Source organism: Diorhabda carinulata, chromosome 10, assembly GCF_026250575.1.
Source record: "Diorhabda carinulata isolate Delta chromosome 10, icDioCari1.1, whole genome shotgun sequence".
Taxonomy (NCBI): Eukaryota; Metazoa; Arthropoda; class Insecta; order Coleoptera; family Chrysomelidae; genus Diorhabda; species Diorhabda carinulata.
In genome coordinates this window covers 12,755,866-12,900,044 of record NC_079469.1, presented here as the reverse complement: position 1 = coordinate 12,900,044, position 144,179 = coordinate 12,755,866, and the positions used below count along the sequence as shown (strand labels likewise).

The window sequence follows — 144,179 nt, the reverse complement described above, 5'->3', positions numbered from 1 at the left end:
TTCAACTTGGTGTCATGTTTGCTGTTCATTTCAACTGAATTGGTCCGATTTGAATTCTGGCAAGCGTGGTTAGACACTGTGGTAGTTTTACGATAATGTATAGAATTATTTGTAACAGCCGCCTAAAAGCATCTGAACAATAATGTATTTTTTTTTCATTAAGCAACTTGTAAGTTTTTGATTATAAATTCCAGTGCTAATCGCACCCAAAAACTGTATAATTTATTTATAATGGCCTTGTATAATTCTCATGGTAAATTCTTATCACTATATAGTCACTATTCTTCAACTAATTCAGCAGAAGTTATAAGGATTTTTTTATCCTTAACATGAACAATGGAAGAACTCCGTTATACTGCTGATAAAACATTCCAACAGGAGTGTACGTGACAATCACAAGATTTGGCTAATCAAGATTGTCCACGAATGGTCACATGACTAGGAAAGTCTCTGACTCATTTTATCTACACAGATTCCGTGAAATAGGAATGTCTAGTCATATACAGAGTGTCATACAATCCGTTATTATAACTATAGTTCTTTCAACAAAAAAATAGAATCAAGTGAATGCAGATACTTCAAACTTAAATTTCTCTGACCACGAATTGACATTTCGGCATTTATCACAAGAGAACTTATGGGAAATTTTGGGGACTTAAAGGCTTACTGTTATCTAAAATGGTAATAAGACCAATGATTCTATAAGGGCAAGGGTTACCCAAATAATTACAATAAGGCAAAAGCTATCTTGCGTATGCATCTTTAGGTCAATGAAAATAGTTTTTAATTACATTTATCTTACAACTACATGTAATTGGTTGCAAATACTGTACTATTCTGAATTTAAAAATGTATTACATGCATCGAGAGAATTGCATGTTTTCTTGAAGTGGTTTAGCCATTGTATTAACTTGCGGCAAGTCAGAAAAATGTTTTTGTAATTCTCTGGAAGGTAGATTCTATCATATTTTCTCTTATCTTATTCAAGGCAACAAAATTCCCTGTGGCATGGCAAAAAAGAGTGGCCTCGAGCTGGAAAGTAGTTATATTTAACGGAATCGCTTTCATGCCGCAATAGTTAATAAACATCTCTTTACCGTGTTGTTATTTTTTTCCAGGGCAACCATCTGAAAATATGTGAACTTCTTATATATCTGCTTGCAAAAGCGGAACTCGTTAAGGTGCATTAAGCGAAGAAATTAATAATTAACAAGGAAAGGACGATTTGGAAACAATAAAAGGAATGTTTTCACAGATAAAGTCTCAGGAGCATGGAAGTAAAAGTAGACAGAAATGTATTTATTACAGACGAATCGAGAAACAAGAAAATCAAAACCTCAATCAAATGATAGCCGAAAAAAAAGACTGGAAAGTGTCTTAATAGAATGGATAATTTTGTATATATATGGTTTTTCAATGTAAAGAAATCTAATTTGTTCCAGCTATTCAAGATTATAACAAAGAATGCTATTCATCTTGACATTACCGTATAATTTGACTGTACTAACAATCAAAGATTTCGACTTTTGGTTATTGTTCACCACGTAGTTAATACTCTCAAAAAAAACACAAGCCAAAATACGGGAAACAAATTTTCTCCGATTATAGGACTTGATCTTTTAATATTTTTATCGTCATTAAAAAATCAGTTAAAGTCAAATAGTCCCGAGGGCGAGTTAAGGGACAGAAAGGGAAATAAAGGGATGTAAGGAAAAGGAAGTAGTTACTCGAAGTAGGGCCAACATTGCCCTTTCTGGTCAACTTCGAACAGTTCAAACCCTCCTATCCAATCTGATCAAATACCTTAAGGGTCAGCTTTAAATTATAAGACAGTGAGATGACAGTGTTTCAACTCAATTTGAAAGTGAATAGAACAGAGGCGTTGAGATTAGAGATCGATTGAGAAGTCTAGACTGATAATTGATAAATTGAAGAAGTGAGACAACAAAAAACATATTTTAAATGGTACTAATACCAACGATATGGATATTAATGATTTCTAGTAGATTGAAAAAAATAGTTCGAATTTCTTTTTCTCAAGGAAAGAATATTCTTTATTAGGACGATAATTGCTTTAAAATGTTCAGTTCAAATGCTTTTTCAAATTAAATTCGAAAAAAATCGGCTTTCTTAAGTTCCTCTAAGAATGGCAAATTTTATTTAGACACAAAATCGATTGCGCAATTTGTTCGGTAAAAATCGTCTGTCTGCGCATAGTAATTGGATATTGAATGAAACTTTTTTTCAGGAAACTACTTTCCTATGATTAAGTTGGATGAGAATTGGCTTTTTCAAATTTCAGAGAAAATTAACTACACCAAATTTTTTGAAATTTGGACAAAAATTTTCTAGATCTAGTTAAAAAAATGATTCTATAAATTTGTTTTTTTTGAATTCTAATTTGAGTTATTTGAGTTATTCCTTATTTCTTATTTTCAAAAATTGATTTTTCCATAGTTTAGATGAAGTAGAATAATTTATTTGAATCCAGTTTGAATCAAAATGGAGTTAATTTCAACATATAAAGGTTTTACCATTCAATTTTGACAAATAATGTATGTAAAATTTATTTGGACATAAACACACATACACAGACACAGACACAGACACAGACACAGACACAGACACAGACACAGACACAGACACAGACACAGACACAGACACAGACACAGACACAGACACAGACACAGACACAGACACAGACACAGACACAGACACAGACACAGACACAGACACAGACACAGACACAGACACAGACACAGACACAGACACAGACACAGACACAGACACAGACACAGACACAGACACAGACACAGACACAGACACAGACACAGACACAGACACAGACACAGACACAGACACAGACACAGACACAGACACAGACACAGACACAGACACAGACACAGACACAGACACAGACACAGACACAGACACAGACACAGACACAGACACATACACAGACACAGACACAGACACAGACACAGACACAGACACAGACACAGACACAGACACAGACACAGACACAGACACAGACACAGACACAGACACAGACACAGACACAGACACAGACACAGACACAGACACAGACACAGACACAGACACAGACACAGACACAGACACAGACACAGACACAGACACAGACACAGACACAGACACAGACACATACACAGACACAGACACAGACACAGACACAGACACAGACACAGACACACACACATGTTTTTCAAATACTATTTGGAGCAAATTTTATTTTCTGATTCAAATTTCAACGAAATATTGTTTTCTGGATAATATTTTCGCCACAAAAAAGTTTTGCCAAATGCTAGTAAAAGAATGATATTTTTTCCATTTCTAATTCCAAAATCCAAAATTTGATTTCATGGAAGTGGCTTATCCTGTTGCAATTGGCTCTTCCAAATTAAAATTCGGTGAATATGCAGCTTTTCCACTTCCCATTATGTGAAAAATGGGCGTTTCCAGATTTTACTTGAAGAGAAAATACATAATTTATGTTCTTTATGTACATACGTGAAATATCGTTCTAAATAGTTCTTGAAAGATATATTGTGTCCTCAAATGTAGTTGGGTCACGCAATAGTTTCACCAAATTCAACATAAAACAAAAATTGGTTCTTCTGGATTATATTTTGGCCAATTTTACTTCCCTAAATTAAATTCAGACAAAAACTAACCTTTTCAATTTATCAAAATTTAGATTTTAAAAATTTTATTTGGGTGAAAATTATCTTTGGACTCAAAATATCTTTACAAATATTATTTGCTGAAAAATTGAATTTGGAAGGAATACTGCTTTCTGATTGGTAATTTCGCCACAAAATTACTTTTTCTTGATTTTTTAGAACAAAAATGATTCTGCTATACACAATTTGAATGGATTTTACAGAAACATCGACTTTTTCATATCCCAATTGAGACAATTTTGTGAATTTAAGTAAGATGTTAATTTATGGTGGAAATAATCTTTTCTTAATCGTCAACATTCGATGATCGGAATTTCTTGGCTACGTTAAACGTCTTGCTATCTTGGCTACAAACTGTATTTTCATCTCTTTCAAAAGCCTTTCTTGTACAGTACAGCAGAGCACCATAACAGCAAGGCTCTTCGAAGGTCTATACTTGTCTTTCTTGAATTTAGTATGCTATTACTTTTTGAAATTTAGTCAGTTTTTGTTGAAAATGTTTCCTTTTTGTGTTTCCTTATTCGGAATTTTGGAATACTCTGGAAATTATTGAAAAAATTGATGAAACCAACTGCCGTGACTATATCTTTAATAGTGTTAGATGGGTGTAGGAGAAATATTCATCCTTAAACAAGCAAAAGTAACACAATTATATAACAATCGAACGATATAATTACAACTGAACTAATGATACTCTTAAAGAAAATGAAACGAGTTTCCAATATAGAAGGTTCATTCTGCCCAATGCCTTGAGGAAGATATAACCAGTTTGAAGTGGTACATCATTTGTTTCAATAGTATTAAATTTGTCAGATTTCAGTTAATTGAAGTACATCCAAGATAACTAATAACAATTGCCACCTCCGTCATCTAAATAAAATTTAATATGATCTCAATATAATTTAAGTCAATGAATAAATCGTTACCTCCAGTGCATCGAATGCTCCCTAACATCTCAATATCTAACCAAATGGTTCCCTTGGAGTGGGTCCGCAATACAAAATCCGAAATTTTGTACCATAAAACAAAATTAAAATCAGAAAAGAACAGCCCGAATACACCAATTCTGCTATAAAACACATGTATATGTAAATCCCGTATCATATATTGTAAAAAGGAAGGCCCTTCTGTAATTATGGCCCTTTAAATTTGGGGGAGAGTGAAGCGGAACGTGCTGCAGAGTCATGCGAAAAAATGAATGCAATTTTTTAACGTAGCTGGTTTTTATCAGGATATCCTATTAGATATATTTGTTTATGCATGCATGCATCTATTTGTACCTATGGTGCATCCAATCTTTCATGTCATATTATTTGGTTTTGAATACGGAAAAGCCGGCATATTTAAGCTTGCTGTTACAGTACAGAAATTTGCCCATTTTATGATTGAGAGTTCACTGGCCGCACGCACTTTGTACCCACTTTGTACCCATAAATATAGAATAATACTGTTGAAGTGAAACAAGTTGATGTATCAGATAATGTAATTTATTCATTGAAGATATGAATCTAGGTACAAAAGTTACAATGTGAATATGAGTTTGAAACAATACCGCAAACTGAAGAAAGCTCTCTAGTTTTATTCATACTTAGACCCAAACTAGATCTAAAATTTTTGGGGTTGTATCTGCCTCCATTAGAATGTTGATGTAATGGAACACCGGTACACAAACTTTTCCACAAATAACTGAAGTGATTGTGTCACGAAATAGTTAAGAAATCATGACACTTTTAAAGGCAATGAAACGAGTTTCCAATATCGAAGGTTCATTCTGCACTTTGAGGAAGATATAACCAGTTTGAACTGGTACGTCACCTATTTGTTTCAATAGTATCAAATTTGTAAGATTTCATTTAATTGAAGTGATTTCACTCAGACGCAGTTACCCAATAAATCCCAGAAATTTTGAGGCGCTTCATTATCTGTTAGTAAATAGATTTTTTAGAAGTAAAGTTTTAAATTGTACGTTAGTGTTATTCAGACATTACGGTGAGTTATATGCTTTGAAATTATAATTGTGCACTATCTTGGAGAACTAGCAAATACTTCTATTCTGATTGTGCAGCTGAGGGAGATCATGCAATCAAATTTTCAGTACAGGACAAAGAGAAATGAAGAAATAACGCTGAAAATAATTTGTCATGAGAAACAGCAAGTCTTGTGGTGTTACGGTTACATTCAGCGCTTCTGTCAACACCAAAACCACCACAACAGCAAAAATTTAATACTAACAGCGACGATTTCTTCACAAATAGTAAAGAAATGAGATATTGATCATGATAGTATCAGTATCAATTCAGAGAAAACTATCGTCAGCACTAGAGATGTCTTCAACAATCTACAAAGACATTTAGCCACTTTTGAATTATAGTAGGTCCATTGTTACTTAAAAAATCGTAGTAGAAAATATTCACATTTCGTCAACAACGAAAAACTAAAAAACAAGATAAGTTTGATCAATCAAAGGAAATTTGGAATTTATCTCCACTTGTGAAAACAATTACACATTGTTGAGCCTTAGAAAAAGATGCCTATTCACAATTTATATACCAAGCAGGCTTGATACCACATTAAGTTCATCTTATATTATGCTAAATGCAGCTGATACATATAATTCTACTATGTTCAATTAGTTTTGATATATTTTAGAATGATAAGAAGTTATTCAGATATAGTAGAAGTATTATAGAACTTGTAATCATAAATGCAACTTCAAAAAAGTATCGTGAAGCATTCAGTGATGTATGTGATATACGGATATATATCCGATAATTGTGGATTTCACAGTGGCAACAAAGTTCACCACCTTCGTACTCGACACAGGATTTTCATATGGAAAAAGTAAAGGTTGTGTTGAGTTGTGTTAGTCTCCTAGGCAACTCTGCAGTCGGCACGAAAAATTACTTCATGTAAATCAATGATTAAGCTTCGATAATTGTGGATTTCATAGCCTACAGTTGTGGGCTATACGTCTCGGAATATTTTATCAGGCTGGGGTACTTAGGAGTGATCAACAATCCTTGAAAGAAGTGTGGAGGGAAAACGGGTGTGAAGTGGAACAATTTCAATTCATTATAAATTTATTTTGATGATATTAACACCAGAGAGTCCAGAAACGTTCAAGACGAATTTGCAGTTTTTTTGTATATTTGTAGATGAAATCTATACATCGGCATTCCTTAACACGTGCTTTACTTTTGTTTGGAATGTGAAATACCCTTTTGTTTGAAGTCAAGTTTTGATTGTCAATATAAATATACCAACTAGGACTAAAGCTTCCATTGAAGTGCTATTTTATCTGAAGAAAAATATTTTATAATTAAATAACTTGTTCAAATTATAAAATATTATGTTTCAATAACTGTTTCACAGTAATATTATTTTCTTATCATAATGAATTTTATGATAATTTTGTGTTTACATCCTCATTCCATGAAAAAAGTAATCATGTGATTGTCAGATGTAAAGAGAAAAAACTATTGACTTGAACAAGTTCAATTGTTCAATTTAAAGTGAGAAATTAGTTCGGACTCTTCTTATATGGTCATTGGAACTCGTCTTCTCAAGTTACCAAATAGCTTCATTTTCAAATCTGACAAAAGAAATTAGATGTTCCGCTGTAGGGTCTAAGAAAAAAGCCCTTTTCTAGTACGTTATATCCAAAAGATATTTCATTCCAGAGAAGAATTTACTCCTCTTTCCCCTAGGTGTTAAGGGTGTTTTCGCCCAAAGCCCTATCAGAACATAATGGGGCAGTTATTTAGTTACCCCAGTGAAAAGGTAAAGAAAAATAAAGTAAGCTGGAAGAATAGGGATTGTAATTTAGAGGGATGTCGGAATTAAGGGTAGTTTATAGGTAAACCAGTTGGGTATTTAGCGGATGTTTACAGGGCCGTCACTCACCTAAATAAAAAAAAACTACATAATCGACAAATTTTTTTGACATAAAGTGATGAAAATATATTTTTATTAGACTAAAATGCGAAAACATCTAATTTAATGTTTATGGTCAGAGAGATCGACCTCACTATAAGCAGAAAAAATCGTCCCAGAGTCGAATAGATTGAACTGTTTCGATACATATCAAATTTTTGTAACACATCGAGTTTGAATTAAAAGTTGGCATTATTGAACGTGGAAATTCGTTCATTACCTTCAACTTACTTCTAATGACAGGTATAACGATTGGTTATGCAGATAAAACCCGAAATTTGAAAGAAGTACCTTCGCTACTCAAGTCATGTGAGATGGATGGAAAAATCAACTGCCAATGCACTAACTGATCAAATAAAATTAGATATGATACGTGATTTTTCGTCGAGTAAAAGAGAACAAAAGGCATTCATATGAAAATTTGGTATTGATTAAGTATGACGATAATTTATTTTAAACTACTTCAAAATGACTCAATTCCAACCTTGTCAAATTCATGCATTACAAATGCAATATCGGACGGTGCCCAGTTGATGGATAGGAAAGCAAGGAACGATAAAATAACTACCCATTTGAGCCCCAGCATATTGGACCAATATTTATGTAGGACACCATACCCAAATATAGTTGTCCATGCCCAGAAAATAATGGCTACGTTTGGCACATGCTATTTATGCGAACAAACGTTTTCAATAATGAAACTGAGCAAAAATTGTCTTCGTAATAGGCTTTCGGATGACCTCCTTTTTCCATTGTTGACAATTCAGCATCACAAATGGAAACGGCTGCAGAAAAAAAAACAGTTCCACATGTCACATGTTCCCACAAAGAGCAGTGCTTCTCAACCTTTTACTTCGCAGCTAACTTGAGTTCAAAATTAAAACAATATTTCTATTTTAGTAAATAATGTAATGCTACAACTTGGCCCGCTATATATTTCGTTAATAAAAATTGTCACGCGAAGAAAAAAGTTTCCCCATCCCTGGATTCTATAATAAATGAGATGCCAATTAACAAACACATTAGGAATATTTTCATTAATGCAACATTAAGATTACTTTCAATTATTGCTATAAATAAAAAGAGGTATATTAAAACTTATTTTTTTATTATTCAGTACATTGGAATCAGATGCAATGTGGTGAACTGACATTTGGATTTTAGACTTGTATTTTAGCTTTTTGTTGATCAGATTTTATTTCAGTGACTACTCGTATCTGTATATTTTTGTATGATTAATTTCGGAAGAGGTACGTCTTCCTCAAGTTTTCAAAGGCTGGTGAATTTTTTATGAGGCGAAGAGGAAGCTTCAGTGAAGTTTTATTGATGTGCTATTATGTTGGATATATCATGATTCAATAAGACTTCATTAAGAACCATTTGTTATAGCTAATGAAGAATATTTTCAAAATCAATGGTATTACGACTGTAAGATCGATAACTGTCTACCTAGAATACAAAATTTTTAGAAATAATCAATTTTTATTACTGTATGAAAATTCAAATGAATTTTTCTTTAAATAACAAAAATATAGAAACGTCCATTTTGAATATGACATATTTTAAATGATGCTCGACATATGATAAATTAGGAGTATTATTTGGTTACTCCGCCATTGGAAAAATTCCTACATTTATCCTTGGCCCTTCGACAACACTTCCGATGCTAATTTTTCGAAAATGCAAGGGCCGTTGAAGGTACAAACCCTTATATTTACTCCCTGAGAGTTCTTCATTAAAGTTATTATGAAGTTGAAAAGGCACAACGGCAGAGAGCGCTGCGGTGTGGATATTAATTAATAAAGAAACAACGGAAAAGGCGTAAATTTACAAAAATGCCACTTAAAAAATTCTTTTACCGACAAGCACGCACATTTCTTGGTCGATGATGTCTAAAGTTTTTGATAAAAGATCGCGGGGGAGTTATTTGGTTTACCGTCAATTATTACGAGTGGAGTTTCCGAAATAATTAAACTAATCGATTTTTTATATAAATTTTGTTTCAGTTTTTACAGAGAAGTAACTTTTGACTTTCAGTTTCAATAGATTAGATACTTGTGATTGTGCGTTGTGTTGTGTTTTATGTATATATTAGATTGAGTTTGTTTATATAATCAAGGAAATTAGGACTAAGTATTTTAAACAATCTAATCAAAATTATGGAACTTAATTCCATATTAATATGGCGGTTGAGGCAATAAAGCTATTCAGCAACAATAGGGAATGAGGGGACAGGTTAGGTTAGGTGTTTTTGTGAAGAAATAAAGCCTCTTCCCCAACCCTTCCACGGTTTTTTCAATTACTTCCCCTCATATTTGATAATAATTTTTCCAATAACAAAAGCAGTTTTTGTCATATGATTGTTAAAATCATTTTTTTTTTCAATTTTTTGTATGAAAATATTATCATAACAAAACAGTACATTTATCGTCCGTGAAATCAGAAATGTGTATAAATTCATGTGTCCTTCAAATTTGGATTATAGTGTCATGATACAATTAACATAGAATTTGCCATGCATATCTCTTTGCCTCACACCACAATCTCAATTAATATAGTGTGAAGTTGTACCAATCAACATATATATCTTCCGACTCCAATTGGTAAATTGTTTGCTGACATATATATCATTCTCAGACCTCAAGAGAGGATGATACATTGGCCAAGAACTTGTGATATATCTTACATTCTCTAGACCTTTCTCTTAACAACTGGCGTGTCTGTTTCGGAAGATTTGTTGTGTTACATAGGACTACGCCCTCGTTTGCTAATTGTATTAATTAATTTGACCCTTTTATCGATTATTTATAGCAGTGAATTAATATTTTATCAAGTGATACCATTGAAATTTTATTTTTATGTGCTGTTAAAACAACTTATTATGATAGTGTTCAGTTTCCACTATATTTTAATTTGACAATTTCAAATCGAAATCTTATATTTGATAAACAGAAGACAAATAATATCGAATACAGCTTCGTTTTGAATGGGAAACTCTGTAAATTTACATATATCCGATATTCTCTTTTATTTTTGATTTCCAATGTATACCAGGGCAGTCGGTAATTCCGTTATATTTCTCATGTCATCTGTCATTTGTCTAAAAATATTTGACGAATCGATTGGTTTTTGAAAATGTTAGAAAACTTTATTCGTTGTTGCGTAGATATTAGAAAATAGTTATTTTCCTAACAAGTGCGGAAAGTGATACTTTCCCGCACGCGACTGCAGTTGTATATACACAAAAGTATACCAACCCATTTTTCTAAAATTATTTTATTCCAACAAACATAATAATATACAAAACTTTAACTAAAAACTACCAATCATTATAAATATTAATATTGAAAACACAATTTGTTGTATTCTGTAGACTAGTAAGAATTGCCGGTCCAGTGGAATAATTTGGTTTCAACTGGAAGGTAGATGACGTCGATGAGGATGGATGGCATCGGTTGCAGGTCGCATAAAGATGACGATAACGGTGACGGCAACGGTTTTAAGTATTGTATTTTCCAAAAATTATAATATAAATAGTCAGAAAATGGGTAATATACTTCATAAGAGTTTTTGATTTTGTTTCTGTTTCCTATTCTCCACATTGCCCTAACTACTCTCACCTCTGTACCACAATCAACTTCTTTTCCTGTTCTAGGCAACCCTAAGTAAGTTGGAATTTTTGGAACCGTTGGTGATATTCATACTGAATACACTGTTTACACTACAACAACACCATTTAAGAGTGTTCGTTTGAGCTTACCTATTTTATACTAAATTTCCCACCAAAGAACATTCTTCGGCGAAAAATAATTCCAGCTGGAAAACCTCCTCGGCGAGACTCTTGACATTTATTCCTTAACTACTAAACTATAGTTAGGACTGTAAGGAATAGGTCCATATTAAAATTGTTCTTACATTTAGCAATTTCAATGCTTTCAAATGCAATCAACAATTTATTATTGAATACATTTTTTATCAATTTCACATTATTAATATTTATTTCATATATATGAAATCAATACTGTTTATTTCACATATACCACTATTTTCCAAAATTGGTATTTTATCCTTATGATTACCCAACAATTGTTTCAATGTATTGTTAGATTTATAAACTGATTTATAGCCCACTCTGTTAAAAATTCGATTAATCCCTTTGTATAAACAGGATTTGAAGGTACCAGAGAAAAATTTTCTTGTTTTCCATTTTGATTTTCGAAAAAAAAGATTTCTTAAACATATAACGGTTAATTAACCTATTTCTAATTCTCATAACCGTTCAGAACAAGTACGTCCTCAATGAAAGTACTTTACTTATTGTATCTTTCCATGTTAAATGGAAAGCGAATCAACATTGTACCAGGAAATGGTACAATAACATCCTGGATGTATCTGCACGTAGCGGTGGTTTTAATAAATGCATCAAATTCTAGCTAGTTCCAAAATGAATTCTTCCACGTTTGCCTTTTTCATATTGAATATAGCGAAAATATCATCCATATGCCTGTACCATACCCTAGGAAAATACCGAAACTCTTGACGGATTTGCTTTTCATAATGACTCTTGAATACTACTATTCATATATAAATAGGGACAAAGGGCCTATTCCTTACAGACTAATCAATAGTTTAGTAGTTAAGGGATAGATGTGAAGATTCCGGCTATGGAAGTTTTTCTGCTGTAATTATTTTTCACGGTAGAAGGTGTATTGGTGAGAAAATTGAGTGGAAAATAGGTTAGTCAAATTGATAGTTTTTAGTTTACCTTCAGTCACTAAGACTTAGTCCTATTTCTTATCCCCCGTAGATCGTAGGTCTTCGCAAGATGATACGGAGTCGAGTTTTTTATCGCGATTGAGCGTAAAATTATACGACAGCACGATCCTATTGTGACTGCGCCAATTATAAAGTTTATTTTCAAAAAACTTTATTCACAAAAATAAAAAAAAATACAATTTTACAAATGTTAACTTAATTAACCTCAACAAATTAATTAGTAAAAGTCATTAAAGTGGTATTCACAACAATTCTGAATGAACAATAACCAAAAAATTAAGTTGCTTCCAATATAAGCCTATTGCCCTTTATGCTTGATAAGAAAGTTATATCGTTTCTACGCATGTCTAGATCAAATTGTCATTTGTCATCTGCTTGAGTAGTTCGAACTCGTGTCAGAAAGTTTATTTGGTTTTTAACAGGTGATTGGGTCCCACATAATCTATCCGTAGAGAGCATCTATCATACGCAACGTCTTGCTTCAATAGCACCACACAAAACTTTTTTTATTGCTGGATACTGGAGACCGTATAAGGTAATCGAAAATGCAAAATATACGTCGTTAAGTGTTGAAAGTGCACCAATATTTTATACGGTATACGACGATTGTTAACATAAACACAACAATGTAAAACCGCACTATGTAAAACACATATTCGAAAAAATCAATTAATGGGGGCTTAAAGTACTGACTCTCTTATAAAATTGGCCTGATGTCGTACCTCCGACGTTACATTTTGTGGTAAATTATTGAGTTGAGGATTTCGAAATATTCCACTTAATACAAATTGATTTTTAAAGCTACAAGACGAAATGTGTCTTTTGAATTCGGTCGAGTTCCATACAGAAAATTTCCATTTACCTGTATCTAAAACAAAAGCGAATGTGTTGTCTATTTATAGAGAGAAACTTAAAGAAATAAATTCTTTAAAGGTCTTTGTTCACTTTGTGAAAATAATTATCAAACAAGAAACGTATATTTTTTCAAGCTCATTAATTTGTCTTGAAATTGAAATGGGAAGCTATTCTTTTCTTTGCATCTCGTAAAGGTGAGTGGAAAGCATAACAATAATAATATAAATCAATAGTGATAAGGTAGGCACCCTTGGTAAGGGGAACTTTCCAAGGGGTTTCAGGAGATCTCTGAACATCTCGCAAGAAGGTGTTCATTAGAGGCTAATTAAGACACTGGTTATGACTCCGCTGGGGCCCGCTACTGACGTCTATTAAACAAACTTACTTTCGACACAATTTAGGCTTGATTGTTTTTAGCTATTAGAGCTATTTAGGTGGGAATATAATAATTTCAGTTCACGTTTTCAGTTGCATACTTTACCTTATTTGGGTAAAAAAGCGAACAGTAAGTTTCCATCAAATTAATATTATTATTACTTCGATATTCTTCCCATATTTCATTTCATTTATCGACTTTAATAGCAATAATTGTAGAATTCTTATCATACAGTATCTGGAGTAACAGTTTCCTACAACCGCATTGGTATTTAAGGATATGAAAATTTTTATTAAAATGAGGTGACACCGTGCTTCCAATTTACAACCGATTCCTGATTAAAATTATATGTTTTCAATCAAGCAAAATGATTTATCCTTGATTTTTGATGTAAGTTATAAGAAAAGTTTGATTTTCTATATAAATTCAATAAAATTTCTTTCCAGTAGAGTCTTAAAGTTACTAGGGCCATCTCCCCGGAATTGCCCTATTCATTGTTATATTGAAATATATGAAATGAAATTATGAATTTTACATATACTGTAAACGTTTTTTCCAATTTTGTTAACAGTTTTGCTTCCGTAGAATTCACTACTTTATTTTTCTATTATTTTTTTATTATTTATAACCATATAAATGTTTTTATTTCATCTGTTATACATTGTCGCATGTGGCAACGTTGTAAAATATATTCCTTCTAACCTGGCGATAGGCATTGTTAGGGAGAAAAGCGCTCAATTTAGTTAAAATCCAACCAATAGTTTCATTCAATACAGAATAAATTGAACCAGCAACATTTATCATGTGAAGAGTTTATCAAAGACGATAAACATCACTAGATCCAACAGTTTCTATGTATGTGGATCATTTCTAGAAAATTCTGTTTTTCTTGTATTTGGCTCGGTTTCAAGAATTTTTGATTCTTATGAATGAATGTATGTTTTTCATGGTTTGTTCATACAGTTTGTTCATTGTATCGATGTTTTTTCAATCTATTTTCCAAAGATTCGGATGTCTGTCTTATGTGAACCTACACTTTCAATCAGAAAAAGGTCCAGCTCAATCAGTAGACAATTAAGCAACAAGATCAGTGAAAAATAACCCTATCAAAATGCAGTGAAAAGTAAAACCCTCCACATCATGTGATTTGAACGACTCAACCGCTTCTTCATGTGTAGAAAAACGTTGACATAAGGATTTATTTTTAATCTGCGGAAATACGAAAAAATCATTGGGTGCCAAACAAGAAGTGTACGGTGTTTTGACTATTCAAAAATGTTTTTGCTTAAACTGATGTGTAAGCGCTCGCATTGTCGATGTCGTGGTGTCCTGATTTTCTCAAACACTTCTGACAAACGATTGCAACAATGACGACAATTCACTATATTAAGTATTTTTCCATTTAAAGTCAATAGGATTGAAAAATATTCATTGGAATGCGCTTTCCATCTAAAGTAAGCAAATGCGGCACCCAACACGCGGATAGCTTAAGCATGCATAATTCTTAGTCAGTATATAGAAAGTGCGTTCATTCAAAATGCCGATAGCCTCTTCTATCTCTTCAATCTCTATCTCTTCAATCTCTATCAATTCAATCCAACGGTTTTTAAGTAGCATTTGGTGAACTGTTTCAATGATATCGCTGGTTCTCACAGATTTTGTCCGTCCTGAACGCTCATCCGTAGTAAAGCTGCTTTTTCCTTTGGGTACGTGTCTTGCCTTCCGAAAAATAAAAAAAAATATTGGATGACAGCTTGATTGGACAGCTTCAGATTGGCGAAGAACACTTTCCAGGCAACCTTCGTACGTAACAAATACTAATTCATACAACTCCACACCATATACGGATTTTCTGGAATAGTTACAATTAATAAGTAAAAATTGAAGTTCAATCAAAACTCAAAATTTGTTCTCCATATTTACCCTCAAACCAAAACAATTTTTGTACTTTTATACTTTATTGAGAGAAAAGTAATGATATTAACACCCCGTTGTGTCACGTACTGGTTTTAATCGTTAATTATTATTATGAATTGATCTATTGAACAATTTTTCATTTCGTTGAATCTCCATATCGAAGTATGTCCACACTAGTCCCCTGTAGTACATTCTCTCGAACACTGGAGATATTTTCACGGGGGTAACGTGTTCCCCTTTCCTCCGCATCCTCCCTACGTATCACCACCGGCGGCGACGGCGTCGCAGGGTGGAATCAACTTACAAATCCACTGGGGATGGCCAGCTGGCGATGATGTAAGAGGAGATTCAGACGGTCGAAAAGGCCAAATTCTAAATTCACTTCCCTTGTCCGGAGGTAAAAAGCACTCCGTCAGTTGAATTTTAAAACTCTACACTTTTCTCTGTGCCACGATGCATCTCTTTTTACTCTTGAATCATCCGATCTCAAAACGATGAATATGTATCCAGTTTAGGGTAAGGGTACTTAATTTTTAAACATAAAAAAAGGTGTTCAAAATCTACAAGATGTTAGGTTTAATTCTGAGAGGAAAATTACTTGAAAGTTATATCAACATATTCTAATAATAATATCCTATGAACGAAGAATAAAAAAAAATTTAAATCATTTTAAAGGATTCATAAAATAGTTGTAGAAGTTAAAGAAGCACAAACGACTTACACAGATTATTGAGTGAGGAATTGATAGATGAATATAGAGAAATTCTTTAATGCTCTATAGATTTGGAAAAAGCATTTGACCAAATAAGGGAAGTTATATCTAGTCCTTGAAAACCGTGATATATATCAAAAGACAATATCAAGTTTAAAAGCAATGTACAAAAATCTAAGAAATTTACTACAAAGATAAGTATCAAACAGAGATGTGTAATAAGCCCACTACTGTTCTTAATAGTACGATATATTGAAAAATTCTTAGCCTACTACAGAACCAAACAAAATTTCAATGTAAAAATATTTTATTATTCGACATATTCTCTTCTTAATTTGATACATTTATTACAGCGAACCTGCAACGTCTCTAGACCTTTCAAAAAAAATGTTTCTTCTTGCTCTGCAAATCAGACCTCCACAGCTTTTATTACCTCCTCGTTGGAAAAAAATTTACAATCTTTGCCATTCGTAGTGAATAAGGAAGGTGTTCTAGTAATTCAAACCCTAAATAACGAATTTTTTGCCCGGCAACATGAAATTTGTGTGCAGGGGCGTTGTCCTGCAAAAACAAAACACCTCTGGATATTATATAATATCCAGTTATTGTTCTACACTTATCCAAAAAATCAATCATGATTACTCCATGGCAATCCCAAAAAACTAAAGCAACTTTTCCAGCAGATTTTTGGACACGAAACTTCTTAGGTCTTGGAGAACCAGCGGAGTCTCGCCAATCCATCGATTGTTGCTTTGTTTCTGGATCGTAGAAATGTACCCAAGTCTCATTCATAGTAACGATTCGGTTTAAAAAGTCTACATCGTTTTCAAATAGAGCACAGATCGAACGCGATGCTTTTACCCTTGCACGCTTTTGGTCAACATTCAAACATTAGGGGATCCATTTTGCAGCAATTTTTCTCATGTCCAAATTGACGTGAACTATATGATGAACGCGTTCGTATGAAATATCCAATGTTTCAGATATCCGTTTTAGTCCAATTCGACGGTCTGATAAAATCATGTCATGAATTGCATCGATATTTTCGGAAACTGACACAGAAACTGGCCTTCCCGATCGGTCATCATCTTCAATGGAAAATTTACGTCATTTGAAGCTTGCAGTCCAATTTTCATGGTCGCATTCTAAGGCACGGATCATTATCTCTGATCTATCATCGACATTAAATGTGCTTGTCGTGTACAAGTTTTTCAAGAATTTATACATTGAAGTACCCTTTGAAACAATATACATTTGACTCAAACTAACTCCAATTAAAAGTGAGAAGGGTACATACTGGTATATATTATACTAAATACACTATTTAGACTACCACTACACCAAAACTCATAATTACACTGTCTGACACGCGTTTCGATAACCAAATTCTCGTCTTCAGAGACTGAAGGTGACTCAAATATATGTTTTATTTGTCCTAAAAGAATACAGTAAATGTAATCTGTTTCGTAAAATTGGTATTTGAGAAACTTTTTTCATGATGATCAGAAATTATAACTGAGTTTATAATTACACATCTTGATCTTAGTAGCGATTTCTAAATGACTTGTTGCGCAGTTTTAATAATTATTCAAATGGTTGATCTACCTTAACCAGAAAAATAAACTCAAAATTTCCTAATAACTAACGATTCCGTTGACTTCTTCATTTCTCAATTTGAGGTTTTTGTGGATGGTTAAACTTTCTTGCTTTCAGCAAGTACTTACGGTACCACCAATAATGCTGATAATACTGACAATTTTTGTCCGTGGAAATAATACAGAAGTCATCTGGAAGTCAGCTAAATTCATCTGGAAGTTATGTAAAAGTAACAGGAAATCATATTCAGATATAGGATTCCACGAGGATTTAAGTAAATTTCAGAGTTTGGTGAGTGGTAGTGGTTTCTCTCTCTCTGAAAGGATAAGAACAATTGAGAAGAAATTGGCTTGTTTAATTGGAATAATTAGAGTTGGATCATGCGTGGGGGAATAGCTGGAGATTTCAATCAAATATTCATTTATCGATTTCATAACAAATATGTCTAGTTACATTATATAATAAAGTGATTATGAAATTGTAAACTACGGCTATATTATCGCCCAATAAACTCGACAAATCGTTTCAAACCAACAAAATACGCAAAGTTCAGCGTTATACAGCTACCGGAATGTTAATTATGACGCGAATGACATGCGGAGTGTATCAAATTCCATCACTTGGCAGAGGCGCGGGCGACGCTTGATTTGATACTGAAAATCCGCCACAACCACCCAAAACACCCTAAATATTAGTAGAGACGAGTTGATATTTGTTGCATGCCTTTATGCATTTGCTGACAAATATGCATTATTCGCATTCTTCATAATTTTACCACTTAAAATCGCTGCTGTAACGTGTAAGAGGTTGATAATTATGCGATTTATTGCTCTAAAATGAATACTATGTAGATTTATTCATTCAAATTGAAATCTAAATGGAGTAAAGATCAAAATTAGAACGGGACAAAGTTAACGCAGTGTGTAAAGAGTGGGAGATCGATCATCAAAAATGTTGGGTCTTGTAGATGATTACGTGGGTAAAGATGATCTACAGCATATAATAGATAAAATGGAAACAACGGTTGATGAATTTAATATGAGCATCTATATAGTATATACCGATGATCACTATGGGTCTTAGACGCCATACTCTTTCAACCATACAACAATTGTGTTTGATTTACTGCTTGCAAGTACTGTCTCCATGTCAGTTTCTGATCGAAGTTCACAACGAGATATGTAATATGTGATTTATTTGGTAGGTCTACCTGTTTATTATGAGGGATCTATGAACATATTTGCTACTCATTATGGATGAAAATATGGTGGTCTTCAAGGAATTTATATTGCGATCTTTACTAATATACCAGCTCTGGGCGATTGTGCGGGCAAATTGCATTTAGTACCATTCGGTATCATCATGTTTACTCCGCACTCTAATGACCAGGTCATTTATATATCCGCAAAATTCTTGGTTTGTTCGAAGTTTCGTCTAACCAGTTCCTGATGGATATAATATCTTGGCAGAGGACATCTTCAATGTCTATAAAGGCACATCTTTCTATATTCTACTGCTTTTTTCAGTTCGATTCTTCGACTATGCAAAGCAGCATCAGTCTACTTACTACTTATCGTACAGAGGAACCTAAGTAAGCAGTAATAATTTACATAAAACTGATGGGACGATAAAAGTAAGCTTCTAAGTTAAACAGTCTTCCTGCTTTGGGTATTGAACTAACTATGATGACTTTTCAGAATCTAGTGATCTGGGTCGATATGAATCTAGTCCTGCAAGACTATCCATTAGGATTGGTAGTCCTTTTTGTGAATAATCGGAGGTTTCGTCATTTCCTGGAGATTTGTACGATTTGAAGTATTTTACAGACCACTTCTCATTAGAAAAATTTAGGAAGCAATCTCATGAAATCCTCGCTGTGACTTTCCAACTTAGCTAACCTATTTAAAAGTAGCTCTAGAATAGTGAAAACATGTATGGAATTCGAAAATGTCTCAATTTCATCTTCAGTCCCTGAAGATGATAAATTTGTTATAGAAACGCTTATCACTGGATGAATGTGAATGGTATGTTCATTTTACAGTAACGATAGATATAGTATTCACTGGAACAAAATAATTTTAATAACTGATGCCTTTATTCAGGACAATAATTAACTAAAATGTTAAATGTAGTGGAAAATTATGGCAGTTTCACGTCACTTTGCCTTTAAAGACAAATTTATCGCTACACAAAGCGAAGAAGGAACAGAAGGCAAATATAAAACATAGATATAAACATATATAACAAAAGCTGAATCGATTTATATTAGGAGGCGTCACATTATATTTTTCCCTTCATTCTTTTTATTCTTTTTTCAAATTCACACATATGCATTGCTGAATTTTCGATAATAACTTCATATACGACTTGGAATATTCACTTAAACTCCATTTAAATTATTATCCAGCCGAATGTATACATAATAATTTTGTACCTACACGATTTTGTAACACAATTATCTTATATCGCTTATACATTCAAAATGATAAGAAAATATTCAAAGAGCCCTGATACGTTGAAATTTTCAATATGTTTTATAGATCTGTTTTGTATCTGTATTTTTAAAAGTGGGTTATTCATTATCTTCTTCCGTTTAAATTCTGTTTTGCACAGTTAAAAATATTAACGACTGAAATGACAAGCTATTAGCGCCGCAATAGTATAATCTCTCCTGTGAAAAAATTTTTTTAATGGAATTAAATCGAAATCATTTTATGAAAACGGGAATGAAGCTTATTTAGTTTATTTTGATGTGGCAATCGGTGAAATAAACAGTGGCACCCCTTCCGTACTGTGTTAGCTGTAGCGTGCCATTGATTCCATATTCCTCACAATGCAGACGTACTAGTCCGGACAGCGCTATTGGAATTGCAAGATATTATTTCAAGAAAGAGTTACCGTTTTTTAGAAGATGAACATTGTACCAACTCCACTCTCACGCTTGGTTCTGGTTCTGACGAGCCACATTTGATTGTTCAAAAATAGTTAAAGGATTCAGTACGTGATTTGTGGTTGTCAAAGTTCTCAAACTTTCTGAAAAAGGAATGCCATTGTTGGGTGAATTCTAGAAAAAAAATCGAGTGTTGAACACACTTTATTTTTGACGTGGTGAAACAATTGAGGAAACCAAGGGAAAATTACATAATCAAATTAGCATGCTTTGTATCATTGAATGATTTGGAATTGGTTTTCTTTTTTAATAGTTGCCATATACGGGGGGTATCTCATAAGTAATGTCGATTTTCGTATGTGAAAATTCCTATGCCTCGTAATACGATTGCTTCACTTTATTTTAGTAACTCTCTATTTGTTTAGTGACGACGCAGGACGTTTTTATAATAAAAAAAAGTTCAAAGCAGCCATGGCAGCAAGGGAAACATTTGAAATTGAAAGAGAAAACACTGTTAATGAGCAAACAGCACAGCGTTGGTTCAATCGTATTAATAGTGGACAGCCGACGCTTGAATATGGTTCGCGCTTAGGTAACCTTGAGGTTACAAGGGAAGCTATACAAAACCAACCTAGTACCAGCACTCGCCGATTATCAGATAACCATGGATCAACTTAATAATATATATCGCTATTTAGAATTATTAGATGAGATCTATGGAATTTATCAAATAGTACAATATTACTTTGACGAGATTCATGTGGAACGGTCGAGTAAAGGAATGGGAACAATTTTTTGCATTGTTGAAAAATAATCATTTATTCAAACGCATTTTTACTTGCGATTGAAAATAGATTCATGTCAACAACATGAAAAATCAGTGATTAGACTGAGGACAACTACCAGATCCCGTTGCGCCGTCGCAAAGAGATGGGGATTGAGCGGTGTATGAGGTTATATCGGAGAAATAACCAGGTTCAATTAATTGAAAGCGAGTTCTCTTACAAGAAAATGCGAAACCAGACACTGCGAAAGTTGGGCGGACTAGGATCGAAGAGCTTGGTGATATTGTCATAACATATTCAGTATTTAGTCCGGACCATACACTGCCAGAATACTATTTATTCAGTACATGGCAATATCCTGGTGTGGGAAAGAATTTGAAACCAAAGGAGGTGTTGAAAATGTAGCCCCACAATTTTTTGGTTGGTTTCACTAAGTTCTCAAAGGGCTTGCTGAAAGCTAGATTGAAATCATAGAATACGATGGGCTATACTTTAAATTCGAAGATTTTCTATATGATTATTTTTTTAAAAATGCGAACATATGGAAACGACTATATTTATACTCTATACCCTCTATAATATGGATTATTTTGAGCGACCGGGAACGTCATTTACTATAGCTGTTCCAGAAATCGTCGATAAATGCAATGCCTTGAAACTAACTTTAAATAAAAAACCGGTATTACGTATAAACTTTATTCATTATTAAACATAAACATGTTGTTGAATTTATGACAAAATAATTTTTAGAAGAATAGTTTTTTCAAAGCTTTGTGGTTGAGATAAAGTTGCCCGTTATGACTTTTATTGCTTTTCGTGTACTTTATTTCTATCATTTCAGATTTATGTCGGCGTGTTTAACGATATAGCCTGTAGTTTCACTTTAATTAAGTTCTCTTTTCAGATTTTTCCATGCGAAATCATCACTTTTATGAAGACTTTTTCTTGATATACTCAAAACTACGTTAAAAATCCATATTTACTTCACCCCACACATAAACTTAAATTTGTCTCGAATAAATATATTGAAAATTGAATTATTAGTACACTATTTTGTAATCGGTTCAATTCGAATATTCTACCAAGTGTGAAATATTCCCAATGTGTTTTGATCTCACTACGACCGTAATCATAATTAAGTTCCGTATAGTGTGTCACATCTGTCGCAGGAGGAAAATGTTAGTTTCTCCCCACGTCTCTACAACCAGCTGGTGTCGACATGCCGTTAAGGCACATCGTGCCCCTCGCTTCGTTCTTCGTAGCCGCTACGTTACCGTCTCCAAGGATCATGACACCGACGCTGTTGCCGACGCGCCGTGGCGCACCACCCTTTCTGGGCCACCTCAGACCCAGATATGAGCCCCAAGCAGCCGCCAACACAGCCCGCGATATAAACGTAAATCTTGTGAGTGAGAGAATGCGAAATACAAAAAAGAGAGGCAAACATAAGTAATAATATTTCATATGAGTTTGAACTAAACTACGCACAATAAAAATGTATATTTGCCTTCGAAAAATATAGAATTAGATAAATTGATATTCTGAAATCAATGTAAAAATATAGTAACATATCGTGAATGTGAAGACCCGAAGAAGTTGTTCGGTATTATCTAAAATTGCTGAGCTCACTATATGAATGTATTTTATTCATGCAACTGTTGTGATGTTGTTAGAAAATATTTACGAAGTGTCAGGAAGATTAAGATGTGCAGCAATTACGAATGTTTAATGCACTTTGATTAGCAACACCTTGAGAAAGTCGAAAACATAAAATGCTTCTCTGGCAATTGACTGGTTATTTCAGCCAACTTTAAAAAAAAGTTTAACATTTGATTTGTTAGGAGTGAACATGGAATTTTAACTTAAAAATAATCGGCTTGAGCTCAGAGCATTTATGTGAAATGTAGTAACAAAATAATTTGATTCGATACTTATCATGTTATCAATTACTGTTTCGTAACAATACTAAAAACTATGTCGTTCCGAAGAAGAAAACACATTACTCAACTTGTAGAAAATGGAAAGGGAAAGTGATTTTTGGCAGCCAAAATTGCTTGGCTAAAATCTTACAAATGCAAAACTAATATGCTATTCCACTGCTATAGCAAAAAACTCATTTAACCTGGAAACGATTTTATTTCAGAAGATTGTGGCAATTTTACTTGGGCATTAAATTGAATTGTTTTGTATTCTAAAAAAACATCTTTTGTTTCTAAGTATTTAGGGTACGTTTATATTTTTAAAAACCTACAAGAAAAGGAAAAGTCACCAAAACCAACTGAAAACTTATTCCATATCCATAAAAATATGCGCAATGCATTATTTTTTCTTAAATACCAAAGAGGGATTCTATTTTTTATCTGTTTGATTCAATCAATCTTATGTTTAAGTGATATGAATGATAATCAATATGGGTGATTCCGTTCTAACTGTGATTTTTTGTATTCAAAATTTCAAGATTTTAAAATTTAACTTTTCTAACTTTTTTATGCATATTATTCATCTATTTTACTGTAAAAATAAAACTCTAAGAGGAATTTACTACAACTTCAAAGTATCACGAGCAAGACACAAATGTCGGATTTTGAGTTCCACGGTACTGACTCATTTATCCACGGTACTGACATGGTAACTTAAGATATTAAACAACAAGTGCATCAATTTTCCTCAGTTTGATCATAAACATTAGAATTTATAAGATAATTAGTTTAAATCATTTGTTACGACAAAAAAAATTAATAATTTATCGGTAAATTCTAGGAATGGACATGACACGGTACTGACATTCAAGTGATGTAGTATAAGTTTTCTTTAAGTGGCAAGTTATATTGTATAAAAATAATGTTTAAATATCTTAAGAATTATTCAATTAACACAAAATTTTTATTAATTGATTATTAATTAATGACTAGTACAAAAAAACAATACAGGACATTGAATATCACAGTTAGAACGGAATCACCCATATATCTTTCAAAACTTACTTGCTTTCTCAAACTCCTTGGTTAACTGAAATTTTGATCAAATCTTATAACTAAAATAATGTAAATTATATTGAAAATTCGTTTACAATTAACAGGAATTTCAATGTTATGACACTAGAACGAAATTATTTTCTCTCAGGTATAGATATAATATCACTTTTATTATATTCATTTAAGTATATGTCTAACAGCTATTCATAGTGGAGTGATATAAAAAACAATTGTAAACTTTTCAAAAAAGATCCAGATTCATTTTTAGTAATATATATTCCTCTTATAATCATAAACATGACCAAATAATCTTTGGAATATCTCAACAATATCTCCTTTACAAGCAGATTTTGTAATGAATTGCACTTAGTTATATATGTTTCAACCTTCCAGTTATTTTTCATTTGAAAATATGTAGATTATATAATTTTATTCTTTCCATGTGAAAAAGTTGATAATATTTAAATTTACGTAGAAATGGAAATTTGAAATAATCTTCTTCTTCTTGTCACTAGATCAATAGGAAAAAAAATATCAAAATTATAATCCAGGAGGTTATCAAATATATATTAATTCTCATTCGTATCGCCTACATAATATTGAAACCAATTCAATCAAACGGATGAAAAAGAGAGTCTTGAAACTTTTAATTCAATATTTCATGAAAGATCCTTTGAATATTGTTAAGACTTTCTTATAAAAATTCATAGCTATTGTATCTTTAGAAACAAATTCTATTTATTACTTCTAACTTTGAAATTGGACTAGGCTTACGATCTAGTGAAACAATTTTTACCCATAGATGCCTCCTTATTTATATTTCTTTACCTTCATAAAATCAGTCACTACTGAAAGCACCGGAATCTTTATATTGAACTTCTAGCACACAGCACCTTACACTCCATTGTATTTCTAATTAAACAAAAGATTGAACACCAAATAATAAATTGACCGACTTAGTTCATGAAACTCTTTATCCAAATTAGAACAAGGTTCATTGGTAAATCTAAAATGTCACTCAATAGGATTAAATCTCACCAAAGTGACACTACATACCCTGACTGATGTTCACCTACTGAATGGGTGTATTATACGAGTAAAATCCATTTTATGGATAATGAATATTCCTAAAAATATTAACAACAGGAAATAACAAAAATACCTATTAATAGAACAGGTTTTAAGAAAACAAGTTCAACGTCATTCTAAACAACGTGGCCTAATCTAGTCTATGAAAAATTCAATGTCATTCGTAACTAACCATCTAATTTTTCTGCATGGTACAACTCACTGTGACGACATTTTTGGTGCAGTTACGAGTACTGATTCACCTTTGGGGCACAGACAACCAGTCAGCTTTGTTAAGAGGTGGCTCCAAAACCTTAATCGGGTCTCAAATGGAGCTGATTAGTTTAGGAATAAACTGTCCAGTATTATATTGTGTCATTCACTTCACATTATACAACACTATCTTTTAGATACCAAAATACATGTAAAGAGAAGCCACAAGAGGTGTTTCTTATTGCAATTTTGTTCTAAAATCACGTGAGGTGATAAAAAAAGAGCGAAGGTATTCTCTTGCATCAGTATACGAGGATGGTCCCAGAAGTACTTGACCCAACAAAGGAAACACAAAAATTTTGGAAATAAAAGGACCACCATCTCTAGATCAGGCCAGGTACTTCTGGGACCATTCTTGTATTGCACCAAGTCATCGACACACCATTGCTTAAGCAGGCACTCGTAAATTTCTCATGGATGCAAAGCAAATCCAATTTTTTTGTCATCAATTGTCACAAATATATGGAAATTGTGAAGATATGATGTACATAGTGAAGACCATATATAGAAAAATTCTGAGAGCTTAATCGATTGAGGTTGGCACCATGTCTTCAATATACTTTAAGAAATAGGAATCGAGTGCTAGATAATGAATTGCTCCCGGTTTGCGAAACTTCTATTAGGAAATTGATCTTTGAATGCACCATTAGTGCATAATCAACAGGAGCTCGCTGATTTTAATATTGAATAAACCCCGTTGTTTACTGTTTCCTCAAAAAAAGCTTATTATATGAATACTTCAGATAAGTGGTATGAAACTTCGATGAATTTCCAAATTAGCTTTATTCTAGTTGACAACTGATTGTGTATCCCGCAAATTAATTGCTTTAGGAAGCCACAAGATATACTCAGATGTTTTCTAATGTTCCCAACCCGCAAGGAAATTCTTTAAGTATAATAAGTGAGGAGTATTGGCTGAAAATTTGCTCAGCCCTAGTTGCGATTCTCCAGCATCATATCCTCAACATTGTATGGGATCAGTTTCACTGCTTTCAGCTATAGAGTAGATACTATCTGTATTATATAGCTTGTGAAACTAATTAGACATGACATAAAATCATTTTTATTGCGTGAATTTGTTGTAAAAGAATCTCGGAAATTAGAATATTTCCAGTATTCATCACCACGTCGCTTCTTGACATCTATAACCTCATCTGGAATACTTACTAATTCTCTGATGTATAGCTCCAATCCATAATCATTCCAATTAAAAAAAGCAGTTTAATTCATATGACTCTCCTCAGTATTTCCGTTCGATCTCTCTTACTTGCACTACTTGAGAAATTATCAAAAAAAAGACCCACAAAAGACATCAATGTTTCCTGGAAAAATACAAAATAATTTCCAATAATCAAACAGGTTTCTAGCGTCATCGATTCAAGGCAACCTCTCATTTGCAATAAATAACCATCAGTTGAAATTATATCACATATTGGAGGTACTTTTGACTCTATATCCAGAGCTGCAATACTAAATAAACTTACTCAAGAAAATATAACCTTTTCATGATAGAACCAAGAAGACTGTTTCAACAGACCCCTCTATTGAAACGTGAATATAAAATACTGAACTAAGAAAGAAATGAAACTGTGACCCAAATATATCATCCGTAGGGTATCATAAGTTACATGATAGCTGGTGAAAGTTTCTTATAAAGCTGTCGTATATTAAATTAGACGCAAGTAACGGTGCGGCAAACTGTTAATTAAATCACCAACTAATTGCAAACCTCCTCTCTACCATGGTAGCACGGACTACAGCAAAGGAAGAGCAACTTGTCAGTAATTATTAATTAACAGCACGGCGCTTTTAGCCAGCAGCTTTCTGAGCTTTTACCGGCTTCAGCTACGTTCTCTCTCTTTCTTCTCTCAGCTTTACGTCTACTATGAAGGAATATGTTGACAGGGACGGATTGATGGGATTATTGTAGAATAAATTTTTCGTAGTAGATTCTAGTTTTGAATATTTGAGATATAATACTTCCACAATGTGCTCAACATTCGTCCCAGGGAGGATACCTAATTGGAGGTTCTGTTAAATTATTGAGTTCATTACCTCCTGAAGAGTATCTACATTCGGAACGTACACAAATAAATATTGATTTCACTTTACACATTCAGTCAGGGATTGATATAAAGTTTGAAAATCTTTTTGTTCGCCCCTGTATCTATTCTCGAATTTATGGAAACAAAACTTTTCCGTCTAACCGATTAATAACTGAATATTACACTCCTCGAATGTTCTTTGTACTCCCAGCCAGTTCAAATCTTTTTTTATCGCTTTTAGTAGCAGGAAGTCAAAAAAATTTGCCTTGGAAATAATGGGGCAAATTGCGTTGAATTTGATGACCAGGAAGACAGTATAGCGGCAGTTTATTGTAGGGTTTGAATTCCTGGTTCATAAGAGTAATATCATCTAATATAATAATGTTGTATTCTTATAACAGTGAGAAACTTTTCCGTTATACATCCATTGGGGAAGAAGCTTCAATGAATTTGCTCAAGGTGATTGAATATATTGGATAATGAATAAGGATAAAGATAAGAATATTGGATAATTAAAATAAATCATTTAAGATAGTGAGAGATCAAGAGAAGTCATTGTCACCAAAGCAGCTGATCCAGCGATGCCACAGTTCACAATATAGTTAAAATGCTTATTTTATAATACTGATCTCATCTGTGATAACTGGAAGATACAGGACAGAGCTATTACGTTACCTTAGCTCTTTGTCAAAGAAAAAACTCACTCACTTGGCTAGTATTGAATTCAATAACCAAGTTGGGCAGATACGAAAACTAGTGAAACAGTAAATAGAATTATTATTTCTCGGTAACCTGGTACATTATTCAAAATAGTGATAGTAGAATGTATGGAAAATTCTATATAGTTTGAAAGCAAAATTCTAAATGGTCTAATTGGATTGGAACGGATTCAGTTTCACTGAAAACTAATATTGTTATAAACAAAAAAAAAACTTAATGCGGACCTAGCAAGAATGGAGAATCGGTAGCATACGAAAAAACACATCTGTCGAATAAATAATGAATATTGTATGTTAAGTATAAATTGAATTTAGAATTGGGGATGTATATATCATATTGTATGCTGTTTTTGGTCCAAATACAACAAGAACTGAAGACTTGAGGGAAGCTATAATGATGTAGAGGACACAGCATTGGATTTTGCTAATACCACTTGACTAAATGAAAAAGCTCTATTTCTAATAAACACATCGTTGATAAATAACATGAATATTAGAATCAAATATTGGAGAGAGAGTTAAGCTTATAACGAGATTTTATGAGCAGCTCGATATTAGTTTGTAGTTTCAATAAGTGATCTGACAAACATGCTAGTATCAATGAATTTAAAATAGTTTATCGACGAGGACAACCCTGATGAGGGTACCTCAAATATAGTTTGCTCTGATCCAATTTCAAGATTTAATTAATATATTCTAAAGTACCAGAGATGCTTCAGATAAATTAGCAGCTAGTATTTTTGAAAAAAAGAAATCATTTGGTATACGAACAAATATACAACTTTTGGGTTACAGTTCGACCCTGTGAACGGAATATGTTTTTGTAAAAGACGAGCGATCCTTTAGCCGGATATTCAGACTGCTAAGCTCTTAAGTAATATCTAAAATAAAGGTCATATTTCAGTTTCAACTTGGTAATATACTATAAAGATTTCGAACAATTTCTCATTAAGCGCAATAAGCTACCGATTGTCATTTATTTTGTACGCAATTGTGAAAGTCTTGTTGGTATTTGAAATGCTACAAAATTTAGTCAAACATGTCATTTTAAATGAACATAATTATTCGTTCCTCTTTCATCAGTTCGCTCTAAACCAAGTAATCATTTTGATTTATTTGAAGAATAGTAAACTAACTAGCGCACAATATATATTCCAGTGAATGATGCTTGGAAAACACTAGGCGTCTATACGTTTTCATGAAGAATAGGTGTGTAGAGTATATGTTCTGATTCTCGAATCCAGCCGTATATTTCCTCTTTCTGTCTTAGGAAACTTTTAAATCGACCTTTTTTCTGATCTAAACGATTTCATGTAAAGTGCTATATAGTCCTATATATACTATACTACTGGCCAACTTATTTGATGCTGCAAAAAGTGGTAACTCGTGGAGAAACCTCCATTTTGGGCATATTTTGCGACTGACTTGTATTCGGGTACTGTTACTTGAATATGTGGGAAATATGTTTCAGTTTTATGGGATGTGGACAAAGAAACCATCAAAGCTAAGAGCCAGAATATTGATCCAAGTGATTCTAGTGATGGTAAATCAAACTAAAAATACTCAAAAGATTAAATTCTTTCAAGGTTTTATACAATGTTAGTAAATGTAAATAACATTTAGAAACATATAGAATGAAAAAATGAAAAATTTGAAGTGTATAGTGAAGGAAGCAAAGGCAAAAAATATTCAGAAATGTGATAAGTTTGGCGGAAGTTCAATAAATTTTCTATAAAAATGTTTTTTCGCCCTTTTTGCGGAAAATCAGTCGTTTAATCATAAAACGCGATCTAAATGCTGGATGTAACATTGCCTTCTTGCTGCAGTTCGAGAAAACAAACTTTAATAACTTTGTAGAGACAAGCATCGAAGTAGATTGTATTCTTCAAAACCTCCAGTTTTTTTTTGAATCAGAGATTTCTTAGAAACGGTACCATTTCTATTAGGAACAGTAGGGGACCGAAAAGTGGTCCAAAACAATTGCATTTATCTTGTGTCCTGTTAATGTATTGAGATAATCTCTTTACGGGAAAGAAAGATGAATTATTCTACTTTCGGACAATATTTGGGATTTTGCAGAAGCGTCTTGGGGCAGCAAAATTCTAAATCGTATTTCAGGAGATCCTTGGTTTTTATGTAATTCTGGCTGTGTTCCAATCACATCATTTACATAATCAGAACTCTTAGATCCAGAGCTTGAAATTAATACTTTTTTCCATGTAAAATAGATAATAGAGATCATTTCCAATGTTCGCTACGGAAATTCGGAAAAATTGTCGAGTTGAGAAAATAGAGATTCGTCAAACTTCATGACTCAAGTAAAAACAAATTAATTGAGCTCAATTTGTGAAAAAAAACTCTATGATAATGATATAGTTGTCATTAGAAGCTCCAAGTATAACTTGATAGAGAAACTAATCAATTATGGAAAACCATGGAGTGGTTAATTAAAATGAATTAACCACCAGAAAGCCATGATTGGAAAATTAACTGAAGTTCTTGAGAAAAAGAAGGTTTTTCCCCGTATTGCAGCAATCCTGCAGTGGATGTAATATAAGATAGCAAAAAAAATGTGTTCCAATTTTGAGCGTATCCACCTCAAAATCTCATTTTAATGTATTATATATGTACTTCGTAGCATTTGATGCAGTTTTTGAAGAATTGGAGTACTTTTCGCATCTGCTGAACAATATTTCGAATTCCACAATATGAGACACGATTTTGTTTTTCTACTTTTGACGATATAACAATGTAACTATAGTCCAAGGAACAGTGTGTCTGTGATATTTCAGGACTTTGAAACAATATGCTATTTATTGTTATTCAATATATATTTACAGTTCAAGAGTGAGTTCTTCTCATTTGTTTTGATTTCATTTTACAAAAGCATGTATAGGTATTATTCAAATAACGGTACAATGTATTAATTACACTTTTGACTTCATGGATTGTAAATTTTGGTGAATGAATTTTGATAAACAAACCACCTAAATATACAACAAAAAATGGACACAATCTGGTGTTTCATTCAATAATATTTTAAGTACGCTGGTTGTCTCACAAACATAAGTCTTGCTTTATGTGATTTATACATAAAAAAATATATAAAAATGTATCACAAAAATAAACTGTTCAGGCACTACCTGGTTAATAAATGTATTTATGTGAAAAAATTGGAATGGAACACAAATAACACAAAGAAACAGCGACATCAAAAAGGAATCAAATTAATTTGACAAATTTTCTACATTGATTGAAAAGATTGATTCTTTGCTTATAATCCATTCAAATGCTTCATAATTTGGTACTTTCAAAAATGAAACTGAAAACTGTGATTCTATAGGAGCATCATCAAAACTAACCATTGAATATCGTATACTAAGATATCTGCTAAAGTGTAAACATTTTCTTCTTGTAAGTTCCTTGCATATTAGTGTCTTACACAATATACAAACGTAAAATGTTTTTCCTCTCTCTTTTAAAAGACACCTTCTGCAAGTCGTTATCAAAGTTCTCATGCTTCTATGGGTAGTTTTGGTTTTTTTCTTGAGCTTTTTTATGTATGGTTATTCGTTTGAAAAAAATGGAACAAATACATGGAATGGAGTCGGCTGTTGATTGGTGTTTATCCGTGGCGAAAGCATATGTTATACGTTCATGGTTGGTTTTAAAAATAGATGTAAAAAGAAAGTCTCAAAAAAGCTTGAAGTTTTACTAAATCTAAGTTACGGATATCGGGGTTAATTGGTGATTTTTTTCGGAAACTACTATCTGGTTAACAGATCATAATTTCAATATTTGGAAACTGTGGGTAAATGCGATCAGTTGACGGTTTGTTTAATTAGTCTAAAGTTATTTATTCCCCTCAAATGCATGTCTTCTATTTATTCTCATGGGTAGCGTAATAACCTGTTGTTTAAGATTTACACTTTTCGTCATTTCAACATGAAAATAGCTTATCCGTATTAAATTTTAGTGCACAATCCGTGTGAGTATATAAATCGTTGATAACTACTCGATAACAATTATTAGACATCTAGAAACTATTATATAACTAAAGAAATATCGTAGAAGAATTGACGCAGAAAACAGTGGTAACAATTGAAATCTTTTGTGGATCATTTTTTAAATTGGAAATAGCCGAAAACTGAATGCTTCCGGAAGCCGTGATCTAAATCTCGTGCTGGGTAAGAATCCGTAATTAGTTCATAGGAGATCTACCTAAACTCGGGTAAAATTTTTCGAAAAGTCTTTTTGTCGTACTACAAATATCTCTCATTTCGTTTCAATATCCTAATCCGAGAGTGCTTAATCATCATCTGAGTCAATATCGCTGCCAAAATCCCCTTCCTTTGCCCATGGGAGCAATGTTGCTCCAAACTTATCTCTTTACTTATTTGAAAAATCCAAAGGATTCTACTACCGGCTCTTTGCTCGCGCATCTCAGAGTTAAAATGGAATAGGACACTTTGTACAGCTCAGTCATGAAGGAATACTTTCAGTGTGGCAGCTTAAATTACCAAAGAATTGAAATATTTGACTCTTAGTTATAGTTTGTAGATTTTAAAAGAGATTTTCCGTTTATGAATATAATCAACATTTTATTATTGTGTTTTACGAAACAAACATTTTCAGTTCTAGATGCTTTCGGTTTATCTACGAATCAATTCAATAACAATATTGTCATTTACTAGAATATTATAGTGAGATATGTTTAATACATTCTTTATCCCATGCTACACTTATTTCAATGTATAATTATTTTTCAAGCAAAAGTAATCGATTTGTATGAACGTGAAACCAATAGGTTGCCTCGACCAATATACGTTTAATCGGATTAAACATCAGTTGTTGGGGACCAAAAAGATAAATCGTTCCGCCGTCTCCCCTCCGGATAGCCGTAAGTAAAGCCCCACAGAAGCCCTCGGCCGCCCACGCGGAAACTGCGTTTCGGAATGCAAACCGAATTTGTCAAATAACGTCCTTTTGGCATTTCTTCAAACAATCGGTTCTTTGCATGAACCCCGTTGCCGCAATCAAAGGGAGAAACAGGGGTGTAGACACATGTATTTGGAAATTTTTCCAAAATAAATTGAGAAGTTGAATTCTTAGATTATTACTAAAGAATAAATTGAAAAATGAGGAAAATTTTCTCTAATATTTAAAACAAATATGGTGTTCTTCTTCTCATAATACAAATATAACGAGAATAAACATATAGTGGAATCCAATATTCTTATCGGTTTCCTAATAAATAGAACAAGAAAGTGAATATTAAATATCTTCAGTTTCCTTATTTTGAGATGTCAATAGTTAGAAAATCACTACATACACATGTAACAAGAACAAATATGGTAAAATGTTGTCAATGTTAGGCTGAGTTAGAAATTATCATGCTTGACACAAATAGAATAAAATGATGTTAGTCATGACCTTGACAGAGCTAACCAATAATTCAGCCGAGTTTGGATGTACGATACAATAGAGTTTCAAAAGACATTATATATTATATATATATTTTTGTATTTGAATCAAGAAATTTGGAGAGAAAGGTATCAAATAAAATATATGGAGAGTTGCGTCAAGATATAAATTAAATCGAAAAACAAAACGAATAGAATGGATGCTTTAGAAATTGCGTAGCATCAATGGATGACTCTTGACTCTTCGATTTCGTGAATTGTACTCAGGGTCGGCATGCAGGCGTCGAAGCATTAATTGCAAGAGAATATCATTTTACTCACTACCTTCACTGCCATTCTCAACAGTTGAATTTGACTATATCTAATTGCAAGTTCCATATTATTTAGTTTTCTAAGAAGATATGAATTTGATAAATATATACCACCCATATAGGTACGGCAAACGGACGGGTGTGATTCACTCTGAATTTTATTTCTAAGAGTTTTTATTTAGGGATGTAATCTGATTTTTGCCGAAGCCTGAAAATCAGAAAATATGGTAAATTATACACCTACTATACTCTAATGTTATAACAACAGGGAAATCTTGTAAATATAATACAATAAAAATAAAAAAATCGGCAATGTTGTTAACTTCTATGATAACAGCGGCAATCCGCAAAATAAAATATAAAAATCACTCAGCAAATGAAATTCTCGTGATTTTCTTTTCTTTTCGGCTTTTCTTTTATGGCAGGTTTTTGGATCAAATATATTTTTTTCTTCTTTGGCCTATTTTTCTCCAATCTTAACGACGTTTTTCTTGAGTCGAATTCTTTACTAAATCTAAACTAAACAACGACATAGAATCTCAAAAATTTTTTTTAGTATTCCTAGTTTCCCATCCTTATTAATATGATTTCAAAAAACACCTCAAAATAAAGTCACAATGCACAGTTTAGTTTGACAAGTTCGCTAGGAATTGAATGGTGCACTAACATTTATGAAATTTTCGATCTAGAATATATACTGACAGACACTAACAGTATTATAAATTTTATCTCATTAACTCATTAAAAAATCAGTTACAATTACGATGTTTTCAACGCTAAATCACTTTCTTAAAAATTAAATGACCAAACATCGTTAAACAGCTCTGTAAAAAACAAATGTACACAAAATTGATGATTTCATGACAAAATGATTACAAGAACTAGAACAGCTCCGAAGCATACCTTAGTTCAATGATTAATCTTTTAACATGGTTAAGATACTAGTGCCGAAGCACATTTTTCGAAATTGAAACGTGGCAATAAGAGTAAAGTGGTAAAGTACATTAGTAAACTCAGTAAAAGTAGTGAGTACTTGGTAATTCATATTGAAAATTTCACAAAGACGGCAAACCTTCCATAAGGTAAGTTTTTTAAAAACATTGCAGAGCACCTAAAATGTTTTACTAAGAACCGCTACTTATTTCATTCATATAATAGAAGAAATATACGAAATTGACGATTAGTGCCAGGTATTATATAATTTTACAAATCAATAGTTTATAATTTGACAAAATACATTTTGTTATGGTTTCTATCACCAATATTCATTGATTATTATTAAGGATTTATATTATGTTGACAAAATACTGAATGAACTAAAATCAAATTTGATTTGGATTTCTTGGACTTCAGGGATCTACTCCTCGAATGAGTGCAGCACAGTTTAATTGCACTTCACGATACTGAACACACTGTTTACACCAACACTCACAATTACACTATCTGACGCGCGGTTTCGATAACCAAGTAATCGTCTTCAGATACTGAAGATAAACTAAGACTAACCTGTTTTATACTAAATTTTCCCACCAATAAACCTTCTCCCGCTAAAATTTATTCCAGCAGGAAAAAATTCCTTGGTGGGAATCTTCACATTAATTCCTTGACTATTAAACTATAGAGTGGGCTGTGAGGAATTGGCCCTTTGTCCCTATTCATGCTACTCTAACAACTAGAAATTTAAATGCTTTCAAATGCATCCATTAATTTATTATTGGTTACAATTTTACATTATTAATATTTATGCCATGATTGTGACAGTCAGCGTGATCAGCAATAACTGATTTTCCGATCCATCCATATTATAAATGAGCTATGTGCTCTCTAAACCGGACAATAACAGATCTCTTAGTCTGCCCAATATACTTTCCGTGACAATCACCACAGCTAATTTCTAATATACCAATCTTTTCCAAATATATTTCCCAACAATTCTTTCAATGTATTTTGGATTTATAAAACCAATTTGAAACCTACTCTACCTAATATTCCTTCCAATCCTTTTGTATAAAGAGGATTGAAAGGTATCAGAGCATATTTTTATTGTTTTTCATTTTGAGTTTGGAAAAAAGTAGTTTCACGATGTCTTTCTGTTCCCTGTCGATAACATTTGTTGCAATCAGTCTCGCAAGCTTTGAATTACACAATGACACGTTCTTTACCATCTCAAACTTGGAACAATACTCACCTTCACCAACGCTGCTTATCATTATCTACTATGAATTCGCAACCTTTTCTATGGTACGCCTAAAACTGAGTCGAACACAAGGCCGCTTCCAAATCAACCCAAACAATTTATTAACAACATTTGGAAGTAACTTTTGTCGAGTGATTTCGACTAAGCAATTCAATTGAATATTGACTCAAATGCTGAAGGTTTCTTTTCATATCTTTCATATAATTACATCCAATTTTTTTAAATTGGAATAAATGCTTTTCATACGTTGTACTGCGATATTCCATGGAGTCGCAAATCTCCTGCTATTACATTGAAATAGTTTTTCATTTGTATAGTCAATGCAAATTGCATTTGAATTCTTGCTCGTGGCTTTATCAGTATAAAATAAACGTACAGGCTATGAAGCCAGTTCATAACTGAAAGCCTCTTTTGCGAGATCGCTTCCGAACCGTTTACACTGCATGATACACGTTTTTTATTTGTTATATGTCACGGACTGTTGATTTATCCGCTGCCAATAATGCTGTTTGCTATTGCTATCGGCATTATGAACTTTTATCACTCGTAAATACATGGCGTTCCTAATAAAGATGAATAAATATAAGAAAGGCAGTAGCACTATAAAGCTCCAAGAAGTAGTTAGCGGTAAAATCGATTTCGATAATTAGGAGACCGAAAATGCTGTTAAGACCGAAAATGTAATAACAAAAATATATAAGATATAACGCTCGAAATTGCTTTAATGAGAAAATACAAAAGCAAGATTGTCGTGAAAACTTTTTTCTTCATTTTCCAATGAAAGTTTGTACTAAATTACATTTCGACGTAAAAAATTGACGATGTATTACTTTTATTTGAAACTTTAACGCAATTATTCGTCGCTTCCGATATTGACGAATAATTTGACAGATTTTCTTAATGTTTACCACTTTCCCGGAAGTTTACGAGGTGAATTTGGAGTGAAGTAGCTCCAGAATAAATACAAATCATCAAGAGCAAAACGTACTCAAGTATTACAGATTTACCTTCTACAATGATCTCATAGTCTCATATATTTTGATATTGGGCTACAATTTTTGTCCAAATTCTTCTATTTTTCCCCGGACAAAATTTAAATCTTCGTTCTACCGATGCCATGCAAACGATATTATTCCTTGAATTTCAAAATGGAAAATATCACTCAAAAAGAATTGATTGAATTAGGAGTCATATGGAGGCTTCAATCCTCTGCCATTTGGCTATTGTACGAGTTCACTAGATTATAGAGTTACCACAGAATACCTGTACTAGGACTAGGAACTTTTTTCTCTTATTTCTGCTGAAAACGTTTCGTTATTATTTTCGATTATGGATTGAATGTATGTGAGTTCATCCGAGTAATTTGATGAGGAAGATTCTTTCTCAGTCCAGAGTACCATTCTGATCGATTGCCAATTAGGAATATGATTAAATTGCACCCCAAATGAACAAACAAGTTCCCTTCCAATCTCGATGTATCTTTCCTGACGCGTCAAGCGAAAATCTTGTGATAGAAGTCTTGGCTGGTGGGACTGGTCGAAAGCTTCCTCAATATCTTTGAGAATGATATCGGAGCAGTATTTTCGTTTCAATGGTTTGGTTATAATGATATGAAGAATATTAATTGAGTTGTGGCTTAAGTGGTCGGGCCTGGAACCAAATTAGAGCAAGGTCGAATGGCTTCGTGCTTAGTTCAGAGGAAATAACCAAGGAATTCACTAAAGGTGCTGATCAAGGTTATATGTGTTATTTCCTGAGTTTGAGAATGAGAACCTTGTTTGTCAGATCCAGCATCTTTTAATGCCTGTGAGATTTCGTAGTGTCCAGGAGCTCCACTCAATTCGTCACTCCAATGGAAGGACACCAATGGTAAAGGGTGACCGAAATAACTGGGTGCAGTGAACAGGAAAATTACGGAACATGAGATCTATTTCGGTCCTCAGGAAACTGGATTTTCCAATGTGAATAAAAGCAATTAAAGGCTGTTGGAGATGGGAGCTTTGTCTTTTATATTTTCTTCGAATCTAATCAAGATCACGTCTAACGTTTAGAAGCTTCTCAAAGTTATTGGTATTATTTTATGTACTCCCAGTTATTCCAACTGAGCAAGTTTTGTTTAATAAATCTAATTCTCAAAAAGAAAGTAATAAGAGTTAAATTGGGGCATCTTAAAGGCCATTTAATAGGGTCTTTATTTCCAATTCATTCATCCATTAAGTTAAGTTATTAGAGTTATATGGTGGTTATTAATCCCAAAGGATATAAAAAGCCAATATGAAATAAGTTGAACCGACACAAGGACAAGGTTGATAGAAACCACATAGTAATATTCCTGTTAAAAAATGCGGGCTTAGGTGTAATTGCCAATATTATGTTAGTCAAAACAAAAATAGAGGATTTTCAGTCCTTCAGACCTTAATATCTATTGAATACTGTCAAAAATCCACATTTTTGTATGGTTTACTACCTACGAACAGTATAAAATGTTGACTTTATGATGAAATTTTATGTTACAAATCACTTTTGATTGTTCAATTCCAATTACATAATAATCTCATACAACAATTTGCTTGTATCCACTTCAGAAATGGAATATTGTTTCGCCACTGGAATTAAACTGAATTTGTCAAGTAGCGTCCTTTCGGAATTTCTTCAAACAATCGGTTGTTCTCTTTTGCATACCCTTACAAATCAAAGGAAATGCGAGTCTGGCCGAAAAGCGTTCATTTGCTTTGTAAATATTTTTAATTTGAATTTCTGTTTGTCCTTTTTGCATCTTCCATCTTTTTATGAACTTCTAATTAAAAATAGCAAAGGGCATTTATTAATTTTCGATGAATATTTTCCCTATGAAACGTTAAGTCTTCGATACTATTTAATGGCCCCAAACAATGTATGATTTTTCATCAATTTGAAAAATTGAGCTATCGAGATTCCAGCTTTATTCTGTCGAATGAATAATGACGAGCTACGTACCTTTATTGATGAAGAAATATTTTTTTTCTTCTGATCATTTGTACTACTTGTATCCATTCTTATAGTTATTGTATAATCATGCTCAAAGCTGATAAAAAGCTCCAAAAGAGTTTGTTGCATGAACATACCTAGGAAAATAACAATACCAGTACTTCTCATTTCGTTTTCAGAGTTTTCGTATACCGTCGAAAAATACAGGCCCAATAAAAAGCATATGTGGTTTCTTCCTGCTGATAATATTTACCCTTTCATTTCCTTTGATGTTTGACCAGGAATTCAGAAAAAAAGGCTCTGTTATTCTATTTTACAATAGATCTTTATTTACAATACAATCTTTTTGTTACTCTTCATATATATTTCGTCGAATTTCATCACAAGGGATGTTATGTATGTGTATATAACAAATTTCTTCGAATTCACGCACCCAAGTGTATTGAGGTTGAGCAAGTAAACGTATACTGGGTACATTATACAACAATCGTGAATAAATTGAATCATTATTCTTTGAGTATGTTTTGAAAATTGATAATTAAAAGTTGGAATGTAATAGTCTAGCCTCATGTCAGCGTATGGATAAAATGAGGTTGTTTGTCTGTAATGAACATTATCTAGAGTTAAAAGCAGAAAATATGAAAATAGGATGTAAAAAACTGCCTCTAGTATCCTCCAGATTGCCAGTTTATACTTTACTTTAATTACCTGAGATTATTCGAATACAATAACCTGCTATTTTATTTTATTTTCATGTTTGTGTGACAATAAAAAGTGACAAACACAGTAATGAATCTACTTTGGTGCGGCTGAGAGCAATTATCAACTCGTAAATTTCATAGTAATCTGAAATGCTCAAAATTTCTTTATAGATGGACTATAAAAGGACTTTGCATGGTTTTAGGTCTTATCATAAAATCCGAATGTTTGTTTTGTTTTTATGGAGCTACAATGGCATAAAGAAACTGTCTTCTTAAATATCATCAGTTTTGGACTGGCTCCAGAAAAAGGTTTTATAAAAAGGTATAAACTTTGTTCTTAGAAGTGTTGACATTGATTCTGATGTAACGATCTAAATGATAATTACAAATATTATAGTTAGTTACAAAAAAACTGATTATTAAATGTTTTTCTGACATCCAGAAACTTATTTTCTACCTTTTTGATACACCCTGTAAAGATTGTGCCTATATTAAGTATAGCAGTTACTCGAGTACATCTAGAAAATTTTGGACGATGTTATATACAATGTGAGACTAAATTTTGTAAATTTAGTCTCAGTAAATTTTGTTCGTGGTTGTGTTCCGTGAGTCATGAAAATTATCGCGAAAAAAATTCTACAAATTACGAAATACTAACCAAAAATATTATTAATAATAAAACACAATTGGAAGAAGGCTTGTGTGAAATAAACAAGTTGAAAAACCAATTAAAAACTTAAATTGGAAGTTTTTTAGTTTAGTATACTCGGACAAAGAGGAGAAAACAGTGAATTGTTGATAATAAAAATAGTAAGAATGATCAGAGAAAATTGAAGTCATCACCGGTGATATTAAGTAATTTTAAAAATTACACAAAGATACGACAAACTTCACATAATATAACAATTAAATTGCTTTTATTTTGTCATCGTTGTTCTTTAATTTGTATTCCATTGTAGTCCTTCGGTTGTTAAGTTTGTGCTAGGCTTTTGCTGGAATCATCTTCCCAACATTTTTGAAGGACGAAAAGTGGTTCATGAGGCTTAAGCATTTAATCTGTAATACCGTCCAAATATCCACAGCAACTATACTCGTAATGATAGATACTTCAATCAAAATCATCGTAAATACAGTTGATGACAATGAAGAAATTACAAAAATAATGGATGAAATAAAAACAGAATGGCATACCTATCAATATAAATAAGACACGGTAATCAGATAAACAAAAAAGCAAGGGCTTTAATATACTGAGAGCAGATAATAACTTGAAACTGCATATCTCAAACTGTCACTATTTGTTTCAACGTTTGTAAAATCAGGAAACATCAAGAAGTAAAAGTATTACGATGAAATGAATTAATATGTTGTGCCATGGATTATATTTTGGACAAGTTATTCTCCATAAAAAAATTTGTACATGATATCATTTTATCCCTTCTACGTTACGAATATATTATTTCATTTTAGTTACTCCTTAACTTTTTAGAAATTTTAAACCGCGGTATATGGAAACTACATACTTAAAGTTTCACAATCCAATTTCTTGATTAATTTGTTACAAAGAATACATTGGTCAATCAAATTTATCAATCAAATTATATATCACCGAATATTATCCTGAATAAAAGATTATTCTTTTGCCATGAATTACTTTATGACGGCCATTCCATGGATTATGAACCCGCTAGATAAATATATAATATCTCCACCCTTCTCTTGATAATGGCTCCAAAGTGGGACCCGAAACGTCGAGAATTTTTAAAATTCCAATACGGTTTAACTCGTGAGTCTACTCAAGTTCACATGAACGAGGGCAGTCAGGTAAATATGACGGAACAAAATGTAACACAGTTTGATTGTTTTTTCTTCAACAATAGCGGATAAATCGGCAAGCGCATTATCGTGAAGGAACGGCCAGTTATCCTTTTCTTATTAAAAATTTATTATCAGAAAAAAAATCGTTTATTTTTGGCTGCATTTTGTTCGGATGAAATTCATAGTTTCGACTGTAATTTTGTATGTGGTATAATGCTGTATCAAAATTTCATCCCCTGTGATACATGGACAGAAAATTTCACTTCGAAGTTATTGTCTTCCGAAACTAAAGGTAAACTCAGGAGGTTATCAGATCGCGCGTTAGAGAGTGTGATTATGGGTGTTGTGTATGGGTTGCGTAAGAATTGTGTTCAGTATGAATGTCACAAACGGCTCAACGCGAGTCAACTTTTGAATAGTATTGAGCAATTGCGGCAACCACCTTTCACGCAAACTCTCCTGGAAAATACTGCAGAGAAGTTCTATTTGATGCTGGGTATGGGGGCACTAATTTTCATCGACTATTTCTGGAGTAGTTACAGTTAATTACGGTCCAGACACTCTTCATAATTCTTGTTAATATGGATGTTTTTAAAACAAGAGATCCACTTATAAATATTCCAACCTCTAGGATAATATTTACGTAACTTTTTTATAGTTTTATTCAACTGTTTTTTCTTGTGAAAAATTTTCGATCAACATTAGAAACAATCAACAATGTTATCATCTTATTGAAAATATTGACCATCTCTGGGTAGTTACTATTCCGTCAAACCACCCCCGTTTATTTTTTCAATCTGTTTTCTATTGATTTGTAACAAAATTTTAATCGAAGTTTATGAAGTAGAGTGCATAGCAAATTTTTGATACGTATTTGGAAGATTTATCATGATATCAACAAAAGAAGGTGATCTCAAGCAAAGTTCATTCATCAACGTAGGCTTTTGTTAGAGGTGCCGTTTACGTCACTTCCTGTTGTTATCAATCTGATTGATGAAACGGAATAGATCGATCTTGTTCCTATTGCCCTAAGCTCTTACAGCACTTCCATTCATTGTTTGATATAAGACTGATCTGTATAATGTTCCAATAATTCCTTTGAACAAATAAAAGTTTCGCAAAAGATTCCAGCGACATCGGCAAGAAATAAGTGTTATACTGAAATGATTACGGAATTATAATCGAATGAATACGATTCTAAGAAAGCAGGTAGGAAATTATTAACGTTTATAATTTGATAACCAAATTTTATATTCTTTGGAACAAAATTGTTCGTTTAAAAGTATCTTGAATCAATATTAGAGCTTCAATTTTATATGAATTTTTTATAAAAGCGAAATTTCCACAACAAAGTCAGTTTTTTTAACAAGTTTTTTAACAATCAGAATACTTTTTACAATCTATAAGTTAATTTGCTCGCGAGTGTTAGATAATCTAACATCTATAATGTCTTGGAGAGGTTTATATCCAGTGATGCAACCTCTTGTACCTCATATTAGGTCTATTGGCCAACTTTTTTTTAGTCTTTTCGTGTTTCGTGGCGTTAACAATTCCTTTAGTAGTGGATTTGGGTGGATTTCTATAGTTTGGTGGTATTTGATGATTCTCTCTTGGATAACTACTTGTACAGTGGGCACTCCCAGGTCCACGTGAATAGAGTGTGATTTGTTACATACCATGAGGCATCTACTAGCTGACGGAGTACTTTAGATTGGGATCACTGAATAATATTTGTATTAGATTTAGAAGCGCAGCCCCACAGCTCTACTACATATGTCCATATAGTGAGACTTTGGATTTTCTCCCTATCAGCCAATGTAGTTTTCTTGCTTTTATGTCAAGTTGTTTTCTTTTTTTTTGTGATGTGTTGTTTCCAGTTAAGTTTTTTGTCTAGGCTCCCTTATAAGCTCGCTATTCACTTCCGTAAGCGGAGATCTGTTGCCTAAAAGCACAAGCTTGAGAAATTTGTCATAAAATTTTTGAGCATTTACCAATGTTTGAGAATATTCAGATAGAAAATTTTTTGCTAATTATACGAAAAATATGGAGCAAAAACAATTTATCTGAAGATGCAATTAACAAAACAACAATTAAAAAAGTTGAATGAAGTTTATATAAATGATGAAGATGTATTACCAATACGTATGGCGTTTAATGATGTTTTTCATCAATAATCAAGAAGGGTTTTATTGAGTTGGTATTGTTGGAATTATAATTTTAATTATCTCTCGCTCTTGTACACCACTTTTGGCCAATTGACTAACCACGGTCGATCTATTGGAGGAGTTAATATTTTTTTCCTATGTATTCAAGCCAATCGCTTCGGCAGACGCTTTTGAATTTTGAATGGTATTCTTCCTAACGGGATGGGCATATCATACCAGTCATCATTTACGTAGTTCCTGTAACGATTTATTGTGAAGAATGATCTATTGATTTCAATATTTAGACCCTTCTTTGACATCAATTTTTTTAATAATCTAACAGAATAAACGTTGCTGTCGATATTTTCTATCAAAAATTTGCTTTCAGTACACATTCTTGAGCAACCTTGTCAAGTTTTGCTGAATGCAGGGTTATATTTAATTCAATTTGTTAAAGAACCAATCAGGCAAGTAGCAGCTCCCCCACATTGCCAAGCTAATTCTACCAGGGCTATGTGGTAGAATTTCCATCGCAGTCCTTCAGGATATTTTCATTCCATACATTTTTTCATTTTCGTTATACTATTACTGCTGTCGAACTTTGTTTCCTTTTACAGGTATCTTATCGCAGTTCTCGTCATAAAGAATCGAAGGCAGCTCTCGCTTGTTGAAATAAAATTTTTGAAAGGGTCAATACTAGCTTTTATTTATCAATTACATTTTTCTTGTAACAGCGTAATTGGTAGGTTCCACATGATTTTGTCGGTAGGTTCTTCAAATTCTGTACCATCTTTTCATCTCATGTTCACGGCCCAATCCTTTAAAATCAACGTCGATTCTTACGCCTTCCGATTTCCATCTAATTAATGCATTCTATCATTGCAAAAGTCCATAAAGTATTTTTTAGTATATTTGATTTTATAACTTCATTGATATTCTTGTACGATATTTTGAAATATCAAATATTTGAAACTTCAAAATCGAGATAAATCAGTATGTATCCATTGCAACGTAATAATGTAAAAACAGCCCATGGGATCTGTTTTCAGTATAATATGGTACTGATTGGTTGTCTTCGATCAAATGACTTCAAATTAATTGGATTTCTAGTGCAGCAAAAAATTTTCATCAAAATAGATGATGAAATATAATAAATAGTGTCATGTACAACAGATACTGATGTATTTCGCTTAAACTAATCACGAGATTCTATTTATCCACATACAAAATCGATTCCAACTATTCAACCATTTATTGCAATTTCATATGCATATAATGAGCTTATGTGATATTTTATTTATATAGAATGATTGAATATGAAAGTTGCAATGTAATAATGAGCTTCCGGAACGAATTGGTTGAAATGTTTTCGGCGACATTTCCCATGTAGGTACTAAATTCAATTTTGGTTAAAACTAGAGAAACATTATCATTATAAAATTATTTATCAGTTAACAAACAACAAATGGAATATTATTTCGGAATAGAAAGTCTCCAACTTTCTCAAGCAAGAGTCAAATTACTTCTAAAATACCAGTAGGTATAATAAGATATTTTTTTCATACTGTACTGTAATGTCGACTTCACAGTACTAATTTGAGTCCGAAAATTGTCACTTTATGGTATCCTTGTATTTTACAGCACAGTACAGTGGTCGCAAATGAGTGCCATTATACAGTTTTTCTTAGAATCAAGAGAAAAGCTAAAATATTTCAGTTGATTCCTATTAATCGCACTGAATACACTGTTCACACTACCACTACATCAGCATACATAATTACACTGTCTGATGCGAGTTTCGATAATCAAGTAAACTGTTTACCTTGATTCTCGAAACAGTCAGCTAGTGTAATTGTGAGTTTTGGGGTAATGGTAGTATAAACTGTGGGTTTAGTATAAATATCGCGGTTCAAGAAATTTCAGTTTCAACATGAAAGATGTTTTTAATTTTGAAATCTCTACTTTCTACTTTCAAACATACAAAGATAGAAATTGTTTTCTCTTCAGTTTGAATTCAACCTTGAAGTTTTTACTGTGGTTTCATGAATGTTTTTATTTCAATGGCGATAGATTTTGGTAAATTAGGTATGGATAACCATGTGTTTGAAAATAACCAATAAATTTGGTTTCCTAAGATTTCTTAGACGGAAAATTATATATAAAATAATACACATGAAATGAGAAAGTTATAACCTCAATTCTCCGGCAGGCGACTTCCGAGGAAGCGGTATTCGGTCTCGGTTAAAGTATTTAAATAATTGGTACTAAGATGGTGTAAACAATTGATATTTTGTTCTATTTACCAAATAAATAGTAAATACGAATTTATATGGAAACTATCATACAAAATTTGATAATACAGAAGGATATCCATAAAAATAACTTGAATTAATGTATAAAAATAGCAAAGAAAAACTTAACAGCGAATATAAAGAATGAAATCACCACGAATTTAATATAATTTAACTCAATTTGAAGTGTAGATAGATAGAGGAAGAATTCGAATATATTCCGAGGTTTCATTGAATTTTTCCAATGGAGTGGGAGGTCGATAACAAATTAATTTCCTCAAAAACTCAAAGGCTAGATTAAATGAATCAGAAATTACTGCTGTGCCACAATAAGTGAACAACGGAATATTAAAAATGTTTGAAGAAAAACGCACTAAGCCGAATAGCATGTTACAAAGTGCCGATATCATCAGGAGGTGTTTTATTGTTTTTTATCGTATTGATGACCTTTTAGTCTATTTTCTAAATACTGAGATGTTTGCCCTATGTAGAACGCGTCACAATCAGTACAAGGCACTTGATGAAATATTTGGATAATTCATCATGTCCTTCATGACTAATACTAATATCATAATTTTCGAAATAATTAGATAGATGTACACGGTGGGGGGCTTTATTTCTGTTATTTGCAGTATCTGTAGGATCAAATTCGATTAATATCTCACACACTTTCTATACCTGCCTTATGGATAGGAGATCAAAGGTGGACGGTCTGGTGAAGAATGAACCACCAAATGCCTTACGGGTGTTGACTAATGTATGAAACTTAGTCTGGTAGCTTATCAATTTTATCGGAATATAATTGGAGAATTGTGCCGTTTGATAACAAAACTATTCTGTGTATTTCATTCAAGACTATATAAACATTTATAGTCTGCATAAAATTAGTAATTAATTGGTAATTATTGTCATCTCCAAAAAAACCTTCACGCCTCTCAATTAAATTTTGTTTTTATCAGTAAAATTACCAGGAAATTTCAGATGAGTATTGGAATAAATTTGTATTTTTATAAATTTTATAGAGAAAACCAATGATTTTATTTTGAAAAGAATGAAGTTTCATATTATTTTTGTCATTTATTTGAGATATTATTTTGTGCTATCATTTATTTTTGAATGGTTTCATCTGCGAATGCTTCTTCGATAAAGTAATAAAAATTTGTAGAATATTACCCATAGAACCATCGCGATTAATTACTTATTCATCGTATTACCCAAAAAATTATCAGATATATGTCTATGTCTGAATTATATTTACGGAAAACAGGACAAAACTACTATTAAATAAATCATTTTCATCTGAGAAAATTCGCAATATAAATAATCTGGAAGCAGTAGAGTTCATAAATTGGACAAAGTTGAGATAACAAGAGCAATTTTCTTGAAACACAAGAACGACCAAGGAACAAACCTATAACTGCTGATAATCTCCGACGCCATCAATAACTTTTACGATTATATCACACACGGTCAGTTTGTAGAATCTTCGAGTTGCTGCTTTTCGACCCTAAGATGAGAATAAGGGTAGTGTCTAGTTGTCAATTGGTCGGGTTCGTAATTTGGAATTATTGTGCTTATAAAACTTTTTTGAAAAAACTTTATAAAGATTAACTAATATCAAAGAGTCAGGTGTTGATCATCATTTTATATTCAACTATATCATTTTTAAACACAAAAAGGAATTACCAAATTTTACGAGAGATCAACAGACTAGATACTGCTGATGATTTGCATGAGGTCCTCAACAATGTTGTATGTTGTCAAATATGGTTAGATTCGTTTTTCAAAAGCAAAGAGCGTTTGAGCAGTATATATTAGACATATTTGACCGAAATGGAATAAATAGCACCAAAATGTCAAATGTATATTTACTTTTACGTGCGGACGTGAAAATTTTCTTTATGAACCACGTTCAAGTCGATTATCTGTTATTTTTAATACGATAAGTTTGGACCAAACTGTACGACAGAGTGTGGCAAGAGTTAAGAAGCCTTACCATCAAAGGGAAAATTAGAATATAATACGCAAATATGTTAATATTCACTTGCAACTTTTGTACCTCTCCATCATTTACAGTACACTTACACGAGCAAATGGTCCTTCTAGCCCTATTGCCCATATTCATTAACCCTCTTAAGCAATAATGATATTCATACGTTGTTTAGTACAGGGTGATGCATGGCGTTTGAGATTGAGAAAAGCAGATATGTTATATTTGGGAAAAATAATATGGAAAACCAATAGGATGAGTACACAAAGCACGCAAAAAGAGAGATTAAAACACAGAAGACTTATTCTCACGTATGCAACAGGAACAAGAACTAGAACTAGTATGATATAATGACGACGAAGAATTTAGGAAGTGAGCCTTAGGAAGTTGAGATCATAAAGAAGAAATAATATTTCGAGTAAACAAGTTGAAGACAATCATATCTTAGACATTCCAGAAGACACATGATCAAAATGGACCATAAACCAGAAGCCAAACGAAAGGAGACCACAAGATAGCCCACCCAAAAGATGGTATGAGAGCTGGAGTTCAACGTCACAGAAATAACCCAGGAGGAAAATGAATCTTTGAAATGCTTCTATGATATAAAGGAAAAAGGACAATTGAGAAGCTTCTGTAACATTTAGAGTTATGAGAATCATAGAAATATGCCGATTGCTAAGGAATCGCATCAAAGAAAATTCAATATCCATTTTTGATTGTAATACTGAAGATTTGGAGGATATCTAAACAGAAGATTTAATTTATTCACTGAAACAGCAGGATGCTATATCTATCCAGAATAACTACGGTGAAACCTAATCCTTATATTTTCTAAATTGGTCATTTCCTTGTATGCGTTTCAGAAATGCGTTGATTGTCTCAACTGACATGTCTTAAAACTGATTTAAGAAATTGAATAGAGGTTAATGAAAAATAATTCATTTTCAACCAATAATTATGATTCCACAAATCGGACTCGTAGTCACTTCTTTCCGTCCGTAGGCTCCTTTCCGGAATTGGATCCATAATACGGTCAGTTTAATATCAAGTAGCTTCCTCTTAGGAGTTTTTTATTGATAAGGGACAGACATGAAACAAAATGGGAGTGGAATATGACAGTTCACGCCAGAATTTAATGGAAAAGTTTGATAGGAAGGGTCATTTTAAATCGCTTTATTAGCTTCTCATGCATGTAATCGTTGGAATTATCCAAGTTTAAAATAACTCTTAGTTTTTTGGGTGATTCGGTTCTACGTATGAATTGGAACAAACTCTTTGCCAACTAGTTTATGAGCATTTCGGCCGAGGGATTGTGACAAAATCTACTATTTCCAATACATTTTTCCGTGCTTCCGAATATTCATTATTAAGAAATTAATTAGCTGAGAATTTCGGTGTCTTTATTGTTATGTTGTTAGTTCGTTTGAAAAAATTCGAAAATCAATATTTAAATTGACGTTTAACGGAAATATCAAACTTGCTATCAACCAGAATCAATAAGTTGTCATATCTTGAAAGTAGCAACCTTAAATTAAATTATTCATGGTTAATTGAAATAGAATTATAAATTTCAATTGAATTGTTTATAAAAGACTCTTCATGGTGTATTTGACTATGTTTCAAGATTTTTTTTTGATATTCTATGATTTGTTGTTAATGTCCATTTTGATTTTATTCTTATTTTGATATTCATGATGTAGGTTTATTGATCTATTGATTAATATAAATACGCAAATTGTTAGTGTCAAACCATATTTTGATAAAGACTTAAAGTAGTCGAAACTTTTTTACCTGTCTGAGAAATTATGAAAAAACTGAAAACTAATCAGAAGAGACCTAAAATCATAACATTAACGTATCAAACGTTCCATGAAAAATAGAAATTTATTTATATATATATATACCAAGGCGGATTGTCTTTGATGACTAGTTAGAAACAATATATTGGAGCATGCAGGAAAATTCTGAAAAATTGAGAACTCTCTGTCGAACTATAAATCCAAGCTTTCGGAAAGTGTTCTTACCACCATCGTGGAAACTACAATATAAGTGGAGAAGTAAATCAAAATTCAAATCTTGTATATAAAATTTGTGTTAAATATGTAATATCAAAGTTAACTTTAATAAAGACTCAAAATTAGTTGAAACGTCAATTTTTTATCAATCTATCAAACTAATTTTAAAACAGAACAAACCTAAAATCAAGAATATACCATATATGGTATCAGAAATACGAAATTAAAGATATTTACTCGTATAGAAATATACATAAAAATTTGCAGTTTGTCAAAGTCAATATCATATTTTGATAAAAACCTAAAGAAAAGACAAAACGTCAATTCCTAAAATATATATATGGGTGATTCCGTTCTAACTGTGATATTCAATGTCCTGTATTGTTTTTTTGTACTAGTCATTAATTAATAATCAATTAATAAAAATTTTGTGTTAATTGAATAATTCTTAAGATATTTAAACATTATTTTTATACAATATAACTTGCCACTTAAAGAAAACTTATACTACATCACTTGAATGTCAGTACCGTGTCATGTCCATTCCTAGAATTTACCGATAAATTATTAATTTTTTTTGTCGTAACAAATGATTTAAACTAATTACCTTATAAATTCTAATGTTTATGATCAAACTGAGGAAAATTGATGCACTTGTTTAATATCTTAAGTTACCATGTCAGTACCGTGTCATGTCCATTCCTAGAATTTACTGATAAATTATTAATTTTTTCTGTCGTAACAAATGATTTAAACTAATTACCTTATAAATTCTAATGTTTATGATCAAACTGAGGAAAATTGATGCACTTGTTGTTTAATATCTTAAGTTACCATGTCAGTACCGTGGATAAATGAGTCAGTACCGTGGAACTCAAAATCCGACATTTGTGTCTTGCTCGTGATACTTTGAAGTTGTAGTAAATTCCTCTTAGAGTTTTATTTTTACAGTAAAATAGATGAATAATATGCATAAAAAAGTTAGAAAAGTTAAATTTTAAAATCTTGAAATTTTGAATACAAAAAATCACAGTTAGAACGGAATCACCCATATATATATATATTCTTAGGACCTTTTCTTGTCTAAGTCTCAAGTCTTCATTTTGGTTCTCCGTCAAATAAAGCTTAAAATTGAAAAGATCTATATCTGTTTCAGTTTCGTGGCCTCTATCAAAATATTTTGCAGAGGTAGGATTTTTGTTTTAAACTTGAGGTACACAGAAATATACTTTTTGCAATATTGTTCTGGTAAATAATAATAATTTTTACTATTGCGGCACTTTAAAAAGGTACAAAATACTTTTTCTTTTTGTTCAGCTTAAAAAGATAAAGGCTACCCTTTCCAGTATGTAAATATTAATTCGTTTAAAAGCTAAATGTACTGGAAACTAACACCGTTTACGCAATCACCTTTTTTTTATTTCCGATAATGAACATTAGCAGAAGAATAACAATTACTCAAAGTGTTTAAAATCGCGAGGGAGGATTTTTAATCCTTTGTCTCATTGGAAAAAGAAAGGGTTAAGGAGATTTAAGATTGAATGGAGCGTAAATGTTTCGAAACCCGGCTAAACTAACCCTGGAATTGAAATTTTCTTTCTGAGACAAAATAACGCTTATTCATTGAATAGAAACATTTTATTAGAATTTTTGTGCAGATAACAGGAAGTCTATCTTTCATATACGCTGTAACAAGTGGATTGATTCTGAATTGAATGTATTTGTAACTAACTAAATCAAATTTTGCCTTCATCCCTTAAGCTTTAACGTCGAATGCATGTCATGTGGGGGGTCCTTGAGAATTCAATGGAAAAACTTTTTTACTCATGTGATTATGACGAAATTGGAAAAAAACTTGGAACTGGAAAAAATCTCAAAGCTTGCACTACAATCACCAAGTTTAATTCGCACTTAGCTGTGTCGTTCCTCATTTTATTTAATCCTTTGACCCCTGCTATTTCTCTCAGTATCTTCATTTGAGACGTTGTTATTTTCTGCTGCTTCAATTTTTCAGCTATCACCCAGGATTCATATTCATAGATCAGCAATGATAGCAGTACTTTAGTATTGTTTTGTGGCTCTTCTTTCCTGTTAGCGAATATTATTGATATGTCATTGTATTCTATGAGTACTTTTTCTCTTTCTTTGTTTGTTTCTTCAGCTATTCTGTCTAAAATTAGAAGGAACGATGATTATTATATATAAAAATATGACTCCACCCTTTATTAACAACAAACCTTATCTATATTTGTTGATAGGTTCCAATATTACATTCGAATAGATGTGTGGTTCGCTTTAGAGTTCTTTTCAAAATTATTCAGTTTACAAACTCATTTCACTCTAATGTATAATCTTTCAAGACAGGAATGAAGGAAAGAAGATATTCAAATTGCCCTGTGCCCCATTTTATGGAATTACTTGAAAAAATTTAATTTCTAATAACATTTTTGTATATTCCACAAAATGGGAGAGTTCAAAATTTTGTACATAATGAGGATAAAGACATTACGTTTATGGAACTTTCGTCATTATGCCTATTCCGTATACTCTATATAATATAGTCAATAAGTTGCTCAAAATTGAAAATTATTAATAATTGAAATTACTTTGAATTTAGAAAATTGAGAAGAAATAATATAAAGCAGAAGAGTTGTCTCAGTCTCTAATTCCATAATTTCAGTTGGGCGAAAAGCCGATGACATTTCAGTAGCATACTGTAAAACAACAAAGTGTACTCTATTTAATATGTATTCCGAAATTTGGAAAGTACAGTGGAAATAGTTATTTTCCTAACAAGTGCGAAAAGTGATACTTTCCCGCACGCGACTGCAGTTGTCCGCGGAGCGGAGTCAAGTGCGGAAAAGATACTTTTCGCATGAGTTAGGAACAATATTTTTTCTACGACAGTATATATATATATACAAAAAAGTATACCAACCCATTTTTCTAAAATTATTTTATTCCAACAAACATAATAATATACAAAACTAACTAAAAACTACTAATTATTATAAATATTAATATTGAAAACACAATTTGTTGTATTCTGTAGACTAGTAAGAATTGCCGGTCCAGTAGAGTTATTTGGTTTCAACTGGAAGGTAGATGACGTCGATGGGGATGGATGGCATGGGTTGCAGGTCGCATAAAGATGACGATGACGGTGACGGCAACGGCAACGGCAACGGTTTGTCATTTGGCAGGTAACAGCTCGGAATTACTTTCATTTGCAGCCTTCAAAATGGCTTCGGGAAGTTCGGGATGAATCCATTAATATTATTGTATCGGATTCGGTTAAATGTGGTTTAATTTAGAAGAAGATTGCACATATTCGGTCACTTCCAAGACGTTTTGAACAACTTTGATGTTTTAGTAACAATTACATGGTTATATAAAAAATATCTGTATTATTTTATATTTTCAAAAAATTAAAAATGCTACAAAAAGCTAGAAAAGGTTTAAATTTTATTTGATGGACTATTTCGTAAATATTTATTTACCTATAGTGATAATAGTTATAATCTCAAGTAAAAAACTATCTAATAAGGTCAAAATTTGCATAAAATTAATTGTTTTAATGTAGCACTGTTGAAAAATGAAACCAATAATAATTTATTATATGCATTTGAAAGCATCGACATTGTTAAATGTGTGAATAGAACGAAGGGCCTATTCCTCACAGCCCACTATATAGTTTAGTAGTTGGATAATGAATATGAAATTTCCCGCTAAAGAGGTTTTTCCGCTGGGATTATTTATCGTGGAAGAAAATTCATTAGTGGAGAATTTAAGTATGAAATAGATAGGTCAAGTTAATAGGTTATCCAATCTCTGAAGACGTAAACTTGATTATCGAAACGCGCGTCAGACTGTGTAATTGTGAGGTAAGATATATTTATTGTGTAGTTATTAAGAATGAAAGCAAACCAGACTTACTAATGAAACCTCGCTCACGTCTCTATTTGTACAAACTACTGTATTTCACAGTAGTGAAAATTATCTTCTATTGTTAATCAATTTTGTCCTATTCATATTTCAAATAAACCGAAGAAAAATATGAATATTGAATTTATTTTTTTGAATGCTACAGATAGTACTTAATTAAAATCGGAAAATAGGCAGCGGAACTCTGAGGAGTCAGTCAATTTCTCCCCCAATATTGATTTAAAACATCCTTGGGCTATAATAATAAAACCCTTATTCTCATGTTCGCAATTACACCAAACAAAAGGGCAGTTTATATCTATATAATACGTCTTTATTGAACCTCTTCCGCTACAACTGGCAGCTCAGTTGCGAACTTTGGAATTCAACTATATTTAAATAATACAATATATCAAAGCCGAATAAGTCGATTCAAGTAAACTTGGATAAGTAAGCATGATCAAGAAATAAGGGAAAAAGAAGTAAGAGTACAGGTCTCCAATAAAATCATTGCATGGGATCTACTTCTAGTCAGAGGAGAATTATTTCAATTAAATATTGCCCTCTATATTTATTATAGATTTCATTATGTTAGATTGACTAGAAGTGTTATTTATGTAATGCCCCCAATTTTGAAATACCTACTTCAGTCTATTTGTCATATATGTTTTATGATATTTTTTTTTCGAGTAGTTAAAACTGTTAACACTGTCATTACTACTGAAGAAACACCACGAAAAAAAGGGATGTCACCCGTGGTTAATAGTTATTCGAAGAACCCTAGAATAAAATATACCTTGTAGCAGGAAAATAACAGTTTGTGAGGCAAACCTGAAAAGATCGAGCTTTTCCCATCAAAGAAAGCCAAATATCAGACTACTAGATCAAACTATCATGGAAAAGGAATAGAAAGAAAATAGGAAAAAGACTAACTTAAATTTCCAGTTATTTTTGACAATGATATAAATTGGTCGTTGTGAATATTTTTCTGGACACGGAGAAAATTGAGTATTGAGCTATCATTAAATATTTTTTTTAAGTAACAATACGTCTACGCAACTGAAAGAGGAGTTAGGCACTGGGTACAACCAATTTTTCTTATGTCTCACTTTCAGGAGAGAAATTTCCATCAGACGAAGCTGTTATTCATTATTATTATGTCTTTTGCGATATTTTCATAAACACGAATATAGCTGACGAAGTTGTTGACATTAGCTACACACATCCTAAGAAAAACTAATGAAAAACAAATGATTATGAATATTTATGAAAATGAAATGCAAGGAAATAATGACAAGACTGTTAATGACGTTATTTCCAAAATGGCAAATATTTCGGTAGTATATTCTTCAATCTTCAATTAACCAAACAGTGGCCGACCCAAAAAAGTATCCATAAAAATAATCAATTCAATTGATGATTTCGACAGGAGCGCCATCAGAAGAATTGGACAAATTTTTCCCTTTATAAATTAGTAATTTACTTTGGATTAAGTTCTGAGGGTAGTTAACGAAGATATGGACTTGCCGGAAATGGAATTGCTATACAAAAGTCGAGGAAGGAACAGTTAATTATTAAAAAAAGCAGGAAAAATTGTGTGGAGGTGAAAAATGGATGGAACATGGGTAAACGCTGGACATACTAAGGATACGGTTTGGATGGTCTCTGGCATACAAGCATTTTCGGATGGTTTTTCCACCGAATTAAAAAGCTTATCAGGTAGGTTATATTACAAAAAACGATTTCACAAGCTTTTATTTAGTGTCACCTATCTGTGAATGTACGTGGGTAATCAAATATGAGAAGTTCATTTTGATTAACATCTACTTATAACACTTAATCTTCTCATCTTAGTTGATCAAATTCTATCTCCAAAACTATAACAAATAAATGAATTTCCTTATATTTATTCATAATTTCTCGCTTAATTGTCTAATTCTAAATATCAAGTTATTCGATGTTTTTCCATTTTTAAAGCCATATTTTGAGTTCTCCAGAATTTCATTCAAATAAAAGCTTGTTTCTTAAGAGATTTTGTTTCTATTATTTATTATTAGATAATTTCCATATTCATTAAAATTCAAGAGAGTTCAATATATATCACATGTTATGTTGTACATGTGCCTGGTTTTGCAGGAAAAATTTAATTTTAGAGAAAGAACAGAAACTAATAATTTGTCACATCGGCTGTAAATATGATTATCTGCCAGACGCTTTATGGGTATCACAAGGAAATTGATGAGGTCTCTTTCGAGAATTGATTTTCGAAAACTCTACCGAAGCCCGAAGACAATTGTGTTGTCATATTAGACTAAGCATCGTATCACACGAGGAAACTTTTCAACAATGGCAACAAGGAAAGCAGGCATTCAAAAATGGTTTACTTGTAAAGCAGGCATTCAAAAATGGTTTACTTGTAAAAATATCGATTTTGACGGAGCGATAGATAAGGCATAACTTTTAGAAAAAGAGTAACTTAAACTTAAACAATCCCATTGAATTACTCTGACATTAAAAATATTTTTCACGAAGCCATCGAGAGAATTACATCTGATAAGTGGGAAAAGTGTATTCGACATGTCCAGGAAAAGGTTGAAACCAAAATGTGGAATAGTAGAACAGTGGAACAGTAGAAGCTCAATGTTATTTCAATCATCAATCACATTATTAAAAAACTTTCTACCTATTCTCCAATTAGATTATCACATTCTATTCCATAATACCTACTGAATACATTCAGGAAGTAGTTAATTCCAAAAGGACTAACTGTAATTCAAACTCGGCATACAACTAATCTAGACCCTTTTCTCAAGTGGAGAGCTCAATAATAGAAGCTAATCAAATTTGCAAATAATAAATGTGTCACTTCTGAAGTTGTTTGTAGAGTGTAGAAACGGCGGCGTCGGTTGGCCGAAGACTAGTCCGCAGACTGTGACCGTTCCCCAACCGAAATGGTCTGTTTGTGTTGAGCCACATTCTCATCGGGTAAAATTCAAGAACCTTTCACAGGAACGGACTTTATTCACGCAATAATCACATCATCATACAACCAAATCATCTAGTGAGAAGATAGAAGAAATAATTTTAGTATGAAATGAGTGCACATAAAAATTACACTTCATAGCAGAAGATGTGGGTTAAAAAAATTCAGAAATTCGAAGCCGCTAGAAAGTAATAGCCTTGAACCGAAGCAGATATATCATATAATTCATAAATATTTTCGCCAAACAACATATCGTTTGAATGTAACGTGAAAAATGGAGTTCCAACAGGACAAAGACGTGAAATTACAAAGAATTTATTAAGCAAGAAGCAGAAGCTGGATATCCGATAATAATTCTCAGTATTTTGATATGGAAAAATCAAATGTTTTCAAAATTCAAGAACGTGTTGCTGCAGCCACTAGTGTAAGTCTTGAAAGTATTAATCAAATTAAAATTAAGAGCAACAAAGTTGGTATTTGTTAAATATTGATATTTTCAACACCCAATCCCTAAGAGGAACTCGAAAAAATTCTCAGTTGCGCTTGAGGAACATATTTGTGCTCTTTCCCGCAGAAAAGAGCGTACCAGCTTTAAAAAGAATCTATAAAAAATATTGCAAATAAATCGACTGTCGAGAAAGTGGAAGAACATTATAAAAAATACCCAAAAAGCAGGCGTAAATGAAAAATATGTATAAAACTCATTATTCCACAACATCTATTTCCAATGCGATCGTCCTGTAATACTTAATAATGAAAATAGGATTTGTACCAAATTGAAATGAATTTAATAGTGAAAAAATTGGTGACAAATAAACAGATACCTACTTCATCAACAGAAAGTGTATTCGTTTTTAATGCCCTACCGCATCAAATTTAAAAAAAAATTTAAACTTCCGTAACATAAACAACCATTATGCACGTTTTCTTCCCATCACTCGCTGCGGTGAAGGAAAGTAGATTAAACGATGGCAGGCAATAGAAACTTGTCATCATATTCTGGATACAATGAAAGGAATCAGCCGGGATGAACCTGCACGTAGCGATGCTAAACACATTAAATTATAGCTTCTTACTATTGTCAATCACTGAAGTATCTCAGAATGGTAACTGTCGATTATTTTCCAATTCATAGGTGAACTATATGGAAAGATATTTTGAATTAAGTTCCAGAATAGGTTCTTCTACGTTCACCTTTTTCGTATTAAATATAGCGAAAATATCATCCTTCATCTTGTTTGTAGAAATTATTATGGTACTTAAAATAGTTTTCCTCCATTCATCCATTTCTCATCAATTGTAAGTATTCTCTATTATATCAGCTTCCAAACTATCAAATCACAGTAATGCTTCAAGGTACTCCAACTCACTTTCCAAAAGTGGAAAAAACTGTGATGTCGTGTGCAAAGTTTCAATCAAAAATCGGATGGGGATACAAATTTACATTTTTGAAAAAAAAACTTAGGGTACTGTACTTAGGGTACGATATTTTTGAATTAGCGTGCAATTTATAATTATTGTCAGCAATTTTGATTAGGTCTCCTTTCTAATTCCATTAATTTACACTTTTTTTCTTATGATACTTCTCGATTTCTTCCATTTATTCTATTCTTCCTCCCCTTGTCACAACAAATTTTCCGTTAATTTCTCCATTTCAAATAGTATAATTTCAAAAAAAACTGTATCAAAAATATTATATCGTCGAGAAAAAGAATGGTCATCAAAAACTTTTTGTTTGAATAAAGACTATTTTTTAATGGAAAATCCAATAACTTCATAAAAAGCTCAGCACAGAAGTAAAATGTTAAGTGTCGAGCCCAAATCTGGTCGAATAATTTGTTACGAACAATTTATTTGTTTATAAAGGTTTAACTCATAAATACAGGAAGATATGAGAAAAATTACAAATATAAAAGATTTGTTTTAGGAAGATTTACAAAAAATGTCAGATTTTAAACTGCTCGAATAGAGGCTCAAGTGCGCGCTCGCGATCTGAGGCGCCCCCGCGTCTCTTTCTTTTCATCAACTTAATTAAGTTAATTTTTTAGGGTTTTCAAAAATATATTAATTTATTCATTATTTCATTGTTTCATTGCACCTTTGAAAATTTCACTCCGACTCTGCTTTACGGGTCAAGCGGCGCGTCTGATTAGACTTGAGATGGAGTGCTGGTCATTTTGTGGACCCTCTTGGTAATATGTTATGTTTGGTTCTTGGAAGTTTTCTTTAGTTTCTCGAGGAGTGTAAGGGTCCAAGCGATTTGTTTACTTTGAATTATAGACAGAAACACTTTCTAATTTACGTTATATTTGTTCACGTAATGTTCCAAATTGGGATAAAGAGGTTAAATACGGAATTTTTATTATACGATGAACGACAATACAGAAATTCGTATGTATGTATGCCTGAATAAAAATCAGCAGACCCATGATCGTACCTGTTAATATTAATTGAACATTCAGATCATATAATCATACTTTCAAAGACAGAAGATCGATTATTAAACAGGGTGTTCCGGAACTTAATGCAAGAATTTCGGGAGTGGGTAGATGACGTGAAAATAATGCTGTGACATAAAAACATTTCTCATACGAGTTACAGGCCTCTAAAGTTGCGAAATCAGAGCTTCTATTCAAGTATTTTTTCTAAATTTTAGATTAGAACATTATAAATATTCATTGGTTTATTACGTATATCCATGTAGTGTGTTTGACGGAATAAATAATTCTACACTACTGTCTGTTATTCAGGGGCGGCTAATGCCCAATCGTTAACAATCCGTAAAATCTACAGAGACAAACTGTACAATCTAAAGATAGAAAAAATGGATAATACAGAAAGGTAATCCTTGTTCAACTTGATAAAATTTATGATTTAGAAAATATATAGATGTTTCTGGTATAAATTCGTGCTTGCTTAGCAGCAGGAATCAGTATATAATCTTATTCCATTCCGAACACATCGGGATAGAAAAGTAACCGGTAAATTTAAATAACTTATATAAGTTAGGTATCGCTGGATAAGTATTATTATATAAGCATTATAATGTAAGTGTTGAAACGAATTGAGTGAGTGTGTATAAATTATTGAATCCACCGTTATAAGTAATTTATATGAATGAGAAAAACATTACAATATCTAATAAGCCATTGCAAATACGAGCTCTATTCTTAATTCAATATTAATCCATTTTGTATATATTAATTAATATTTCACAACATATTCCGTTAAATCCTCTGAAATTTGAAAATTAAATTACTTCACCAAAGCATTCCCTTCACGTGTTATTTCATTAGTAAATTGCCCATAATTCATTTTCCTAGAGTAGCGTGGAGAAATACGTAAAAATTCACCTTCAAAGTCGTCTGGAACGTTACTTTGAGCTACAAGATGTATATGGCTGAAGCTTTTGTAACTCTATAAATATTCCAATGAGTCGCAAAATTGTGAAAAGGAGCAGAAAGCCTTCTTCCATCTCGGATATTGCCAATCAGTTAAAAAGTGGCGCAAGTATTAGTGAAAGATCAAACGATATATCTGGTCAATCGGTTTTTCTCAGTAAAGACGGAGTATGAGCGGCTCTAAAATTGTTAGTAACAGTCAAAGCACATTTGAATCTTTGGATTCAATGGAGCGAATCTTCCTATTGCCGTCTGAATTTTTTAATGACATATTCGACACTAAGTGATATAGATATATTAAAGTTAGGTCTTAAAATTAGGGATGAATCGGTTTCATTTGTAATTACCAATGAATTTGGTGAATACGAAAAAATATATTACGTGTCTCCTCAATCCCCCAGAATCAATAACAACCCGTATTTAGAGATTTACTTCAGTTGCAGTACTCACATTAATAGTTCACGCTAACTTGGCAAAAAATTTTATTCAATCATATAATCATTTAAAGCTTGTAAAAGTTTCCATATTTTATTGTCATATATCGGTGACAAGTTTGCATGATATCCTGGTAATCCTAGTGAAGAAAGTGGAAGGAATTTATGAAATTGTATTGTGGTCGTGATAAATATTCATAATTTCAAATTAAGTTGACGCTTTGAGGCGATTGGAAATCGTAGAGTTCAACAATTTATCTGAAATCCCTATTGTTACCAACCGAATCAATACTGATAACGAAAGATGGATTTTTTGATGTGACGTTGGAATTGCCCGAAAATATAATGGTCTTTCAAAATTAAGCCAATTAAGCCGGAAAAATTACGTCAAAACCGGTCGAAAATAGAAGACATGCTCATTTTATTGATTATCGTGGTGTATATCACATGAGTTCTTTCTAATGGTACGACTTGGTTATTTTGATGCGTCTACGGGAAACATTTCGTCGTAAGCAAATGGATTTGTGGGCGGATAATTACTGAGTTTCTCACCACAAAAATGTGCCGTCACATTCCAACATGATCACGACTGATTTTTGGCCAAAAATGTAACGAGATTCATAGCTCAGCCACCGTATTCGCCAGATTCTCAGCGGATGCTAGCAACAAGTTGATGGAAAATTGGATGAAGCATTGGAATTCTTCAATTGGTTGGCAAGGAACCTATTAACGAAAATGTTTTTTTTGTCAGCAGGGCTAAATTTAAAACACAAAGAGATTAATTTGATAGAAGAGTGAGTTCCTAAGTATTGACGCCACTTCAACTATGATAAATTTATTATTAGTTTCATCTATTTTCCTAATACCACTTGTCGAGATTTTATAGAGGAAACTCCTTTTGTTGTCGAGTAATTTGTGGACAATATAGTTTAGAATATTAATTCAAAATTCCCTTGGAAACAGATACCGAGCTGATGAAACGTGAATATAATCTTACTAGTGCTATTTCTCCGTTTTTCTGGTTTTAAAAGTGGCTATATGAATACTGATATATTGAATGTTAGAGACTATAACTACTTACGAAATGGTTGATGAAACCCGTGCCCTTCAAAGGTTGAATAAATAATATTTTGATTTAGTATATATAGTGTATAAGATTGAAAACTGGACAAAGGACATAGGTCATATTCATGAATGAGCAAAAATATAATTTTACCAGTAAGATACAGTAGATGAAACTAGGTCACTTAATCATAGCCCAGAAACAAAAAAAACAGTCGTTCATTCAGGGAACGTGAGAGTATAAATGCTTTTTAGATCAATAGAGACATGCCCACGCAGTGCTTTGAGATTTCAAAGTTGTGATCATCAAGGACCATCAAATTTTCGAGAACTAACATCTGAGTATCATCTCTAAGGTGCCGAATCAACTGGTACCACTAATAATTATATTAAACTAAATATACCAACTAAATGCCAAAAAGTCCTATCACAGATTCAGTGAACAAGTATTTTCCATGTGGTTCGTTTCCATATAGTGGAAGAAATTACTACAATATATGAAAAGAAAGATCCATCCTTCATATAAAACTATGAACATCTAGGTGTTTTTTCAAGAAACTTTCATTATGCTTTTCTTGATAGGTTTTTATCCTTTATACACAGATTTCATATCATTTCAGAAAACCAGCTTGAATTTTGTATGAATAAATTCGCAACCAGTTCACTGATCTCCTCTTAAGTATCTTAATATTTTGGACTGGTTGATAGTTTTGATGAGATTTTTTTGATCTTAATAAGGCACTCGATTGTGTAAATCATAATATGTTACTAAAAGCTGTGGTAAATTATGGAAGTTGCAGTCTGACTCTCAACTGGACATCATCTTATCTCACTGGTCTGACGTAATAACAATTTCGATAACAAAAATTAACGGTACCAGCCATGCAATTTGGTTTTTAGTAATACACTTGGATTAAAAATCATGTTTCCAATATCACTGTAATCCGTTGATATCTAAGATAAATTTCTTGTCATCAATCTGAGTTCGATATGGAGATGCTTAAGCTTGTTATGATTTATTTTTCATGTGCGTATAAAAAATTTAATTACAGTAAGTTTTCAAAATGTCATTTGTTTTCACGAATAAACAAATAAGTGTATCCATTTTCTAAAGAATCCATTGATTTTTAAGACAGTCGTGAATCAGACATCAAAGTCATGTTGAATTCTACCTTCCAATTTTTGACGTGAATTTGTCTCTGTAGCATAAACACTTGAGATTTGACCAAAATTTATAATTCAAAGGATTGAAATCTCATGATCAAGGAAGCCAATTAATCGGAGCTTCTGCACCTCCACCAATCCATCGATTTGAAAAGTGGTTACTCAGCCATCTATGACACCCAAAAATTGTGGTGGAGCCCCATCATTAATACAAAAAAATTCTCTTGTTGGTGGGTTCTCATCACAACAATACTGTGTATTATGGGATTTGAATATACCTTGTGGCCTCATCCGTAAAAAGAATTCCATTGAAAAAATTTGGAATAAAGACTAGGCTGTCTTTCCTTTTAAGAGCTTAACAAAAATCCACTCTAACTGCTAGATCGTCAGACCATATTCCTTCGGTTAACTGTGTGACTCTTGTTGTTCTTGGCATACTAGATCAGAAATTGCTAAATTCCAATTTTTCAATATGTATCCGTTTTATCGAAGTCTTATTCACGCAACAAAAAAGTTATTAAAGGAACTTGTAGTGTCATTATAAACTCAAAAGAGTTCTTTTCAATTCTACTTGGTACGAACCGTGTAACTAGAGTCCTCCATGAGATTCATATATAAAAACAAATTTATGGTATGTACCATCCTTAAGAGTACAATTGTATATAATTCCATTACAATGTTATCAGTAATTTATGTAAAACCGTAGAAGGTGTTTATTTCAATCAATGCTCTTTATTTTCAGTACGAAAGGCGTTACGGCAATTTCTTACCAAGAAAACCTTACTTATACGCATTTGAATTATCCTTTGTTAATTTTGTTTTTACTGATTTTGTAATAATTATTAATTCGGAATACATTCAACTAATCTGCTAATTTTCTCAATCAAACGTGTTTTTTCTCATAAGTTTCAATCCGTTCACATATTATCGTAGTGTTCTCATCTCTCAAAAATTTATCCCCCTGAAGCCCTAATCAAAGACCCCTGAAAGCCCCACATTGATTAGGTATTCCCACTAAAAAATTTATTAATTATGAAACAAATTGTTTAATAAGTAATGCATTGAATATAATAAAATATCATTAAATAAATAATAAAATTCAAACAATCAATGAACAATTTCATTCAGCAACATCTTTTTTCAATTCTCTATTCATAAATTATATAAAATTCAACTGAAAAATAATTTTTTTTGTCAAATCATACATCATACACATTAACATTGAATAATTTCCCATGGCGTATATTTTAACAAATTTATTTTGCTTAATTTGAAATAGAAAACTGATAAATATTTGGAGTTTCACATTTTTCCCTTAAATGGGGGGAACGTCCCTAAGTCCGGATTACTGTATTATCGCAAAAAGAGCCTAAGAAACAATTGCAATAAGCATATTTCTTTCAAAAATTGAATATCATTTTAATAAACTTGTTTAAATACCTTCAAAATTAACTCGAAATTACTTGTCTATCAATCTAAAACCTCTCGAAGGTTATAATGAAAATATTTATAATTAGTCGGTCATTGCGATCATGCTCCAACATCAAACAATCCTCTTTTATTAACCCTAATTTGAAGAGCCTCTCAATTCGGAATTCTCGTCTAGGGTGATGTGGCGTTGCGTTTCTCCGTTCTTTGTCCTTTTGTGAGATCATCTTTTCACTTGAGAAGTAGTCAGCAGCAGTAATGATATTTGGCATCTGTTGAATGGCGTTTACGGCTGATGGCACACCTCTATGGCAACCTTTCACCTCTGAATCGGGTCACCAAGGTGACTATACAATGAGAACCGACGGCAGGGCTTTTTCTAACCAACACCCTCTCTGCATACTCGTAATTAGAAAGCTCTAGTTCTCGACCTAACAGTGCATTCGAGAATTCTGTCGCGAAGAAATTGGAATTTTTTGTTTTGAAATTAATGAGCTGCCAAAAGAACAAATAGAAATAACATTATATGGCTTTTCTTAAGAAGTTCGTTGTTGCAATAATAAATCTATTAGGATCTACGGAAATTTTTGCACAATTCATTTTTCTAGATGGTTTATATAATATATTTTGTTAATTTGACTGAGTTGTATACACATTTGTCCAGCTACGACCTTTGAAAACTAAAAGAGCTGAAGAAGTAGCGCATCACGTACTTTCAATATTTTTAACATTTGAAGAGGACCTACAGCCTACAGTTGATTTCTACAAAAATCTTCTACTGCAAGCAACAAAAATGTTAGAAACCTCACAAAAACAATTTCCTCCAGCTCAAATTGGTGATAATGTACGAATACAAGCCCCTGATGTCGACCGTGGTCGTACAGATAACCAAGATGTGTTAGCGGTTGTTGTTGAAATAGAAGACTCCGACTTCTATAAACTAGCAAATAAAAATGGTACCCTCAAGCAGCTTTACACACGTAATCAGTTCGTAATTTGCAAAGAAAAGTTACTTTCCATAGTTTTCAAGAAATGTCGCTGAGAGAAGCAATTCGAAAAGCGGTGAACAAGTCTATACACGCTGTCATTGCAAAAGAAAGTGTCATAATAGTTTAAGATGTTGCAATAAATAAGATTTCAATCACATAAGTAAGTCATTTTTTTATTACTATTATTTTCTTTTCTCATTTAGAATGTATTGTGTATTTTAAATTCTTGGTCAAAATATAAATCTCTAACATGTTCAACATTCACCATTAGTGCATGGTGAATGTCCACATTTACCGGTGTCAGTCAGAAATAAGGGTATTTAGCAAATATTTCGATCTTTCACCAAGCGACTATGTGAATGTTGATATTCACCGGTGAAAGTCGACATTCACCAGTTCTGCCTTCATTTTCTGTGATATAATAAAAATTTTAATAAAAAAGATATTCCGTAGAAAATTTAAAACTCTTCCCTATTTTTCGGAATAATTTATTTCAATGGACTTGAGGGATAATCTATTAACGCGTGAATGCAAACTTTGGAACCTCCATATCCAATTTTTCACGACAACAAAACAAAAAAATGATCAGTTAGAACAGCCCCATAAATAGTGCTCAAAAAATTATAAATAGTTTGGATCATATGAAACATATGAAAAACACTTAAAAACAGCTGATTCCACTTGTGGTACCATTAATTCTAGGTTATGATGAAGGTGTAATGTTTAAAAAAATGTATAACTTAATCAATTTCAATGCAAAACCTGTACTTAGTTCGTAGGGCTTTCCATTTATTCTGGAAAACATATTGAAAGAACTCTCCAAAAATTGCATGTTTCTCCAGTTATACAAGAATGAAAGAGCAAAATTACTATCCTGCATCCGTTCTTATTGGGTTTACAGAGATCATTCAAAATGGAACACTATATTTTCATTCATAATATTTTTTTTATTTTTATGATTATTCATGAAACAATTGAGAAACATATGTTCAAATTCTTAATAACTTGGAAACTATCAATTAAAAATGTTTTCCTGATTGGAGCGATCTATCGATAACCCGAATTTCTTTTGAATAATATTACCTAGATCAGATTTGAAAAACAAAAACGTTGTTATATCTCCAAATTTCACGGAAAAAGGGTTAGTGAGTGGACTATGGTAATTAATTGTCACACAAAGTGGTTGGAATCCTACACTAATGGCAATCAAGAGACTGCAACTGCTAAACAGTATCCTTGGAAATGTGAACGACATCAGAAACCAGACCTACAGCATTGCAATTGTGGTTAGACAGAGCTAAAAAATAGGATCCTCAAGAGATACTTGTTATGTTTAGCCGTCAGTGTTATTCTGATCATTATCTTCCAGCTGAGATGTCGATTTGAAGAATATAAATAAAAGAGAAGCAACGAAATGTGGTTCTACAGCATAGAAAGACTGAAGTTTCATTTTCTAAATTTTAAAATGTATTGTGACAAGAAAAAAATTATAAAATACGGAAAAATAATGTAAAATAAAGTAACATCTTCTGTGCAAATTAAAAATTAGCCATTGCTACACTGGATATGCACATTTTCCCATATACCGTCTGATATAATATGTAATACTTAGTTACAAACAAATAATAAAATAAGGTACGTAATATAGGAATGAATATTTCGTATTCTTCAGTTTTCTAGTACAAAACTATATTCATAATAAGTAATATAATGAGAATTCAACAAGTAAATAGTTAATCGATACTGGATTCCACTCATCAGAGGTACAAAATGTCTAATCGAATTTCCGCCGATATACAGTTACGTTAACATCCAGGGATCTATAGACATGGCATAGTAATACTTGACGTGAAGAATGCCTTCAACTTGGAAAGTTGGAGGGGCAAACTGTGAATGCGAAAGATCACATATCTCCACATAATCCAGTATTACATGGCAGTCCGTTGACCTACATACGAGATGGGACAGAAATATTTTAAAATTCCACGAGAAACAATTATATTCTTAAATAAGAATAAACTCATTATTGTCGAATTCATCTGGTTAACTTCATTAATAACTTTCGACAAATTATTTCCTAGCATTTTGACGCATGAAGTAGTAACTGGACATACAATAATAACAAAATCTGAAACCTGTAATTTTTTTCATATCTTCCCCACTTGAAATGCCGTCTAAGTCATTACCATAGAGATCTTTCCAATTATGAACTGATTTAGGCATTGTATATTACAATAAACACACTTTATTGGATGGAAACTGATTTTTCCTATTCTATAGAAAACTGTGAATGTCAAACGTCTTTCGAAATATTTGTCTTTTGAAAGTTTAAAGTTTGAAATATTGAAAACGAACAATATCAGTTCTGTAAATGTAATTATAGGAACACCTAGTATGTATTCAGAAATAACGTTGCATGCGTTGGACATCCCCCATGTTGAGACAAATTGTGAAAATAATTCACATCAAGCCAGTAGAGTGAGGGGAGAAAGACGAGGGGTGCTACTGTTCGAAGCAAAAACAAAAGGGAGCATTTGCTAATCAAGAAATTGAAGTTTCAATAAAAGCCATCATTAATTCTGAATTTGGGGAATTCTAACATGAGTTTAGGTCTTTCCGTTTACTTAGATTGGAAGATGTTAATGGAATACAGGGGATCTCCGATATTTTTCCAATAAAGTAGTAAATTTTTAAAATTCGACAGTTCAAGTAAATGTATTTAAAAAAACGTTATTTTCATTATATCGATAAAATGATTATTCCATAATCCATTTCCTAAATTAAGGAAATTGGTGGTCTATAATATAAAATATAGTGAAATAGGCCTGAACAAGATTAAAATAGTGATAAATCCGGTGGATAGAGTTCAGAACTACCGACAAATAGAAACAATGATCAATCCAGAAAAGCGAGGCTCTTAGAAAACAACAAGAAAGCTATTTAACAAGTTTTTTTGTATGTGTATGTAGTGTAGCGGGAAATACAGGCAAAATATCTAATAACTATTCAATTCACTACAGAAATTGGGAAAAATGCTACGATCAATTTGTATTCGTATTTACAACAATATATAAGGGTTGTTGTAAAATTATCCGAGCTAACAAAGTAACGAGACGATTTTATCCCCAATTATTATTATTTGGCGGCATAGTCCCTTTACCATCTCCATGGAGAAAGAGAAAAATAAAAAATCTCCGAACAATGTCTGTCACATACAAAGAACATACTCATCCTCACCATTTTTTGTTTCTTTATTTCTTATTTTTTTTTTATTGAAACTAATATTTCTTTACATCTTTCAACTTCTAGAAAATACTTTTGCTTTGGTGGATTATTTTTTATAATATAGAAAAAAAATATTGAGAACCTTGCCAATTAAGTCGAAATCTATAAAAGGCCACAGTGATTGTGTGAAGTCAATGGACCTGTACTATACCACTTTGGAAGGAATATTTATATCCCATTCACTTTTCATATCATTTTCTGATAACTTCCCCCAGATTTTTATTTTTTGAAAAGTTTGTGTAATTCTATGCATATATCTAGTGCAATTCAGATTATGTATTGGCTTTATTTGTTTTTAAGACGGTTCTTTATAATAATTTAATATATTATTTATCCAATTTGTATGATGCTCTGTAGTTGAAAGTTTCAATAGCAAATATATCGACTTCCCCTCATATACATCGGTAATGGCTCGCTGTTCAGAACAGAATCTTGGGCCTTGTGTAATTTGAACAAATGAACGTTGGCGAACTAACAAAATTAGATTCGCACATGGGTGTCGGTGGGTTGGAAGCGGCTATCACCGACATAGCTTACTTAATATGAGCCGAATGTGGACTCTGTAATATCAGTAAGCTGTGGCTATGGGAGAGGTGAAGTTTCTAATGAGGCAAGAAGCACGTTGCGCCTCATTTGTTTTCTTAATTTGACAGCTCGTCTGATGGGAGAGAAAGGCAGTGCTCCTTCATTCATTCGAATTTTATTATGTCACTATAATGCAATAACGACGACGAATAGATGGTGTTTAATAGAGATATTTGGTCGCTATGATTTGTTGAGATAAAATCTGTTAAACATGAAGTAATTTTAGAATATTTATGATTATAAAATATGAAAATTGAAACAGAGCCAACTTTTATAAGAGACCGGTTAGGTTCATGAGTTTTCAGCAGTAATTTTTGACAAAACAAATTGTTCATATTTCATCTATACGATTTTGGCAGTGTCCCTAAGTAATAACGTTTTCAAATACTGAAAAATGAATTCAAAATGAAATTTACAACAAAAATCAAATACTTGTATACTAATTTTTGAGGAGAATTCATTGCATATAAATTGAAAAAAAGTGTTTAAAATTAACGCAATTGGAAAAGTTATATCAGGTACGCTATGAGAGTGTGGGGTGCGAATGTACGAGGTCATGTACTGAAAAAAATTTTTGAGACTTGATATAAAATCATCATTTGATAGCTTATATGAGGATCTTCATTGGATAATCTATATAAAAAACTAGAAATCTTCACCTCACCTTTCTCTTTCAACGCCAAATATCACAATAATAATGTACAATATTATAGTTATGGTTGAACCGTCCAAACTTCATTCTTAAAAGAATAAAAAGATATTCTGTATCAAACTGGAGATATTGAATACTATATTAATAAAGCAACCAGTTTATAAACAGAAGTTGAAAATATTTATATTCATTAATCAAAGAAATTTTATAATCAGCATAGTAAATTGATAGAATACATTAAACGATCTCATTTCTTCATCTACTTTGATTGTCAGATAACGATTTAGATAAACGTGAAGAGTTTGCAGACCTATTGATGGAAAAATGTTTTAAGTAATGTCATGTTTTGCGATGAGCCAATTTTTCTATTAATGGAAACGTGAATTGGCATAATTGTAGTTATTCACGTAACAATCCTCGTTGGATGCGTTAATCACTCCCAATATCCCGAAAAACTGGATGAAATAATAGGCGACAAAATAATTGGGTACTTTTTCATTCACCTAAATGGTCCGGCGTATTTAGATTCATTGGAAAATTATACCTGAGTTGGCTCGGGTACTTCCTAATCCAAGTAAGTAGTTATTTTATTTTCAATAACATTTGAAAGAAACTTCATTACTAGAAAATTTCAGAATAGAGGAGAGGCAATACCTAAATAATATGTATCTCAGAAGTTGGATTGGAAGGCGTGGGTTTATTGTATGACCCCCGCGATCGCCCGACATGTGGGAGTACCTAAAATAACATCGTTTATAAAACAAGATCTGCCAATATTCAGTAATTAAAAGATAGGATTACTATAGAGATAAGAAGAATTGAGCAGTCAGGGATGTTGCAAAATATATTGCAATATTTTAAAAACCGCACTGCTTTTGTTGTATTGAACTAAATGGACAACATTTTGAGCATTTCTGTATTTTCCTTTACCGATTTCTAAAATTCGTAATTTTTCTATTTTACAAATGTGGATCAACAAAACACAAACATTTAAATATTTGTCTCAGTTGTTGTAGGCTTTCTGCGCTATGATTTGAATGAATATTTCACTGCACCAGTTTCGCTAAATTTTTTACTAACTTACTGACACTAGACCTTGTTATGAGATTTGTATTAGCACATAAATTATCAAAGAATATTGAAATAAAACAAAATTAAACGAGTTTATCCCATCGTAGCTTTCTAAATGTACAATAGTTATTGTGACTTTGGTGAAGATACTGAAAATAATCAATATTTCTTGAAGTTTTCTAAAAACCCAAAATATATTCTGTATATTCATTCGCTGGAAAATATTTTTGCTTCGCAACCTCTCTCTAAATTTTTCTTTTGGTACTCGATAGAAACCTAGAAAGTTACACATCAGTAATTGCTGTAGCTCCTCTTGAAGTATTATAAGTCTCGTGTGACTGATAATAATACGCATTTCCCAATCTTTTGGAACTTTTTTTCCATCCATGCTCCCTTGCCAATTGTTTTGAGTAGTTGTGCTTCTAATTTGTCCATGTTTTCAGTATCTTTCCAATAACACCGTTATTTTCAGCCGCCTTTCCTTTGTTTTTATTTATCTCATTTATTCTCAGCACATGCTTGTTTTGCTGACTGAAAAAGTTTTGGAAGTTAATTTTCTAAGTGTCTATTATATTAATTTTATTCGTGAGTGTATTTCTATTTTCATTTTTGACCTGTCACTCATTTGGGAATTCTGGACATGCTGCATACTGGTTTAATTTTTGCTATGGACTTATATATTAATCATTACCTATTACTATTACCTATAATTTAGTTACTCATTGTGGTTTTATTATGTCTATTGAAATTTTATTTAATTTGTTATATCTCTATTTAGTTATTTTTATGTTTTTACAAGGTTTTGTCTAAAAATTTTAACATTTTTTTGACAATAAAGCATTCTTCTATCTCTGCTTTTGATTAATATAGAAAAAGTTATCTAATTTACACCCATCACCTTCTTTCAGGTTCGTTTATTAAAAGTTTGATGCGTTGTAATCTTTATTTTTTGTTCTTTTCATTTTGTAGTAATTTTTTTCTTCTGTCTCTTTTCCTGTCTCATTTCTGCATCTCACCATGTTATCTGTTTCCATTAGGGAGAGAATACTGATGCTTCTTAAGTGAAAATAATCAGTAGATCTGGTAGGTAATCTAACTACTTAAGCATGTTTCCAGATATTTGGGAAGTAAAGTCGATAAATACATTCATCAAATTTGTGTGTCAAGAATTTATCATGTACTGTCAACACAGAAGAATGAGATGTATGTTCAGGTCATCACTTCCATATGCTTTTTTTGATTATATCCAAAACTTCTTCATCGATTTGTTGAATGAACCGATAATAGAGAATTTACAGATATATCAACGTTGGTTTTATTGATTTTACTGTTGCGCTTTCAACATCAACAGTTACTTGTAGAAGACTCCCATTACTAAATGCGTATTGCAGCCGTCGTAGAATATCTTTTTCACTTAAACCGATCTTGAAATCATGTTGAGATCATATCACGAACATGTTTCATGTTTTTTCCAAATAGGCAGAATTACTCTCGTATTCCATTCCGCTTATAATAAACTAAATGTATTTTATAGATCAATAGCATCGCAATGATGTAAAAAAAAACAACTTATTATACAACAATCAGGGTTTTATTTACAAACATAGATTATGCTACATGTAATGAATATTGTAAATAATGTACAGATTTTATATACACTTCAAATAACCTAAAAATAAACTATATTACCTTCAAACTATTTTCAAAAAACTTATTTCAACCACACCAGCTTTGAAGAAGAGAATATATCATTTTTCCATAGATAACATTGGGGAATTTTTGAAAAATATGTACACATTTTGATAGATGAAAAATCAATACATAGTAGATTTACAACAAGTTTAAATATGTCGATAAAATGTATTGTAATTGTATATGAAATTGCCTCTCTTTCATATGCAAAAAATCAAATTGTTCTCGTTATTTTTTAAACAAATTACAATCTGCGAAATTTTGGAAACATTAATTTCTTTGTAATTATAAATAACTGGCCCAATTGGCGGCTAACTTGCAAATTAAATCAGTGAAATATCAAGCTCATAGAATTTTTCATACCTTCAGGGAGCCACAGCATGATTTTCATTACTTCAACACTTAGAATCTATTTGATTGGTACTATATTAAAGACATTGTTTACGCTTCTACTCTACCAAATTATCGTCTTCAGAAACTGAGGGTAAGCTTGCGATTAGAGTAAACAGGTTCTTTATGAATATCACTTATATTTCGAAATTTTAATTTAGATAATTCGTACTTTATAGTAGTGAAAGTTTACCTGGTGCAATGATCTGTCACAGTTTTTGACCATGTGGTAGATAAAAAAAATTGTTACTCAGAGGTAGACATTAGTTGAAATGAAATTCTCATTCAGTGCTTCAATTACTTTTAGTTTGAACGGTGTCCTTATTAACGTAAATAACATTTGCCAGGAATATAACAAAAGATTTATTCCCTTCCCACAAACTCAGTTGTGTAAGCCTATGAATTTGGCTCATGTTAAACTACTGAACGTTATGGTTTAAAACGCTTCTAAGATGGAAATTTATAAATCATGGCATGGTCTCAAAGAGGTATTTTCTCAACTGTTCAAATCCTTAGATACGATGAATACGAGACACCAATGAATGTAATGACTAGATTAACAGGCTACGACAATCCTATTAACATGAAGTTCCCAAACGTGTTCTTGAGAATTAAGTTGAGAATTTGACAAAATCGATGAAAGTATTATGCGAAATGAATCTTTAAATTTCTATTTTTGTTCATTTATTCATTTATACAACACTTATACAAAAAATAGTCCAGCCGAAAAAATCAAAACATAAGAAACTGTACCAGTAGAAAAAACCAGGACTGAACCGAACACATTGAACATCATTGACGGTGATTATTCAAGGACCAAATTTTCGAATGTCACAAAATCTACATGAACGAAAATTTTTGGGAAATAATAACTGAGTCTGACCGATTTAAATGAAGATATTTCAGGTAGTCATCCAAAATAAACACACCGTCCATATATATTTGTTGTTATTCCATTTCTCTTGTATTGTGCTTGAATAATAAAACGGTTTTCAATAATGCATCTTAAGTAATATTTTTAACTGATTTTTGCAACCAAAATGGATCAGTTCTGTTTTTCCGCTAATAATTAGAAAGCGTCACTTTTCAGAGGATGATAACACTTTTCTTATGAGAATTATATTGTTATTTCCACCTTTCCTTCTGATATTATCTGTCATAGTTTCTTATAATTCTGAGAGATATAACTCTAAAATTATATTGTTTAAGTACTTTATTCACTAACCAAGTATAGTCTTTAGAAATCGAAAGAAAATGGAAACTAACTAACTCAATTAATCAAATATACTGAATACTTCCATATACAAGAAACAACTACCAAGTGGTTTATTCACGATAAAAAAATATTTTCATTGGAAAGTCACTGTTGCGTCAGATCGTTTTCGTTTTTGAAGGACAACTATCATTGTTTTGAAAATTCATATGAATTTGTGCTATTTTCTCAGGTTACTCAATTGATGATTCATAACTTTCCTTTCTAATATTTCAAACATTAGGTTGTTATATCGATACCAGTTTATGCGAAACTCATTTCAATGGAATAATTTTCAATTTTTGTTAGGCATTCAGTACAGTAGATTCATATTTTTCGTAGCAAAATTATTGGTGATCAAACGACAAGAGCTCATTTGAAAAAGTTTTAAATTCAAAAACAAAATTTAAATATGTAAATGTGGAAAATAATTTTCATTTCTGCTTTTCTAAAGACTCAATGCATTACAAAAGGCAAAACAGTCGTAAATGTTTTGGAGATTGTTTCTCAGGATAGTAGCGAAATCTTAAAAAAAATAGAACAATAACAATAATCCTAATAACGCTTCTCCTCACACTTTAGTTGTCATCATGGCTCAAATTCACCAATTTACCCACCATATCAAATATATATGCCCCCAGCGACTTTTTCCTCGTTTCTATTCTTAAAATTTTTCTTGCAGGAAAGAGATTTTTATTATACGAAGACGTAAAGGCCTGTATTTCAGATAATAAAGACGATAACTGTTATTTGGAACAGTTCAGAAGAGGACACAAAGTTGAAAAATAGAAATGATTATTAAATTTAAAATTCTGTTTCTCTGTACGATCAGAAACTCTTAAGGCAACCCTTTCACTTCTTGTATTAAGCTATACCTTCCGCAATCTAGATAACCGTCAAAATTTCTAAGTTTGCTCAAATAATACATGAGAAAGTCAACAAATTTTGTTTAAATCTTTAACATATAGCTGAAATTCGTGTATCGGGACTATCACAAACTTAATTTCAAGATTTTTATACATCAATATTTTATATAAAGTGAAGTAATTTTCTCATATTCAGTCGATTTCCCAAGTATTGTTTCAATCGTCTAATAAATGTCACGAGTATTATAATACTTCATATATTTACTTCATTTTCCGAATTCTAAAAATGTACGTACTCTAGATCCCTATTTGGAATTGCTCTCATACGTGTCGGTCTTTCTACGATCTTTAGAATAAAAGACACAAAATTTTCTCGGGGTTCATGATTGAGGCACTAGCCTGTAAATTTTGACCAGACACACAATAATCGTCTTCGCAATTCTTTGTAAGGAGAGTAGAGTGAGTAGAAATGATTAAAACATTTAGATATGGATTAAGAAATGTTGGTACCCAACGAAAACTGATCGGGATCGCTATGACCATAGCTTCTAAGCCTTGTAAATGTAAAACGTTGTGGAATACTAAGTAATAAAATGAATGAGTCAATGAGAATGAATAATTCAAACATTTAAAAAACATGCTTTTAGCAATAATAAAAGTGGAAAGTTGGAAACAATTACTGATGAGAAAGATAATGTTACTACCATAAAAGCGTGGGGTATTTTGTATAACATTTTTAAACTAAATTTTCGTTCTGTAACCAATAGATCTAAGTCTGATTGTCAGTCCGGAGACTGTTCGAATCATTTTACCGATTACTGGAAATTATATACTGTGAAGGACTTTCCTTTCCATAACTTCTTTCTCTGTCTGTTTTCTAAATCACCTCGAAATTACTCTCTGCGTAAAATGGACGATGGTGTTTCTCGATGGGCCTCTCGTGTAGGTGGCTGAAATATAAATGTACGTCTCTAGGATAGCCTAAACTGCTAAAACTTCTAGCGCGTAACTAATAGCTCTAGATTCGATCAGAATCCGGTTCGTCCGAATTAATTTTCCGTTACCAAAAATTATTCACGAAGTAGGTCTTCCTTCTCCATTACTCTCTATTTTCCAATTATCTAACAGATTCAAAATTTCGGATTCGATGTCACTCAATAATGAGGTCGAAAATGACATTTGGATTATTGTGTTTTAGGCAATTTATAAGTCAAATTCAGCGATTTATTTGGTTTTTCCAGCATTCATAATTACTTCACAATTATTTATCAAAATTCGAAGTCTCAGCTCTGTTACCGTGAGTAAAGAAGAACGTGGAACGTATTATTATTATGCCTCTACCGTTGAATGTATTTTTGGAAATGTCGGTTCAAATTATTCGATACAAATATTGTATTGTACAAAAATGTACAAATAGTCGCGTCAAAGAAGTCCTCAAGAACAGCTCCATTTTGATGAATTTTGTTTTTTTATATTATTTGAAATCAGAAACCTATTAGAGCGGGGACGGAACTATTTATATTGTTTAAACAATATCAACGACATTTATATAAAAAATTCAGTTTGGTCTCTATTTTTTTGTAAAAAAATCTCCATATATTAATCTTATTGTAACAAATAGTTGTTACAAAAAAGTTTTCAACAATAATTTAATATTAAAATAAAAAAAAAACATTTATGTGTTACCTGCATACGCTACAAATACTTTTTTTTGCTTATACATATGTGGAGGAGGATCTCTTTTGTATATTTTTCCTCATATTATTTTCGAAGTAATATATATGTCAAGGCGATTTTCTTTACCAATTTTCTGAATAGAATTATTTAGCCAAAGAACCAGCGCAACGAGTTTACTCAACAAAAACCATATAAAGAAATATCCAAATATTAAAAAACCACCAGGAGTTTTAATAAAGATTTTGATGATAATCAAAAATTACATGCAGCAGCTGAAAATTTTATGGTTGAAGAGACAAATGAAGGAGTGCTTTTTAATGATGGTATTGATTGTATTCTAACAATGTATGGTGCTAAAACTGCCAAATGCTTGAATGAACTGCGATATAAACGTTTCATAACATTAGCTTCAAAAAATGAAAGCGGTCAACTCAATTCCTTACCTCCGATAGAAGATGCAGCAAAACAACATATTAAAAGAGTCCACTTACAAGTTAAGCAATGGAAAAATAATTCATCGATACCACCTGAAGAATGGGGTTGGCGAAAAGAGTTTTCAGTTTTATCAACACACGTGTTAAATTTAAGTGTGTACTACCACTAAATTCAAATATCTTGTAATGAGAGTTTCTATTTCAGATTATTCTAAAAAGTAAAACACAGAGCCAAACACGGAAAAGGGACTCTATTTTTCAAATTTCAAACTATCATAAAGTGATATGGAATATATACTATTATAATATAGATGTATGCAGGTAAATATTATAGAATAATAATTCAATACATTCGAGTTTACTCTCATAAATATGTAATAATTCCCCAATATTATAACAAAAATTTTTAAAAGGAAAAGTTATTTGTACACTGATATGGACAATTATATGAAGTGGAAGATGATGGGCGGGAATGTACGACTCAGAAAAGGTGTTTTAACCTTATATCTTTAAGTGTCAAGAGCCAAGGTCCGTCACGTAGAAATCCCCCAGAATGTTTAAGTCAAAAGCAATGAATTATGGTTGTGGTAGTTAAAGAGAATCCACTCGTCCTCTCTGATGACGGACCTAGTTTTGCTTCTAACAATGATCGCATAATACATGAAAAAATACAAGTGAGAAGAGACTTCTATATCATGTTAGCCGATAAAAAAAGCAGTTTCAAATGTTGTACTTCTACTATCAAACACCTGGAAAATAACTAATATGCAATTCGAACTTAATGCTTTTATGCCTCGGATATTTACAGTAATAATATCGGGAATCTATTTGGAACAAGTTGTCTGATAGGTAATGAATAAACCCTGCTACATTTTTAGTATCAAAAATTTATTCTTTGTCGTCAAAATAGCGACAAGTCACTCTCACCAGTAGAAACAGGACGGCCGCTTCTAATCTTTGTAAGTTTGTTAATGCTAATCCTATCGACTTGAAATGAATACCATTATTCTTGTTAAATTGAGTTTTCTTTTTTAAAATATTGCAAGTCACTTTATAGAAAGTACTCCACACTTTTATACTAGTGACAATAAATTTCTCATCAGTAAATTTACTCGTATGCCAAGAATTATTTTTCACTTTTTGATTTGCTTATTGCTAAAAGCGTGTTTCTTATTTTTCTTCAAACCATAATTTATTACTATCACTACCACTCAAAGCTTATTGCTCCTTGTTTTATTTTTTCCTTCCCAATTCAGTTTTTCTTATCAAACACGTCTTCAATATGTACAAATGTGTTGATGGTTCCATCTCGATTTTGTAAGTCTGGGACTACGTAGTTCGCCCTTTAGTTCTATCTTGCTCACTGTCATGTGAAGATACAAAATTTTATTTATGTATCTCGACAAGTCTAATCAGAATAATCAGATATTTCGATCGAATTATTGCATTATTGTCAGTCTTTGGCAAGTGTGCAAAGTTCAAAGTAGATCTTATCACTCAAAGAAGGACAACGTCAAGGCCAAAATACATATCACATACAAGTGAAATTATTAAAAGTGTAGTGAAAACTAAAGACATTCGGATCCATTTTGAATATTCTTGATTCTTTGCTTTTTGTTCAATTTTAGGAGGATTTACTGCGAGTTGACACAGCCTTATAATACTCACTTTGAAAGTGGTGTATAGAAGTTGTTATTATAAGAAAAGATAAAACTGCAGTTACTCGAAAAGGGCTGACTCGCGAATAGAAAGCGCTCGAAGAATTGGATAGTTAGTTCGAACTATTTAAAAGTATCGATCAGCAAAGACCACATAGAGAAAGGCGGCTCAAAACCGAAAATTTTAAAAAGAACTGAATGAAAAATAATTGCTGCAGTTTCTATACAATGTTTCTATACAATTGTGAAAACTTAAGTGCGTAATGTATAGATATTAGCAAAGGTAAGACATCATGCGTCAGTTATTGTTGATAACAGCGTCGTATCATAAACTCGCCAAGTTGCAGTTTGTTCACCAGGATCATTAGTCTGGTTCTAATAGTCAGGGACCTGGCTACATAAAACAGCATCGGTAAGGTCCACGACATTTGAGTTTGGAAACGGAGGGCCCGTAATTAGTATATCACCAAACGGTATTTCTGGCCCTCTGTACAAGTCGGATATGAAAATGCCTGCTGGTTTTCCCAGGCGAAAAAATGGGCTGGAAAACCTCATATGGTACACGAGTGAAAAATCTTGGATCGTGGGGCCCAAATTCAAATAACAACGCTGTAATAACGCCAGAAGTTTTGCAGGTCGGAAAAGCCTTGCCAGAAGCGACCGAAATTGCCGGAAAATTCGTCCAAAAAACCCTATATGGTACACGCATCAAACTTTTTTACTTGACTTTTGGAATAAAAATAAGGAAAATTGACGTTAAGTGTTTTGAAATTGGTTCAATAACGTATATTAGTTCAAATTTCACTTACCTAAAATATTATATAACATTATCAGGTAAACTCCTCAGTTCTATTTGGATTGTGAAGATTGAAACATAATATTTAAGATTGTTTATGCTTGATTCTTATCAGTATTAGAAAAAGGTTCTAGTGCTATAATTTTGAACCGGATATTTGGAAAGTATTTAATTTTATTGATAATCTTGTAATGTCGACATACTTTTTTTAACCTTTCACAATTTGGTGATTGTCGATTACAAATTCTGATGCCATTTTATTTTTATTTTAACAATAATATGTTCACAATAAAGTTAACGTAACATTATAAACGCACTCAATTGTAAGTGTTGTTGTAATAATAGCCATCCAAAATAAAATAAAATTAAAATAACTAGATACATATATCCAGTTTAGGAGCCTCATTTTCATCTTTGTAACGTATTTCACTAGAAAATTAATCAGTTGAACATTCGGTTTATGCATAATAACAACTCAAATTTACATATTGTTTATGAACAAATCTGTTATTAATAGGGTCTCCACACATGCCTATTATTCTCTTTGGAATATTTATTATTGTCTTTATCACTAGAACTCACTTCATCCTTTTGCTTTACTAATGTTACAGCTGCTTTTCTAACTTTGACACTTAAATTAACACCCTCACAATGTTTATTATCCTTATTTACTTCTTTGTTTAAATTTTTTAACGTTTCTTTTGTATCTTTTTCTATAGTGCTGGATAGTTCTTTTACCGAATTTTTGTTATCTTTATCATCAACATCTTCTTCAATTTCCGTAACATCTAACTTTTCGCTAGAACTATCTGGATTTTGAGACGTCTCTTCTTCGGGTGAATTTCTTGCCATCAATTGGTTATTTCTGAAAGTCATCCAATTCCAATCATGAGGATACAGCTGGGAATAGAACCATTGTCCTGAAAATAAAGGAAAAATAAACTGGTATTATATAAGCTTAGAGGGTGTTGAGAAACTTAATGCTAAAATTTCGGGGTTAAGTAGACTCATTTCGCACATTCATGTGTGTGTTTCCAATGAGGCCAATTTTCATGGTATTCAAAAACCAGAACCAGTTTTTTTGTTTAATAAATTCAATACAAACAAAATTTTTTTGTCGCAATGGAATTTTTAGTATGAAGATTGTTGAGGATTTGATTGATTGATCCTTGGGCGTTCAACATAAATACGAAATTTGATAAACATTATAAAAAAAATTGAGACAAATTGGGAATTCGGCACCAGCCACTTAAAATTATCCAATATTGAGATGACATGTCCTGAGACGTGTTTCGATGCTCTTGTGATATGTACTGCCCTGTTGCTCCGAATTCACTGATACTTAGAGTTCATTGCACACTACACTATGCCTTAGGTGAATGCAAAGACATTCCACGCAATTCCTCACTGCCTCCATCTTTAAAATTGTTCTCCACTAAGGGGTCTCACTAAACGATTGTTGTTTATCGTAGAATAGGTCGTTAAATCGTATAACCACCTTAAAAGGGCCATTCCAGTCATTTTGGAGCTTCAAGGACCACGCCTTTTTTTCTCATCGGATTATAAGGAAAAACTCTGTCTTCGACTTGTAATAACAGACCGTTGATCCTATTGCATCCCGTCGTACCAGCCTCTCATGTCAACTATTTATCTTGTGTCGGAATGCAGCATGAATAAGCAACAATATTCGACCCAGTTCTTTGAGTCTGGTTGTAGGTCTTTTCCTAACAACCTCGCTACACCAATCTGTAATGTAATTGTATCGAACCCAATAAAGTATATTCTATAGTCAAAACCATTTTTTGTTGATATTCGATGAGATTAGTAGCCAAATTTGCTGTGACTTCGGTATATATAATATTTTTCTCAAATAGTTGGGTCAAAATTTATGACTACTTACCAGGAGGAGGTATGAGTGGAGTATTCAGGAACAAGCTGGCGGCTAAAGCATTATTGAATAGTTGATTATTTTGCATTTGAGGTGGAGGTATACCAGGAAACGCAGGAGTTGGTTGCGGAGAAGGAGTTGGAGAAGCCGTAACGGATATATCATCTTCTTGGGGAGATTGTGGATCACCTGTTGTAGCGAGCAATCTAACCTGGCTACTAGGAGATGTCTTTGGCGACGTTGTACTGTGGGCACTACTGCAACTTATTGATATAGGACCTAGTGACGTTGAAGACGGTTCTGCAATGAAAAAATGATGCAGTTAATTTGTCAGTGGTCAGTTGTTTTAGTTAGGTTATTCTAGGACAACCACAAGATAAATGTATACAAATTACGGAGAATGTTCAATCTCTGAATTTTGATAATACTAGTTGTTATAGTATGCGATAAGTCACGAAAATAATAGATTGTTTCACGAAACTGATTATTTTAGATTCATCGTGGTATTCATTACTATTAAGTAATGAATGGACTAATGATGATAGAATTTCCTGGAAAATAAGATTCAAGGTATGTACATTCTTCAATATTAATGATTGTTCCTTAAATTTGATTTATCTTATAGTCATATTCAAGAGGTTGGTTGTAATATTCAAGTAGGTTTTTGCAAGTAAAATAGTGAAGTATTTGTTTCTTCACCTCTTCACTACTCACATGAAGCCAATAGATTAGTCAGTGAACGGACCACTGAAAAAGAATATCAATAGAACGATTAACTCCTGGATGCGGAATTATGCAGACAAAAAATGACGATCTATGCTTTATGCAAACAATATATGAGAAGCATAAACTTTAGCTTCTACCCTTCGTCAGGATGAAGGAAACAATGAAAAAAAACTGAGATACTGATGATAAATTATGCAGTTTAGTGTTGTATCAATCCAATTAACTTTCAACTTGCAGCTAATGAGATTATGAACTTCTACTTGAATAAATACCAATGAAATATGATTAATTCGCAGAAAGTATTTTGATTATTATTATCTGTCATTAACACACGTAATTATTTTCCCAAATATCATTATTATAGAGATACTGAGGTTATATAAATACCGTTTGCTATCCTAGGCGACGTAGCTGGACGGTCTAAAGCAGCAAACATATGGTGAGGGAAATGAGTATGATGATGGCCCATGAAAGTTCCATGGGGGTATGTATGTCTTCCGCCCAATAAAGCCCATTCTGGTGGTGGGCCAGGTAATCCTGCTAAGTGGTGAGCAATACCTGTAACAATAGAAATGAATTTTATTATTATTTTTTTTGAAAATTAAGTTATATACTATATTTCACTAAAGGCATCATAGACCAGTTAGTGAAAACCGCGAGCAGCAATAGCCGAAACAACGGGCCTTAGAGGTGTCAAAATACATCTATTTAGTAGTCTAGAGTAGCATTCATTAACCAGAGAAATCGCTCTACCTACTATGAAAGGCCATATACTGCCAACCACCGAATCAAAAAAGAGCTATCAATCTGTCAATCCACCAAGAGTTGGCCACAGGTTTTTAGGAGGGAAGTACTAGTAATGGATGTCAGACCATCGACGCAACCCAATATTGTGATCTACTGAATCAAGTCAAGCTTCTGTAGCAATTCAAAAGACGAGATTCTCCCGTCCACGAAGTGTTGCTTAGCTTCGAGAAGGCCAGGCGTCACACAGCAGTTACAACTCAGTAGAAACTAGTGGAAATGAATTGTTAAACAATGGATCATACTTATCGACTTTTACATGTTTGCAAAGAAGGCATGCGATTAGATTCCAACTAGCAAATAGAACTGGTGGTTATTGAACAATTGATAATACTTATCGTCATATGACTTTTACATGATCAAAACCACTTAGTTGAGCAAAATGCATTATAGAAGCAAAGCAAGAAGATGATATAGAACAATAATTTTCAGAAATATAAATGTTCTGCATGAAATCAATATAAATTATATTGGAGGCTTATCCATATTTGAATGATCGTAGTTAAGGTTGGTAGTCGGGATTTACCACATTCTGAGAGACTACTAAGTGAACCCGTCGATAGAGCTAAGGAACTATTTTTGATTTTTGTCATATCCCATTGAACACATAAGTAGAAGTAAAAAAAAAACTTGAGAATATTTTATTCTCATTAGCCGTTACTAGTAATTTCATTACTCTGTAGATATTTTTACGTAATTTCTAATAGTAATAAATTATTATACTTCAGTATTATCTAGATTATGAGATGAAATTCCAAAAAGTTGGTGAAATTCAATATGGCCCATATTGTTTAAATGCACATTTATGATCTTCACCGCCACTGGCGAATCCATCCGAATTTTCTTTTCTCCCCTTCTTTTGACTGTTCCTAAATTGCCATATTTATTTTATACTAAGCCCTTTTCTTTTGAATTAGTCTCTTTTGCAGCAGTTGATTATTTTCGTTATTGGGTGGGGACGGAGATTTTTCAATCAGTATGGAAATTGAATTTTATAACTGGTAGGAGTTGATAATGTGGAAAGAGCTGCTACTAAAGATATAATTATGATAATTCGTCTAATTAAAAACATTCATCATTGTACCAGATGATAAATGGATATCGAGCAGTAGAATGCAAAGCTATCAAAGTCCTTGCTGTATTTTTGGCCAGTATAATGGACGGGGTTGGTTTTGCATTATCGTGTTACAGAATAAATCAAATGATTACAATGAAGATGTGCATTAATATTTAGTCCTGCAAATTCCCTTTTGGGGTATAAACACGACTTCGTAGTACTTCATGGTTATTTATTTAGCGCGAGGAACTGCCTTTTGTGCCTGGGATCATAATTTTTTCATTCGTATCCAATAACAAGCGTTAAATAACCATTATGTATGATGTCGCTTAAGAATTATGTAGCATCCAATGAATTGGTAGGCTATTTTCTTTTCATACGGATTATGATAGACTGAAACAGGTGCCCTGCTATTTCAATATGATTCAAATGTGCTTGGATCGTCCACCGTGAATGTTAGGATAACATACTTTAGAGTCTAAGTTGTGTTGATGAAGTGGACTAGTTGACCAGACCAAGACAACATAGTTACACGACAGTTTATCAGGATGTATGAAAGGCTTCTTTGGATGAATTATTCCGACAATCCAAACGACTAGTGTAAAAAAGGCGTACGATTTATGACGAGGGAAAGGCGCCAATGACACAAAATGAAAGGAACATTGCCGAAGTGATTCATTAAATTTTGTTGCAATATTTTTGACCACTGAAAGTGTTGGTAAATACATTTTGGTTGTAATAGGTAGACAATCACATGACCAATCATTCAGAAAATTCCCTGGAGGACCACAGCGATTAGGAAAGGAATTTATAGGCCTTAGTATTCCTATTGTCAAACTGAGAATGGAAAAAACATAAAAACAGCGTTGAATCCGCAAATACAATCATTAGAAATTACTCAAAGTAGTTTCTAATCATAGATAGAAAATCTGCTGACAATAAGTGAAGTATTGCTGAAGTATTTATGAAAATTCTTTTTAGACGGGAATCGATATCTCCGTATACAGGCAGTGACAGAAACAAACAAAACCTGATCAAAAAACGAACTCGACGAAGGAGGAAAATTGTCTCAGCATTAACCGAAAACTCATACTCAATTAAGAGGGATATGAAAACTAAGTTAATCTATTGAGATTACGAGCTTAATTCTAATTAGTGAATGTACAAGTACCAGTTAAGAGAGAACAGCTCAGAGACTCAATTTAGAAGTCATAAGAACCATAGTGTTGATTCCAAGATACGAATTAGTTTGCAACCTTATTATCAGTAAACAATAAAAATATTTCCTCTGACAAACAAGTTACAAGCCGAAATTTGTATTGAAAAGAGGGTAAAAAGCTTTGATGTATACCTGATGACTTCTGAAAAATCAAATTGCAAGTAGTGAACATGAGTGAAATGTTTGAGAGTAGTGTATTTAAAATATCCATTAGTTGTCTATAGTTTTGTTTGTTAATAGATTAAAGTATATTGGTACATTGAGTTTATCTCCACAAGATGAATTATGAATGGATAAAAGAGATTATAATAACTAGAACACATGTAAAAATAAAATGTGTGATCTATTCGATGAACCACTGAAAAGGGATTACCCAATGTAGAGCTTTTCATCTTCTGATCAAACTTTCATTTTTATACTCAAATAAATTTCTTCATTTGGAGGTTATTTATAAATATCCCCATTTTTTCATCTCTATGAATTTTATATGTTTTATTCGAAATGCACGTTAGTTAGTAGAATATTTAATCTCTTTGAATGTCCTTAAGATACGCTCGCAATTAAAGTAGCCCTTAAAGATAAGCCTAGAGGGAGTAAAAAACATCCCTTACAAGTGAAAAACTTCGTTAGAAAATCCCGGCTCGGAAACTTCGTTAACCAGCTACCGACTTGAACTTGATGTTAACAATGAGTCTTTGGATTTTTCGCAATTTTACCAAGTCTTAAGATAGATTTCAGGAGTTGATTGTTGGGGAAATGATCCATCAGTTGGCATTTATCTTTAGAAGGGTGAACTCTTTTGGTTGTTTCCGGTGATTATTTTAACCTTTTAATTAAATAATCTGGAGATTACAATAACCCCGGCGGGATCATCAGAAATTATTAGCCATATTCACAGCTGATTTAGATAATGTGAAAAACATTTTTCTAAATATATTTGTATCAATATAAGTTTGATTTGTACTGAAATAATTATAGATACAAATACAAAAAAAGACAATGTTGATTTTCGAAATTTTTGGAACCGTTAAGAATGTTTTGATGTGTTAAAAATTAATCTCGATAGAGACTAAAATAAAAATTCATATTTCTTTTAAAATTTATGAGATGTTCTAGAATATTCTGGAAATTATTTTTAATCGACATCGTCAAATCGGAAAGGTTTGTGTTTCACCATGATAACGCAAAGTCTCACACATATAAGACAACTCGTGGGAAAATATTGGAGCTTGGCTGGGAAGTGATCACATAACCTATACAGCCCTGATCTGGCACCATATGACTACCAGTTATTTCGAAGTTTACTGAATTCTTTCAATGGTCAAACTGTCACTAATAACGATGACCTCCAATCGCACCTGTTACAGTTTTTTGCTTACAAGGACCAGAAATTTATGAGCGCGGAATCATGAAGCTGAAAGAAATATGGCAAATGGTCATTGAGCCAAATGTAAAATAAATTATTGATTAAAAACTATTCTTGTTGTCGCTAACCAATAATAAATTTAATAATGTGCTGAACACATAATAAAAAATCGAAACAATTATTTCAATCATCCACTCGTAATGCCAATAATAATTAATCTTAATCCCAGTAACGAATCTTGCTTTTCAAGTTGTAACATTTTTTTAAACATTGTTACCAACTCGCCCGTAAATTTCTTGGTCTGTGCACCTTATGTTTTTAGAAAGACAAGGATTTCTAGAGATTTCAATAATTTGGAGATTCCAGAAAGTGGTAATAAATTAGATGCTTGTGTACGTGAATATTGATTAGTTAAGTGTGTGAGTGTTTGTGAATAGTTAGTATTTGAGACAATAAATTAATCTATTCCCATTTTGTGATTAAATATTGTATATATAAACAAGAGCATCATTACAATATTAAGTAGAGGTTTATATATTAAATAATTTCAAGAAAGGAAATTATACATACTATTGAATAAATGCTTGCGAGGTGGATTTGAATGAAGTGATTATCTACAGGTCTTCACATCATTGCTTGTGATGCATCACAGAAAATGTGAGTGTAAATCATTGGACAATTTAAGTTACATATTTCAGCTTTGGTTTTCTAACAATGCGCTGAAAAATCTTCAAAATCAAATTTGAGCCAGGTATCATAGATGTATGTATGTACAGATTTGCGGTTTCGTATACACTGCGACCCAAAGGATCTATTGTGTCCCCCTTCCTTGATGTGATACGGGAGAACCCAGTGTTTAGAGCTGATCTATCAGTCCCGCTCCTGTTAAAAAGTCTCGAATGTGGGATGGTTTGAATTGCCAAAGATCTTCGTCTTCTATTTTATACGCATCTAGGAGTAACGCTCTTGAGTTCCTCAGTGTTTTACTCTTCGAGAGACTGTGGATAGAGGTTCCGTCCTCTGTGCAACAAAATCTGCACGCCCATTATCTGCTAGAGTCTTCAGTTGTTTGTTGATACGATAGTGTCCTGACAGAACTCCTCTTAGTATTCGTAGATTGTTCTTACTTGGGTTGATACATTCAGAGTAAATCTACTTTGGGTACAGTTACCCAGAAAAGTCTTTGCCTCTCTCAGCTCTTGTAGATTGTAGGCGGTAAAATCCTTTTTTATTTCAATGTACCTAGAAATAAGAGTCATTCAGAGAGAACAGTGTACTCGACCGAATAAAATCTTAAGAACTGATCCTGGTGAAACAATTCAGAATGGTTGACGTACTAAGGTATCAGATGAATGTGCTACATTGAGTGTTGTACATGATGTTTCTCAACAGATCAATTCGAAATTCTGCTTGTGATATTTTCTTGGCCTATTAAATTAGTAGCAGTAAACCGCAGAAACTATAGAAGCTGCATGATCAGATTAACAACGAATTTAATAGAATTTATTCCAAAGTTACTAGTAATGCAGGAGAATAAGGTGTTTATATACTTGTTTATTAAGAAGAGAACAGTGGATTTTGAGCTTTAAATTCATGTGAAAACTTTTATATGTTGATTGATTTAGTATTGGTATTCATTTATTCCAAGACTTTTCTCTGAATAAATTAAAATACTCTTTATCTGTCCTGTATAACCATTAGTCAGTTAAGTATGATTCTTTGATGCATCCACAAATATATGGCAAAAAATATGATTTCTAGTATTAACATAGATTTTTTTCAATAAAATCGGAAGATAAAGTTGCGATAATGTATGACAATTTGACCACACTATTATCCCTCGACACAGGAGTTTGCAGGAAAACCGTTCCCGTCTGGTGTATAGATCTTGATAGTGTAGGTTAGCACAACAGCCTGCGGCCCGCCAATGAGGTTTGAGGTATCCCCACCCTAACCAATGAAGCATCTTAAGGTCAACCCTTTACCTAACCGAAGCATTAAGTGGAATAGGGCGCGGATATTTAACAGGGCTGCTGGAATAAACATCCAGAGACGCGATGCGCCTTCACAATACCGTCTCAACGCGTCACCAGAAGTTCCTCCTGGAAATTGTCGACTGTCGGATATTTTCACGAACAGTTACCGTCGGGTAGAATATTTTAAAGAATTTCTTGCCATTTAAGATTACCCATTCAATATATTTTGTGAAACTGTAATTATATTGGGTATATTCGATTATTTTATGCTTTTCCATATTCGAGTTCAAAATAACTAACTTACTTTAATCCTACTTTTCAGTAGAGATAAAACACGTATTGCTTATTCTTCCCTTCAAGATAATTCCATCATTCTTTTCCAAAGATATCTTTTTTTCTCTTTATTAGAATAGGATATTTTGAATTCTTTGTTAAAGAAATAATCATTAATTTCTTGTAATAAACAATGAACTTTTCAAACACTAGCAGGTAGTTGACAATATAATTTTACCAAATATATTCATGTTTTGAAATGCCTCTTTGTCTCTATTTTAAGTATTACGAGTTGAAATATCCTGAAAAATATAATTCGGTGAAGGAATTCTCACAAAATTCATTGACAAACAAATTTTTCAAAGCTGTAGATGTATATTCACGGCATATCTTGTAGAATCATTTTTATGAGAATGTTTAGACATTTTGGTAATTTTTATTTATTCCCTTCGCCGTTAATTATTTATGTCTCTTGTTTTGGTGTTTCTTCTCGAGTCTTCAAGTTCGAAACTAGGGTCATCTTTTTCGATCGAATTTTCTGGTGAGATATTTTGAGAATATGAAATTCCGTGGCTGTATAACCGTTGTAGAACAAATATTGACAGAGTTCGCGAAAATATAATCTTATTTTAGTCCTCAGTTGCTTTTCGAATTATTTTTGTCACACTTATGATCTACTATTCAGTAGAAATGTAGTTCAGATTGAGTTTTTCATTACTCCCTGTCTAAATTTAAGTAGTTATAGAAGTAAAATTGAATATATTTCCAGTGTTTTTGTTCACAAAATTGAAAAAGGTTCCAATATTTGGAGAATGATTTTTTTATATCATAAAATCAGGTAAATAATCCATAATTATGTTAATAATCAGTTATTTTCATCATGAAATCATGTTTCGTCAACAAAATTACTGTTAATCAACACTATAGGCTGATTATCCTCAAAATTTCCAGCATAATTTCATCATTTCTATAGATGTAAAATCATGTAACATAAAAATATGAAAAAACGACTACTTTGGATGTTCATTTTTGAGATGACTTTTGAGATTATATTGATTGATACATCTATAAATGAAACACCTCGTCGAACAAAGTAATGAGGACGTTTCCCGATGTTAAACAACAGATTAATAAATATCAGATCTCTACAACTCCATTGCCTTAGATTTCAATATTTCATTGGCTCAAAAAGCGATGACATAGGCATGGGATGGTTTTCTTCTACTATCTTTCAAGTCGTAGAATAATAACTGGAGAGTCTCGCGCATCCTTATTTGATAAGGTACAGAAACAAATTTTAAATTCCAATGAAAATGTGTTTTTCCCTAGTACTCACACTTTTTTTATCGTCATGGCTGAAATTCACGAATTGCACTTGGCACTAATTGGTTAGCCACCAACCGTTTTTACCAGATTTTGCTCCCAACAACTTTTTTTTGTTCACTAACCTTGTTAGTTCCACTTGCAAGACAGAAATTTGCAACACACCAGAATATTATTGCATACATAAAATCCTATTTGAAGTAGAAATACAACATCGTTGTGATAGGTGTATAGACTCAAAAGGAAACTATATTGAAAAATAAACATGATTACGAAGAGAAAATGTTATATTTCTTTGTTAGGTAGAAAACTTTCCAAACAACATTTGTGTACACAGGATGCATACTTATAATCTATGCAGTAGTACAGTTAATACCGCAAGTAATTTCGCGATGAGGCACAAGAGAACTTTTCGAAATGTCTGTACCAATCGGCTTAAAACCTACTCTAAACAAGATCATAATATTTTCAAAATATGAATGTCAAGAAAGTTTTTAGTATAACAGATTAGCTCTGATTAAAGAAATCAAACCTCCTCTAAGAAACGTCTGTGTTTTTATTCATCTACTATCTCACTAGTTGTTTAAATCAAAAGTTCCGATTAAAATACGAATATATGAATATATGAATAAATAAAATACTCATTCCAGAATGAGTTTTTTTCATGAATTGACGTTTTACTTTATAATCCTTCTTAAATTGATTTCTGATTCGAAATAATTCTATAATTTACATGTCGTTAGAATTTATGTTTTGTTGTTTGTATTCCACTTATTGATCTCGGAGATGCGGTAAACTGACGCTAGTGGTGTGTGTTATGTGTGTGAACCCCCAGAGGGTTAATTCGTCGTTTAGACTTGAAGGGTTTCCTCGGGATATTGGTTTCTGACTTACAATACCGAGCTAAACGCGAATAGGATTACCGGAAAAGTTTACTTGCATAGGTTTAATTAATATAATATGTATACCTTGAAATTATTATTCACGTAATGGATACATATAATCGCTCTTGACTACATTTTCGTTTAAAATAATCATGAAAAAGGTTTGACATTTTTATTCAAGAGAAACATTTTTATTGAGTATGAATTTGAGTAGGATTTTGTTTAGATTCATCAGCGAGAAAAATGCTTCATGGAAAATTACTATTAGTTCCACCAAACCTATTTTATGATATATATGATGTGTTGCGACGGCTTTATTTACAAAAAAAAAATAATTTTTCATTCTGTCTAGCGATGTCTACATCATAGTTACGCATATGTTGTTACAAACCATGCAATTACATTTTTTCTTCTCTTTGCTCACCACCTGTTATCATTCATGGTATTTTACAAGATATGCGAAACCACTATTTTCAAGTATCAGTCACACATCGATACACCAATACAAGATTATAGAGGACTCTCAGCTTTTTTAGGTGTTCCATCTGCATATTTGTCTGTAGGGTTACTACCGAATGTCAGTTGCATTTTCTGTTCCTCGTAATAATTTAGAATGTTATGTAAGAAAGCAACGAGAAAACTTAAACACCGTTGTTTCAAAAAGATTTTCAGTTTCAAGTTCTCGACAAGAAAAAGTATTTTTCAAATATCTCAAAGAAATGGAGCCACGATTATTTGGTATAACGATTAGAAAATGTAAGCGAATAGTTGATTTAAATCGGTTTCAACACTCTTCTTGTTAAGGTGTCAAATTTTTTACAAAAAGTCAAAAAGTATTTTATATATTTTTGGAAAAAAGTTTTTCAACAAAATTATACTAAAATTTCACATAGATTTCAAAAATGCATTAATATATAAGGTGTTTAATTCAAAATAACAAAGTTACTGTCGACTTACGGTAGAACCGGAGTTCGACCATCTTTGAAAATATTTTAGATGGAAAGATTGTATCCGAAAACTCAAACTTAGAAATTTTCATGATTTTACTATAAGTATTTTGCCATGTACAGATAGTTTTAACTCGTCGTGGGACACCCTTTATAAAAAGGTGTATGAAGTTTGCAATTTTTGGAAATATGTCCCCTATCAAAGTGATAAATTTTCATTAGTAGTGAAAATTAGCTGGACCCTTTCGCAAAATACTTTGAAGATATTTAGGATAATTCAATCACTCAAAATCTGCTCTTAGAAATTTACAGAAGTATGTATGATCTCTGGATTTATTTCCATTAATAAACATTACATTCACTCATAATTTCAATAAGCATAGTAGAGAGAATGATAGAATAACATTATCTAAGAGGATTTAACAAATTATCTAAAGATCCAGCCAGGAAAATAATTTATATCCCCAATGAAAGGGTATTATTGTTTTAATAGCCAGGTTTATTCCACATTCTCCCTACGCCTTTCTCTCCTCTCCGGATGAAGTGTATATAGGACTAGGAATTTATCCTTACACAGAGTCGTATTCCTAGTAATCTTAAGTAACTCTATTACAAGATGGAATGAGAAATTTGATTCATTAGTATTATTATCACGTAAGCAGTTTTGTGAATAAGAGCCTGATCTTGCAATATCCAATTAGCAGAATAATATACTACAAATATTTCTACTCAAATACTACTTCTTATAAAAAGTTGAGATATTGAACGATAACAAGTTGAAAAAATTGATTATTTTCCTTGTATCAGAAGAGTAGGGACTCATTAACGAATGCATTTCTCAAAAAATCACAAACCACTTTTCTCTAGAAAAAAATAATCTGATCTACGACGTCGTGTACCGTCCTAAGAACCTCAAATCAAAATTTCCCTTTCGAACTGCACAAAGCATTATGCCATCCTGAGGTAACTGAAAAGTTCCAGTAGACGAGATGTACTGTTGAAGAAGTGGATGTAAATAGTTAATATGACCTTATTCGTAGTTAATATGAGCGGCGCCCAAAATACCTCTCGTGGAAATCAATCGATTTTTAGTCATCATTGACCAGAGTCGGCGAATGTCGTGGCCTATAATTCAAACCACAAGAACGGATACCGAAGCGAAGACCTATCAGAGGTAAGATGTTTTGCAGTTATTATATTTATCGCTAGGGGCATCACCAAAAGATATTTTCATAAATTGTTTAATGGGCTTCGATGACGCTGACGATCGGAACCGTAAAATCCGTTATTCCAAAGCACCAGAAGATGATGGAAAAAAGCGGACATCGTTAAGAGTCTGCGTGAATTGTAAAAAATATAACCAAATGGGAGAATAGCATGGAGATGCAATTCAGTCATGTCCAAGAATATCAGAAATAATTATGCTAATTCATTTCACTTATTCTTCTATACGTTCATGGCATTATCACCCCCAGGTTTATGAATTTTTTTGGTTGAACATCTGAACCACTACGTTGTCATAAATAAAAATTTTTTACAGGCACCTGGATGTGATGTGGATGCTTATTACATCATATTTTTTGTTTTATTATTTTAATTGAATATTTATTCTCATATTCTATTCGATAGCTACTTAAAAAAATTGAAAAACTAGTTTTTGACTAATGAAAATATTTATTTTCAATACTGTGAAAGTGTGAAAGAAGATCATCGTTCTTTATAGGGTTTCATAAACTGATCTCTCTCCTTTCTCAATTTTCTAGCTTATTTCATTCCTTCTCTGCACAATCTAGATTCTAGAACATATTGATTCACTTTTTTCTATAATATATAACCGTCAAAGATCCAAAATACAACAATTTGTGATAAAAATAGGGCTCATCGATTTTTAGAAAATGCTAGAACTCATCATCATCTATCAGCCATCTTCCATCCACTGCTGGATATAGGCCTCCACTAGTTTAAACCATCTATCTCTATCTTGAGCTGTACGTATCCAATTTCCTACAATTTTTTTTACATCCTCACTCCATCTTGTTGGCGGCCTGCCTCTACTTCTCTTATCCATTCTTGGCCTCCACTCCAATATTCTTTTCGTCCATCTATTATCCGTCATTCGGGCTACATGGCCTGCCCATTTCCATTTCTTCTGGGCTATAATTTCAATAATGTCCTTAACGTTTGTTCTTCTTCTTATGTTCTCATTTGTAATTCTATCCCTTCTCGTAATTCCCAACATTGCCCTTTCCATTGTCCGTTGCGCCACTCTCATCTTTCCTGCAGTTTGTCTCGTGAGGGAAAGCGTCTCTGCCCCATAGGACATCAGCTAGAACTCATATTGTACTAAATCTAGTAAGGGAGGTGGATACAAATAGACAAGAAGGACATTGTGAAGCCAAGAACTTGGATCAACTCAGGATAAGGTCCTTTTGTATGAGAGTATTCCTTTAATGTATCAGTAGTTAACAGTTGTTCCCATTAGAACGATTTTCTGACACTACGACAGAAGAAAACAATCATTATCTTTTGTTCAGCTTTGATTTATGCGTTATTTTGGATCGTACATTACAGTTGTACAGATTTGTTTTCCACAGATTGGAGTTAAATAATTGCAGCTATAAAAATCCATTATTATCGTAGTTAGTGTTAATTCCTATCAGTACAACAGAATAATTGATTAATTTCCTTCATTTTAATTACTTTATAGTTTCCAAGCAGTTTGGAACTAGATTCTAGAAATCTCATATATATTCTTTTACTATTCTAATTATTTTTATATTTCTTAGTTTTGTCAAAATAATAATAATAAAACTGATCATCCGACCCTGTGATATAAGAAGCAAACAGACGACTTGAAACTTGGAGTTGTTAATGCGGAATATCCATCTACGTCTTAAGAAGGGTAAAGGACTAAAGGACTAGGAAGTAGGCCATCATCGCAGACTTATCCCTTACTATTCTCTTAATGTATTCCTTCTGTGTCAGAAGGATTTTGTCTTGGGGCACCAGGGATATGAATCGTAGGGTCTTATTAACTACTGTATTATTCATGGGAAGATTGGAGGTCAAGTTGCAAATTATATATACGAGATTGGGAGTTTTTAGAAAATGGAAATATTTAAATTACGATGTAGAGACATGAAAGATAATATGTTTGGAGTGCTGTACTTTCATAATGATATTCATTTCTTCATCGTTATTCTCAATTTTGTTGTTAGCTCATCTGAAATATAGGATGCGTTTTTTTAAGGAATTACAGTAACGAATATAACATTCCATAACATATCATTCATCACCACTCATCACTTTTCCCCCAAATATTCAGGTGTCATACTTTCATTCTTTTGGTTATCTCAGTTAATTACTTTACATATCAAAAGGTCTAAGAAATAAGAAATTTGGGTGTTTCGGAAGCACTCCAATCTCTCGGCAAATGATTCTATAGGTAAATATAAGGAAAAAAGTTCCAAAAACTTCCAAAAACGCTCCGTAAGCGCGTTAGATTTCTGATCCACAAAGTAGAGGAAGCCATATTGAACGTCTCGGGTCTAAACTGCAACCCCACGCTAGTCTCCCGCACTCAAATTTCGAAATTTTAGCAGCATGCTCAAAAAAAAACAAAGAAAACTAGCCATTAGAATCTTCTGCGCATTTCGAACAGAATCAACGGAAGTAGTAGTCCTACTGATTTGATACCCATAAACTTATTGGTAAGGTAACTTGTGATAAAGACAATGTAGTTTAAGCAAAGTAAAAAAAGATGTTCTTGGAAAACTACCAAAAAAATTGACAGACAAAGGTAACTGGACAGAAATATTAGATGGTGTCTCTCAAAGTTTTGGTCATTAGAAAAAACGATTATATGCATTGACATCTGACGCAAGTACTAACAGACTCATCCATTTGTCTTTATTACCCTGAAGAGCAGGATACTACGGAGCTCACCTTTTTTGCCTGTCCAAAATGGCACAAGGAAAAAAGAGCAATCATACAAAAAATCAGAGGAGGTTTAATGAATGTAGATCCCATATTACCTCGATATTTTATCAGCTGCGATGTCATTTGAAGATATGCTTAAGAAATTGGAAAGTTTGAAGTAAAAATCTGTAGAGTATTTACATTAGAGCAAGGATTTATTTGACTGGTCTTGTTGCCGTCGAACAGAAACATTATATAATTCAGTTGCTGCAGTTTTATTTAATAAACACAAACAATATAATTTTTCTCGAAAATATTGACCATGGTTTCCAGTTATATATTAGTAATCAATTTATATCGTATATTATTATATATAATATTGATTTCTTTTCAGAATAAAGTGTTAATGACATCCGACTTGGTAGTGGTGGCAACTCTGTTATTTCTGTTCTCGCTACTCCCCTTGTAGGGGTAGTGAGATATCGGGAGAAACAGCAGTCAAGACTATAACTCAATTATACACTTTAGAAAATACGTCATCAGTCTCGCGCTTGAAATATACATGGTCTCTGGTTGAATTAGCTAATATTTTATTACACAAAATATCCATTATTCCACAACTCAAGAAGTATGGATAATTCAATTGTTTTAAAAAGTAACACTTGATGGAAGTTTATGAATTAATATTCCTATCACAAGACGTTTGGAGTTATCTTTATTGATTATTCATCTCCTAGTTCATTAGCAAGTATCATTTTTTGGACGTTCTATTGTTAATATGTCCATTATCATGGATATCTAATTTATCCGAGAAAGTGGCAACGCATCTGAAATCACTAATGTCAAATAATCTTCCACAATGTTTCCTTGACAGATTTTAATGACTGCCACAGAATCAAAAATTGTTTTCAACGCTTTTATGGTTCCAAAATAGTTTATGTTGTTTCGAAAGATTCGCGAAATGATTTCTATTTTTATCGTGGAATCGAGATGGATTAAAAAATTGGGAAGTAATCTTCCTATTCTCTTCCTGTAGTTTGAATGTAATAGGAATCAATTTTTGAATCAAAAATTCTCACAGGTAGTGAAAGCACTAATGTCAAATAATCTTCCACAATGTTTCCTTGGCAGATTTTAATGACTGCCACAGAATCAAAAATTGTTTTCAACGCTTTTATGGTTCCAAAACAGTTTATGTTGTTTCGAAAGATTCGCGAAATGATTTCTATTTTTATCGTGGAATCGAGATGGATTAAAAAATCGGAAAGTAATCTTCCTATTCTCTTCCTGTAGTTTGAATGTAATAGGAATCAATTTTTGAATCAAAAATTCTCACAGGTAGTGAAAGCACTAATGTCAAATAATCTTCCACAATGTTTCCTTGGCAGATTTTAATGACTGCCACAGAATCAAAAATTGTTTTCAACGCTTTTATGGTTCCAAAATAGTTTATGTTGTTTCGGAAGATTCGCGAAATGATTTCTATTTTTATCGTGGAATCGAGATGGATTAAAAAATTGGGAAGTAATCTTCCTATTCTCTTCCTGTAGTTTGAATGTAATAGAAATCAATTTTTGAATCAAAGATTCTCACAGGTAGTGAAATCACTAATGTCAAATAATCTTCCACAATGTTTCCTTGGCAGATTTTAATGACTGCCACAGAATCAAAAATTGTTTTCAACGCTTTTATGGTTCCAAAACAGTTTATGTTGTTTCGGAAGATTCGCGAAATGATTTCTATTTTTATCGTGGAATCGAGATGGATTAAAAAATTGGGAAGTAATCTTCCTATTCTCTTCCTGTAGTTTGAATGTAATAGGAATAGGAATCAATTTTTGAATCAAAAATTCCCACAGGTTGACATTAGTCTTCTCAGATTTTGCTTATTTCCTTTTACTAGCTAGTATAGGAGAAGTAGCTGTTCATATCTGTAACTATATGGTCTAAGGATACAAGTCTTAACATAACCTCAACCAATTTTTATGTTACTGCGGTATTTAATTTCGACATTCCAGTAAATGATATCAATATCAATATAGAGGCAACAAAAACTAAGCATAATGTGGGTGTCACGATTATTATCATCTGTTCTAAATTCCATAACATTAAAACATTTTTTAGATAAGTTAGTTCAACTATTGCCTTATTTGTGAACTACTCTCAAACTCACAAGACTTTTCAATATATTGCTCCAGTTTTTTGAGAAATGCGGTCAATTTCAAGATAAATTTTGTGTACTATAAGGTTTGTAGAAGACTGGGTCGGTGTTAAAGAGATCAATTCGCTTGTCGTCCAAGCCTGGTGACACAAAAGGTTCAAAGGCAAAATGGAGTGGCCTGCTGGTATAGAAAAAATCTCAAGGATATTTGAAAGTCGCTTAATGTTAAAACCTCGATTATTGCTAAGAAAATGATTGAACCAGCATAGCGAGAGCTGTCTGGGAAGATGAAATAGCTTAGAAGGTGCAAATTTCAAACGATGCCGTAAAAAAAGAATAAATTCAATATTAGACCAGCAATAAATATGTATGTAAGAACTGGTCTTATGCAAGGGTAAGAAGATTGATCAAGGTAGCTAACTAGAAGAAATTATTATAAAAGAGATGAGAAAAATCTAAGCAACTAGTGTTGGAAGTTTCCATCATCGAATTACTCCGGTATGTGGATAAGTCGAAAACAGTATTCAAACTTCTTTAAACGAAGACTTACATTGTCTCATTGTAAAAGAATTATGCAGGTTCAGGAACAAGTTTTTTTGGTGCAGTTCTTTTTCAATCTATTGTCGAAAAATAGTCATTTTTTACTTCTTCCTCCGTTTATATATTTTTCGTGATGATTTATTTTGATTTTAGGTCTGTTCTGATACTAATACCTTCATAATAATAGGTAAAAATTTGATGTTTTGACCTATTCGGACTTTATCAAAATATTTTGAAGCTCATGACTTTTTTTAAATCAATCAACAAACAAAAATTTCAACTATCTGCTGTAAAAACTTCCATTTTATGTTTTCTGGAATACAAGTCCCAAACTGCAATAATAACGCCACCTGTTTAAAACTGGTTGAATTAAAATACACACATGAATCGGAACAAGTCGGCGGAAATATATAGAAACTTGCAGAAAGGGTTGAAATTTGAATGAAACTGATCAATACATTATCAGAATCGGAATCTCCGTTAGTGTACTACGTAATACAAACTAACAAAACAATTATTTTTCGAAATATTATTCCCTTTCATAGCTGATCTTTGTTTGATGTGAATTGAATCCAAATCTAGTGTTATTTTTAATATCAATAAGAGTTTTGAAGCAATTTGTTTTTCCTATACAGTCATATATATATAAATCTCTTTAGATTTCTTGTTTCTTAGACCTTTTGATATATTATTGCAACTAAATGTTCTTAATTTTAGGTCCTTCTGTTTTAAAATTAGTTTTTTTTTGATAATTTTTAAAAGAAAGATAAATTTTGACGTTTCGACTCTTCTTTAAGTCTTTATAGTTTGATAATACCTAAAATCAAGAACGTTTAGATGCAATAATATATCAAAAGGTCTAAGAAACAAGAGATTAAAGAAATTTATATATATATATATATATATATATATATATATAAATGGAAAAAACCTGAGACAGGTTGATTTTTAATCTTAAATTCACAATTCATAGTATGAAAGTATCTCCCTCCAGCACCCACTCTAAATTATAAAGAGCCCCTAGAAAATTTTAAATAAGAAAGGGGGTTGTGTGGCACCTTGTTGGAAAGGGATCTCAATCCTTCCTTGAGGACTTGAATCTAAAATTAAAAAAGTTTTTTAAATTTGTTTCAACATTACTGAGAAAATTAATTTTTAAGATAAGAAATTTTGATAATGTTTCTATTACAAAACGTGCCACACGACCCCCTTTTTTATTTGAAATTTTTGAGGGGGTACTTATAATTCAGAGGGAGTGATCTATTTGTTAATAATATTATCAATAATTTCATTATAAAAAAAACATTGTTATAAATAATATGTCATTATAAAATTATTTAACTTGATGATATTGAAAGCAATAAGAATAATTTTCAAATTCTTCCATATTTTTAAGTCCGTTGTCAAATTAACATGACCCACGTCTTTTCCTATCTTTAACCAGATGACAGAATTTTAACAAATAAATAAAACGATTTTATTGGAAAGAAGTTTTATTCAATATCTATGGTTTCTGTAGAACATTAGATAGTTACAACTGGGAAAACGACACGAAAATATAAAAGAGACACAGTTAGGGAAGCTCTAATGTTTTTTTTTTGTCTCTTGAGTCAAGTCTTGTGTGGGAAGATTGTGGATTGGTTCCTGGTTTCCTCAAATATGAGGAGTGAAACTGTTCGCTGACGGGAAAGTGATTATGATTATATATTTGTGGAATTAATTATAAAGAGAAGGTCAGTGAATTTCATTTATTATCGGTACCAATAAAAAAACTATTATTTATGGGTGTCGAGATGTAATATAAAAATATAAAAAAATTTTCTGATATATATATATACTCGTAATGGAAAGGTGGCGGCATGTTCAGTTATTCCGAAAAAATAAGCGACCATTGGCTTCGAAGTGCTTCGTGCGAGAACAATTTCTAATGGATTCGGCTTGTCTTGAAAGAACCATATAGTCGATTGCTGTTCAGTCTATATATAGATCCATGATTCGTTATCTATCTCGATCTTATAGAAGTTTTTTTGAATAACCGCGATTGAATTTGTCCTGCATTTCTTTGCACCAATCGACATAAATATCTTTTTGGCAGCCAAATGCTCGTCCAATATTGAATACATGAGAGCGGAACTAATGCCCAAGTATGCCTTAATCTCGCGATATGTCACATGACGATTTTGCAACATCAGTTTTTTACAAAATAAAAGAATAATGGAAACAGTTTCAAAATGATGTGATACTCAACACCTCTGGTCATTTAAACTCTTCCAACAGGTGGTTAAATGCGTTGAAATGGAGAAAAATGATCTTTAATTAAAGTTAGTCTTCTTTGAGTTGGATTAACTTATTTTGACATTTTTCCAGATGCAAACATCTATTCTATCAACTATATATTGGTTGATGTAAACTTGACTAATGTATAATAGGTTCATATTAACGCCCTTTTGATTTAAATGAAAAAATGATGTCACTAATATTGCTTCACAAAGTTGGATGATGAGGTGTAATTTATAAAGCCTTTCTATTAATTACTGATTGATTCTATATCAAAGCACGGATATTTATGAACTCTCATCCATCACACAAATTAAAAACTACTGCTAATAACTGGTTTAGTTAAATAATTTTGCTAGCAATAGGTATACTGAAAATAAAATTGATAGAAATTAACTTATTTATAATATAAAGTGTTCAACAAAACTGAAAATGGCTCAACGGAATTAACAATTGTGTTAAAAATATACGAAGAAGAGAATAATATGAAGTATCAATAATTTGAGGATCTTACACAAATTTGAACTATTATGTCGTAAACAGAATTTGTCCAGTCAAATTGACTCGAGAGAAGATGATTTTGCAAAATTATTTTATGTATGCTACAATTTTATTGCTAATACTTCTAAATGTTCTTGATATTAGGTCTCTTCTGTTTCAAAATTAGTGTTTTCTAATATTTTTTTGAAGATAAAAATTGACGTTTCTACTTCTCTTTAAGTCTTTATCAAAATATGATATTGACAGTAACAATTTGCGTATTTATATTAATCAATAAATCACCTACATAATGAGATCAAATTAGAAATTTGTTCAAATTAGAAAAATTAATTTTTCCTCAATCAAATTATTTGTAGTCAGAATTTACAAAATAGAGTTATAAATTTTACTCAAATTATTTACATAATTTATAGCTTTTTCGTTGTTATGAATGTGAATCATTTTGAATATTTCTTTTGTGATATTCCATGGTTTGTTAACAAAACTTAATTTTTTTTATCGTATTGATGACCCTCTAGTCTATTTTCTAAATATTGAGAGATCTGCCCTATGTAGGCACACACACGTCACAATTAGTACAAGGGATTTGATATAATATAACTTTTGTTTTTTGGTGTTTTAGATTTTAATTTCATGAAATATTTGGGTAACGTATTATGTCCTTTATGACTTATACTGATATCACATCTATTAAAATAATTTGATAGTTGTTGGGCAAGTCCTTTATATATGATAAGGAAAAATGTCTTTTGATATTTCGTTTCTGCTCTGTTTTTTAATTGATTGTAGTATCTGTTGTTTGTAATTTTTTCCAGAAAATTATTTTCTTTAAAAGCGGTTTATGCTTAATGTATGATTAATGATGGTATTGTTAATTTTATATAATGTGACATCAAAAAAATTGATTTTATCATTTTCCTCAATTTCGATTGTCAATTTTAGTTTTTTATTATAAGAATCGAATTGTTTATTTATGCTCTCAATGCTCTAATACAATCATCTACATATCGAAAAAAGAATGGAATATTCATAAGTTTTCTGAGGATAGTTTCCTCGAAATCTTCCATCACTAATTGATTCCATCAATTTTTTGTATATTCCTTTTTCATATTTGAAGTACGTTGTTGAAAGTGAGAGTTCTATAGCTTTCATAAATTCTTCTTGAGGTATTTCTGTATATTCTTAAATTTTCTCACGTTTTTTTACCAATATATTTCAAATTTGTATAAAGGATAAATTTCGAAGAGAATTTCCAAAATCGGCTGTTATATCAGAAAACTTCAATACTATGCGTAAACTGATATTGCAAAATCGTCTTGTAACATACCGTGACCTTAAAGCATACTCCGTCATTAATTTCACTTGCAAAGATTCAATATTGCATGCACATTTGGCTGTCAAAAATATTTGTTCGCGTTTAATACCCCTCATAAAAGCTCGTGTTAATTGGTACAAAGAAATGCTAAAAAAATTCAATCTCGGTGCTTCAAAAGAAGTCTATAAGATCGTAACAGACGACGAATCATGGATCTATGCATATGAACTGTAGAGGTCTTTCAATACAAGCTAAGTCCAACAAAAGTTATTCGCGTACGAAGCACTTCGAAGCAAATTGTCTCCTGTTTTTTGGGAATAACTAGAAATTTCGCCACCTTTCCATTAGAGCAGAGTGGAACAGTCATTTCTGAATGGTACACTAGTATTTGTTTGCCAGATGTGATCGGAAAAATTAGGGAAACTAATCGCAGAAAACGAATCATTCTTCAGCACGACAATGCGAGCTTTCACACATTAGTTCAAACAAAAACGTTTTTGAACAGTGAAAAAATCGAATTGTTGAGTAAACCGCCGTACAGTTTTTTTTTTTGGCGCTCAATGATTTCTTTTTATTTCTGCAGATCAAAAATAAACTGCGATGTCAACGTTCTTCTACGCCTGAAGAAGCAGTTGACGCTGTTTGCTGGTCCTCTATCGGAATTAGAAAATTGCTTCGACGATTTGTTCAAACACATGCAAAAGAGAATTTATCTTAATGGAGAATATTTTTAAAAACAATAAAGCCTTATTCAATTATATTTGTTTTTATTTGTCTATCTCAAATCTTAATTAGCAACCACCGTAACTAAACACTATTAAGGCTTTTTTCGGAAAAAATGTCCTTGTAGGATTTATATGTATGATTAATTCCTAAAATTATAAAAAATTATTTTGAAAGAGCTTATGGGATAAAATGAAGATACAACTTCTTGGTTCTGAACTTGAAAACGCTCAATTTTGAAAATTGTAATAAAGAGAGTTGAACTAGTTATCACAAATCTTCTGTCCATGGAAAATGCCAAGCAATAAAAAATATAAACATCTCATTACACTCTTGGGATCTCTGTACATAACTCATACTAATAATTGAGTATCCTTCAATTAATTGTAAATAATAATGGTAAGTTTGTATAAAACAATTTATTCTCATCTGATGAGTATACAGTTAAGCCATTTAGAGCCACTGAAGATATTCAATCCGATTTATTTGTGAATCTTGTGGCCAAATATGTACGCATATTCTAGTTCTTCATTCCTACAACTTTCACAAGAGTTCGTTCATTCATTATTCTCAAATCTTGATTTTTTTTTGGCGCTATTAATTGCAAAATAATACTTTTCGTCGCAAAGCATTTGTCGCTTCTATTTCTAACACTTTTTTACATCGAACTTTCTTTTCACCTTCTAGTTGAAGCCATTAGACTGAAATTTCATTTGTAAATTAATTAAATATCAATTATGAAGTTTGGAAAGCTCGACAACCCTAACTCTCATCTATTTAATTTCAAATATTTCCAGAACATTTTGTTTGATTTTGATGTTACATTTAATATGTGAAAGTTCATCGAACGCAGTATTTTAACTGAATTCATATATTGTGGGATGATGTGTGGCGGCTGTTAAGCAGACTACTAGTCACTATGGCAACCGCACCACTAGACAAAATATTCCAATCGTGAAAACTGATGCGAAATCCGCTTAGTTCCAGATTAAATAGAATAATAGCCTCAATATAAACACAAACGAAAAATTTTCAAACCAACGAGCGACTACCGAGTAGTTAGTCAACTATGAAAATTAAAATCGCTTTATTTAGTTCACACACGTTTCTATGAAAAAATCGAGCAAATTAAATAGGAACGATACTACATTCAATCGAAGCTTATTTACCCAAAAACCAGTTATAACCATTATATGTATATAGAATTTCAAAGTTTTCGACAAATGTACTTTGTAATAAATGGAAAAATTTCCGTGGAAGGGTAGGTGTCTCCATGACGCGTCTTCCGTAGTTCATTCAGCTCACTATATCTACAAAAAAGTAATGTCATACAAATTGTGCCAATTAGAGTCTCCAAAATACCCATTCGTCAACCGCAGCAGTCCCAGATTTGGTTTTCAATATTTGACAACCACAAATAAGCCTATAACCTTTGATTCTAAATAGATCATCCATCTTCTAGATTCAGACCATCAAAATTATGGAAGTATTGTCGTTTTTCTGTTCTTCCGTCAAAAATCAAAATCTTCAAATAACCTCTCTCACTAATATTGTTAACGGATTCAAAAGAGATCTAAATACTGAAACTGAAAGACAGCAAGAACACCTGTTCTTAAGCGTCACATTGATTTCTTATATGTATTATAAGCGCTTTTTCAGAAGTCGCCACGGTACATCAGTTTTGCGAGATGAATTGCGATACTTTCTACAGCCCTTAAAACACAAGACAGAAAACTTTTGCCGTTATATCCACGATCCAGTAACAAACAAAGTAATACAAGAGACTGATATCTCTAAGCTAAAGATAGAACTATTAACAAAAAAATATAAAGAAATTGAGAAATAGCCCAACCGATAATACGTGTCTTCCATCCTTGATCTCATAAATTTCTGCCAATAAGGGTGAGAGTGATAAAACGATGTTTTATCATTGAAAACTGACATTTCCGATCTAACAAAGAATCTTTTATCTTTTTCCTATAAACATTTTTCTTTTTCAACATAATTTAAGTCCACATAACTTGTCGTGTTTCTCCTGAAACAGGTGGTGCTAAGCTTACTAAATATGCAACTGTGGGACAGATCTGGTGAATGAAGTGGGATGACCAAGTGCCATTCGTGAATTTTAGCTAGGGTGATCACCAAAGTATTAGAAGGTGCGTCGCTCTGTTGGAAAAACACTTTTTCTTTTTCAAATGTGGTCCCTTTCTGCAATTTTTTGTCGGATCGGGTTCGTCAGATGCAATTCATTGTCTTTCGAGTTTTTTTCGTTTCAGGTTTGATACATTTGATGAAATACAACAATTCATTTATATTGACTACGAATTACTTACATTATTTACATATATTCATTTATTTATGTGGTTGTGTATATAGCTTAGAAGGAGCAATATCAAACGAATGATTGTTAAAATCAAATCAATTTTCGTCCTCTTTTGTTGTGGATCGTTTTTTTTTTCATCGATAAAACTGTCAAATTCTTTATTATCTTCAAAATTATTGGCATTTTCAGGCTCTTCAACGATGTCATTATACTTTGCTGGAGAATCATCAATATCTTCAGAATCACTCAAAGCTACAAATAATTAGGCAGCCACACTTCTGATTATTGCATCCACTTTCACAATTTTTTAATTACGGAACTATGGAAAATAATAAGAAACATGAGAGAGGAAGAAAAACATAAGAATAATTTTAATCTAATAGGAAATTAGGAAAGTATTACAAATGTCAAAAAATGGAAATGCAGCAGGACCCGAAAATATTCCCATTGAGTTGGTGAAACATGGACCGGAAATATTACGCTAATTTATAACAAAGTTTTTCAATAATTGCCTGTTGAATTGGGACGAAACCCCAGAAGACTGGCGTATATTACATCAATATACAAGAACAAGATCTGGAAGGAAGGAATTAAAGAAATATGGAAGACAAAATATTTCGATAGAAGTCGACTGTAACTCTGTTATTTTAAATAGAACACCCTATATATTAATACATTCTTGAAATCTACAAAAAATTTTAGTATACTTCTGTCTGAAAACTTAGCGTACGTCTTGAGTTATTCATTTTTTGTAAAAAATTTCAATTATTAGTTAGAATAAAATGTTTTTTTAATAAACTTCAATTATATAATGGAATGTTTCGATTGAAGTCAAAACATTTTAATTTCCTAAATTACTCAGAATCTGCACAAAAACTTGAATCATTATAATTAAATGGAGCTGGAGAAAAACCATATGGGTGATTCCATTATAACTGTGATATTCAATGTCCTGTATTGTTTTTTTTGTACTAGTCATTAATTACTAATCAATTAATAAAAATTTTGTGTTAATTGAATAATTCTTAAGATATTTAAACATTATTTTTATACAATATAACTTGCCACTTAAAGAAAACTTATACTACATCACTTGAATGTCAGTACCGTGTCATGTCCATTCCTAGAATTTACCGATAAATTATTAATTTTTTTTGTCGTAACAAATGATTTAAACTAATTACCTTATAAATTCTAATGTTTATGATCAAACTGAGGAAAATTGATGCACTTGTTGTTTAATATCTTAAGTTACCATTGAATTTCGGTTTAATAACTTTTGTCTTTAAATTTTAACGAATTTTTGAATTTGAGTTTGTGTGGCTCGCGCGCCATCTATCTCAAGATTTATGAAACATCTAGTCAGCCATCTTGAAAGTACGTCATCTGAGTAATATTTACAAACATTGAGTTAGTGAAATATCGCAAGGAGTTTGTGTCATGTTAGAAATCAATTTTAAAAAAGGTATGTCATAAATTGTCTTGTCAATACCGTGGTATTGATAAACGTCATTAATTATTAATTTTTTCTGAATAAAATATTAAATTCTTGTACTAAATACCAGTCTAAATTTTACATTAAATGGATATTATCAAATACATAACCAAATAATTACAGTCGTTATTTACAATGAAAATGTCAGTACCATGTCTGTCAGTACCATGTGAAAGAATAACAAAAATAGTATATAGTTATACTAATTAGTTGTAAAATTATTTTTATCATTAATTATGATTTTTTTTTAATATAGATGGCACCAATACTTCGTACTAGAAAGCTAACTGATATCAGTGACTCTAAAAGTGGAAAAATTCAACAACTGCCATCAAGAACCAAAGTCAAACGTAAAAATAAAGTTAGCGTCGAAGTAAAACAACATCGTTTGGAACAAAAACGTGCTGCTGAAAAATTAAGGAGAGAAAAAATACGGAACGATCCAGAAACTTATAAAAATTACTGTCAGAGGGAAAGAGCAAGAAATGAAAAAAGAAAAAAAGAAGGAAAGCTCAAGTCAATTGATCAATTATCAGAACGAGAAAAGCGAGCTCGTCGCAAACAACAAAATTTATGGAAAAAAAACTCACGGGTACGTCAAAAAGAAAGTATTGAGTTGACAGCGGAATATAATGGGTAAACGTGAAGTGATTAAATTTGAAATAATCTCATCATAATCTTTTGATTCCACTAGTATATCATTAAGTGATCTAAATATCAAGTTGGTTCTATAGAAATAACGATAAAAGATCTTATGTTATCCATTGTAAACGACAAAGCATCATTTGAACTTTACGATCACCTCCACTCCTCCGTACATAAGGGGCACATAGGGCACACTTATTCAGTGGCGTGTGCATCTGTAGTTTACACATACCTAATATTTGTTTTTGTAGAAATTCATTTATTATTAACCTCCCACTCCATTCGAGAAATTCAATAAAACCTCGAAATCATTCCTCCAACTACATCTATCAAAGAAAATTTCAGTAAATTTGAGTTGATTTTATTCTTTACCCGTATATTCGCTGGTGAGTTATTCCTTGTGCATAGAAAAATTCCAGTTATCTTTGAGGATTTCCTTTTGTTCCAAGCAAAGTTTCTATGATAATTTTCATGTAAATTCGTAATTTGTATTTATTTGAAGAACAGAACGATTCCTGTTTGGTTAAATTTTAAAAAAATATAAATTCAGTTTTTTTATATGTTAGAGCATGAGCTGCTCCTTTTGTTCAAATCTGTTCTTTCTACTCGTTTCTTCTTCCGTAATTTCAATATGCGTTTTCTTTCCGTTTCCTTGTCATCACGGATTTTTATAGATATGTCTTATGTTCAATATATAAATGAATAGAATAGAATAAAAGTTGTTTTTTGTGAATGCGAATTTATCATTTTTCCAATGAATTTATTTGTTGCTGAAACTTTTTTATTGTTCTAAGCAATAAATATCAATTTCCGGATATGGTTTAAGTTTGTTTAATTTTCAATTTTAATTCAATTAATTTATTAATTTTTTACGTAGTTCGTTAAATAGCTGGTAGTGTCCAATTTTATATTGATTGTTCACCCCATCTGACTACCAGTTATTTATATACTTTAACCAATGCCGAATACAACTTCCTGAGGAAGTCTCCTACCGGGGAATTTAAGGTTATAAAATTGGCGCCCAGTTAAACGTAGGTTTTGTTCACTGATTACTTGGGTGATGTGTATAATCAATATTTGAAAGTTTTCGTTAAATAAATTCATTTTTCCAGTATCATAACTTTTCTTGTAGTAATTTGTCAATCATTCCTCACTTTCTGAGAAAGAGACTCCTGCCGGAGGAGTAAGGTTATAAGTTTTAACACTATTACCCCTTGATTATCCAGAACAAAATTGTCTGTGATTATTTTGCAAATTCAAATAGCTGGACAAAACTGGGACTACTTTAGTACTAAAAAAAAGCTGAAGAAGAATGTGTAAATGAAAGGCATTGATATGTTGAAGTTGAGAAACGAAAATAACTTGTGTTTTGATATGAATAGCAGTTTCAACACTTCATATCATTTAGTGTACCCAAGAAATCAATGATTATTTATGCAGTACACATTCTAAACGATAAAAACGACTCAGAAGGTTCGAAAATACCTACCAATAAATGAATTTTCAATTACAGTACGACTAAAGATTAAAAAGACATCAACACTTTTATAATTTTTCTTTGCTATCTAAAGCTTTCTTAAAAAAATTAGCTTTATCTGTTAGTTACGAATCGAGATATTTTAGATAATTTCTAGAATAACTTACGAAAATCAGAATTCAAATGACCAATATTGAGATAACAATAACTAATTTCACTCAGCTACTAGCAGCAGAAACAGGTACTAATAATGATCTTTATTTTCCAACAAATATATTATGGATACCAAAAAGATGCGAAAGAATATAAGAGTCACAAACGATTTCGTCTTTATCTTTTAATTTGTTTTCCATTTAAAAATGATAAAAGTTAAAAACACTCTTCGTCTATAAAAATGTACGACGATATCCCAGAAAGCAATTGAATTTATTGAGAAGTAGAGTCAGATTTGCAATTTTTCAAAAAACATTTCGTCTGCCGTCATCAATAATTTAAGGAACATTCTCATTTTCATATTTGTTTCGAACGTCACTGTATAGTAAACCCGTTTCATTATTCATGTAATCTATGTCTATATATAGCGTTATAACTAGCTAGCGCTTGGCTGCAGATACATAACCTACCTCATTAATTTAATTTACTAATTATCAATTAAAACACTAGGGCGAATCACTTTAATGGCTCTACAATTACTCCTCTCCACTTTGGTGTTATCTTCTTAGTCACTTGCAAAGTGTTCCTCTCGGAAAAATAAGAAATTAGGAGAATTGATAGTCAATGTTCGTAATAGGAAATTATAGAAGTTAAGAAGATATATAGATAACTACTGATAAAACTCTCAAAAATCCAAAGTTCGTATTTTTTTAATTGATAGTAATTTCGCTAACTTGATAACTTGGAAGTCTTGTTGTTAGATTTTGTCTATCATTTTTACTTTTTTTGTTCCTAAAAATCTCAAATTAGCCCCTCTCATAAATGCCTTCGTGATTTATTACACTTATATCAGCGTGATTGGAGGAGGCTTCATTTATAATATATAAATACGAAGGCTACTGCTAAAGTTTTGAGATATGACAATACTGATGTGAATATGTCAAATCTCACACTGCTATCATAACTTGAGATTAGGGTATACTTGAATAATAACTCATTCATATTGCTGTCAAAAAAATTTGTTCGCGTTGGATACCGCATAACAATTTGACAATAGCACGAAAAAAGCTGTTGTTAGACAACAAGTGCACTGTTACTTCCAAATTTTACATTTCTAAAATACTACAAAGACAAGGATTATTTTTTATTGAATACCAACAAATACATAAGTATTTACATATATTATTCAAGATGAATATTGAAAATAATTGTACAGTTTGTATTATTATTTATATTTACTCCAGAAGTTGAAGCAACTATATCAAGTGTTTCTTAATAATGGTTATTGCCTACATTCAAACCAGATACTTCATTGCGTTGGAAATTTGCTTCTCATTTTCGATAGAGTCTTCTGTATATCTTTCCGCTACTGTCTTGGACTTCCATCCACCGTGACGATCAAGAATTGACATATCGGTATCAGTATTGACAAGCAGCGTGACAGAACTTCTAACAGTGACCCTTATATGTTTCAGGATTTCGTAATCTGAGATACTAGGCATTTTCCAAATGGTATGCACTCAAGAATATACGACGATTATCAACAATATGTTTTGGTCGAAGAGCTGCATATTTACTAAAAATTTTTATGAAATCAATATTAGTAACAATGAAAACACGCTTCTTATCCGTCTTGGTTCAGGAACGGTTACTATTAATATCTTCAATGACCATTTTTATTGACTTATCTCGTCGCAAGGCACCAGATATTCCTATGATCCAAACTCTCTATAAAAATCAGTACAATGAATAAAAAAATTGTAAATGACATCTCTTAACACTTACCTGCAACAATAAGTATTTGTCATCGTCAGTTTGTTTCAGGAATGTATCAATTTGGTCACGCGTAAAATCTCTAGATTTTTGGCACGACAACCTACTACTTTTCTTTCCAGAAATGGTACTAATTTTGAAAACTGACTTATTTCAATATTGTCTCGATTATTCAGTATGGAATAAATGCTCCAAAAACTCCAAAACTTTTTACAACAATTGATTCCTGCATCAAATAAGCCAATAAAATGTTTTCAGACATCGTCTTAACATTCTGTTTGTCACATCAATCTTTAAACTCGCACTGACATTGGACTGTACTTTGGGTGCGTTAAAAAGGTATTCCGCGGCCTAAGCGTACAAATAACTATTTCGAAGTGTCTAAACATCGAATTGATGGGTCATCCGTCGTACAGTGGTACCTAATGATTTCTTCTTATTTCCGCAAACCAAAAATAAAATACGAGGTCAACGTTTGTCTACACCTGAAGAAACGAAATAAAACGAAACGCGCGTCAGACTGAGTAATCGTGAGTGTTGTGGTAGTGTTTGTGTAAACATTTTGGTTGGTAATTTTTGTATAATTAGTACTATTTACCTGCAATGGGAATCCCTAATTCGTAAATTGAGGTATTAAACTTATGTTGACAGATTTGAGTCAAATTTAAATTGTTTCAAAAGGTACCCCAATTCATAAAATAGATAAATAATGCGACAAAGGCGTTCAATGTCGCTGTTAGCTCGTTGTTAATATTCTGTGCCTTCAAACTGTATGTACGAGGTTTGAAGTTTCCTAGACCGAATTGAAACCCAGGATAATTTGAAGGCACAAAGGATTAACGTTGTCAGCGACATGAATGTGTCTGTCGTTTATCTGTTTCTTAAATTACCATGGTTTTTAAAACAATTTATAAATCGAAGTAGCTTTTAAAACAATATAAATTTGAGTCAAATCTGTCAACATTCTTGTATATTTGTATTTTCAAGTGTTTTAACATTTTATTTCAAATTAGTTAGAAAACAATCTGGTTCATGCCGCGGATTTTATTAATCATAAAATCGTTATTTGTGGCAAAAAAATAGCCATTGCAAGGGAAACTATTTGAATCAAATTGTCTGAAGAACTGCGAAAAAACAATCCTCCATTTTTATTAACAAATCAACTCTTTGTGGTCAAAATAATGACAAGTCACTATAGCATTTTGTCAAACAAGAAGCCGCTCTCATACACAATTGGCGCTGATGACGTAGTACCTATTTGGAGGGTATATCGGTGGGTATAAAATATATCCAGACTCTCAAACTTTGTAAGTTTGTTAATACTTATCCTATCGACTTCAAATATACACCATTATTCTTGTAAAATTGAGTTGTACGCATTTCCGTTAAAAAAGATTATAGTTTTGTTAACTTTTACTGTAAAAGTAGTTTTCATATGCACTAATCCATACTTAATTAAAGAAGACAATATTCGAAAGTCGAGACTCTGTAAATGATATCCTATAGTAACTAATAATAACATGAAAATTTGTGAAAAGGTATAAAAAGGTGCTTGAAAAAAGAATTGAAAGCAATTTGTGTTTAATGAAATGGATATAATAAATTAACTTACCACTGAGCTTGAATGGTAAGCTACCAGTAAGATGATCTGATGCGAAAGGTCGAGGACCAAAAGGGAAATGATGGAATCCTTGTTGCCTGGTTTTTGACCTTGGTTCCCTTGGTCCATCAACGGTCACTTTGATGGCTTTATTGTAAGTAGCAACTTGTGGAGGTGTTGTGGAGACGATAATAGTCAAAGTGAAACTTTTTCCTGAAAATAATGAATCAATTTTATAACTTATAATTTAATTAAATTGGATTATGACATAGAACATGGGATAAAATAGTCGATATCAATTACTTCCTCATTTTAAAGTGATAATTCTCCAATTTTAATAAAAAAATTAAAAAACTGTTTTTATTGTACCTATATAGCTCAGTTCACTTGCTTATCACGGGTTTTGACTAAATATAAGGGCATTGGTTTGAACGATGAATGCAGAAAGGGGATTAGTTGCGAGATTATAATTGAAACAAGAGCCGTAGAAAAAATTTTGAGAAGAAAAAAGTAGAGGAATGTCCAAATCCCATCACAAAAAGTGACAGTACCAAAAGAATACTGAAAAACAAATACTAGAAAAAGAAACAGCGGGCAAATGATATAGTTGAATGTCAGAGGTGCTTACGAAGAATATATCTCTTTGATGAGCAGATAATGATAGATGAATCCACTCAAAAGTGTAGGTTGATACAACAAGGAGGTGACCCAACTCATACTATCTACACGAACGAAGCGTAAAATCATTCTTTCATACTCGTTAAGAAGCTGATAGCTGAAAAGAGTACCGAAAGCCAGTCTCCAGAGGGCAGAGATTAGTCATAGTTCATTTAGGATAGGAAAAGGAAGCAATAGCAAACGGTTGGCTTATTTTTCATCAATAACTAAATTGATTTTCATATCGATTTAAGGTACAAAAAATTGCTGGATATTAATCTCACACCAAACCCACAACGGCTTGTTATCTACTCAACCACAACTCTCCTACATTGAATTTTGATAAATTTTTATATTTATATATATTTTTATATAGATTCAGTTAACTTCCAAAAGACTTACTTAAACTCTCTAGCATCTTTTCAAATGTGTCAAAAGGAATCACAATATAAAAATATATGAAACAATGCCCTCTAGCGTTCACGTTCCAAATTGAATTGCTCGGAATTTATATATTTTGTATTGCTGGAAAAATACTCTTTCAAGCACCATCAAGTTTATAAAAATCAGTTGAGTAGAATCAGACTTACAGGGATGTTTCCATAACAAGTTTCCCACCCTGCCCCACTTCTTATTTGAAGAGATAGACTAAAACTTGTTGAATGAAAAATGAGAAAATTTGTTGAGGAACTCTTAACCCCTTAATAGATTAAATTTTAACAAATTCTGTTTTTTAAATTCTATATTTTCAAATATAGAGGTGAGCTAAAAGTCTTAAAATAATTTTCACGTGTTTCTTGGGACCACTCTTATCATATTTTTTTCCCTGAAGTTGTTATGTAATCCGTTCCTAGGATATGGTCGACGGCCGTTTTTAGTAGCTAGACACTCACCCGGTATAAATCCACTCAGAAAATAAATTTTATATATTTGAAATTAATAAAAGCGTTTTAATATAAGATATTGAGAAAAATTAATATATCCATCTATTTTCGGGATTCCATATTGAAAATATTACACTTTCTGAACTTAAATTAGACAAGTTCCACTTATATTTTTCATTACTGTAACGAAATTATTATAGTACTCGGTTCGATACAGCATTGATATCAAAAATTAATGCTATGTATGAAAACATTCAATATACCCTGCCTTGATAACAAAAAATTGAAAAATTGCATGTTTATTACATCAGTCTCAGTGTCCTCTTCAACTCATAGCTTAGAGTTCCTGAATCCGTAATAAAATTTTAAAATAAACACAGAAAGAAGTTCGCATGTATATTTAAAAGCAAAATATGAATGTAAGAACAGCGAAACCTGAGAAGCCATTAATATTTCCATTTGTAATTTTCGCCTTTTTACGGGTTTTTCCATCGACTAGGGAAACATATACATTCGGGACGCCACAACATTATTTCAGGTGCAACATTAAAATATTATTTGACGCTTTTCTGTTCCCCGCTACAAAACTTGAGTATCATCTTCGTTTTAGGTGATTTTCAACATTGGCTAAGATACATTTCATCGAAAGATTAACGCATTTTTTTATAACAAACAATCTTCGTTGGAAAAAAAATAGAATGTTTGTTATGACTGTATGAAAGCTTTCAACTATTTTGAACTTCAGAAAATGAATAATAGGAAAAAAATAATGGTTAGACCACATATAAATCCAAATTGTAGCAGGCTAAACGACGATCTGTCTTTTCCGAATCATTTTGCGCATAAAAAGTCATTGACAACTTCATTCACATAAATATCGTTAACCAAATAATCAAGAATTATATTTTCATAGAAAAATATATTTACTGTAGCTTTTCACTAATTATTTTTTCTATTTTGATAACCGCAACGGTTTCCGTTGAAATGGAATAGCTTCTTCTGGTTACTCCTTTCTCTCAAAAAACTGCCTGGATATGAAGGTTAAACAAATATTCAAATAAAACAAAAGAATTTTAGCACTGTATCCTATTGTTTCAATATTATCTGAATTAAGCTAGAATTCTTTGAAATAAAAGTTATTTTTTATTATTATTTCTTCAATTAATAAATTATGTCATATTATTAGTGGTTGGATGAGTTAACACCATCCTCAATCTGTCAGTCTGTTATCTTCCTTTGTACTTTAACTGTTCGAAGCGTTGGTGATTTCTGTCTACTTTTACTCTGTTCCCTTCGTGAATCCCTTTACGCTGACAATTGTTTACCATTATTTTGTCTTTGTATTTTTTATTAGTTTTCTTTCTTTCTTCGTCATCATAATCTGTCCCTCCTCCCCTGCTTTATTAATTTCATGGTACTATACATTAAAATAAGTTTATTTGTAAAATAAATTTGAGAAACTAGAAAGATTTAAAAATCCCTTTCGGCCTACATATTAAAATGAGGTGGCAGAAGATAACGTGGTGTTCGTTTCTACTAAATTCACAAACAAATGGACCGGTTTCAACAGCTTTACAAAAATAATTAATTATTTCGTCAAACTCATTGTACATATGTTTAGGTGTATATAGAAATACAGCACCTTGTATTCTCAGTTACCCACCCTATTCATTGCTAGCCAAGTGTATTTTATTGAATATTTTTCATAAAATAATTCATTATAATTTTTGAGCACATCTCGTATTTCACTACAGCGAATATCTAATTTGAATGTTGATACTGATTTCATCCTCTAAAAAACGTAATCCTTTAGTCCACCTCCAACGTGTAAATTCCAATCGAAACTCCTAACGAAATCCTTGATATATAGCCACATTGGCAATACATCCTGGTATTACAATATCCGGTTAAAACCCCATAAAACGATACAGCGACGGCTATACTGGATACCTGCTTTTCCTCGCACTATTCGTATCCTATTACAAGGTTTTAGTTGATTGATGTCCATTTAAAAGTATTTTGCAGGACACAACAACGAATTTTGAAATTCAGTTTTTCCGATTTTTATTTATTACAAAGAATAGCCGGAGAGCTGGGCTGAACGTTGAGGGACGTTATAAGCTTTTCCTTGGACAGTATTAGACAGAAAGCATCAATGATAATAGAAAAGTCCTATATTTGAGTATATCAATATGTTTCATAGATATAAAATTATATTTCATAACCACACACATTTTTTAATTCAACCTTAAGTGATCTTTCATTTTATAACCTGCTTTAACCTTGTTGATACTTTTTATAATTCTGTTATTTAATAATTTCTTCATAATATGGCGTTACTAATATTAAAGTGATATTTTTCTATCATTTCATATATGAATTTTGTCGCTTAACATTTATGATAAAAATTTGTTGAGGGTCACGTGATTAAGTCATCGCCTTACAGTTGAGTGGTTACGACTTCAGGTCTGAGTAGGAAATGAGTAATTTTGCATCTGTGTGATACTATTTTTGATTAAATTAACATAATGTTACAAATTTCATAACGATTTTCTGTAAAATGAATCATTTATATTAGCCTTCAGTTAAATTAGGTTTGAAATGTAAAAAATCCTCAGTATTTTACCTCTTAAGAATTAGAGAAAGATCATATAGAAAGTGTAACTCTCTTATAATAAGTAAAACATTTCATCTTTCCTCTTTTTGTGTATTTAAATTAAGTTCTTCCTTCCAATTTTCAAATTAAAATAAAATCGAACGCAATAAATCTGCTTCATTCAAATCAAAAGGGCAATTATTGTGGTTAGTAACTATGAAAAACTACTTGAGTTGATTATTAAACATTGAAATTTGGAAAATTTTATCAGATTAAATTAGATTCTCTTGTTTGTTAACTTTTAAACGATTTCTTCGATTAATCCAGATGTTTACATGATGACGAAGAACGGCGATAAGATAATTTTCAACAATTTTTGACCATTTATGCTTGTGAGATGCGCTGCATCTAGAAATAAAATTTGTTAACTTTCTAGTTAAATTATGGACTGACAGTGGTCAACTCTTATTGCATATTAATTACATATTAATAATAATTAATTACATATATTTTGTATTTAGAAACAAATTATCAAATCCGTTCAGATCTTCGATTCCCCAACCTAAAAATATTTGACCAAAAAAAAAAGCCGTGAGCAGCAGAACTCCATCACGAAAGTCGAATTTTTCGTCGAATGAAGAATTTAACTAATACACAAACAAATCTTTCCATAAAATGAATTTCTTGGAAATGATATCAATTCTCAATCTTATTTCTTTGTATGGAAAATTTGCTATTCCTCAATAACTTTTCATTTCACAAGTCAACTCTTTCTCTCGAATGAAAATTCATAATTTCAATAGACGCGGTGGTCTCAAACCCTCTTCAATTCCAATTGACAACAAAGAAAAAATTGTCATAATGACAAGAAATTTCGAAAATGGGAAGTAAAAAAAATCACCCTTGCAACGATCATACTCGTATTAATCATTAAATAGGAGGCGGTCCAGTTCAACAATTACAACGATCAAAATGATTTCGGGCGTTTTGTGCTACATCACCTCTGCTTGCATGCTAAGTTCGAACCCTCTAGTTAAACTTTTTCTGGCCAAAAAATAAGAAAATATAACAAAAATGACCATAAAATGGAGAGGGGTGAAGATGGAAAGTTTCGACCTTAGACAGGAAATCATCTCGCAACTAATTGAACCTACATGTGAAATTTCATTTATCAGTCGCTTTTCGTTTGACCTGCAGAGGTGAGCAAAGGTCAAAAACCACTTTTTTGCACTACGACCCCTCGAAATATTGATTTGTTTTCAACCAAACTCTAATAACATCAATCCGCCGCCAAAAAAGCCATGTATGCTAATTTTGAACCAAATCGGACCCATAGCAATTGCTCGAGAGACGAAAATAAGAATTGTAGCTTAAACAGATATATATATATATATATAAACTACAGACATTCGAAAAACCATCATAATCGTGTTCAGGAGGTCTCAAAATTATCACTTCAGTTGCTTAGTTGCATTGAATAGTTCGTCTCTTTCTGTTGTAATAAGCTTTGGTCCCCAGTAGGTGTGTTTTGTAATGCATCTCACGCATCTTTCAATTTCAATAGAGAAACTTCAACGTGTTTGAATAAAAAAATATTAAGAAGCTATCCCAAAAACTATATAAATTATTTTTTGTATTTTCTCAATTATCCTATAGCCGATTCCACAAATGGTTTCATGTCCTACGAATGTTTTATCTGCCCCCACTTTGACAAATGTGTCAGCTATATCAATCACCTCCACTTCAGCATAATTTGGAACCCATTGAGTCTCTTATCTCTCAGAAATATTTAAAAATTTCAAAAATATGTGCCTTGCTCATATTGAATCTCCTCATCTGAATCTCTATTGAATCCAATGTATATTATTTCACTCTATCTACGAACAAGCTGCGACTTGGGTTCTTAGGCCGGCCCTGGCCATCTACAATGGGATTTTAAAATTCGGCGAATTCGCGTTGCACCTTTGATTGTTTTTTATAAAATGTGAACGCGAACTTTTTATTATAGAAGGCTGTTAATTACAGTATTTCTTTTAAATAATTTCTACGAAAGTCTATTTATTTATTTATTGTTTTTTTTTGTTCTAGAACTTTGCAGAATGCTATTTGTGGTGTATAAATAAGTTTATGTAGCGCTGTTAGTTAGTTTAAAATAAATAGTCGTAGTGAAAGTTAAATGTTTTGTATGGTCTGTAAATAAAAATAATTTAAGAACGTGAGGGACCTTTTTAATAATTCACCCCACGAATAGAAAGAGTGGATATGAATACGAAAAACGTTACATTATTATTTGGTAAAGATAACAATTTTTATTATTAAAACAAAATAAAACTGACACAATTTTATTGTATAAGGAAAATAAATATGTAATACATAATAACTAGGTCGAATGATTCCAATGAAATTGAATATATATATATAAGGTAAAGAAAAATAATAAGCCTCCATAAAATATTTATATGAGTGCATTTGTTTAAATTTTGTTACTTTACCATTTCTCAAGTATGTGATCGATGTGAATGTACTTTTTCTATGTAGTAGATTGATCACTGATCCTAATCCAATAATTATGAGTTTATTCATGTATTAGAAAAACACATAACAAGATACGGGCCAAAAATTATCCTTTTGTGGTAGTAGAGTGATAGTAGTACCTGAACGCACCAATTAATATAAACTGAAGAGATGTTATTTTAGAATACAATTGATGAATTTCCATAATATAGTGAATATTTCAAAAGTTATTTGAAATATACTAATAAAAATTTTGAAATTATTAGCTATTTTGCCGTCAAACAAATATTTTTCATGAGCCTGTTTGTATATGGAAAAAATTCTACAATATATTAATATTCCCTCGCACGATACGCCAAAGAAAAAGTTTTACAAATTTTTGTTTGTTCTGTTATTATTTATGACTTGATCGCAACTGCTATTTTTGATATTTATCGAACATTTTTGTTTGGACAATTGCATATATAGAGATAAATAACGAGATGTATTGGTTTTTTGTTTTCGATATTTCGAAATTAATAAATACCGTAGGCTATCCTATTAGGGTCGTAACTGTAAAAATAATTTGTAGCGTATTTTAGAATATGTTTATGCATGAGTGATACCATGGTAGTTGGAATGTACGTTATACAGATAAGAATAGACTCATAGTTCAGAAAATAAAACGATACTGTGTATAAAACTAGCCCACACGATTGTTTTAATACATTTGAAATGATTTTCCGGAGTCCCGTGACGCCAAGTTATTTTTACTGATTCACAAATTAGGCAAAAAGCTTACCATGCCAGTACCCAAAGTTATGATCTAAATGAAAAGTATGACGGGATAATTTTTTGGGTATGGATGTAAGTTATGAACAACTTGATTAAACTTCATCAACTTACTCACCATTTATGAGAACTGGAGAGCTGATAGCGACGAGCAGGGAGCAATAGAAATTAGGTACCAAGTTATAAGGGATGTAGCCATTATGAGTGATTACTCTTTTGAAGAGGAAAGTTATGAGACGCCATAAAAGGAAAAAATAGAAAGTGTTACAAATAAATATTTGATTAACACTCAAAACACGTAGCTGTTCTGTGTGTATGTACTTTAATGTAACAAAAAAACGTGTTCCAGCTTTTTTCTGGCCTTTTTTTTATTTAGACAAGTTGGTTCAATTATAGTTTATTGTTTAGCTTCAAGTTACAGGATTAATTGTTTTTTATCTATCGGTCTAGATAATAATTGGAAACATTTTGAAACGGTTTTATTTTTTTATTGTCAATAATAGTCACAGTAAAGGTATAAAGAGTATATAATGAGAAATAAACAATCATCGGAATCGTATACAAAAATTAAAAAGTTTTTTTTCCATAATCACTTATCCAACATAGTCTCTCTTCTTCCATATATAAATTTAATCCAGCCAGACTCCAACCTTTTCAATCCTTGCAAATAATAGTAAGTCCTCGTGTAATGAAAATCAATCTCCTGTAAGCGATACTTTGAGGTTGGGAAGTACAAAATATACACTGGGGGCCAGTTCTGGTAAGTGAGCAACTGATTAGAAGTACATCTGGTAATTTCATCGCCAAAGTGTGATAAAATGCTTTGTTCCCATGAAAAACCAATATCTTTTACTCCAAATGTTTTTTTCTAATATCTACCTTACCTTATCCATCTATAATACGCGATACTCACCTGCTGTTTTACTTTATTGGAGATAGTCAATAAACACAATCCCATTACTATCTCAACACAACGGCCGCCGTTACTTTTCCGGTAGATGAAACCGTCTTTGCGTTTTTCGATGCTTGTTTGCCTTTTAGAGTCCAGTGTTTTGACCCTTTTTATTGTTCCAGGAGTGTCCTGATGGTTATATCTACAGTTAAGAAGCCACGCAAAAAAACTGATTCATTTCGCTGAGACTGAGACTGAGAAATATGGATTCAAATGTGCTTTTGGTCCAAAGTGAGCAAACTCTTACGCATGCATGATTCTTTAAATAGTATATAGACTTTCTGACATGCCAATAGCCTCTTCTATCTCTCAAACAATTTAAGGAACTTCTTCGATAATATATCTGGTTGTCGCAGTTTTTGGCTATTCCTAATGGTAGTTGTGAGTCAAGCGACAGGGGCACGTTTGAATTTAGATGCCTACAATTTTATTGTTATATATGGTGGTGTAGAGTCTCTGCCCATAGTGTCTAGCTCCTCATTTGTTTAGGCGCATTCCTTTACAAAAACATATCTTTAATGACAGTTCAACACCTACATTTTTTTAATTTCCTAGGAAAATATTCATAAGGACTCACTTATACTTGTAAAATAGAAACTAAGCGCTTAAAGTGGCTAAAAATTTTATGAGAATTTCTCAAGGCATACGCAAATATATTTCCCAGATTATAAGAGCTAACTTTTTCAGGTTAAGGCCAAAAACTTTTAAATTATCTTCGTTTTCACATTTATAATATTCCAAATATAAGTGGAGTGAATTGTTTGCAAAAATCTCCATCTTAATTCTTTTTTCAAGCTCTGCAAATTACTGATTCACCATACATATAACTTAATAATCTGAAAATAATCGTTAACTACGCCAGTATTGTAAGCTGTTGCTCTACTTATTTAAATCTCTCTGAGGTAATGCGGGTGTTAATGACGGACCTGTGACTGGATAAGATAGCTTTCAGCAAGTTGGTTAAAGCTGTTTTAAAGTTTTGTAATATGCATATATTATCCATTATTCAATTTGGAGAACAAAAATAATCAGAAGGTCACAGGACAAAAACACATTTATTGCAATTCATTACTCAAAATCGGCTGTGGCTAAGCCTCTACTGTTCTCGATCATCCTTGTCGTCAACCTATGATCTGAATAGAGTAATTTCCGGGATCTGTCGATATTTTGCACTATATTTAAGTTTGACGCATAATCTACTTGCTTGAAATTGATGTCACTCATTTTTAAAACGTGTTTTTCATCATTTTTAAGTCTTTAATATGGTTCGATGTTTCCAATTCTTACGTAGTTCGACCACTAGCTCATCTTTCCTACTCTTATTCGAAAAATAAAAAAAGTCTTTGACAAGTGGGCATAGTTTTGAATTTAATCTGATTGCTCAAAGTAGGGGGCCAAAACGTCACTTGCAACCGTGTAGGTCATACTAATAAAAGCATGTTAACAACAAGTATTTCAACTATCGATTTTATTTCAGACTCACACTGCATATTTTTCAGAACCTTATTACTGCATTATAATATTAAAACTATAAAATTTGACCAATAAATTGATAATGTAAATTTTTCAAAGAGATTCACTTTGCTACGTGCGTTTTATGTAGAAATTATAAACTGCATAGTTAATTGAAGTCCAATAGTGAATTGTACATTGAGAGATATACTGTAGATAACTTCTAATTATATGATTAAAATGTAAATCGAACCTCTTTGTCCAAGCTATTTGAATTTACATCCTAATTCAAAATTTTTTACCATTCACTTCATACTATTCAATATAGAAATTATATGGTCCATAAATATTAGTTTAATAATAATGGAGAACTTGGTATCAATATTAATAAATGTGCTGTAGCGTGTGTCGTTGCAAATAATATTAAAACATCAATATGAATATTCAAACCTTCGACATAAAAGACAAGGGAAGATAAGACACCCCAAGCTGATCTGAATGTTAATGGTCTAGAAAAAAATGTGAGTAATGTTAAGAGAGAATCCGAGTGTCGACTGGCGCCGGCGATACCAAAAAAAGGCAAATAGATGGAATATGATACGATTTTCTTGTTTCCTAAATCAAAAAATTTTTTTTTAATAAACTATGTGTAACCTTAATATGCTTTTAACTCAACTATACTAATTAAAAAAATCCAATTCGAATATATTTTAGTATTACTTCGATTACTAGTCCCACGAGAAGTTATATGGGTTATTCCACATCAAAAAATGTTTTAAGAAACATAGTGAATATCTTTGCAGTCCATATTTTGGAAATATTTGGAGTATTTGTGACGAAGCAAACATATAACTTTCGAAATAGGGTTTTCCTACGTTATACAAAATGCCTTAAGAGAAATCAACACTCTGTAGCTTATTATACTCAGCGGCGGCAGGAGGTCCACTACTGTTAGTGAATTGTGGAAAGTGAAAGTGTATCAATACACAAATAATGGTTATATTCCAAATTGAGTATATATATATATACATCCAATTTTCACCCAATGTACTTCTAAGAAAAGTTTGTGTTTGTTTTAAATGTGTAACCTCACATTTTGTTCATCCTGATGCCTCTTCACTTCCCAATAATAAATATGGGAAGCAGTGAAGACTATTGCTTACATTATATCCGCTGAACCAGTTTCATAAGCTTCTGTTTTGCGTTTAGGTATATTCGCATTCAATACAACTGGTTTCGGTTGCTCAATACGTTTAATTGCTATTATTTTCTCCAAAATAAGAAATAAAAAAATTAATGTCCTCACAGATTGCACGCTAATGTCAGTCAGTCTACCCAATGTTTCATTTCGACGCCGATTATTATATTCGTGAGTTAAACGTGCACCGCTTTCTTGTGCACGCGGATCAGTATAGGAGAGGGAGGATTGACCACCTCTGGTGCAATGTGCAAATAAAATAACTGGTTTTAGTACAGAAGAACTACAAAAATAATGACAGGACAGAATTTAAATACTTTTTTATTCAAAAGGAGATAACAAACCTGTAGATGCTTGTGTAACTGCCGTTTTTTATGAAGAAGAGATATTTCAGATTCGCCAACTAATGCAATCAATAACTTTATATTCCATAACTTTATATAGGAAAAACGGAAACTTGTCGCTATCATTTTCTCATATGGTTTCAGATTATTCTGAGCTATGGATCTTAAAACACTCCATATATCAAACGTTGTCCGGAGATTGGTATATCCTATATGTTTACTTTGCTGATCCTATAAATTTTCTGATAATATTGTTACAGGATGATATACTTTTCTAAAATAATTCTACTGAAAATATGTTTGTAAGTTTTACGAAACTATTTTATGCAAAACCAATAAGAAGAGTGGACAAAAAGTACATTTCGCTTTTCAAAAACTGATTATCAGAGAAGGGAATGGAATGCCACATTCAACAAACCCGACAGGCATTCTAGGTTTTTCATTAAATGCCAAGTTTAGAAAGTTGTACATTGAAAGAAATGAAAAGTGAAAAACGAATTTTCTGGAACATACAATGCGAAATACTGAGCTACTTGCATTTGTTGATAGAATGGAATATGGAAAACCAGAGAGAAATCTGAAGGAAGAATATGTCCTGGCTGCGGAATCGCGAGCAGTGGACAAGACTACGTAGTCTACAGTCATTGATTAATACAAGAAATAGAGATACAATCGAAAATGTTATCAAAAACTTCTATTGATAAGAAGAAACAAATAACACAAAAATTACAAAATATAATAATACTGTGAAGCAAATTACTATAAGTAGTTTTCACAAAAGTTTCAATTTTTGAATATGCTAATTGGAAAGTTACATTTACTAATATATACTGTGAGTTCAAAGACGCATATAAAACATGTCCTTATCACGTATAAACTTTATATAGTCCTGTTGAACTTACAGCTTAGTCAGTTCATATTCATAGAAGACACCTCGTGGATATTATTATTGAACATTCCATGTCATTATATAAGAATAAAACGATAGCGCACAAATATTAAGAAGAAAAATAATTGAAAAACCCAGACTCTATTTGAACTGTATTGAAATGTGAAAAAAGGAGCGGATATTTTGGTATAATTCTATAAGTATAATTCTATTAATAGATTAATAGACTTGGGTACATTTCTACGGTCCAGAAACAAAGCAACAATCGATGGAATGGCGACACTCTAGTTCTCCAAGACCTATGAAGTTTAGTGTCGAGAAATCTGCTGGAAAAGTTCTTGTTTCTGTTTTTTTGGGATTGCCATGGGAGTAATCATGATTGATTTTTTGGATAAGTGTAGAACAATAACTGGAAATTACTATTCGACATTACTGACCACTCTACGGGAAAAAATTGAAAAGAAAAGATTTGGAAAGCTATCCAAAGGTGTTTTGTTTGTACAGAACAACGTCCCTGTACACAGCCTCCTTATCAGCAGATTTGGCTCCTTCCGACTACCATCTCTTTCTTTAACTAAAAAAAAAGTTTAAAAGATCGGAAAAATTTTATTTAAGAGGTCTGGAGGCGTTGCAGGTTCGATATAATAAACGTATCCAATTAAGAGGAGAATATGTTGAGTAATAAAATATTTCGACATTGAAATTTTGTTTCGTTCTATAGTAGACTAGGAATTTTTCAATTTATCCTCGTATGATGTTCGTGAACAAACGAACACGGAAGTAAATTTTATCAAAAAAATTTAAAATAGATAAAAATGGTTAAGTAGCCAAACTGTGTAACATCTGATAATATGATTCCAAACATACGGAAGTGGGTAGTTGAGGTTACCATAATGTTATACATTCAAGTGATATTTGTAATATAATGTGAAACTTTGAAGAAAAGTGATCGACTATATTTTTTGTGGTATATTGCGACATTTTAGGCCCAACTACAGTTACTACTTCTAAAGTGCTGCAATAAAATGTTTTTATATTCATAAAACTATTAAAGGATAACAACATTTCTCCAAAAGATAATCGATTATTTTATTGATGCGTATTTTTTTTAATTGAACGGGAATTCTTATGCGTTAAGTACACAAGCAAATCATTTTTGATTTTCTCAAAGATATATTTTGAATACAATGATAAAAATTCAACTCACCTCTGCCACTCCTTCCAACAAACCGAAGATCGTTAAATTTGGCTACTTGATTTTTCATCACAGCAGTACAGTTCCTTAACTCCGCACAATAGTTTTCATCATTACCAGCCTTCACTGTCACTATTGTCCCATCCCCAACATCCCCTAATGCTACTACTTTGAAAGCAAGAGGTAATGTCTTATTTGACCTCCAGTGTGGAGGCAAAACACTGCACACGACATGCGGGGAACCAGTTCTCACCAATTCACCTGGGTGTTCCGCAAGAAGGCCATCTATGGTTCTTTCAGCCAGCATTTCAGCCGTTAGGTTACCGTAGTTTCGGTCATAATGACCAGTTGTTGATGAAACTTCACTCCCCAAGTGCATTTTTAAGAATCTAGAGTCAGTTCTACATCAACAGACATGTTGCGAAACAAGAACAACGAGTTAGTTTGACGATGAATTATTATTTTCCGAATATCTTCTTTGGGAATCAAATAATGTATGATAGAAGCATTTTATAAAATGGTTATTATCATTTTGCAACTGCGACTTAAATTTTTTAGATTTGTGCGTTACTTGTTATATTTCCTGAATTCCGTCTTTAAATTTAGAAAATCTATTTCTTACCATATTTCTCATAATTTAATAATTAAATGCTATTGAAAATAGCTGAGAAGGATTCATGTTATCACACACTAATGTCACTAAACTCAAAAGTGTTCAATATATCACCGTAAACACAAGCATAATATGTCAACGTCTTCTATAACCATACGTTTCTTTGATTTATTTTCTATTCTGAGATTTTTCGATGATACACAAAATGTAAACTCAGCGTGTGACTTTTTGAGTGCGGTGCTTTTGATAAATTGATACGCGTTGATTTAAAAAAGCATGCAGCTTGGTTTTTCCAAGTTGAATGCGCGTCGAAAGTGCAAAATATGATGAAAAATCACAGTCAGTCGGTCCGGTGGCATGCCGCAGATGTGCGCCTGTGAATACTTTCCACATTTTCCATATTTTCCATCCTGTGCTTTCTTTCTGCAACTTGTTTTTCTAATTACGTGTTGTTCTCTCTCTCTCTTTCATTAGCGATTCGATTTTAATTGGATGTCCTTTCTCGCTCGCTTCGGGGACGTGTGACAACGTTTATTTTTAGATTAAAACTTTAACGAACGTTTCTTGAAAAAAGTCGGCAATGTCGGTTTTGTTTGATTTGTGAAAATGGGGAACGATTGCGCAGTTGAGAGTTAAAGATATTGTTTTGATGACGGTCGGATGCAGATTCTGGAAAAAAAATTAAAACTATCAGGCGATCGATATTCAATTGTTAAACATCTTAAAATAATACACTGTATTTTTATTATAAGGATATAGGATGTATCAAACAAATTATGTAAATATCTTCAAGGTACCTGTTTTGAAGTTATTTCTAACTATACAGAGTGTTGCAAAACTCCGTTAAATAATCAAACAAAACTATATTATACCGAATTCGGAATGCTTACTTTTTAAAGCTTTCGATATGAGGTTTGTTACGTTTTACAGAGTCATTCAAGATTCAAAATAAATCAAATTTATGTAGTTGGAGTGTCTTACATTTTCTATCTTCTTTCAAACAGAACACCCTGTATTTTATAGCAGCAATAGAATCTTGGGTTATATAATTCCAAATTTCCTATATTAAAACAGATTATTATGCTGATATTAAATAAATATTAACCTGTTGGCAGTGGGCGTAGTATATAGTGGGGACAACTGAATCAATCACAGCGCTCGTTTTGGTCAAATTATCGTCAAATCATGTTGTTAATATGAATAAACACGCGAAAATTGAATTAAAAATTATTCGTAATAGTTTTTGTTTTGTTGAGTGCACAAAAATGGGAAAATAAAGTACTTGAAAAATGTACATATTTCAAGTAGCTAATATGAAAGTGGTTTAAAGAAATATCATCCATGCAGTGAGTAGAAAAAAGTGTGAATTGTATTATTTTATTCTGTGTGCCAACTCAGAGTAGTGTATGTTTTACTCTAAATTTGATTTATCTTTATTCAGTGAATATACAAATATTTGCTTCTAAATAAATATAATAAGAATAATCGATTAAGAAAAAATAGCGATTGGTTGCCGATTCATTTAAATATTTAGCTCTCTTTGAGTTTCTTAAGCAGCATATTAACATCTGCCGATAAGATTGTAAATGCAGCAACAGAAAATTTGTTTAACAAACCGTCGCTATAGAGCTGTAATATTAAAAATTATTGTAGACTTATAGATGAATTTGAAATATTAAAAAATATTTTATGTAAAATTGTGTCATAAGTTTGAATAGTTACTTATCTTAGTTAAGATTAGCAATCTAACTATCATTACTTTTTCTATTTTATTTCAGATAATTAACGTTTGTTAATGAATGACTATTTGACCGCAGAGGATTTTTAAGATCTTTTAGCTATTTATGAACATTTTCGATACTTCCTTTCTTCATTGTGATAACTTTTTTTCAAATTTAACACGACTCTAGTGTTTGTAGAGCATAACAATTGTTTTTCAAGACTATTATTTTTTATACGTATCAAGAACTTAAGTCGCAAATCACGTAACTCATTTTTTTTCCTATATCAACATTTTGATACCATTAGATAAATAATTTCTAAGCGCATCTAACAGAAAAACACTGCTTACTGGTTTTCTACAAATATTTTTTTTCAATTTGATATCTGGTCACTATTTCAATCCTCCACTGAAAAAAACAAATACTGATCCAATTTTTCCGCAATTAAGTTTTTTGTGTCTACTGTAAAATTTGGTGCTATGTTTGTATGTTTCATTTCCTAAGAGTAGCAGTAATTGAGGCCAGTATTTCAGTAGCGAAATGAGAAGAAATTACTGTTAAGAGAATCCGCGTGTTAGTGTGAGAGATATTTCTCAATTGCAAATCATTTATCATGGCACCGTTTGAAGAATTCTTGGAAACCATTTCTTCCCTATCATATCCAGTTCCTTCAAGGTCTATGTGACCATGATTTTAAAAGACAAATGAATAAATCAATCGCCAAAGGAATATTTTTTTGCAAATGAGTGAAATTTTCATAAAAACGGATGTGTAATCTATATAGTTTTCATCGTTATGCAATCCGTTCTAATCTAAATGTGGTATGAACTCGTGGAGGTAGTCATTAAATACTCATGGCCGAATTGTAGATGAACATGTGGAAGGATCATACTTCTTTGATTCGAATTTTTTTCAAAATCACTAGTCAGTTTCACTCGATATCAGAGATAAATGTGATTTGATTCATAGTGCAACTTTGGTTACTTTTTTGCTTGTAATAGATGGTTTATTAACTTTTATTTTTATCACCAGGGAAATCGGAGAAATGTGATGAAATATCAATTATGTTTATAAGCTTACTTATTAAAATCATGTCATAACGTTCACATATCAAAAGTAAATCATGGAGGCTTCGCAGATAAATGTATTGCTTTGATGAGTTTTAAATTTATTCTCTTTTTTTGATAAAATATTTTTCCGAATCAAATGGGACACTTATTTTTATTTTTCGTTTCGCATTTTTCACTTATGAAACAGATTAAATAAACGAATGAAAAAACAGCCAAATCGTGTGGTCCGATTTAAAGAAAAAATGAAAAATCGAAATGTAATACATAATTTTTTTCGTCTTCATCTTAGATTTCGAGTATTGCCCGTACAGATTCGGCATAGCTAACTAAATTTCTAGAACTAGAATCTATTTGTGTGAATTCAGTTCGCGAGAAAATTTGTAAAAAGTTTTAGAAGTCGAACATACCTTTTGTAGGTTGGATAAATGGGATTTGAATAATTATAGTCAACTCTCTAGTTATTTTCACTTCAAGCAAAAATTGTTGAGTAGTTGCAAACAAAATAGACGGCTAAATAGTGTCAATTTACAAATGGAATATGAGAACAAATTTTCTAAAAATCATGAGTGTGAATCTATGAAAAAATAAGCTGAGATGCAGACTTTTCATTTGGAATAAAATGATAATGGCAGAAAATGACCAATAATGTCGTATATTGTAATATATGTACCACAATTGGATTATATCCGACTTTACGTCCGATATTTAGTGAGATTAAAAATTTAAAACTCAATGTGCAAAAACCTTTGTTTTTTATTATGATTTCCTGAATTAATTTTCTAATTTTTTTTGTGTTTTTATGTTTTTTCTGTGTTTATGAACCTCAATTTCGTTGTACTATATAGCTTACTAATTAGCGATTCACCTAGTAATATGTTAAACAGCCAAAGACTACGGTCATTATCCTGTCAAAAACGCTCACCGGCGACATACTAGAGCATAAAGGATCCTAACAAATGTTCTGGCCGGATTACTTCGTTCAGTTTCCAAAACGCAGTGGACGAAATCCGGATTACTTTCCGAACATTCAGTGATCGGGTTCACCCGATTATAGTTTCCGGCAAACCCCTAAATAAAATTGTGCTTTTCTTATTCTGGAAGATAAATATATTGAACGGAATTGTAGAAAACATAGAACCGCAGCCGAGCATTCATTACCGAGTCTATAAACGGTGTTAGAAACTACAAGCTGTAACACTGAAACAACGATTGTGAAAAATCGACATAGATTCAAGCAGGAATAACCTAAGCGCTCTCAGAGTATTTCTGGCAAAACACTCTCACTTCTGGGAATTAAGGATTGCAGTTTGCATGAAGGAGAGGCTGAAACATCCAAATAAATCTGGAAATCGGTCTTTATGAATGAGGCTGAATATTTAATCAAAATATTTTACGAAGAATTAGCCGGAACGTCAATCTTTGAAAATTATTTAAAAAAAAATATATTGAAATAGAAGAAACCTAAAACAACTTATTGTACCATAATTTCAGTCCCAAAAGAAAGTATTCCACAGGTCGGAAATTTATTAAAGTTAGTACACTTCTGTATATATATATATTATAACTTTGCCAGCGGTTTTTTATTGGGAACGTGGCAATTGAACACCAAAGTGGACTAACTTTGATATATTTTCCGATCTTTCGAATACTTATGTATTCATCATCTGGGACTGAAATTATGGTCGAATACAATATAAGAAATATGTATAAATGTATAACAATAATAAAATTCTACTTACAATAATCAATTAAGATAGGATTCATTATTCAAATTGACGTTGATAGAAATATTATCAATTGAAATATTCATTCTGGTTACTATAGATATTTTTATTAATTTTTAATTGGTTTATGAATGACGTTGAATTTTTTTAGGTTAGATAAGGATAAGTTGAAGTGAATGATGTTTAATATTGATTGCTTAATCTATGGATAACATTAAATTTCAAAATATTTCTATCAACGTCAATTTAAATATTGAATCGTGAATCCTATGTATTTAAAAATTTTTACAAGAAATTGTTATACATTCATACATATTTCTTATATTGTATTCGACCATAATGTCAGTCCTAGACGATGAATACATAAGTATTTGAAAGCTCGGAAAATATATCAGTTATTCCACTTTGGTGTTTAATTGCCACGTTCCCAATAAGAAAATGCTCATATCAATTTCTCATTTCGTGGACCTTTTGATATATTAATGTATCTAAATGTTCTCCATTTTCTGCAATTTAGGTATAATAAACTGCCATCGTTGCAAAATCAATGGAATATCAAGCTTTACCAGAAGGGTATATTGAAGAATTTTATTAAAAACCCCTTCAACGGAAAACTATCTGAGCATTATCATTAATCAGTCTACACGTGCTAACGTCTGAGACAAGTGTTACATAATACTCCTCTATCACATAATTAGTTTTTTTATGACACTGCCATGTCTCCCCAACTTGCAGAAGCCCTTTTCTCTCAACTTGTAAACTAGGGTTGCTTTAAAAACAGAGAAGGATTAGGGAGAATCTATAGTTGTATATTTAATGAACGTTCATAGCAAGAAGACAAAACTTATTTTGATATTTCATAACTTTTACTTTGTATAGGGTAATTAATGATTTGATATTCGAAGCCGAAACGTATTCTAATAAGGCGTTACATAGTTACATACACAACAATTTTTGTCTTATTCACTATACTTAATAGCTTCTGACCAGACCATCACATTTTTGTTTGGAACAGAAAATAATCTCCTGGAACTAATCTGGTGGAAAAAGCAATAAATCGTTAACAATTTTAGCTAATTTGTCTACAACTACTACAGCTGTGATTCAATATCAAAACGTGTCAGAAAAATAGCATAATATTGATCAGATGTGATGTAATCATTGGCCGAAAAGTTTGTTTTCGCTTGCTCGGGACCATTTATTCTTTACATTGATATGCAACCTATTTTTGTTTGTTTTTTCTAGGGCAAAATCATTTTCAATACTATTTTGAGATGACATATCTCATGAAAAATACAATCAATTTAAAATCTCCATAATATTTATCACATAGAATAAATAATCTTTCATATACTGATTATTCAAAAACGATTTTTATTATTTTGTTTCCTTTCCTTTTGGTCCCCGCTAAAACTTTTTTGAAATCACTTAATTTCTTTATTTTCATCTTGATTTTTTGCGGCCATTTTCCGTAGTTGTTTCATCTCTGCTGCTATGATTCCACACTTTGTTTCATTACCCAGGTTTCACTTTCTCTTCATCTTCTGTGAAAATGACTTACAGGTATTCAAATATGGTGATTTTTTTGTCTTCACTCTTCTGAAATAATTGATAACAACCATTACAATATCCTAAGATAATTATTTTGATTTTATTGGGGAAACTTTTTAATATATCTTCATATTGTCCGAGAACTTTCCCATCAAAGTGAAGGAACTAATAAACGAAAAATTATTTCTGGAGTTTCCCCACTTAAAACCCAATTACATCTATCATGTACTGTGTCATATTTGTTGTATGTTGTAGTAATGGCTTAATTACCAATGGCCCATTATTTTTTGGTCAATTGTTTCTACCGAGTGGCATCACACCACTAATTCACTCGCTAGTACCAACTGTCTCCAACTAGGTTGCTGTAATCAGTTTCCACATGTACCCAAATTGTTGACATCCCTTTTTTGTTGTTACCAGATTGTTATCTGGAACTCAGTTTTATTTCTTCTTATAAAACTAATTCAGTTTGTTCTATTAAAATAATTGATATGATAGCCGTTGCAGAAATGTAATCACCCATTTGTCCATTGTGTAGCTGATCCGATCTACTCGGTAAGTGTGATTGGACATTGAGAAATAACAAGATTCTTTGATTTCCGATTCAAATAAGAAAAGGTCATTGTTATCTTCATTTCACACACTGTATATCACATATTATTTCATTTTACTAATGTTGTTTTCTCTAAACTTGAGGATAGTTTTACCGCAATTATAGACCGCAGAAAAGATACAAAAGTCTCGTTTGAAAAATATAAATATCTATTTCAGGGATGAAACACTTTCATTTTTATGAACGTGTTAATGCGCCACCCCTGTTTTACGCCAAGCTGTAAACTGGGGTGCAAAAGAGAAACGTTTGACAGTCGACGCACGTTTTGGTCCAGTTAACTGTGGAAGTTGGAATGGGGAAGCAAATCAGCTGATTTGTGATTCATCTTTTACAACCCTTGTGTTCTTTTGATATCCGATATGCCTTCCTACGGCTCTTGTCGAACTGATTTAATTGTAAAAAGTTGTTTTTTGAATGGAGCTTGAATCGAAAACTATTCAAGAAAAATCGAATGAAAACCGTTGAAAATATGAAATTACGAAATATTGATTGTTTTGGAACATGAGTTCGATCTATATGGGAAAAAATGATGAAATTGAAATATAAAAATTGAAAATGTCTACTAAGTAATATAATTCAATTGATGTATTCAATATGGGAATAATTGAATCAATTCGAACTTCCCGTCATCATTATATAATAGATTGCACCTGTTGACTATTCTCGACTTTTAGAAGGCATATGATAAAGTGACTGATTGTGTCTAATTTCGAATAGACTACAGATACAATACAATGCATTAACAACTGCTGCTTCCTTACTGGGAACTGCTGCCTTGGAAAACTCGATATTATAAGTAGTCTTCTATCCCATTTCTAAAATCAATTAACAAATTTGCAATTACGTTTACGTTAATTGTCCATTCTATATAAAGAATGTCAGTCTGCCTCGTCTTTGCCGCCTACCGAAGCATTTAACAAAAGTACCTTGGATGGATCAGTATCTCTAATGGTTTCATACTTTTTTTACTTAAAACTGGATTCAAAATCAATAACGACCCGAGAATATTTGAGTTGACAGTAAAAACTAACAAAATTTTAGACAAGTCATACTTCAGAAAACTTCATTATATTGTTTATTTTGAAAAATATTTCTTTTGTTGTAAAGTGTGGTGAATGAGAAATTACAGTCAACTTTAATAAAATTTGACAATAAGTGCAATTTTGTGAAAGATGACTTAATGTTTTCACTGCTTCTTCAATTTTGAAAATTAATGTATACAACTCGGGCTTAGGTTCGAAAAGAGGAACCCCCAATTTTGAAGAGTATTTTCTGTCAAAACTTGTTCTTAACTAGAGAAGATAATCTCTGAAAAGATTTTTACCGACTCAGCTTCATTTGCCCTCAGCCCTATCCAAAAATATAAAAATTTTACTAAATATCTCGGAAATATTGATTTTAGAGAAAAACGTTTGCTCGAAAAAAAACTTTATTTACATTTTCTACGTAAATTTTTTTGGTTCCTGTGACCCTTCCGCAGGACTCAACTTGACTATTTCTTTTTTCATTGAGAGCGGTGCTGTGGCCAACGCAATTGCAGGAGATACGGTTAACTCAAGTTAGGCTAGTCCAAATATAGATGATGATGATTAAAACAATTCGAATTTATCAGACAATTAAAGTTGAAGTCTATGAACACAAAAAAATTTATAAATTAACGCACGGAACTAACAGAATAAAAGTAAAAGGTAGGTTGGTTTTTAAATTTGAAATTACCATTGATAACGAAGCGCGATGTTCAGAAATGTCTTTAGAAGAAATCAGCTGATAGGTGATCCACAGTATCCCGGATCAAAATGTCCAAAAAGCTCTTATAAGCCATCAACAGCAAAAAGTTTCATCATACATGAGAATATTAATGAACTGAAACCGAATAACAAGAGTACAATATAATGATGAACATAATAAAATTACAATTGTTCTGTAATAAAAATATACATGAATGTTAATATAATTGTGCTATACTCGTAAAATAAACACGAAATTTATTACAGTTATTGAAAATATTTGTGAGCAGAGAAAATATATCCTTATGAACCTAATTGATACTGTTTGTTCCAATTTCAACATTATCTTGTGATAATAAGGCATCCGAAAGAATGTATATCGTTGCTAGAAAAATATAAACGTAAATATTTTGTATGTGTTTCCAATGTTATTAAATTATAGATTCTGAGTAGCGATGAGGTGGGGTGAATATATATTTCTGTATTTTCACATCTTCTGTATATATTTTTCATTATGACATGTTGGTGTTTTATGAAACGCAGTTTGAGCACTTACAATTGTAAATTTATTTGATAAATGTCATATTTTGATACGTTGAAAACTTTTATACATTAATTAGTTGTGAAAAAACAGATATCTAGATATCAATTCACAAGGCCGGATTAAGATTTATAAGGCCCGGGGCTAAAATAATGACGGGGCCCCCTTAAGGAATTCGGAAACCCGGAAAAATTCACAAAATAATATCAATACGTTAGATTTGTAGTATCAACACATCAAAAAATACACAATGATTTCCAAATTATAAGGCCCTCTTGGACCTGGGGCCGGGGCTATAGCCCCCCCAAGCCCCTAGGTTAATCCGGCACTGTCAATTCGAATTGAGAATTCTTGCAATGGAAAGTAGCACATCAAAATGCTAATTTGTGCACTGAACCTGTGCATGTTAATGTTCTGAATAAAAATATCTGGTCTTAACAATATGGTAACTATCTTGATTGTGTATTTTTAGGTAGATAGCTGATGAGAAGTAGTCACAGTCAAAGAAAAAACGTTTGAGAACAAACCAGTAAATGTTGTAGAGTGAATATCACTATCAAGAAATGACTGTAGATTAATTTAATTGAAGGTATTATTAGCATTGATTTCTCAAAATGATAAAATTCAGTAAAATTGTAGCTAATTTTTCCATAATTGTTTTGCTCTCCAATATCTAATTCGTGAGGAACTTAGACTATATAGTTACACAGACTGCTGTTCTCCCCAATTACAATTAATATTAACGGCAACAAGTGGGGATTTTTCATTCGCTTCTTCAAAAACTAGAATTCGACTTGACAAAAGTCTATCCATTATTTTCAATAAGAAAAATCGGATAGAGTAGAAACATTATATTCTCATGTGGTAATGGAAATCGATGGTAAATAATGATTCATTTCCCTCACAGAAAGTTCCTGATTCTTCTACAACAATTAGAACTTTACATGAATTGGAAAAAAAGCTTTCAAAAAGGCTATTAGATTCATTGAAAGTAGCCAAGGGATTCGGGCATAGCAGTCCAAGACATATTTTGTAACGTTTAGTCCTTACAGATGTTTTGCCACTTTCTTGGCCAAATTAGCAGTCGCTATAACTCAATGATCAATTTGATAGTGCTACTTTACACCCCCTAATCAAATCCTCATCAATATGACATTATTGCCATTTAACAACATCATCGATGATATAATATTTCTAAATTGATACAGTTTGAACACATTATTTTTGTAAAAAAAATCTGGAATAATAATAACTAGTATTAGAATCATTTGATTTGGGTGATCCGTAGAAAATATTTTTTCCACTCCTTTACCACTATAAGTCGAAGCAAAACAAATACAATCTTGAATACATTTTAATATGAAAGAGTGAGGAAAAACTTTTGCGTGGTTGTGTGACTGTAGTGTCAATCAGTTTTATGAAAATTTACTTATTTTTCTTTTTTGGTGTGGTTCGTATAAGTTTTTGAAATTGAAGATTTATTCATATTATCATGCCCTCCACGCTCACGTGAAGTGGTCCAGAGTTAGATAGAGGCATACAATCAAGTGTTGCAATAAGCTTATCAATCGAATCATTTTATCCAAATTGATTCATGCTCAATCATATTATAAACTAATATATCACATCTTTAAAATAAAGGCTCAATTAGAATATTAAGGATCCTGTAAATGACTGAGAACCCATGAATGTCTCACAATATTTAAAATTTTGAAAAACAGAACCCAAACTTAATTATTGCATCCATTCTATAACTGTCCAATCTCTTCTCAATTTAGCTGGCTATAAGACAGTATGAATTACAAATTTTGTTGTTGTTGTGATAAATGGATGGATAAATGATACTTTCATTCAATATTATATTATCAACAACGTCCTTCCATTTTAATCAGTAAAGTTTAAAAAATTTTTGGTATTACTATTGCCTTAAAAAATGTTTTAATCTTCAATCTGTGGAATAACTTGATTATCAAAACGCGCCTCGAACAGTGTACTTGTGAGTGTTGGTGTAGTGGTAGTATTGGAAACAGTGTGTTCAGTATTAAAAAACGTGAATGTGAAGTGTTATATGTAAACGTATTTTCGATTAACTGATTTAGATTCGATATTAGTAGAATAGAGAATTGAACCCTTGAGAGAAAATAAAGCGGGAAAATCTGAGAGAGGATAAAGAAGAATGATAAACAAAGCAACAAAACAGAAAAAGAACAGCTCAATTACTATGAAGATTAGGATAAGTAAATCTAATTAATATAAGAGAGGTGCAAAATACTCAAAGAGTTTAAAATGGAAGAAATGGATGATCACAATACAGGAAAATTGGAGAAGAAAGAGCAAAAGGTAGTAAAAGAAATTGGTGATCGACACGCAATATTTGAAAAGAAAATAAGAAGAAATTAGAGGATATTTGTCAAATTTCTTTGTTTTTGGAGATTATTATATTGAAATATAATACTATAATAAACTAAATAATGAGAAACTACTACATAAAATGAGACTCATAGAAGTACATGTTTGTACTTATAGACATCTCAAACTTTCATCATTTGTTGAACGAGTTAAAGATGAGAATTTATGAATTTATAATCAATTTTATCCATATTTCATATAATTATATATCAAAATTGATTATTTCATGTGCTAACGTAAAAAAACAAATATCTGAATAGTTTTTTTCAATTTAGTTACTCGAAAATCTTAACTGCAGGGAGTCAGTTTTGAAATATACTTTTTTTATATCATGAGTTTAATAAAAAATGGAAAATACGAGTATGTAAAGCGACAGCACTCATATTCTCAAGATGAACATTTTGTAGGTTGTTTTCTAACTCAATTAACTTTAGATGGGGCAGACACAAGTCCTAAAATCTCAAATGGTTAAGTCATTTCTTATTCCAAAGATCTAAAAATACTTCTGGTGCTTTTGCAGCGATCAAGTAAAACCGTCAGGTGTTCTACAGCGAAAAATACATAAATAATGTGAATAAAGTTTTCTATCCAAATCTCTCAATTTCTTCGTGAAGTTCAGTTTCTAATATTTAGAAGAACTTTTTCCTGAAGTACTTAACTATCAACTGATAAACTGCTACCCAAATTTTCGAAATGTCGAGGCCACTTAATGAACAATCGATTCTGGATGCCCTCATAGAGGAAAATCTAGAAATTCCACTCACTCGCTAGAAAATCCTTAACCTAATGTCTTAAAGCTACAAGTTGTTGGAAATGAGTAACATATTATTTTCACAGCAGCTCCTATTCCTTTTTTTGAACTAGTAGTTAACACCAAATCGATTCTCTGAAAATTATTGGAATAAAAGTGACTATTAGATTTTCCTGGATAAATGAAACACGTAAAATGTTTTTGTTCTTAATTAGAAATATCGTCGTTGTTTCATGGAAAGTACCAAATACTCCTGGCGAAATTTCCGTCAAAAAGTTGTATATTATACGAGTGAAACCCATTTAACTTTACTGATTTTTTTACTGTTTCATAAGACCTTCCTACTTGACATGACAAACTTCCCTTTGTGCTAATTTATCAAAAATTTAGTGATGTAAGTATTGAAATTTCTCTGACTAAACTCAATTCTGGGAGTTAAATTCATGCGCATCCTTCATAAGTTAAGACAATATTCAGAAATATGAATAAACCATTAAACTTCAATCGGCGATATAAATTTTATAATAGAATATTTTGAGAGATAATGATAAAAATTTAGGTTCTCAACAATGATATAAGTAGACTCTTTTGTTATTTTATGTTCTGTACGGCTTAACTCAAGTACATTGTTGACTCTAATATCAATTTGGAATTGAATATCACTTTTATTATCATTTGTTTGAATTAGAAGAAGAAATACTATTAAAAATTCACCATCATGAAATGCGTCTTCAATTTCATTCATGATGATTCATATTAATAATACTACAATGTTTTGGAGACCTACAATCACATTATACCTTGAAGAATTCCGTAGTTAGAAACGAGAGTCACCTTCAGTTTTCACCACCCCCGCGTAATTAGCTACTTCGAAAATAGCGCACTCGGTATCCGCGAAAATGACAGCGAGTGACCTTATCGACGGTTCTTTTCGCGACGGAAGTTATTCTGACATTAAGAAAGTATAAAAGTAGTGAGGGGGCCGTTGTGGGGCGGTGGGTGAGAAGGCGGAGCATGTTGAGGTGAACCGCCACCGCTGCTCTTGCCGCCAACCAGGAAAGACGCCGGATTTTTACCCTCAAACCAGAGTCGTTTCTTAGAGGTTTACCAGGGTGGGACGCAAGCGCGCAACCCTTATGAAGGTCTTTTCGTCTTTTTTACGGTCTTTCGTCTTTGTTTTATTCAAGGCGTCGAACATATTTCGCTCTTTCTCATTTTCTTGGAAGAAGTTTCTAACGGCGTCTTTTTATGTCCATCTTTCTTGGCCTCGCTGCGTCGTCAGGTGTTTTTTTGGTATGGGGGTAATTGGAATTGTACCGATAGCCTCATTATGGATGGAGACATAATTGGAATGAATTGGATTGAATGAATTAATATTAGAGAAGAGATTATGATTGTATATATACAGTGCCATAGAATTGCCACTGGCAATATTTAAAATTATATTCTCTTCTGATATTACATGTAAGATATAGATTAATCTGCTCTGAGTATAGAGACTTTCACATATTCCAAAGTGTTTTCAAGCATTTTCAAAGCTAAATCTAAATATCGAGGCCCCAAAAAATAGTTGTCCAATATCACATTGACTAAAATAACAAAGAACGGATAACTTACACCAAATAAATACGATTGTAGGTACAATACGAGAAGAAATATTTTCCAAACAAAATCCTAAGTAAGAGTGAGTTAGATAAATGTAATTATTCTAATAATTTTATTTCAAAAACTTAATCATTGGAAGTGGCCATGTATTATTGTTACTCTAAGCATACTAAAATTTGTTGATCTTATACTACAAGGACGATATAGGAATAGAAAGTACCATGTAGAAGTTTCAGCTTAGAAACTTCTTGCCGAGGCATTGGAAGTTTACTTGCTTCACAGATATAACATATATTTTGGCATTGGAGGCATATTTTTCAATTTGTGATACAATACAGTTTATTAAACTTTAAAATTTTAATATGCTATTTGACTTGTTACATTTTTCTTCAAAAATTTTGAATATTCCTTCGTTCACGTATTGCGGCACGGTAGTCACTTCTGATTTATTTATTCGAACATTCGAGTTTCTAAAGAAATTGATTTTTATCGACCTCACACTGCATTGGAGAAATTCAATATAACCTCGGAATGTATTCGAAATAGTCCTCTACCTATTCCAGTACTCAAATCGAAGTGAATTTCACTAAATTTATGGTCATATTATTCGCTTGTACGTTTTTCAAATATGTTTTTAGCTTTGCTTTTTTTATTATCATTATATATAAATTTCACATATTTTTATTGATTTTCTTTTGTTTAAATTAAATTTTCCATAGTAGTTTTCGTGTAAATTCTATTTGGGAACCAAACGGATAGAATAGAACAGATTCCTGTTTCATTATATTTTGAAAAAATATGAATTCAGTTTTTTAAATGCTAGTAGTATAAGCTCCTCTTTTATTTCCAATCTGTTCTACCTACTCGTTCCTTCTTCAGTAATTTCCATCTATGTTCCCGTTTCCTTCTACAGCTGCTAGGCTGGGAGGGATTCAACCAGTGCACCATCACAAACAACAAATACAACTCCAGCATCTGGGAATCCAGAAGAGGGCTGCAACCATCCCGAAGATAAGTCCCGCTCTTATATCTAATAAATCGCAGTTATTGCGAATTTATTATTTTTTCAATAAATTTATTTGTTTTCATTGTTTACAGCAGTAAAAATTGATTTGGATAATCGTGTCCAGGGATAGTATTAGTTTGTTCAATTTTAATTAACAATTTAATTCATCAGGTTTCCAGCATTTCCACCTTTTTTATTTCACGACTTTTAACGTCGTTCGTTAAAAAGCTGGTGGTATCCAATTTAATATTAATTGTTTACTACATCTGAGTATCTGAGTACCAGTTATTTATATACTTTAACTGAGTCTCCTGCCAGGGAAGTAAGGTTATAAAATAATGAGTAAAAATACTTCCTTCGCATTTTTATTGCTATCTAGCTGTGAGAAATATGTTTCTCCAATTGATATTTCATTTTTGTTAAGCAATAAATATCTGTATGAGTTTAAAATCAAACGAGTGAGTTTGATTTGAACACGTTCCATGAATTAGCATTAGATAAAATAAAAAGACGCCCTTTTTTCTTAGCTCCTCTAATCCTCAATAGCTTTCGAATTATAAAAGAGAAAACTACTTATCTTGGCAGTAACTCGGTCCATATAACCTCCTCAGATGTACCGCGAGCTAATGAGGTTTTCATTTGGATTTGATTGTATTACTTACACACTTAATTTCTATCATCGTTCGAATCCAATTGGGATTGGCAATGAAGAGCATTTTAGGTTTTCATAGATCAAATGAAATATATTTGAATCATCGTCATATAGCTTTCATTGGACCAAAGGCAACCTGAAAGGAGTTTCAGCAGCTATAGTTAAATAATAAGAACGCTTTCTTTATGCGAAGTTATGTGGATTTCTTCCCATTTTGTTAACAAGGGGTATCCATTTCCTTCTGTGTTTGGATATTTCTCTGGGCTCTTCACAAATTTTGATTTTTGGATTTTCTGAAACATATTTCTATTATATGTCCATGTTTCGGTCCCATTAAGAAAAAAGATTTGACACAGGTGTTTTTTTCTTGAGATTCTTTCTGAAGACCATATTCAATACAATGACTAAAAATCGATTTGCGTCAGGACTATTCTTTGGATTTCGTTTCCACTACTTCCATGTATACTTATTATGCTGTCAAACTTGTTTGACTTCTGCTCTATTTCTCTTGCCTCTATCTGAATGTTATGAAATCATCTTTTTTGGAATGCAAAAAAAGTTTCTTCCTCGTTTCCTGACAATCTACAAAATATAAATCCAGTGGTAGACAACAGAAACCAAGAAACAGTTGACTACAACCATCACGAATGAAGAAGAAGATTATATTGTACTATGAATGGTTAAAATGCAAAATTTTCATCTTTCTTCTCTAGGCTAAGTACTTCACAGATCACCCTCCTACATAAAGAGTTGCAGTATCAAAATAAAAAATGTCTTCAACCAATCTCAATTGACATATCACAACGTTAAATTACTCCATACACAAGTTTTTACATAAAAAAATCTAACCAGCCTAACTTCTAATGTTATTATTGTACTAGTAGGAAGATTGTATGATCAATGATAAACCTTAATATTGTTGCGCGCTTTGACCGAAAATGAAACATGATTTCAATTGCAATCTCGATGTTATGTTGAAAATTCCATGCTATTACAACCTATTTTACAACCCCTTCTTTCAATCAGAAAGTGGATCAACGAGTATAACTGCTGTCACAAATCAACAATTACATTTAATTTTGTCGCAGTCAAATTGTTCTTATTTTAGAATAGGTAGGGTAGGGTAATAGACGGTAATTATATATTCAAAAATACGT

General features: G+C 32.0%; 1 protein-coding gene and 1 long non-coding RNA gene across 4 annotated transcripts; one reads left to right on the top strand and one right to left on the bottom strand.

The window, feature by feature from the left end:
- Positions 1 to 78,907: 78,907 nt before the first annotated feature.
- On the bottom strand, positions 78,908 to 140,715 carry LOC130898737 (runt-related transcription factor 3-like). Its single transcript, XM_057808221.1, has 6 exons — positions 140,560 to 140,715; positions 127,052 to 128,321; positions 113,600 to 113,800; positions 83,226 to 83,396; positions 82,125 to 82,412; positions 78,908 to 81,144 (listed from the first exon to the last, which is right to left on the bottom strand). Exons 2-6 carry the CDS (start codon positions 127,416 to 127,418, stop codon positions 80,735 to 80,737), a joined length of 1,437 nt encoding a protein of 478 aa, XP_057664204.1. The 5' UTR covers positions 127,419 to 128,321; positions 140,560 to 140,715; the 3' UTR covers positions 78,908 to 80,734.
- LOC130898742 (uncharacterized) lies at positions 90,229 to 104,137 on the top strand. 3 transcript variants are annotated; one of them, XR_009059933.1, is made up of 3 exons: positions 90,229 to 90,371; positions 93,728 to 93,861; positions 103,982 to 104,137. It is a non-coding gene; the product is annotated as an uncharacterized LOC130898742 (long non-coding RNA). The 3 variants fall into 3 exon arrangements; XR_009059932.1 differs by having other exon boundaries at positions 93,495 to 93,861; XR_009059934.1 differs by having other exon boundaries at positions 90,230 to 90,371; positions 93,555 to 93,861.
- Positions 140,716 to 144,179: the final 3,464 nt, after the last annotated feature.

What these genes read in the sequence shown, in the direction of transcription:
- LOC130898737 (XM_057808221.1), bottom strand. Translation starts at nt 127,418, where the DNA reads ATGCACTTGGGGAGTGAAGTTTCATCAACAACTGGTCATTATGACCGA. An exon ending in TGTTGGAAGGAGTGGCAGAG is followed by an intron (nt 113,801 to 127,051) that starts GTGAGTTGAATT and finishes CATTATTTTCAG; the next exon opens with GAAAAAGTTTCACTTTGACT. An exon ending in TCCACTCATACCTCCTCCTG is followed by an intron (nt 81,145 to 82,124) that starts GTAAGTAGTCAT and finishes CTTTATTTTCAG; the next exon opens with GACAATGGTTCTATTCCCAG.